Source organism: Mytilus californianus, unplaced genomic scaffold, assembly GCF_021869535.1.
Source record: "Mytilus californianus isolate M0D057914Y unplaced genomic scaffold, xbMytCali1.0.p SCAF_1, whole genome shotgun sequence".
Lineage (NCBI taxonomy): Eukaryota > Metazoa > Mollusca > Bivalvia > Mytilida > Mytilidae > Mytilus > Mytilus californianus.
Genome location: NW_026262581.1, coordinates 15834745 through 15978923, shown reverse-complemented (window position 1 = coordinate 15978923; position 144179 = coordinate 15834745). Strand labels below are relative to the sequence as shown.

The window sequence follows — 144179 nt, the reverse complement described above, 5'->3', positions numbered from 1 at the left end:
TGATGAGTTAAGCCCTTTTCAACTGATTTTTATAGTTTGTTCATATGTTGTACTGTTACACCACTGTCCCATGTTAGGGGAGGGTTGGGCGGCCGCTATCATGTTTAACCCCGCCACATTCAGTATCTGCCGGTCCCAAGTCAGGAGCCTTTAATTCAGTGGTTGTCGTTTGTTGCTGTATATCATATTTGTTTTTCGTTCATTATTTTGTACATAAATCAGACCGTTAGTTTTCTCGTTTGAATAGTTTTATATTTGTCATTTCGGGGCCTTTTATAGCTATCTATGCGGAATGGACTTTGCTCATTGTTGAAGGCCGTACGGTGACCTATAGTTATTAATTTCTGTGTCATTTGGTCTCTTGTGGAGAGTTTTCTCATTGGCAATCATACCACATCTTCTTATTTTTATATTTACGACAGGTTTGTGAATACGGGGCCTGGAATGTATTGACTTCCGATTATTTTTCTCTTTAAGATGTTTTGCTAAATGAGTTAAAGAACAACCATTGAGTTATGTGTACATGTACACAAGAAAAGATCTTACAGTATTTTGTTTGTGTCGTTGTATTGTTGTCTCATTGGCTTTTACACCCCATCTCCAATAATCAAAAGTATAGAAAAACAGTGAAGACTTTTCAATAGATTAATGCTTAAAAGATTGGGCAAAACTGGAAGTGACATCAAATGCACCGGAAGAGATAACTTATCTTACTGACCTTGTGGTAATGAAGTTCAAACTATTGGGAACAGTCAATATGAACAATGTAAACTTTAACAACGTTTATTCAACACTTTATACCAAAATAAATTCAACAGAAACGTGGAAATCTTAACAAGTTATACGATAAAACATAATGAAATATACAGTCATGTTAAACAAAAGTTTGGAAGCAGCAACATCGATATATAGTTTTTTCAATTGAAAAAAGGTTAAATTATATAATGATTATTACAAACAGGTATGCATTTCATTAGGTTAGATTATATAATTTAATGGTTATTACAAACAGTTATGCATTTCATTAGGCTGTACAATACATGGTTATCAAATGCAGCAGAATATAAAAGACAAAAATGTCACGGTACGTCTTAAAGTCAAGGATGTCACTTGGACAGTCAGTGGAGTAATGCACGAATCTAGTCGAAAGACAGTAAATTAGGACTACACTTCAATAAACCATGTTGCCGAAACTGCTTTCGTAATCTATGTAAATGTGAAGCAAAATATTGTCCTATGAAATATTATCCCCAAGACAATATTTCATGACTTTGTTGTATCAGGAAATTTTGTCACTATGTATGAAATTACGTCCAGAAAAGGACAAATTTCCATGTGAAATTTTGTCCATATACAGACAATATTTCGCAGATGAATAGTATGAAATTTTGTCTTGTTAATGGGAGGTTATTCAAGGTTATTTGTTGTTTGTATATTGAGACAATATTTCATAGATGGATTGTCATGAAATTTTGTCTCATGAAAGGGAGGTAATAAACATTTAATATTTTGGATAACGATATCATTAAAGTGTTTTATTTGATTGATAATAACGAACAAACATGCATAATTAACTTATGCGGCAATTTATGGTTATACGCATACTTTTCATGAATATTTAAAATAAATAATCCAGAAACGCTCACAATTTCACGGCAGAGGAAACCTTGCGGAAGACATTATTACATTAAGAAATATTTTCATGGACAGTGTTTCAAAGTGAAACATTGTCATGGACAGAATTTCACAGTGAAATATTGTCATGGACAGTATTTTATAGTGAAATATTGTCCAGAAGGAGGTGACAAATCAAATATTGTCCTGGACAGTATTTCATTATGAAATAGTGTTCGCGGACAATATTTTATATGAAATTTTGTCCAACGGATATCTCATGGGGGATATTATTTTATGTTCCATAAGCACTATGTCGATGTATGCGCGATACACATACATGAAACCCTTTGGTTCCAAGAAAGTTGAAATTGAAAAATAAAATGAAAAACCAATGTTTGGATTATAAATTATAAGGATTAAAAGACTCTTTTAGAGATTATTAGTGTGTAAACTTGGCATCTGACTCACAAACGCGCGTTAACCGCCCCCGTTTACACATCAATAACCTCTAGAAAAATGTGTTCAGTCATGGTATTTCTCGAAATCAGAGATCTTGATACAATCGTTAAAGAAACATGAAATATTAAAAGTAAATTGTCCACAATTAGTAACCCTTTTCCGTTTCTATCGGCACTGTATGTTATTCTCCTATTATTGACAAGAATCATTTTTCTGTGAACACTGTTTATTGTTTTCAGTTCCGAAAGAAAATGTTCACAAATATTGTTAAGTATGCAGATTTGGGGGAAAAAATACTTTTCGCAAAAAAAAAAATATTTAAATTATAATTATAACTTGTGCATACGTAATATATTTGATTCTTAGCATACAATCACAATGCCAAACTCAATATGCACTCGGACTATTTTTTTTTTATGTCTTACATAATTACTTGAAAAAGAGATAAAAACATCCAAAACATCCTAAAAAATGTAAGCGAGGTTAAAATAGCATCAACCACACCGTATCTCTTAAGTACTTATTTGTCGTTATGTTATGTATGCTAACTTGATCCTGAAACTGATCTGTTATTTTGTATATTAGGAGCTCCAATATCATTCAGGCGAAGATACGGCACGCATTTTATTTCTATATAGAATTTTTCCAACTGTTTTTTTTTTTCAAAAGACACAGATCATTTGCAAACAAATAAAGCCTATTTTGTTAAAAAAATGTGCGTGTCTTTTCAAGCTACACCACTTTTTCTCCTTGAATTGTATATTTTTTTTACATTTACCAGGTAGTTTTTTCCCCTTGAATTGTATCATGATTGTTTTCACATTTACCAGCTAGACACGTGACTTTTAAGATCCTACGTGACTCAGAAAAGGCACATTATTTGACTGAAAAATTCAGTCGAGGATCGTTCAAACGGGTCCAAGATTGTCTGTGTACAAGCTTTCGTTAAAAAATCTATTCAATTGAATTTTGACAGCGCCTTTTCGTTTGGAAAATGTATTAAAATCCCTGAACGTAAAAAAAACAGGAAACTGTGAATTGAAATTACTTAAACAAAACTAAGCTTCTAGACTGCAACACTGAGTTAAAATCTTGCCCAGTCTTGCACTTCATGTTCGTCGTTGAAAACTGAAATACATGCAGCCAGCTATAGATCATGAAACTGATTTTATATGTATTATATATTAAAGCTTGTCTAATAAATACAAAAAATGGTACAATTATCAAGTTCTAATCGGGCGGTTGTCTCTTTGTCAAGAACAATAAATAGGCGAACCTAAATCAATTCTATATCAAACGTCAACCGATCGAATATGTCTGTAAGTCAAAATAATAAACTATTTCTGTTCAAAACAAGGAAATATTGATTTCGTTTTCTTTCAAATTGTTCAAAAAACTTTCAAATACTAGTAACTGATGATACTCAAAATTTTATTAAAATTGTTTTAATGGCATATTCTAACCTCTGTTTTATGATAGTAAAATTGAGTAAGAAACTAAATAATCGTACGATTATTCTTAATCATTACCCAATCTGAAACTTTGCCGATGTACTTTACTGCTCTGTCTCTTATCAATACACTATAATTACAAGCTTTATTTTAGACCTTTGCTATTTGAAGAAGATGTTCTATAGAAAACCATTGCAAACTAGCATATTTCAACAGTCAAGGCTACAGAATGACATTCCGCTAACCCCTTCAATGGGATTTGGAATAAAAAAAAAAAACAATAAACTAATTATATAAACAATCGATTCATTAAAACGTCATATAAACAATAATCTCCATGTTCAATCCCAGGAGTATACTTTAATTAACAATATCGTTAGTTCGGAATGTGCTAAGTTAATAAAGAAAAGTAATACTGAAGATATACTTTACATGAAGGACCAACAATTATAAAATTAAAGCTTAACTATATATTGGCATTATACAACTACGAACAGCAGCATCTACTGGATATTATATACATGATCCCCCCTGGAGAATTCTTATTTGATCTTATTTAATGATAAGGTCGGTCATATCGTGATACTGAATGAAAATCATCTTTAAGAAATATAATTGATTGTTAAAATATTTAAGTATTATATATGAAATTTCTTAACAATTACTTTCGTAAGCTAGGAAAAAAATTATATCAAGAAAAGTCTGGTTGCTGACCTTTTCCCATAGTTGAATACTTCGGAGCTTCTGTCATTATGCTTTGCATTTCAGAATAAGGAAGATCACCTTCTTGTCCAAAGAATGTTTTTGAATGTATCCAACGCCTTAATTTATACAATTCGTACAAAATAATTTGACTAAGCACGGATTCAACCATACACAAAAGACATGTGATGATAGCCTCTTGAGGATGATCCCAGTTAAGAACGTTGTAGGCGTAGTGTCTTCCTTCTAAAATTGTTCCGTCATTCAGGAAGTAGAAGGCGTTAAAAAGCGAATAAATAGATCCTAACATGACTGGAATAAACATGTGTAAAATCCGGATAGGTGTTGCTGATACCATTAAATCAAAGATGACAAAAACTGTGTTTAGTGTGTGCTTCAAACGACTCATGTCTGTCATCAGAATTGCTGAAAATAATGCAAAACATGCCTAATACCTTAAATCATATATTTTACTTTGTTTGTACATATTCGTATGACAGCTGTCGAAGTGAAAAGGGCCTTTGGATAATTATCCAATACTACAATGCTGGTCCAAAAATTATCACTTTAGTTAATGTTCAGATTGTAAATTTTGTAAATTTTACAAAAGATTGAAACATTGTCAGGTAAAGTTGACCTTTGATGGTATCGATTATTCTTTTTTTTTGTTTATTCTTTACATTTTTTTGCTTTACGTGCTTTTATAGATCATTGGTTGTTCCCGCGTTTGGCTCTGGTCGTTCAAGGTGAAGGAAAAGTCTAGATCGGAACACGACACGTCTCACTTCATACGTGCATGAAGGCTTTATTTTAATTCATTCACGATTCATATAACCTTCAAGTATCTCCATCCCGATGATGGAATTGCAGATAATTCTATTTATAACAATATTTCAATCTTGAATGTAGTTGTACTACAAAATCCTATAAAATTTCAATGTAATATACCTGTATGATCAAGAAAGGCTATGAATGACCAGTAAGATATAGTCACTACTATTGCAGAATTATAGCCAAGATTTTGAAGTACCCATTGAAGCTTTAAAGATGGTGGCATCTTTTCAAACGACTGCCGATCTGCAAAAGAAAATACAATGTCCATTTCAAAACTTTTAAATTGACTTCAACTTGAAATAAGTGTAAAATCTTAATCATGTAATTGAGTTTTTGCTGCAATGATGCACATACGAATTAAATATAAATCAAAACATATTTCAGTACACATATATACGACACGTGTTCATTGAATAATCAAATTAAGTTCACTTGATACACAAACAAATATATACACCGTTTGAAAATATTTCAATAACAAAAAAGCTAAGACGACCGTGAGTCCAATATTGCCTTAGCCTTAAAGTTAGTAAATCGGAAAAGAAATAAAAAAGACACAGAGTCAAGTAGTTGGAAATTGTATCTCAGCGACAACCAGTCTAGTAAAAAAGTTATTTTTACTCAAATCCTAGCGTAGGAAATTTGGGGTTGTCGTGAGGGTCATATTATTGTGAACCTTGTAAAGAGAATTTGTGAAGATGCCAAATGAACCCTTTTATTTGTCACCGTCATGTGATTGAAATGTGTACTAATTAGAAATATAATCCTTAATACTAAGGTTTAATAATAGAAAGTGACAAACAAAATAGTCTACAAAGTAGACTTTGTATGAAAAGTTGGGACGATCTCAAATGCCCCGAAAATGTTTATAATTCTTTTACATATATATTTTTTTATTAGTAGAAAATGCACGAATGAAGACAAAATGCTGGGTTCGGATTATGGCAAACGGAACATAGATCCACGCAGTAGTTCAAAATAATCAGCCAACACTAATAAGAAATAATTGAGATGTATGATCAACGAAGCAGCAAACAATCGATATAAATGGCCAAAAGACCTAGAAGTCAACATACAATCTCCAAGAATAGCTATAGGTACCAATACAATGTCAAGCTCTAAATAGTCCAAAGTCTAGAAAGTTGTCAATCAAATAAACAAAAACAATCAAAGATCTGCCATCATCATTAATGATAATAATAAGTTATTATGGTCCACGTTAGTTTGAATCAGTAATGTATTTTTGCATTCACTACTTTATGAGTTAAGATCTATAGAGACATGCTTAAACATAATATCAACCCTTCACATTCCAAAATACAATTTATTTTCATTTTCTAGACAACTAATGACATCAAAATCAATAAGACTGTATTTCTAGAGATTATGCTGCCATCACTGATAGTGTTTTTACATTAACTCCTTCCTAAAAGCTGACAATTACAAAGTGATTTATAATAAGTCTCTCACTTCAGGAAATACATATTTGAATGTCGTAACAATCAATTATTTTGTCCAATGCTGTTACGATATGTGTTTAGAAGGTTCGTAGCACAATCATCCTTCAAGCATTGAATATCAATTTCCGGAAAGTGATTTCCAAACCCTAAATTTGACACTGAAATATTAATTTTCGTTATACATAGTCTTAACAGTGTTCAATAATTCATTGAAAACCGACAAGCAAATACACTTGAGGTCAATGAACATTATACCACACACACATCGTCATCTACGTTCAGTGCTTTTTAGTTTGTTTGTTAGTTTGTCGGTTTTTGTCATTAATTTATTACCTTGCGTTTTTTTTGTGTTCTATTTTTTCTTCTTTCATGCCACTTTATTTGTCTGTCAATTTACAAATGTTGAAATAATATGTAATGTATGCATACTCTTATCTATTGTATTGTTAAATGGAGAAGACTTCATAAGTCTGTTTGACTTGTATCTTATCCAATTTGTGTTTATGCCAATAAAATATGTCTAAATTAAACTAAATATTATAGAAGCATTGTATTGTCTGAATCTTAGCAGAATTTTTTTTTCAGACAGGTTGATTTTTTTTTTAAATCAACGTGTGGTTTGTTTGAATTCAGTTCTTTTTTGATCAAAATTCAATTATGATTTCAAATTTTCTTGCTTTTCTCTGAATCTCCCACGCCTCAAAAAAGGGCGATCATGTCTGATGACATCACATAGAAAGAACAAATCTGTTCGCAGATCATTGAATAAATTAGATGAAGGTTGTTTACGTGTCGTCTAAAAATCGTTATAGAAACAGATTCCAAACCCGCAACTTGTGTAAAACGATATTTATCACAGGTGGAGCAGAATTTGCTTGCCCTCCAGAGCACCTGAGATCACCTTCAGGTGGGGTTCGTGTTGCTCAGTCTTAAGTTTTGTATGCTGTCTTTTGGTCCTTTTTCTTTTCTTGCCATATTATTTTCAGTTTGTTTTCGACTTATAATGAGTTATCTTTCGCCTCTCTTTTTAATCCATTCTCGATAGTTTTTAGTTTTATATATTAAAAACGATCCAGTTATGAATTTTAAAGATTAAAATGTCTCGAGTAAATGGGAAAAAAGTATCAAACTCGATGATACTCTAGAAAAATAAAAGACAACAACAGCTGAACCGAAAAACGAGAAAAGGTGTAGGCGAAAAGCAAATACTTACAGCTAAAACTACGAACAATACAAACTCTTTAAAAGCCAGGAGTGATATTAGGTAATACGAAAGGGTGAACATCATTATTCCGTTTAACTGACCATTGTGGATCAGAATTAATGTGGTATTTTAAAAAAAGATTAAAGTATTACTTGACACTATGAATCATACGGACAATGATTTGAACTGTTTGATGTGTAATAACTAGAAGTTAAATAACCGACTTTGTTACATGGGTAATCAACATTCAGAATCCAGAGGATGTATATGGGACAAACCAGTAGCAAATAGACTACACTAGTACCCGGCCGTTATTAGACAAGTTTGAATTCATCATTAGCTCATACTGACCGTTAATATTTGAATATTTCGAAGGGATAGTGAATATTTTACCAACCTACAAAAAGACAGATACATCTGAACGGATGAAAACGGATGGAAAGTTGCGATCAAAACTGAAAATATAGTGTTTAATTAGTGATCCAAGTCAACGGATCATAAATTGAAGAATAGAGTGACCTACGTTCAGTGAAATGCCATGCACTCTTAATTAATTATTAGTCTAATTTGGTATTCCAGAGCTACGCTATGTTATTATAGTCAACTGAGGTAAATGAAACACGAAGTGCAGGCTAAGGTGGATAGTGCCCAGATCGAGCTAACAGACATGTTTAGATTCACTATAATACTTAGTAATATGATTGCCTATAAAGTCATTCAAACTAAATAATGAAGTAAGATTTGACGAATGTATGAAAAAATCTAAGCCAATGAACACTGACATAAGTGTCACCTGGCTTCCATTATTGTTGTAGAGTGTCCTTCACTCATATGTGCACTTATAATTGACTTACCACTACAAATAATGCTTGAATGGATTAAGTTTTAAAGTCTGATGGGAAGAGAACATGTGGTTAGATTATGAACAACTGTCATATCTTTAGATATCTGTTATCATGTTTTTGTGAAATATCCAGAAAGAAATGTTGTTGTCTAGACAGCAATTAATTTGTAGATGTCACGCAAGCTTTTTTGACAGCTTATACATGCCTTTAATAAGATTCTGTGAGTTACTGTATATGCCAACGTGAACGGCCAGGCGAAATGAATATAGTGTCATACTTTAATTATCGAGATGGTTATATTCAAGGAGATTATTTTAGACGAAACAACTCTCTGTTTGACCATTAATTATCATCCGAATCAATAATGCAATGATACACATAAAGGTCAAATGTGTTAGCAAATAACTTCTGCTTATCATCTAAATTACAGCTTCTTAAAAAAAACTCTATCATTGTTCGGGTTTTCCTAATAAGTTACGACTGATGATATTAATGGCATTTTATATCGTTTATCATAGCTTGTACGCCTCAACCGATTTGATGGTTTGAAGTCGTATCTATGTCCTAGCTAGACTTTATTAATTGTCCAATAATTGATGAATCAATATGCTTCTTAGTCAGCAGAATATCTGCACGACTGAAACGATTTTATAATGAAGAAAACTGATGACACAAACCATACAGGCTGTACATTAATCAGCCATTGTTGATGTCTGAGAAAATAAGTTGTATCATCTGTGCCCAGTTTTGTTTGTTTGTTTGTTTGTTTGTTTTTTATTTGTCTTTGGAAAGGTTAAAGGAAGGGTGGGTTGCGTTTGATAAACACAAATACAAAATAACTAGAACCAATATCACTGGCACTTGTTTCGGTAAATGGGGGATTTACTATCCAAACTCGTAACCCGCCATTGACAGAAACAAGTGCCTGTGACCTATATGCCACTATCCAGCAGAGACCCAAGAACGTGGAAGTAAGCAATATAGGCCACCGTGTATGGCTTTCAACAGAATATAGGTCACCGTGTATGGCCTTCAACAGAATATACAGAATATCCTATATCATCTTAGAACAACTTAAGAAGAAAAAACTTGCAACCATTTTTTGGATAAAATTTACAAATAAGGTATGGTCAATCTCAAATGAATTTGTTTCACTCTCATGGTGAAATCAGTATTCAAAACTTACTGGAGTTTAGGAAACAAAAACAAAAAATACAACAATTTGAAAGAAAACAAACCCATCAAAACTATAGTCACGTCATAGCTTAATAAGTTCTGATAAAATTGAGTGACAATCATCAACATAACAACGGTTAACAGTTCTTTTATCAAATAATTGAAGATAAACATAAAAGGGAAAATACTAAAACCATTTATACATCATGAATAACATTAATGGAACTAATTTGACTGCACAAGATGCGCATCGATAATAATTGTATCTTTAGTAATGCTGGAGATAAGAATATTTGAAAATCCAAACCTTATTAAAAAAGTGAAGATAAACCAAAAATGACAAAAACAGTATAGCCAAAGTCGGGCAAGCTTTGCCTGAATATAGTCATAAAAATTCAAATTCGAAGTTATAAAACTTCAACGGAACTGCTAGGCTTCTCACAGAAATAAGAACCATTTTTTTTTTAAATATGAAGGTCGTGGCATCAATACAAAATAACAAATTTATCAAACAAATCTGAAACAACGTATGTGCATTTCAAAACAAAATGTTGGAAATACGAAAGTTTAAAAAATTTGAAAGCGCGATAAAGCTGTAGAAATAACATGATTATATTAAGACTCCAAAACAAACAGTTAAGAAACATCTTTGCGTCGCGGGAAAACTGTATAATTAAACCATATTAAAAGACTATGAATGTACACAGTTGAACTGAAAATAGAAAAGTATGGTTATGTCTCGATCTTCTATGTGTACTTTTGCTAGATTACAATAATTGAATTTCTTAAATCTGTATCTTATCTTTGGCAATATTAATGATTCATTCGTCTGAGTTAAGTTTATTGATCTTGTTTCCCTTCCGTATTTAATATCACATATCTGAGAATTGCAAGATAAATGTTCCCAGTATTTACATGTAATTGCTTATGTTGTGAGGTATTTATTAGCATTGCTTTAAAACAAGTAGAAAATCAATCTTCCAAGCCGAAATATCAAAGATAGTATATAATTAAATATTTAAACACCTTTGATTTGTCTTACGCCTTTGATTTGTTTTATCAAATCTCTGTACATTTTTACTTTGGGATTCAAAATTTTTGAAGACCCTAATGCTGCTTACAAAAAAAAACCGATTCAAGCGATTTATTAGAGGATATTGTGCAACATAGAACTGCTTATTATCATGTATTTTACATGTATGTTTCATGACCACACAGATTGAATAGTTGAATACTATTTGAATGGTAGGATATATAACGTGCTTGGCTCGCATGTGTGATGTATTTATACTCACAACACCGTCAACTCCGTAATGAATTTTACGTTAAAGCGCCCAACATCCGAGTTAAAAATGATAAAATATAAATTGCAGCAAAACTTATAAATAAAGAACATGAAACATCCTCATACTATATACAATCCACCGCATGTAACATTCTACCGTTAATTAGTAATGATCGAGACATTTTATATGAAAAAAATGTCAAGAAATACATTTCTCTAATTCTTCGTCAATTTATCCCTTTCTGCACCCATTGTATAACAAAAATTTAATCAACGTGTGGTTCGTTTGATCTCAGTTCTTCATTGGTTAAAATCCGATTATGACGTCGTATTTTCTTGCTTTCCTCTGAATTTCCTATTGTGACGGCATGAAAAAAGGCGACCATGCCTGATGACGTCACATAGAAAGATCACATCTTTTTGCAGATCATTCGAAAAGAATGAATAAATTTGCCTGCGTATTGTTTGAAAATCATTAGAGAAACAGATTCCACCACCAAATCTCGTGTAATACGATATTTATCCACTCTCGACAGTTAAATTTTAAATATTTAAAACGCTCGGCGAGCCTCGCGTTTTAAATTTGAAAATTTAACTGTCTCGAGTGGATAAATATCGTATCACACTTGATGCAGTGGTAGAATCTATATTTCTCTAATTCTTCGTCAACTTATCCCCTTTTTCACCAAATGTATAACAAAATTTAATCAACGTGTGGTTCCATATGGCAAAATCAAAGGTACTTTATTCAAATCATTTGCACCACGTGACTTTGTCCCTTTTGATCAAATTACTTCCCTTAGCTTAAGATTTAAAATATAATTTATTATAGTTTTGCGGATAATCCAGTCCTTTTCTGTCATGTATCTAAAACTAATGTATCTTTAAAAACTTCCTTTGGCGGATATTTACAAAAATGCTGTGTAATTCTAAGGGAAAATGCTTAAAATTTGACTTTTTACGAAATGGGAAGGTTGAAATCATCATGTTTTTAAAAGAATTTGGCCGAAAACTTAAGAAAGCAGGTAAGTTAAAAGTTATTTAACTTTAAAATTCAACCTACAAGGTGTTTCCCTATATGCGAACAAATCATGAACAATATCTTCTTGCATGTGTATTTCTGTTTTGAATCTTGCTATTTTACGATTTTACGTCATTTTATTTGATCTTATATAGCAATTACACAATGGTTACGCTTCCGATTTTTAAACTAAAAAGGCCGAAAGATTTCAGAGTAGACAATGTCCATTTGTACACGGACAGAAGCCTAAAAACATGTACAATTCACCTATATGCGAACAAATTGTTCATTCGACATAGGTATTTGCATATTGGCATTTTTATTAAAAGGGCTTATATAATCCTATTGTAATGGCTGCCGTCATGATAAGGCAAAATGGCCGCTATGCAAATTAGCAAATTACCCCAAATTTTGCCATATGCGTTTGATCTCAGTTTTTCATTGGTTAAAATCCGATTATGACGTCGAATTTACTTGCCTTCCTCTGAATTTCCTATTGTGACGGCATGAAAAAAGGCGACCATGCCTGATGACGTCATATAGAAAGAACACATCTTTTTACAGATCATTCGATCATCATCATCATCAGCAGCAGCAGCAGCAGCAGCAACAACAGCAGCAGCAGCAGCAGCATCATAATAACCCATGCAGTAATACTTTACTACTATGTCCATTAGTTGGCAAATCTGTGTTACCATGGACTATCATTGATATGGTAATTTTCATAAATCAACTATTTCAATTTCAAAATGCACAAGAATGGCGTATAATACATTCATCCCTTGCTTTGAATAGTTTGAATCACGAAGAATTTTCTTTTATAGACGAAACACTCGTCTTGCGTGCAAATATTACAAGCCTTGTATCTCTGATGGGTAACTTCCTTTGATATTCAATAATACTTTTTTCTTTGTATTAGAAATTTGAAATAAAAGGAGAGTGACGAGATATGTTTATATCTGACCAAAGGATTAAACGAATCTTTTATCGATTAATTAATAATGTTTAAAGTCACTATAGTACTGCAATTTTAGAGGAGATAGAATTGATTGATTGTTGTTTTCTGAACGTACAGTGGCAAATATTTAATGCATATTCATGACGGAGAGAAGAATTTTCAAACAAGAAATAAGAAGTTGCATGCGTTGTCGTTGAAAAAGAATTAAAAAAAATGAAAACAAACAACACCATGACCAGAGAGGGCCGACACAAAGACAAACAGCAAAATATAAAAACATATTCTATAGCTTTTTATTCATAGTAGGCAACCCTCTTTGTTGGTTGGTTGTAGCATATTAATCTCACCGACTTTTAAAAGAGACCACCAAATATGGACCAAACAAACCCAAGATATATGAGGTTGTTGATGAGGTTTACAGAATAGAGAATGAACCCCCCCTCCCAAAAAAAAAATAAAAGATAAAGAATTAAAAAAAATGGGCAAAAAAATAAAGAAAAATGGGGTGCTAAAATGTACAAAAAAATAATTGTATAAAAATTAGGAATAAGGTACAAAAAATACTGATTACAGACATAAATGATAAAAAGAATAACGAAACCCTGCGTTTTCTGCATATCAAATTTATTATTAATAATTGACAATAGACTAGTAGATCATTTGGAATGAAATGTTGAACTGGTCATAATTAGCCATGAAAATTATATACATTCGTAAGCATCGGTATTTTCCTTCAAAATCACGATCTTATGCGAGTTAATAAATCTTAACGAATCATTTCGTCCACTATTGCAGACAAAGTTAACCTTAAATCCTTGTCCTGCATTGTGTCACAAATTATTACAACACTTATAAAAAAACAGTTCATGACAGAGTTCAGACCAAGATAACCATTGTCAACAAAAAGCTCTGCAATAATGAAAAAAAAAACCCCAGAAAACAACAAGTTATAATTTTCATACGTTCGAAACGCTTTTCCGGATACATTTTCATCATTCACGCTCAGAGCCAAACATTTGAAAGCTAAGGATGTAAAAGAACAGAAACAGCTGAAGAGATATAGGACAAAAAAGGGCTTACAAAAATAGCCAAATCAGTCGAAGATCAACTTTGCCTGATGGAGGTGAAACCTTAGTTTCTTTATAATTTCAAAATGTATAAATGGACAATTGAAGGGAATTGCAGAAACCAGACTTCTCTATCGCCGGCATGATTCCTACGTTTTCAGTTTCATATTTGTAAGATTCATAACTCATTACAATTTAAAACAACAAGTTATTGGTAAGGGCTGGAAGACTGATATTCGAGGACGGATGACATTGTCTTTGATTTTTTTGGTGGGTATAACAAGTTTTTTTTTCACTACCAATAAATGTTAAAAATATTTTAATATTCTCGAATACAACTGATAGATAGGCAATGTTTTTATATTTTGTTGAACAGTTGGGCTATCAACGATAAAATCTAGTTAAGGTGATCGAATTTTTACTCATCAGATTTTATACTTCTCTTAGTTTCGGTTTACTAATGGTACTGTCTCTGTTATAAAACTGAATGTTCAGCTTTTTAGTTCTATTACCTCATATCACAAACCAAATGTGATCAAATATACCTTCATCTTATCTACTGCTTATTTTGTCACAGAGTTAAGTTTGATTATTATATTTTCTTTAAATTCGTTGATATTTTCCACTTGTGTCACATGTTTTGAAAATAATTTCAGAACGAGATTTCAACGAGACTGAAACGTCAGAAGAATACATCCATTTCGCTTTTTTTTAGATCTGAGAAAAAAGCAGCTCTGTTACACTTAAACATTTAATAAATTAAGATTGTCACATGGTGTTTTCTTATGTCGTCTGAATTACAATGTATGTTATTGTTCTGTAATTTATATATTCACCATCCGTAATAATTATCTTAAATCTGTTTATTTGGCATGCCATACTCGATAGAAGTGCGCTAGATGCATTTCTGGAACAACCCGCATCAGCAAAGTTTTAGATGAAAAATATTGGCAATCCAAATGCATACTGCGTTTTGGGCGATTATTTTTTTTTATGTAAAACTCGTCGGACGAACTGAATTTAAAAAGTGTTATTTTCATTGTGTATAGAGTAACACGTATAAGGAAAACCAACATTAATGTTGAACTCTACCAAGTTAAAAACAAGAAATAAAGAGTTTAGTAACAAAAAAATCTTGATGACACTTATTCTTGGACATGTTCAAACTACAATTTCTATTTTATTTTACCTACCTACACAGGATGCTGCTCGAGTAGTATAAAACATAACACACACTGCTTGGAAACATGTGCTCAGTACTAATAGCACGAAACTCCAGTTTGTAGCATATACCAGGTATAACCATATTCTATCGTGGTAGAACTTTTGAGATTCGTACATGAGATCAGCTACAATCCATCCTACCATCAGTACAGCAACTATTACACGGTACACCGCATATCCTCTATGATTAATGGGCCACTGTAATATATGAATAATAGTATGTATTAAGAAAAACTATAAATATGATGATGAAAAAAGGGGAGGGGGTTAAAGTAAGAGATGTAATGTTAGAGATGTTATGTTTTCTGAGGCATGGCTTTGAGGTTGAAATACTTAAATTAATGCTTTTTATTACAACGCTGATCGCACCTTTGCATGCAGCAAGCGAGAAGAGCACTTTTAGCACAAATAAAAAAGAGACGTTGGGTAATGTTTTAATTAGACAGTAATCCAACGACACAAATAATAAAAAGACATTCAGATATCAACATAAAACAAAATTGCATTGTACCAACTTAATTGGATAGTGGGTGCTGGCTTTAGTCGGACTGAAAAAAGTGAAAATTTATGGTGCTTTGTAAGTACATTCATCACATTGACATCTTTAACTTATCAACGTTTTCATTGATTGTATCTGTATCAATGCTACAAATAGTCAGATCCCGTTCAACAATTTATTTTCGTCGTTTTATTTTTGTGCTATGGCGTTGTCATTTTGTCTTTGTCGTCAAAATTTCATATAAACCCGAAATACCGTTAAGTACACTTTAATTGAATTAAGATGATTGTGAAGATGGATGGCTGTTTAACGTCCAGCGGCAAGTTACATGCATATTCAGGACGATTTTCAATTAAGCTTGATAAGAATACGTCATGTAAGAAAATCAGAATGTACTAACATGCCTTTTATAGCCGACTATACGGTATGGGTTTTTCTCATTGTTGAAGGCCGTACGGTTGCCTATAATTGCTTACATCCACTTCATTTTAACTTTGGTGGATAGTTGTCTCATTGGCAATCATACCACATCTCCTTATTTTTATATGAACATTATTATTAGACAAAACGGAAATTACCTTTATATATATATATTGATTGGTCAAGTTATAAATTCTGATAAGCCGTACTATTAGTATCAATTCCAGTACTAGGGTTGTATCTCAAAAACTAATTAGACTGCTGCATACATGAAGTGAACTAAAAATAAATTTGTTTTCCGGAGCCTTGTCTTTGATTAGTAACTAGTGGGTGAACAAACAAAATTGATTACAATGAAATTACGTAGATTTTTAATAAAACCGTTTCAAGGGTTTAACAAGAAATAACATAAAGGAATTGGTTTAGACAAATATACTGAACTTCCAAGTTTAAGCATGTTAATCGAAAGTCAAACCCACTGTATAAATACGTGTGAAATCTTCCAACAACCTTATGTAATATATAATTGTTCCTTGTTTTATTTTGAACTGTGTTTCTATGCTTATTTAGTGTTTGTGATTGTATGGTTGTTTGTTTGTTTGTTTGTTGTTGTTGTTGCTGATCAAGTGCATATTCATATATTTTATTTAGTTACGGTACATTTTAAATATCAGAGTCTCTTTGAAGTATCAAATCCTATAAATGGGTATCACAATTATTAAACATTTCAATGACTCATATCAATAACTTATATATATTTTGTAAAGACTGTTCTCGTATTTTACGTCAAATTACTGAAACCACACAACAGAATGGGTAAACATGTCAATAACACATGTTGAACACACTTTGAACACGATAACAATAAATAGGAATATATTGGTTATCAACAAATTATCGTGATAAAAAGAAATATATGAAAGATTGATTTTAAAAATTATAAACATCAATATAATAGTAAAAGCTACAGATTTGTGAAATCGGCTTTTATGAAATGATAGCTCAAGTAAAACATGTTTCAACCGAAAGATTGTTGTGTATACGCTTTAATATTCAAACTCCACTAGGGATCTGATAAACTTTTCAAACCTTATCTGCGAGTGAAACTTGTACAGACGAAAATGGCACTATCACTTCGACATTCCCAGTAGATACTAGAGAAAATATGGCCGGTTTGTAGACGCCAGCAATTTACGGTAAGGGTTGAATAAATAAGGCAGATTCCATTTATAACTGAAATTAGCTTTTTTTAAGAAACCTCAATAGATATCATTAATGCAATCAAACTAAGGGTAATTTCGATGAATATTGAATGAACACTATCTGATTACAAGGCAGAGTGTGTTACATTGTGGACATATCTGATTCCGAGGCAGAGTGTGTTACATTGGCGAGGTTCAATAAAATAGCTGTGTGGGAGTTAAAAAAAAGAACTCTGGATTGTAATCATGTACTAAAGTGATACAGACCAGATAAACGTATACATTGGCGAGGCTCAATAAGATTGCTATGTGGGAGTTAAAACAAGTAAGAACTCATGTACTTAAAGTTTGACTAAAAAGCAGATTTCCATTCCCTGTGTATTTTATACAAATACAATTTGAGCCAATAGATATAAGAAGATGTGGTATGAGTGCCAATGAGACAACTCTCCATCCAAGTCACAATTTATAAAAGTAAATCATTATAGGTCAAAGTACGGTCTTCAACACGGAGCCTTGGCTCACACCGCACAGCAAGCTATAAAGGGCCCCAAAAATTACTAGTGTAAAACCAATCAAACGGGAAAACCAACGGTCTAATCTATATAAAAACGAGAAACGAGAAACACTTATGAACCACATCAACAAACGACAACTACTGAACATCAGATTCCAGTCTTGAAATATTTTGAGAAGAAAGTTGAATTAAGGAACGTTTGGTATCTTGTCAATTTGTAAAACAAAGCTACTTGATTTGTTACCAAACACCGCGTTTAAGGTAATCATTATACGACTTCTTATGCACAATTTATCGTTCTGAGATTTCCACACACCAAAGCGTCTGTCCAATTATTACAGTGTTTAGTGCAATATTGTTAAGTATAATCTCAAAGGGGAGATACCAGACAATTGATAGCTTAATACTTTGGTTAGGGTCAAGAATTAAGGTAGATGGTGTGATTCAGAAATAGAAGCGCTATCGACAAAAAAATGCATGCATACATTCGTCTAGATAGTTTTATTATTGAAAAAGAGAGGCGGGAGATACCACAGGGATATAGTTAAACACATGAGACGAAAACGAAATAACAATGCCATGTAAAAAAAACGAAAATATTTAGTAACAATTAATAACAAATGCTTTCGAGATGAATCTATTCACGAATAAAAAAACCATGACGATAAGGAATACAAAAAACCTTTAAAAATGGAGGACAGCAAACTTTTTTTTCTTACCATCTCCTATGAGCCATATTGAATGTTTGCTTGCGGACCATAATGCTCTTTGTTCGTAGTCGTTCTTTCATTTTAAGGGTGAAAAAGATGATGAAAAATCATGAAAGACCTATCTGTCCGTAGCTGTAGCAGTACTTGTTTGTATTTTTTATTTATAATAGTGTTTCACAATATTCTTTTTTGCACGATTGACGGTAAAAAGCTAGTATGCGTCTTGCCCATGCTATAGGATGTGGGCTTATTTTAACGTAAAGACCTTTAGAGACTATAAAAATGACAATCAAGAATAGATAAACATGCACTTTCGTTCATATATGGTTATTTTTTCAATTTTGCTTTCGATTTTGTATCGTTTATATCATGTAATCATTTTTGCAAATATTGAATAAATCACGGAATCATGTGATTCTGAAATAACATTTGTAATGTCACATCTTTATATTGAACTACTTGATGGACAGGAAACAACGGTGTACTTAACTTCAAGGTATATCTAAAAAAAAATCAATGGCTAGTTTTAGGAAAGATATGTTTATGTGTACTTAAATATATGATCTTACAATAAACTGTAATATTCTAAACTAGGTACACACACACACTTAAGTACGAAAATGGTGGGTTGTACCAGACTTGACAGGTCTTACTGTTAATTTGAATAACATAAAACTACATCTTATAGAATAAGCCAACAATAATCTTAAATTGGAAAAGAAAGACCAGACACGGTCCTAAACCTTGATGCTCTTCACACTGGCAAAATCTAGGTCGGGGGTTTCCCATGTGAAAACAAATTGGTGCTATATATCTTTCATCTATTTTCAAAGTTTTGAATTAATTGATATTCAAGCCAAACCAGAAATATAATCCTAGATTGTTGGTTAGCTACATTCTAACAAATTTCAAAGAATTACTGAAGAAAGCAGTTGAAATTTAATCTTAAGCTATAAATGCGGAGGAAGGCTCTTAACAACAAACACTGCAGTTTTACAGCAACTGTTTGAAAAATGATAAGTTACTTATAGTTAAAAACAACTTACTTGGGGTGTGACGAAATCTGATGGGTTTTCATATTCCAATCCGATATTATCTGGCCTAAACTCTTGAACCAAGCTCTCACAACACCTGTTGTGATCAGTAGACATATTTCTCTCTTCTTCCATCCTTCATTCAACTTCACTACCATATTTTGTCATACATTTTATAATACAATTATTCCAAATAGTATGCACAGTATTACTTTGATTTTAAATTGTCTTTTCCATTTTTCGAATGGTCGATAAAACACATATATATAGCCACTCTATACAGTGGTGTTCGTTATCATATATTGGCGACAGCTGTCCCCGCACAATGATTTGATGTGGGAAATTGAGATATTGATTTGAAGTAATCCGAGTAAAACCAATTGTAATTATTTCAATGTATTGTTTTAAATAAATATATATTTGATTCAGACTTGTATTATAATGTATCTTGCATCTTTGTTTAATTTGTACTTAGAACGTGACTAAATATTTATAAATCGATATAACGTCACCAATTTTTCTGTTGTCGATGTTCCGTTTTATGGGCACGTTTCATTCATGAGTAGAATAATAAAATATGAATAAATTCTACTACAATAGTTACGATTTTTTTTATCTTAGATGTCTCACCATTGATATTGAATCATTATTTCATAAAACAAAAAGATCGTTTCTCATTTTGAATATAGACAAATAAATGTTTACTTTAAGTCATTTTTTTCTATTTCATTTTTCATCATTTGTTAAAGCTCAAGACTCCGAAAAACTTATAAAAATGAATTTCCAGCATCGAAGTCCTTTATGTTTAGATTAAAAATTGATACATAAATGACTCTTTGATGGTTCCAATATGATATTTCACATCAAAATTTAATAGTTACACAACCGGAAACGAGTAAAAATTGATCGATACACACAAGTACAGAAAATCTAACTGAAACAAGCAAAGTTTATTTCAACTAGATAGCACGAAAACCATGAGTTAATATGAACGAGTTCTCAAAGACAAGAAGAGTCATTTTAAAGGGTTATGCGATTCAATCGATAAAAAGTAAAATGGTTGCATAATGCAAAACTTTTTCTTATTGATCATATTGTTACGATGTATCATCTAAATTCAGCCGGCTACTGTCCTGTTCATTGACCTGCGGGAATGTTCTGCATGTGTTCAGCTTGTCTATCTGAGCTTCCTATTTATATATTGACCTGTGGGAATGTTCTGTATGTGTTCAGCTTGTCTATCTGATCTTCTTATTTATATATTGACCTGCGGGAATGTTCTGCATGTGTTCAGTTTGTCTATCTGAGCTTCCTATTTATATATTGACCTGTGGGAATGTTCTGTATGTGTTCAGTTTGTCTATCTGAGCTTCCTATTTATATATTGACCTGTGGGAATGTTCTGTATGTGTTCAGCTTGTCTATCTGATCTTCTTATTTATATATTGACCTGCGGGAATGTTCTGCATGTGTTCAGTTTGTCTATCTGAGCTTCCTATTTATATATTGACCTGCGGGAATGTTCTGCATGTGTTCAGTTTGTCTATCTGAGCTTCCTATTTATATATTGACCTGCGAGAATGTTCTGCATGTGTTCAGCTTGTCTATCTGAGCTTCCTATTTATATATTCATGTTATTTTCTGAATTTAATTAGCCATTAATAAGTTTATATGCAAAGTTTGAGGAATATATTTTACCTCGCTATAGTGACATATTTAGAACTAACATGCATTACCCCAACATTTGAATAAAAAGGAGAGTGGGGTACTGAAACAGCAACTCAACGACAAAAATAACCAACCGATATCAGTCTGTAACAATGTGAGCTTTAGTCATTCCCTGGTCAACTAGCAATAAATCAAATCATCAAAATGTCTTCGTTCGCAGTTAAATTATTTTTCCTTTTTTTTTAACTATTGAATGCAATCTAAAAAAGTAATAAACAAATAATTGAAAAAGATACATATATTGAAAATAAAAATCAGTTTATAAAATAACTAGTATGCAATATTTTCCCATAATAATCGATATGACGTTTCATTTTATTATGATGTTTATTTTTACGGTTTGGTTTCGTCTTGTCTGCGATGAAAGTTGCAGTATGCAAGACATAGGGATTACTATCCGACGGCGGCGGTGGCGGCTGCGGTGTAAACTATTTGTATAAAGCTTTATAATTCAGAACGTAGAAGAGCTAGATGATTCATACCTTGTATGCAGATACCTTATGTGAAAATATTTCTGTCTGTCATATGTCCATTGTCCTTGGCCTCATTTTCATGGTTCAGCAACTACTTGAAATAAAGTTATTGTTGTTTTGTCAAGTGAATTTCTCACTTATTATGAGTAAAAGGATAACAGTGTGTGGCATATGGGTTCTCAGATACTATTAGCAGTAGGTAAACTATGTGTGGTGTATGGAATGATTGTAAGGGGTACATGTCAGTCTAGTTTCATCTGACCTTGACCTCATTTTCTTGGTTCATTGGTCGAAGTTAAGGTTTTTTTTTGTGTTTTTGTCTGTTTTCAAATACTGTACACAATAGATCAACTATATTTGGTGTATGGAATGATTGTAAGGTGTACATGTCGGTCTAGCCGGTATCATCTGACCTTGCTCTCATTTTCATTGGTCAATGTTAAGTTTCTGTGTTTTGGTCTGTTTTTCAAGTACTGTAAGCAATATATTAACTATATTTGGTGTGGGGAATGATTGTAAGGTGTACATGTCGGTATCTTCTGACCTTGACCTCATTTTCAAGGTTCATTGGTTGATGTTAAGTTTTTGTGTTTTAGTCTGTTTTTCAAATACTTATAGCAAAAGGCCAGCTATATTTTGTGTATGGAATAATTGTAAGGTGTACATGTCTGTCTTGCAGGTATGATCTGATCTTGACCTCATTTTCATGCTTCATTGGTCAATGTTAAGTTTTTGTGTTTTCGTCTGTTTTTCAATTACCATATGCAATAGGTTAACTATATTTAGTGTTAGAAATAATTGTAAGGTGTACATGTCTGTCCGACAGGATTTATCTGACCTTGACCTCATTGTCATGGATCTTTAAAAATGTTAAGTTTATGTGATACTTGTAGTAAAACCTTTATCTTTTAGACTTTCAACATAAAGTTAATGGTCAGTAAAGCAGGCGAGACATTTTAGCATGTGCACTCTTGTTTAATTTCTGCAATCGTTGATATGGAAAATAACATAATTGTAGAAAAACATTAAAAGAATCTTTTTTGATGAAAATGTTGCATTATTTCCACCAGGTTTTCATGACATTTGAAGTTAATATTGTATATTAAATTTAAAAGTAACAACAAATGACAGAAACTGTCGTGACAAAACAAAAACAAGTCTGTACCCTTGAATTACTGTTAACTACTAAGTAACGATTACATAACAGATTGTTAGTATTATCATAATTATTGAAATTATATAAATATAAGGAGACGTGGTATTATTTATGACAATAATAAACGTAAAACAGTTATCGCCATGATTACTCGTTTTGCCATTTTTTGCTGCTTTCATAAGTTTTGCTGGTCGCAATGACCTTATAAACTGTATATGTTAGACAACACATTGTACCATGCTTGCAAATGTGTCTTAATCTTTTCATATCTGAACAAAAATACTTTTTTTTAAGTTAAGGGCCAATGTATGGGTTTCATTGCCCTCCTCCTTATTCGGACAATTTATTACATAAAAAGTACCAATCTGTAAAGATAACATATGACTAATTTCAAGTATGCATTAATGTAATCAATCTACAGCAACTTTAAATTTTACCCTACCATTATCTGAATGAATTCTAAAGTATATTTAGTCTGTGTATGTAATTTCTTCCACCATACGTGCAAATTAAAATTATCTTAACAAATAAAAATGTCACATGATAAAATACATACTTTGCTCTCAGTATGCCATCTGAACTCAATAGGGTACAACAATTATACCACCAATTATACCACTGCTGGTGTACTGTAAACCATTGAAGGTATCCTCCCCGAGAAGTCATTGACCCTTTTTTGGTATTTTGGCTATTTTTTCTGTCTTCAGCAGCACTCAAGCGTCTTTACCACATGGCCGGGTCAAGACAAATTGACAATAAATCGAAAGATCTGTCATCTACATTCAATTCTTCATGAGACAAACACAAATTCAAGTCACAACTAATAAAAAAAGTCATAACCATATTAGGGGGGGGGGGGGGTTGCTTTACGTGTAGTTTTGTAGTACTCAATACCCCTTTTATGCAGAAAAAACACGATCGTTAATTGTAAACAAAACTTAGAAAGAAGAATGCCTGTGTCCCTATTGTAAACTTCTAAGGCTTAAAAACAAGATGCAATGATTTCACAACTGTACAGCGTAATTTATAATATTTGAACTACTCGATTTGTTCTCTTTGTAAATAACAAATGATATTTCCATGGAGAGTTGGTTATGAGACATCACTATTTTTTATTAAACTTTGCCAACTAAATCACGATATATATACAACTATATTTTTGGTAAAACTTTAGAACTAAATTAAAGATTTGACCAGCTAGTGTTGCCTGTGTCCCTATTGTAAATATGAATTGTACATAATTTCTCAGCTGATGAAATTAGTGAATTGTGTATCCAAAGTCATTTCTAAATCTAAAAACTATCGTTTCATGTAAAAGAGATGATGTAATCTTTATTATAAGAACATGGTTTAAGGATTAAACTAAGTACTAGTAGTAAGGATGTTCTACCCCATGAATAGATTACCTTAGCTTAGGCAAAGCCTTTCAGAATTTTGGATACGTACTTTTTTTATTCGAGCGTCACTGATGAGTCTAATGAAGACAAAACCAGCGTTTGGCATTAGCTTCCTTGCATCAGAAAAACCATATACGAAAAAGCTACCGCTGGACTATCGTATCAACTGAGGGCTATATACTCTTTACTATTTAAGATGGCACGGTTACAATTTTGATACTAGTACATAGAAATGGAACGTTCAAAATAGATAAATCAAAATCATCTTTTTGGTCATGAAGTTTAGCTCTCATCTGACCCCATTGTAAATTTCTCGATGTAAGTCAAGGTAATATAAATCAAACCTATCTGTATCTGAACTATCCTTCATTAATGTTCAATGGGATAGATCAGATCAACAGTCACAAAACTTTGACTTACACATAAAATAAACCATATGGAAGAACGTTAGCATAAGATAGTGCTAGCGTCTCTGCATTTTTCTTGAGAAGGCCTGTATGAAGGCTACCTCGACTGAATAAAGATACAAGTCTGCAAGAAGAGGAGCACAATTTGTTCTCATAGGAATATCGACTGTTTGTTGAATACATGGATACCAAAAATAACAAATATGCTGTCAATTAAAAAAATCAAGCAATTTTATACCACTTTCAGAGAACTTTTTGTTCGAATAAAGATCCTTTTTCTTCTTTTTTTATTAAGTATGATTTGTATCTTTCTGAAACAAGATGTATGTATTTAGATTTTCCATAAACATTTTTTGATTTATTCTTTGAGTTTTAAGTTTATAGTAAGGACTACTTATATACAGGGTAGAGAAGTAAACTGTTTTAAGCATTGCACAAAGAAAGGGACTAGAATTGTACAACATACATTGTACTTTCAGTTCTGCCATTTATCTTCCTTCTGTTAAACGGATATATGCATGTTCTTTACATTGATGCATATAGAATAAATGTTCTCAGCAGCTGCATATCATAGCTTCTTGATAATTTATACCAAATATAATATTGGTAAAATCAACTATGTGCTCATCTACTTTCAGTTGTCTATTTCAACATTGTTTGTTATATGCATTTCCTTTCACTGAAAAGTGAGAGGGTATAAAAAAGTGAGTCCAAGGTCACACAACATCTAGGTTTTTTTAGCTGAAGGAGATGATAATTAAATATTAATATTGGTACACACAAAGGTTTACTTGGGACAAAAATTAATCATTATTGTACAAGTCAGAATTGGACATCTAAACTAATACTTTTGAGTACATAAAAAAATAACTTGCTATGATTATATGCTTGTTGTTGAAGGCTGTACAATGACATATAGTTGTTAAAATCCTTTGGTCTTTGGTTGATCATTGTCTGTTTGGCAATCATACCACATCTTCTTCATTTTATATTTATTTTAATCCCCAAGGGTGACTGGGGAATAGAAATATGGTCACCATTGGTCTTCCTCTGACCGGCAGTAGAACCCTTGCCAAAGTGGGGTGTCCGTTTGGCTGTGCGGGATGTATCAAATTTGCAGCCACGTCGGGTTAGAATGGGGACGTTAAATCCGATGCCTCGTGTAGAGAGATTGCCACGCTCTTTGCACGTTAAGAACCCTTGCAACAACTCTTTGAGTGGTACGTAGGTGGCCTGTTGCTAGGCAAAATTTCTGTCCATATCCAATATACCCTCATTGTCCCGTGGCAGTCCACATTTCCCCAACCTTCATCCCAGACAGCCTCTACTGTAAGACTTACCTATTGTATTTATTGTTAACTTGTTCTCGTCCTGAACATGCATGAAATATTTGACACTGGACGTTAAGCAACCAGCAATCAATCAATCAATCATTTTATATTTCTGACTGATAGAAAATCATGAAACATTTCTACAAAAGGATTATTTAGTCAAGTCCCAATATTACTTAAGAAACTTATCATTAAAAAAAAAACAGATAATTCCAGATTATCTTATAAAGAAGGATATGGTTCCCTAATAAAGTTGTCAATATTAAATATGACACTTATACAGACAAAATCAAAGCATCATTACTATTGTGATTCAGTCCTTTTTTTTAGCTAGTTTGACATTTTTTCTAATCTCATTTCAATATTTGTTCCTTTAGTTTCTTTATACAAACTCCTGTAAGACATTTTAAGACAATGATCAGAACTTGGGCACAATATATTTTCAAATTGATAGAAAAACACTGAAAGTGAATGGTTTATAGGGTTATTGCCACTTCCATAATCTTACTATACAGTTTTATTCTATTGCCCACAAATGGAGAATTTGAAGTGTTGAGATCATTTTGAAAGACCATCTGTTGATAGTTCAGGTAATGTATATAAATAACAACCATTGTTCATTGAAACATGGTTATTTCTGAGTACTGTCTAAGATAAGTGTCTAATGTCTATCAACAACACATCCTTACTCCTTCAATGGGTCTGTTTTTTTTCAGAAATGTCTATAGATAGGTTTCATTATGATGTAATTTGAGTCTGAGTTATTTCCCTTGGGCCCATGTTTAAGGTGTAACTGGCTGATTTTCTTATTTGACAAACCAAATTTAAACATGTGGTACAAACAAGTCTTGATTAAAGATCCTTACTAGACTGTAGTGATGAATTAAGCAAGGCTTAATTGTTTAGAAAACAACCTTTTCTAAAGTCTAGCAGTCAGTTTAAAAAGTTGAATATGGCTGATTTATGAAGACATTTGTGCACATTGACTTCCAACATGGCAACAAAAGGAAAATAACTCTTGCCCAAATTATGTCAATCGAAATCTATATATCAAAATAAACAATACACAATTTTTTAAATGTTTACTGATATAAGTATGTACAATAAAATGTATTAGTTTCAATTTACAAATAAAATTAATGATTATATACATTTTCTTTTAAGATATCTACAGAGCTGTACAAACAAACAATAATATAATATCTTCACAAATCTAATTAAACAATGTTGACAGGACATATCAATTTTATTCACAAGACTGGTTCTATGAATGATACTGTGGATTCATTTTTCACAGGATACTAATTTTCGTATTTCATGGGTGTAGGTTAACCACAAATTTAAATATTCTGTGAATTATAGATTGTCTATAGGCTTCTAAGCAGACTTAGGCAAATCCTTCAAATCAAATATCCAGGTAGACACAATTTTCCCTCAATCTATGAAAATTGGTATCCACCAAAATAAATGAATCCACTATACCTAAATATATACCCCTTATCAAGTATAAAACCTATTACATCTTATTTTGACATGATATACTTAGTTGTCTTGGTACTTTATAAGAGTTGTACCTAGAACTTCCATAAAAACTTTAAAAAAAAATTACAAATTCAAACACCCACTTCCCTATTTCAATAGACATGGCAAAATGTATGATTCGTCCTGTGAAACCCCAAAAAGCATCATAATCTAACAAATAAAATTTGAGGTACACAATACAATCAGGTACTGAAGATTCATTGAAATTGGGTCACTGATTTAGGAGGAGTGTGGGTAGATAAAAATTGGGTCGCTGATTTAGGAGGAGTGTGGGTAGATAAAAATTGGGTCACTGATTTAGGAGGAGCAAGAATGGATAAAATAGGGTGACTAATTTAAGAGGAATGTGGGTGGATAAAAATTGGATCACTGATTTAGTAGGAGTGTTGGTGGGTAAAAATTGGGTCACTGATTTAGGAGGAGTGTGGGTGGATAAAAATTGGGTCACTGATTTAGGAGGAGTGTGGGTGAATAAAAATTGGGTCACTGATTTAGGAGGAGTGTGGGTGGATAAATGAACAGACAAAGTAACAAAAAAAATAACTTTATGCCTAACTTCACCAAAAGGGGGCATATTAATATTTACATGTATCATTATGTTTCCCTGCAATAAAAAAGTATCATAAAATAGTACTTTTTCAAAACAGAATCTAATTTTAGTAACAGGAGATTCTAGTCAAGTATAAGATGAAAATGTGGAGGTATTCCAGTAAATTCAATAAATTCATAAACATAGAGACAGAAGCAATATAATTTGATTCATAATAAAAATAAAATATGAACTGCACCATTAAAATGCATACTTCAGACATAACCTGAAAGGTATAATGACGTAAACTTGCCTTTAAAAGATACAAATGATTTTTTTTTCAAAATTGGTTGAGGAAAAGAAATAATGGATGGTATCTTTGATATCAAATTAAAAATCATTATAAATCTGAAGATGTGATTTGAAAATATGTTACAAGATACCTTACTTTTTGGGGGTAAAATTCATGAAAAGTATATAAAGTGTTACATTTCTTATATAATATAAGAAGTAGAATGTTTCTATCAGGTATCAAACAGTTTTAAACCAATGATATTTATTATTTTGAAAATTAAAAAAAAAAAAACCTAAACAATTTATGTTCAAATAGGTTAATAAGTCAATTACTATTCCCAATGAGGCTACAAAAAATAGATGCATAACTTCTACTCAATCTTTGTCAATCAATTACCTGATGATAAATTCTGTTTTGTTCTGCAACTAACATTTAACAAAATATCCAACTAAATAAAGATTTATGTGAAATGCACACAAAATTTAAATTAAACTGCATTGTTTTTCAGATCTGCTTTTTATTTGAGATTACAAAAAAACCCTACAAACTTGGACATTAAATCTGATTTCATGTGAAGTTGGTACATATCTTTGTGACATAATACTATCCAATCTGTGGGTCTATTAGTAAAGTCATTTTCTTCTGGCATAAATCTTGTTATGGGTGACAGTAGCACATATCGTAGAGAACTAATCTGTGGGACGGATCTGTAACGTAATTTTCTGCTGATTGTCCAAGCATTCACGTAATTTGTTTTCCGTCATTGTCAATCTTTGTTCTAATAGTGAAACTGTCTGCAAACAAAAATTAAACTTTGTTATTAGCAATCTACATGTAAAGATCAATACCTAAACTTATGTTACTTACAGATCAAATTCAAGTTATATATTTAGATATTGATGTGATAATAAATCAATTCTGTAATTGTATATTACACAACATTTAAACTAAAGTGCATGTGAATTTATGTGTGGGCAGCAGTGTATTGCTAAATACTGGTGTCAGACTCCTACAATCCTATGATCTCTATCATGGTATATTGGAAACTGAGTGCAAATTAAAATAAAATATTGACAACTTAACTAACATAAATATAAATGTTAAAGAGGAGGAGCATAAATGATAAATATAGAATAATGGCATTTTTGTTTTTGATACTGACTTTATAAGCAAGAATATCAAGCGAGCCTGTAAGGGCGAGCTGATATTCCAGCTGATGAAGTCAGTATCTAAAATTAAAATGCCATTATTCTTTTTATTGGCAATTTTGTCTTAACAATATGTTTTTTGTTTAAGAATATGAAATAAAGAGAAATAGTAAGTAAAATTATTTTTACACGTAGAAAACGTTGTGATAGTTATTCGGTTGTATGAATGAAGTGTGTATTCAATTAATAAATTGGTGCGGAGGGACATGAATGTGTGACGTTGCTGCACTGTTATGTAACGACATTGTCTAATATTTTTGAGTATCAGGTCCTGTCTATGATAGAGAAAAATATTAGGCAGTAAGATCAAAGGGAAAAAATACAAATTGCGGATAAGAACCATTATTGGGCCCATAAATTGCAAAAATGAGTAAATTATTCAACCTTTCAAAACGATGTTAATTTATTGATAAATGAGTAGGATGATAACATCTGGAAAATTTAGTGCACTTGCAGAAATGTCTACATTCATGATGTCACAATGATGTCATTACATGTCACAATTGACATATTTGACCTAAAAGGCCAATATAATCTTTGGATTCATTTATTTTCATTGAAACCAATTTTCTTGGATAGTTGAAAAGTTGTAATCTCGTTGATGGTCAATTTCATGGTTTGAGTAACTTATGTAAAACAAGATGTACTGTGAGTCACTAATAATATTGTAGCTATAAGTATTCAGCAAACAGGAAGCTGTATAATAATCTAACATGAAGCTTGATAGCAATTTTCAGGAAATTCTGATTCGAAGTTCCTTAGAATAATGTGAGGAAAATTTCATACATGGCCATTATGTGCAATAATATACAAGTATTCAGTAAACAGGAAGTTGATGATCAATGATTGATTAATTGATTGGTGTTTAACACCACTTTCAGCACTATTGTGCTATTTCATGACAATCAGTACTTATTTGATGATCAATGGATGTGAAAATGTATCAAATGGTATAGCATGCTCACATTAAGCTTGATAACAAATGTCATGAAGGTCTGCTCTGATTTGCAGTTCTTAAAAAAATTGTGACAAAAAAAATCATTGGAGGGACAGAGAGTTGAATCAGTATACCTCCTTCTTAGTTGCAGGGACTATGTGTTTCTGGCTCTACATGTGTTTCATGTCAAATTTCTCAGGGTTAAATGCTGATAGGAAACCCCAAAGCGTAAGACTGTTCTAGACAAAATGAAATTTATTATAACGAACCTGCGTTAAAACATCTAGCTGACCAACAATTTGTTCTAATGTATTAGATAACTGTGGAGGGATAGATTTAGCTTCTAGCTGTTGAGTAGTGGACTGTGAAGATTGAAGCTGTGAGGTTCTGGATCTCGAGGAAGATTCTCTGATAGCCTGATCTGACGATGTTATATCATATTCTTGTGTAAGTCCATTAACTGCTAACGATGACTACAATTTATACAAAACAGAAAAATAATGATTTATAATACTGACTTCAAAGTACATATCAACTGAAATTTTAAAACACAATTTCTGTTTCATTTAAGCTATGAGGCTTAGTATAGGAACCTTGGATTATTGATTCAAAATAGCAGGTACCCAGATGTCCATGGCAACCAAAGGCTGTTTAGGTACAAACAAGGAATTATTTGAATATGGAATAATTTTGAATTCTGGAAAATTGATAAGAAACGTATGATGAAAACTAACCCAACTTTAGAGGCATGGCTAAGGTTCAGGTTACTTACACTGATATTTTAGTATGAACTAACTAACTCTTCTTAGCCATGCATGCATATATGACTAAGCCTCCTTAATTGGGCTAGTTTTCATCATACATTTGGTATCAATTTTCAGGAATTCAAAATCATTATTGATTCAAATAATTCCTTGTTTTTGACATGATTTCCATAAAATTCTGTTGGCATAATCATATTTATTTCAATTAATATTTCCCCCTAGAAACCTACTTAGATGAACTCTTTACTATTGAAGCCATATACAGGCAGACAGCTTTTTATCAAAAGGCATGTGTCAATGTAACTAATTATATATCAAGTCCATGTTTTGTCTCCGTAATCGCTGAATCATATTGAAAAAAAACTTAGTTGAATAATTCTGCTTTTGAAAAAGAATTTGTGCCCCTTAATCTAATTAATTAGAGAATAATGGTAAGAATTGCATATTGCTTATAAAATCTGTCAAAATTTGCTATTTGACAAAAGGAATGGTGTTATACACCAATCAACCAATCAATCAATCAATTTCACAAAAGGAAACCCCAATAAAATGGAAGTATACTACAAATAAAATGCATGGATTGGGCAAAAGTTAAAGATTATTTCAATTATATTTTGTTTAAATCAAGTTAATATATGCATATCCTTCATAAATAAAGTCTGCGTGACTAAGGGAAACCCAAATTCAAAGTATGCATCACAAAATAAAATAGTTGACATACAGCAAACTGTTTTAGGCTGCTGAGAAGTGCAACAGTGACACAAGGGTTTTTTTTTCACCACATGATCATATATCAGTTGGAGTAATACAACATCGGAATATCAGAAATTTGTTGGATCTTTATATATTGTTTCATGTATTACTGGTATATAAAATATTAATAATAATGTTATATGCATGAAACCAATTCACATGTTTCAAAGAGTAATCAATAATTCTAATAAAAGATTATCTTAATCAAACAAATTTGATATTTTCATTAGCTAAATTCCCCGGAGAGACTAGTGACATTTTATGTCCTGATAAATGAAGAGCAGTTACATAAAATAATTGTCCCATTCAATTCAAATGTTACAATTGTTACATGTAATATTTATAATCAATTATTTATGCTGTGATTTGAAGAAAAGAATCCAGACTATTCACAGTATTAAATGTATAAAACTTCATCATATTCCATACCTTACTTCCAAAATCTTTTATAAAAATAAAAATTTATAATAACATCAGTGGGGGATTTACCAGGGGGGCACAGGGGGGATGTGCCCCCAGTCCAGGTCACCAAAAAAATTTCTTACATACTTTTATTGCTACTGAATCTACTTATCTTGAGCGGAAATTAATCACAGCTTGATTTGACTTCTTAAACTGGCTGTTAATTAACCCCAACTTCAACATGCTTGATTTATGACAACTTATCGGTATGTTTGTAAATATTGACACCTGTGTGTAATATCTCTTTTCAAAAGATTTTATGTAAACTACATGTACATGTTGATTGGAATAGTACGAATATTTTTATTGGTTTCTAATACAAAATCAGTGATTACGATTGATTAACAGGTGAAATCTTCTGATCAGGAAAAAAATTACTAACTAAAAAAATATGTACAAATAGATGTTTAGTGCCAAGCATGTTGGTATCGATATATGGGATATGACTTCACTGGGACTATTATACTATGTCCCAGGTCTTCATAACAAAATACTCACATTACCATTTCTTGTGAATTTTTTTTTTTCGAAACTGTGTTTTTCAATATCATACACGATTTTTTTCAAAAACTAAATGTCATATTACTTTTCCCCCTTATTTTCAAAGGAAACCAATAATTTGTTTAAAAAATAAATGTGGATAGTGTCCACATGTGGACACAGATGATGCCCCCGCTTGCATATCATATAGTTATAAAGGGACATAACTGAAGAACGGTAAAAGTGACGCTACCCAAATTTGAACTTGATCTGAGTTTTGTGGTAATAAGCATTGTGTGTAAGTCTCATAACATTTGGTTGAGGCTAACTTAAGTAGAGAACAGAAACTAAAAATTCAGCAATTTTTCTATTTGTAAACACGCATAACTCTAGAACGGTTGTGTATAAGTTTTACAACATTTGGTTGAGACAAACTAAAAAATTCAGCAATTTTTATGTTTATAAAGGGACATAACTCTAGAATGGTAAAAGTGTTGCCACCTAATTTCGTACTTAATCTTTATTATGTAGTAATAAGCATTGTGTATAAGTTTCATAACATTTGGTTGAGGCAAACTCAAGTTAGAGAACTGAAACAAAAAAATTGTACTTGATCCTTACTGAGTTTTGTGGTAATGAATATTGTGTATAGGTTTCATAATGTTTGGCTGGGGAAAACTTCAGTTACAGAATGGAAACTAAAAAATTTTGCAATCTTTCTATTTATAAAGGGGTATAACTCAATAATGGTTAAAGTGACACTACCCAAATTCAACTTGATCTGTGTTTTATCAGTGGAAGTCAAAATTAAACATTGCATTGTAAAAAGCATTGATTGTAGTTGATTCAACTATAATCATGGTCAAAGGAAGATAACTCCAATTTTAAAAATATATTATATAAACTTGATATTTAGAAGATAATAAAAATTTTGCAATTTTTCCTTTTATAAAGGGGCATAACTCTAGATCCGTTAAAATGACAGCACCAAAATTCAAACTTGATCTGTGTTTTGTGGTAATAAGCATTGTGTAAAAGTTTCATAACATTTGGTTGAGGCAAACTTAAGTTAGAGAACGGAATCTAAAAATTTTGCAATATTTCCTTTTATAAAGGGGCATAACTCTAGATCGGTTAAAGTGACGCCACCAAAATTCAAACTTGATCTGTGTTTTGTGGTAATAAGCATTGTGTATAAGTTTCATAACATTTGGTTGAGGCAAACTCAAGTTAGAGAACGGAAACCAATTTCGGGACGTACGGACGTACGTACGTACGTACGTACAGACGGACAAGGGTAAAACTTAATGCCCCCTCCGCTACGGCGGGGGCATAAAAATCTTGCTATGAATGGGTCACCATTTATGAGGATATGAATAGGGTTGACAGATAAGAGAATAAGAGGCAAAAAAGTTATATTAGAAGCGGGACCAAAAAAGAGATAACAGAATAAAGAGGTGATGAAATATAAAGAATAGATTGATTGATTGTTGGTTGCTTAATGCCCAGTGGCAAATATATAATGCATGTTTAGGACGAATGTAATAGAGATTAATTGGCAGAAGATTAAAGAATAGAGTGAAATAGTGAAAAATTAAAAGATATAGAAATATAGAAACCATGATCTGACAACCCCCACCATTACCACCCACTCACACATATATACATCTCTAAACAAATATTTAATTTTGGTTTCATGGTGCCCCCCCCCTGGATCCGCCCCTGAACATGATTATGAATTTATATAATCATAAGCCATATAGTGTCTGTAATTTGCTAGCAACCTACTGTAATAATATAAGTCAATGAAGCTTTAAAAGTTGGTCATAGTGACTGACATTTTATTGGATGCTGATATTCCCTAATAGATACAACCATACACTTAGTCATATAATTTCAAGTTACTTAGTACCTGAGATCAAAACTCAGAAAAAAATCTTTAAAACTTGAGGCTCTAAAGAGCCTGCGTAGCTCACCTAGTTTTATGTGCATCTTCAACAAGGGACACTTTTCAACATTGTAGACTAGAATATAACCATGATGAAAATCTCTTTTTTGTTAATCTTGTATTGCTGTTAATTTTTTCTGTTTCTCAATGCCTTTTATAGCTTATGGCCAAAACAAATTAAATGGGTAAAAGAAAAATCATCATTCAAGGGACATAACTCCTCTAAGAAGTTTAATGACAATGTCATCCTTGTTGACAAATTTATGGATCTTGTATTGCAGATCATTTTATCTGTTTACAGTTTATCTCTATCGTCTATTGGTTTTGCTAAACACATAGAAAATGGTAATAATCATATTCAAGGGCTATAACTCCTATCAGGAGTCAACTGAGAATTTCAGCAATGTTGACCTTTTTGTAGATCTCCCTTGCTCATCATTTTTGTTTTTTATATTTTTCTTTATTTTTCTATAGTTTAAAAAAAATACAAAAAGAAAGGGTTAAAATTATCATTAAAGGACAAAAACTACTTTAAGGGGTAGACAGACAATTTGGGCAAATTTGTAGATATAGCTCTGCTGATAATTTTTGCTACACAAAAGTTTTTCTTTATCTATTTTAGTTTTTAAGATAAGACATGTAAGAGGCAAAGCAAAAAAAAATGGGTAAAATTGTCCTAAGTTATAAGGGCCATAATTCCTATAAGGAGTCGACAGATATTTTTAGCTATGCTGAATTATGTGTAGATCTTGTCTTGCTGATCATATTTGCTTTTTAAAGTTTCTCTCGTCCAGATAAGCAGTAGATTGTGACATTCTGAACAGTTTTGCCCTTGTCTCTTTCTATAATGGTTTTCAAAATAATACACAATACTTGCATTTTACCCCTGTGTTTTGTTTTAGCCTTTGTGGCTATTTTTGGATTGCCTGCAGGATAAATAGCAGACACACTTTTTAAACTAGAAACCCCAAGGATGATTGTGGACAACTTTGGTTCAATATGGCCCAATATTTTCAGAGGGGAGGATTTTTGTAACAGTTATCAGATGACAGACCCCAAGTAATAACAAAAGTACAAACTGGCCCTTTGAGCCAGGTGAGCTAAAAAAGTAAATGAAGCATATGGAGACCACAGTAATCTTTTTGTGGGAGATTGTTATACTCCCATAGATGCATCTTTACACCAATTAATATGCTTGTAGGTTATTTACTGATTTAGTATGTGAGAACTGACTTTGGACATAAAGCCATGAAGCTTATATAAATCCCTCAATTGAATTTTCTCACAAAACAGTACAACTGTATCAATCTATCATGCAATCTTTATAAAATATACTGTTTTTCCTTCTAACTCAAAGGAATCTCTTTTAGAGAAATAATTCAAAAATAGTTATGGTGCATTATCCATTTCTAGTAAATTCAGTCACAATAGCTTCAGTTTTCATATGTTCACCACAATGACAGAAATCCAGTTTTAATTTATAACATATGAAAGAAACAACACTGAGGAAAATGGTAAATAGAATAAACATTTTCATATAATAGCCATTCAATAAATAATTCGTTGTTTTCTTCCTTAAAAAGAACCTCCCTCCCTATCCCCACTTTCAAGGGGTGAATAAAGGATTTTCAACAAAAGAAAAGGTAAACCATCAAGATTAATTATTTTATCCTTTAACTCAAACATGTAATTGGTTATAATCTATATCGTTTGCATCAATATTTTAATCAGTAATCAGTAAAATACATAATGCAAGTCTAAATAAATATAAATGAAAACATTTACATAAAGCAAAAGAAGTAATAAATATTCATTATGTGCTATGTAACAAAGATGGTGTTAAAATAACCTATTCACTTTGATTGCATATTGGAAAAATGGTTGTGTGAATTAAGTTAAAATTTTACAAATATTAATCACTTTAAAACCTTATTTGATCAAATAAATATGTTAAAAAATAAACAAGCATTAGAACTTTTAACTATGGCATTCCTACCGAAGATCCATTTGCATTCATGAGAGAAAGAGTCTGACTATGATAACACATTATTCAAACAACATTTCAGGAAAGACGACTCCAATTCAAATAAAATTGTTTGAGAAGTCTAAAATCAATATTTTATTTCTGAGTAGCCAAAAGAACTACAGCTTTTAAAAGTCTCAATTTCAAATAAACATTAATAAACTATTGTTACATTATTTTTGATAAAATACAAAAGCGAATGTACAAGCATTGAAACTAGTCATTGCTGCAAAAGAGCTTTTTGAAATCTAAGATGAAACAGCCATCCTATGTCAGATGTCATTGTACACAATAATGTTCAAGAATGTAAATAAATAGAACTTGTCTTTTGTAGTTCCCCAATGAACTACATGTTTTATTATTCCAATTTTTAAATATCTCCAAAATCTTCATCCTTGGTTTTTGGGTGGAATCAATAATACTTCATAACCTTTAACACTACATATTGAGTTTCAAAACAATCAAAAACTTCCAGTTCTGAGCTGAGCTGAAAATACTAGTTGAAATTGTATATTTGATATAGCTAGTTTTCTACTGTACTACTAAAATAGGCAAATTAAGAAACTTATTTTTTAAACTTCTAAAGCTAAAAAGTCTTCTAAAGAAAAGAAAAGATCACACGTGGCACACACACTACCTGTCCAGAAGAAAACAGTGCAGGTCCTACTTCTGTAACTAAGGGTTGCTCATCTTCCATATTTTTAAGTTCTGCTCTACAATCCAACTGTCAAATACCACAAATAGTATAAATACTTTACAAAAGCTCAGTTTGAACAAATAATAATTCTGATACGTTAATTTTCCTACTTGATTTATTTAAATACTTTTGCCCCCTGCAATGCATACTATTTATATTTTATTTTGCAATAAGTTATTCAAACTTCAAAGACATATTTACATATCATTCTCATTTAGATAAGCGATAATATATTCTAATCAGTAGAGAATACAAATTTACAAATATACAAAAAATTAAGTATGCTGTATGTACAGTCATTAAATGTCCTCTATGTGATCTGGAAATACCCTTTTTTGTCTTTGGTAATTTGATATCTTCCCTTTCTATGTTTTTTATAAAAATTATTTCTACTAGTTCAATGTAAACAAAGGGTATCCCGATTCGAATCCTGAGGAGCAATTAATGAAAAGTGTGTATCAGTGGGTAGGTAAAATCTTGATCCATTTCCCACGGAGCATTATTCTTGCATAGGAATTGGATCCAGATTTGACTTAATACCCACCGTTACAAATGTTTTATTAATTGCTCCTCAGGATTGGGATCCCTCTGCGGTTTTGGATTCGGATACCTGGTGTGTGTAAGCAAGTTTTGTATCACATTATGTGTACTAGATATGTACAAAAGTTAATTTCATATTACATTGATATTCATCTTTGACAGTTGACATGCAGTATCATATGCTGTCACCTCCAACAAATACAATACATGCATTAAACACAATTAAAGCAATTTCCAATTCAATACGCTTGTATATAATCATGTTAAGCCTTAAAGAAATCAACAGCCATAGAAAAAGTTGTGCTTCACAGAAGTGTATGGTTTGAAGATATATATTAATCTTTGTTCTTTAGCAAATGGTCCAATAAGAATCCGAAGACATAATACTGATAAAAAAATTAAGTGCAGTAACATATAAAGTAAAACTGAAATACAACATACAATTTCATTAATCAAACACTTACTCTGGTAGGTGTTCCAGCTCTCTTTTGTGTTCGTGGAGGAATGTCACTGACTTTTGGAGGCTCTTTTGATTTAGCCCTTTCTTTATGTGATTGCAAGACATCATCAAAATCTAATTGATCAAAATTTGTCTTCCACACTAGGACCTGCAATAAAATTCATACATACAGAACATTTCTTTTACATTAATAACATTTTACTACTGATCTCCTTGAACCAATCAAATATAAATTTTCCTTAAGGTAGATAGGGTGTCTTCCTCCATCTTGGATTTTGAAATACCAGAAAACAATCGGTCTAGATCTTTAATAAAATGTGCAAATTTTGAGAGTAGTAGGTAATTCATGTGTAAGAATTTTCATTTCAGGAAAGAAAATGACATGTTTTATCATATTTATGGTTGTATTTTACAAAAAAATAGAATACTTTTGTTTGATTCAATTTTTTCAAACTTTACCACATAAGGGGAAGCAACTCAAATGTAAGGGCAGATAATTCAGATTAAGTTACTTTTACAATAGAATGTGTTAGGAATTTACTTATTTTTTTATGTAGCAAGAAAACGGGTCCCGTGACCCATATTTTTCTTTTTCTTATTTTAAAGCATAATATTAGAGCTATCTTCTCATATTTTATCTCAAAATTCTATGGTGTAGTTTTCGTTTTATTGTAGAAAATTGGGTTTTCCATGCATAATCTATACAAAATCTGTCAATTTTGCACATTCTGTAGCGTGAAAATAAGCCCTGTGACCTATTCTTTTTATTATTTTTTTTTAAAAAGCATGATATAAACTAAGTTTTGGCAAATTATTAAAAAATTCTATGGATTATAATTTAGACACCCCATCTACCTTAAATATATTTTTCGTTCATTAATTATAAAAACTTGAGAAAAGAAGTTTTGAATGTTAATTAATTGCAAGGTATGCAGATCTTCATTTTTAAAGCTTCAGATTTTGCATCTTTGATGTACTGTTGATATTGTAAGTATATCTATCTACAAGAAAATCTAAGGCACAATGTAAGATGTCATCTGTTTGACACCATTTCCAGCTTAAAAGAGACATATTCCAAAATTTTAATGTTTTTCCTGGTTTATGCATTTGAATTATAAAGAAGATAACAAGCAACTTGTTGTATTCAACAATTACTGGCATCAATCTATGATTTGATGCTCGCAAATAACCTTGCACTGTTAATTCATGCTGCAAGTGAACTTTACTTGAAACAATCAAATCTACCACAGATGTTGGCAAGTAAATTTTCAAATACAATAAAATCAGAGTGTGAGAGTGATACAAATGCAATAATAATATAATATAATAATAATAATAATAATAATAAATTCTTTATTTAAAGAGGGTAAACACAGTTAGTTACAATTACTAATCTTCCCTGAGGCCCTCATATACAATACATGTAAAAAATGATAATAAAAGAAAAAAAGCAAACATACAACATATTAACACAATGGTATAGTCATGATAGTTCAATGTACATGTACCATAATTAGAACATATAAAACAGTTACAGATTGTATGTAGTGAATAGATATTATATACAAATCAAAGTCATACATTCTAAAAAAAAAGAGTAATAGTTGCAATCATTTCAAGACTGAATATTGGGACTGTCTCAAGTATTGTTTTATAATTTGTTTAAAAGAAAAAGTGTTTTGCACTTTACGCATTTCATATGGTAGTCCGTTCCATAAAACTGATCCAGAATAAGCAAAAGATTTTTTAAACTGTTCAGTTTTTGGCTTAGGGACTATCAAATTACCTTGAGTGACACCCCTTAAAGCATAAGGATTATTAACAGATATAAGTTGAAACTTTTGAAGTAGGTACTGTGGTGCTTCTTTCCGCATACATTTATGTAGCAGTAAATATTTGTGGTATTTGATTCTGTTTTCAACTGTCATCCATCCAAGTTCTTTAAATAAGGGGGCTGATGGGGATAAAGGGTCTGCATCAAGAATTAATCTTGCTGCTCTTTTTTGAAGTTTTAATATTCTTACCATCCCTTCATTTTTACATTCTCCCCAAACAATACAGCAGTAATCAATGAGCGGCAGAATATACCCATTATAGTATGCTTTCCTGGCATTAATATCTAAAAATTTCTTTAATTTAGAAAGAAGGTATATTCTTGATGAAATGCTAGCACAAATTTGATCAATTTGATTTGTCCAGCTAAGTGTGCTGTCAATTTTAACACCTAATAATTTTTCACATGATGAATTTTGTAGTGTTTCTGAATTTATTAATAAATTTGGTTGAAAAGATTGAGTTGATAACTTCTGACTTGTTCCAGTAACCAAACATTTTGTTTTTTTGGTATTGATGAACATATTATTAATTTTGCACCATTCTTCAACTCTGCATAAATCTTCTTGTACATCATCATGTAAATTTTCTATGTTTTTCCCGGATTTATGGAGAGTAGTATCATCAGCATATAAGTCTGTTTTACAATTTTTAATGCAAAGGGGAAGGTCATTTATAAATAAGACAAATAGTAGAGGACCTAGTATAGATCCTTGGGGGACACCAAATTTCACATCTTTTTTATCAGAATTGACATTGCAAATGTTTACTTGCTGTGTTCTATTACTTAGGTATGACCTGAAAAAACCTACTGCAGACTCACTGAATCCGTAAATAGCAAGCTTTAAGCAAAGAATGTCATGATCTACAAGATCAAATGCTTTTTTGAAGTCCAACAGTATTGCTAAGTTTAAATTACCATCATTCATTTCTTGCAGCCATTTGTCAATGATATCAATAAGTGCAGTTTGACAAGAATGATGTGGCCTGAAACCTGATTGTGTAGGATGTAAAAGTTTAAATTTAGACAAGTACTTGTACATGTTATTTGAGACATGCCTTTCTAATACTTTTGATAGAGATGGAAGAACAGATATTGGTCTGTAATTTGTTGCTAAAACCTTGTCACCATCTTTGTAATCTGGTGTTACCTTAGCATTTTTCAGTAATGAAGGATATATATCAGTATCTATCATTCTGTTGAATATATATGTGAGAGGTGTGGCAATTGCCAAGCAGTAAATATTTTTGTAAATTCTAATTTTCATTCTTATGTAAAAGAATTACACCTGACAGGAGCCATTGCTGATCTAATTCAGAAAAGACTATTGACAATACATTTTGAAAATTAAAACTTTGAATTCAATGAATAAAAAAAAAATAGTCAAATGTTCCCTTTTACTTACTATGAAATATGAATGTGTGCTAGCAATCATAACTTTTTGAACAAGTACAAAATTAAATCCTTAGTCAACAGGTCATGAACTCAATATAACTCTGTTTTTGTCAAAGTTACATCTTGTATTGTTTATTGTTTATCTGTGTTTTTTAATAAAAATTCTATTGTTTGTATTTTTAACTAATAAAAATATCTTATCTTTATACCTTGGCTAACAAACTGCATCAGTATAATGATTATCAGTCAAATAAATTTGTTCTTATAAAGGAAGATAATATGGTATGATTGCAAATTAAACAACTATCTACTAGAGAATAAAGGACAGGATGTAAGAAAGTATAGGATCCCCACTACTCCAGAATCATAGGGAGAAAAAAAAACAGAATCTTTTGATGTATGCTCAAGTTACAAGTGCCAGAGGTGAAAGAAACTACTTCCATTTGTTTGCATAAAAAGTTGTTCCTTTGAAATAACATAAGACCATTCTGAAAATTCAAGGTTTTAAATATATCTACTTCTATAAAAAAAGATCAAAGACTCAAATGGCCGGGTTTTACAGAATGTTTCTTAAACAATAGAGAATGAGTTATACTAAAATTTAAATACCAGTACTTGAAATATAAAATTTCAAAAATTTTCCCCAAACAATTCCATAATAGCAGATGCACAACTTCAATATGTGTGCAATCTTCCTGTAAAGATTCAGGGATCTTGGTTGAAGCTGTAGGAGGAGTTGATTACACTAATCTTATATACTCTTTCATAAATTTTGCTGAAAAATGACTAAATTCCCAAGTCTGAAAAACTTAGTGAAAATTCCTCAAACAATTCCATAATAAGCCGGTTTTGCACTTCATCCAACCAGGCAAAAAATGAGCAACAGCTTTACCAAACAAGATACTTGACGCACATAAACATCTATGTGTAAAACATCTTGCGGCAAACAATTTTTTGGGCAAGGCTGTTGCTCATAAAGAATTATTGATGGAAACTTTAAAAGGCAACTTATTGAGTTTGTAAAATTTTCCCCTAATACATGAAGTTTGAAGGCCTAAATCAAATATGTTGGATAAAATTCAAATATATACTTGACTGATATCTGAGAGAATTATGTTTTGTGAAATTTGAAGAAAGTTATACAAGATTTATAATTCTATATGATATTCAAAATCAAGTGAACCAAAAAGTGGCTTTCATATGCCTTCCTCTACATATCATTGAATAAAATAATTCATGCATGGCTAATTTTGGTACTGTGCTTCAACATTAAGGTGAAATTAATGTTATTCATGGATGCTAATCTTGGATGTTTGTAACAAAAAGATCACCATTCTATAAAAGAGGATCCAATACATTTCTTAATTTCTCTGTTCATTACAAAATTCACAGATATATAACATCTAATCTCATCAAAATACATATCTTGTGTCCAAGCTTTGCTTACAATGATCTGAAAACACTCCGTTTTACTTTCTGTTCTGGTTATTGTTATATCAGATTTTTTGAAGGTGTGTATTACTCTGACAAAATTTTTGAAGGTGTGTATTAATCCAAAAAAACCAGAGGATCATGAAAGGTCTTTAAAACAGAGAGTAAAATGGAGCGTTTTTTTTTAGATCATTGTAAGAAAAGCTTAGACACAGGATCTTTATTTTAATCAGATTTTATAACTTTAAACATGTCATAAATTGCAGTCTTACCTGTTCATCAGAACCACCAGAAGCAAAGTAAGCACCATCTCTTGCAAAAGTCACCGCTGTTGTAGGACCCTATAAAGACACAATTAATCCATTCAAATATAACATATTGGTAGTTATTCCCTTATTGGAATACTTATATAAAAAGCAAAATAAATCATCTGTCAGATTAATGAGCATGTTTAGAAATGTAGCTTTAACAAACCATATGCAGAATCAATATCGTTTTTATTTCTTTAAATTGTTGTTCACCATAAACTGACCCTTTTCACTTCCATTTACAAACTTAGATGCCTTTTTTTAGATTAGCACCCTACTCTTTTCACTGGCTGGAACATGTTAAATGTATATATATATATAGGAGCAGAATTGAGAATGGAAACAGGAAATGTGTACACTTTCAGCTTGGTCTTTTTTCTGAATCAGCATGAAATATAGGCCATTACACAAAAAGGAACCAGTAACCAATCAATGCATGTCTTTTCCAAATATAATTTGTTTCATTACATACTGTAGGGAAATGTTTAAATGTCAATAAATAACATTACAATAAACTCATTGAGAATTTTGTTTGGGTTAAATAGGTGTTTTTGTTTAAACTCCCGTACGCTCTTTATACAGGCAAAAAATCAAAGAGCTGATTGCTCTGAGGTGGAAGAAGATGCATAAAAAGTAACTTGAATTACCATAAAAGCAGCCCACACCAACCCAGCCTGCTTTGTCCCATTATTGCTTTCTACATATTTTTTTCTTCCAAAAATAATAATACTCATAACTCAACCAAAACTCACTATACTTAACATAAAAATCTGCAAATACTGTTGATTCAAATTAAATTTTCTATAACTAAATTCCATACATTCGTCTCAGCATGGTCAACTTGATGCAAGCAATTTCGCCAAGCAATTATAACAGTATTTGATTTGGTTTCACTTGAAAGTTTTCTGTCAAAGGCAGATAGTTAACTTTAAAAAAAAAACTGGCCACCAAGATTTTAGTCAAGTTTGCTTAAATTAGGGTTTTTCATTATAAACATATATTGAAAATTCTAAATATATCCAATGCAGATATGTGTCAGGCCAAGGATTGACCGGTCATGTCAGGTGATGACCTTGCTATGTTATTGCGATAATTTAGAGTCAAGCGCACACGTGAATCTGCTGATGTTTTACACATCAAACAATGCACCTTCAGTTGACAGAATCACGTGTGCGCTTGACTCTTTTAGCATTTCAAACCCGTTCATTTAAAGTGCTTGACCCATATATCATATTTTTTTTTCCTTTAATATTTTTACACAAAAGTATGAGGATAGGAATGGCATTTTCCGTCAGGAGTCAGACAGCCCTTTTCTGAAATTGTCATGAAAATAAAACTATTGACAGCAACGAATTACTGGTTCCGTACTCGAGCCTCGATAATGTGTCATTTTTGTGTGTACCTTAATGACGAATAACGGTAAAGAGCTGGACTATTCAGTTGTTAAATCCCGTTTTTTATCACTTCTAAAACTTTGAAACTTATTAAGGCAATACAGGCAATCATTGGGGACATTCCGACAATGACCGACATGAAAACTATGTACTTTCGAAATGGAATCCGTCAACAGACATTAGTTTGTACATTGATATTTCTGTCAACAGACGGTGCATCGTTTGATGTGTAAAACACCAGCAGATAATCGTGTGCGCTTGACTCTTTATTATCGCAATAACATACTTAGATATTCTAACTTTTGTTTTAAAAAACACATATTGTCTAAAACTGGAATATGACTTAATTGATTGCATTAAAGATCTGAACGCAGACTGAACAATTAAATCCGTGTATTTTTTCAAGCATCATTGATTTGAAGTCGTACTCTCCACGTATATATACTTGGCTTTAACTCAAGATGGATTGTATGAATATATGACAATTTTGTTTATCATTATTTTGAAACTTTCAGATGCACAATTAAATTTCCCATTTGTGCACATGCGCAGATACGTTACCAACATGGTTTAAATTAACCCGAATAATCCAGTTGTTTTATTCCGATAATTCCAATTATTAATCTACCAAAGACAATTATTATAACAATCAGTGAAAATTATTATCATGACCTATTAATGCTCCAAAACAAACCATCAACTTTTAATTAATTTTTTTTCATGTGTGTTCATGAATTTCGAAAATTTATACCATATAAATATCTGAATAAGTTTATTAAACTTTAATACCCATAATATTATTATTTTTTAATAATTGCAAGGACGTATAAAACGTCCTTGATAAAAGCAGTCAATATGATACTTCCACGATAAAAGTAAGGAGAAGTAACTCAGGGTGAACGTATTCTATGGGGACGAACTCAGGGCGAACGGACCAAAGGCGAACATGTAATCAGGGCGAACCGACCCGATACCAAATTCACGCATGCGTACTACAAACTCTACTTTAAAGACATCCGGTTACATGTAAGATGAGATAAAATTCTTATAATTTACATAAATAAAAGGGTTGATATTAATACATTAAAACATGAGAAATTATAACACTAACTATAGTGATCGTTTTTCAAGCCTAACTAATAAATTAAATGATGCAGATGCTTAGATCATGTGTAAACATCGGTGTCAAGATATGGCACGGAAGTTGTTATGAAATTGTAAAGCACAGAAAGGGATACGGCATACGTCCTGGTGACGGTTCAATGATTTTACAGCCGGAAGTAAAGGCTTTCAGAAGACTTGAAGTCTTCTTCCACCAAAAACTCTAGATATTTGTAGTTTTTGTACTATTAAAATTGAGAATGGAAATGGGGAATGTGTCAAAGAGACAACAACCCGACCATAGAGCAGACAACAGCCGAAGGCCACCAATGGGTCTTCAATGCAGCGAGGAAACTCCCGCACCCGGAGGCGTCACTCAGCTAGCCCCTAAACAAATATGTATACTAGTTCAGTGATAATGGATGTCATACTAAACTCCAAATTATACACAAGATACTAAAATTAAAAATGATACAAGACTAGCAAAGGCCAGAGGCTCCTGACTTGGGACAGGCGCAAAAATGCGGTGGGGTTAAACATGTTTTTTGAGATCTCAACCCTCCCCCTATACCTCTAGCCAATGTAGAAAAAAACAAACGTACAACAGTACGCACAGTAAAACCCAGTTTAAGAGAAGTCTGAGTCCTATGTCAGAATAGGAAACAAAAGAAAATAAACAAAATGACAATAATACATAAATAACAACAGACTACTAGCAGTTACTGACATGCCAGCTTCAGACCTCAATTAAACTGATTGAAAGATTATGTCTTCATCATATGAATATCAGGCACAATCCCTCCTGTTAGGGGTTTAGTATTATACCATCATAAAATATATGAGAAGAACATAACCCGTGTCATGCCAACAACTGGTTTTAGAATAATTGCATTGTTGTTGCATTGATGTTTATCCCATATCTTTTTTTATTAATATTATCTGAATAATATAATACCTGATGACCATGTAATGTGTAAAACAATCTTCCTTCTAATAAATCATAAATCTTTAGTGTAGCATCGTCAGATCCTGATAATAAATAATTCCCACTGGCATGGAAAGCTAAACTATTCACTGCTGCTGAATGAGCTGGAAATGAATACATTAAATATAAGACTTAGTAAGTATATTTTCAATAAGCACCATTCTTAACATATAACTTGAAGTATGTTATTGTATGTAATTGTTTGGCCTCTGATATATGTATATCTTTTTGGCTTCCTTTCAATCAATCCATCATATATTTAGTTCTTAGAGAAAATCTTTACATACATGCAAAAAATAGTCTACAATGCTGCAAAACTTTGGTTGCTAAATATAGAAAAAAATGTTATAGAATGTTTTTCACCAGTTTAACTTTAAGAATGCAGCAATGCTACATGTCCAAAGTCATGATAGTGAATTCAAAAGTTTATTTTCTTCAGAGCATGTCTGTACCAAGTCATGAATATGGCAGTTGTTTTTTCACTTGTTTCATTGATTGATAGTGTTTGATTTTGTCAGTTTTTATCAACTTTGCCTTGGAGTTCTGTATATTTGTTATACTTTTTTTATTTACACGTGTCATGTGTTGTGCAATAGTTTACTGGTGTTTCTGTTATTCTGTAGTTGTTTATTACTTTTACTGTATAGTGTATAATGATAATAGTTTATGACATGTACTTGTGTAATGCTGCAGTAGTTTATTATTTTACCTGTGTAATGCTGCAGTAGTTTATTACTTTACCTGTGTAATGCTGCAGTAGTTTATTATTTTACCTGTGTAATGTTGCAGTAGTTTATTGGTTCTGATATCCCAGACTTTCACAGTACTGTCTGTACCTGCTGATGCTATACATGTACCACTGGGATGGAATTCAACATGATTTACAAATCTGAAAAAAAAAAAAAAATACATTAGAAACAGTTAAGTCAGTTTAATGTATAAATGAAATAAATAACATATATCCCTGTTCCTTGAGTGTAGAATATAAAACTGTTTATTCAAAATGTTTTTTCAGCTGATAGTATTCTAGTTTGACAGTCTGTTTTGGCTTTTTGGAATAGTGGTTGATTGAGTGGTTTAATGTTTGATATTTAGTATCCTTACATTCATTCATGTGTATTTGGATTGCTGTCTAGTCAAAAATTTTCCTATGTCGATTTCAATGTTATACTTTATTTTGCTTTTAGATGATGAACAATTTGAAAATTTACCTTCTGTTTGTACTGACTGAAAATAAAATATATCTCTACCTATTAAGTTCAAGTAGGTTTCAAATTTGAAATTACAAAAAATCCTTAAAAAATTTCTAACAGTAATATAATGTAAACTTTAATAGGTGTGTTTTTTACGACTATATTTTTTGGTTTTAACTAAATTTGTTATTATAAAAGTTAAGGGTAAAGATAACAATAACAAATGAACATATCAGCTATAATTAATACAACTCAAAGGAAATCTCAGTAATTAAATGGAAATTTAAATCTTCACTCAGGAAATTGGAATAGTATGTTATATGTTGATCTTGGTCAGAAATTTTTTGTCAAACAAGATGACTTATTTCCATTGCCTTGCCTTATTTAAGTATATTTCGTGAAGTATTTCTGTAGCATATCAAAATTCAATCCTTGTTTAAATTTTCAGTAATCAAACTTCTAACTGATCTATGATCAATCAAATAATAACATTATACCTACCCTCCATGTTCATAGAATGTATGGATACATTCTTTACTATTCTTGTCCCACAACTTGACAGTTTTATCATCACTACCTGATACTATTAATCTTCCATCTGGTGAAAATCTAAAATTAGTATTTAAATTCTTAAAATATAGTAATTAACACACAAGTTCTTTATTGGTATATATTATTTTTTCCATAGAGAAAGCAAATTAAACTATACGTTTGCATTACCGTACATTATACTGATGTCATGTACTGGTTTCTGGTCAATCAAGCCAGACGTTTATTTGTGACCAGGTTTTAGGGAACAGACTATTCAGGACCCATGACTTCACAGTAAATAAAGTTATGATGTCACTAAAAGTCATTTTCACAGCTTTTTGTGAAAATGTATAGATTTTTGGTTAATTTTCAAATATAAAGAAGCACTTGTCTGTATGAAAAATACCTTTCTTAGACTTCTTATGTTAATGTGGTTCTTGTATGCAATCATTATTTCCCTCTTGAAAGTATATGTTTAAAAAAAAAAATTTTGATCAGAAAAATATTCCACTTTTGGAACTTACATCTATGTGAATAGTCAGAAAATTCAGACGGGGTTTAAGTTAATACTTTGTACACAGCAGTGTTCCCGCCTGCCCTAAATAGAAGGGCGGCCCGCCCTTGGTGCCCTTACCCCCGCCCTTCTGCCCTCCAAAGTAAAAGAATGCCCCCCTCTGCCTTTTCAAAAAAATAAAATTTCCAAATTTCATGCCTACCGGCATTTCTGGTAAAATTGTTACCTGATTGTGTAACACTAATCATAGATATAATAGCCATAGATAAAGTACTGGATTCACATCAAAAGCAGATGATATTTGCCGAAATTTTATAACCCTCTTATTATATACATGTCACGCTTGGTGTTAATTAGCCTTAATTGGCAATTGCCGTAGATCGATATCTAATAAATTGTGAATCGGGAGACTTTTAAACACACGAATGTGCTACGTAATGACTTTTAACCATAATAAAAAAAAAAACGACTTTTTTTTTAAAGGGAAACTTCGCAAAAAAATAAAAAATTGATATTATGTCCATTCTGTATAAAAAAGCACAAATTCATAAATATTAAAGTTTTATTCTGCTAGATAAGAGATCACCATCGATTTTAAATTTAGAGTATCAATTCTCTGCGTGCGGCCATTTTGACATCTTCTCGGTTTAGAAACCACGATATATCTATAAACCACAAAGGACCAAAACCAGCAGTAACCTAACGTAGTCGCATTTATCCGACTAACTAACTTGATACGGAAAATGTAATTATTTTTTTAAATAACTATGGTCTGTCGTTTTTAAACTGTTTTTTCTTTACGAAGTTTTTGAAACAAGAAATTTATATGGGAATTAGTTAAAAAGTCAAAGTTCAATGTCATAAATAAGTGTTCCGTGTAAAATCGTTTTCGAAAATCTAATTTGTTCATAATTCTTTTATGTAATAAACTTATTTAAATATATTCGGACCTTCTCTTATCTGATCACCAGCATGGCTAAAGGAATTATTCCCTGGGGTATTGTGAGGTGACACGTCCAGGTATTCAAGAGATTTCCTGTCGGGCTTAAAAACTCTTATTACACAATTACATAAAGCATGTTCATGCATCGCTTCACTTCTGAGGGTATTGATCAGTGTACACAGCCGATAACTTGTAACTTTCCATTTTGAAACTATCAGGTGTTAATATCTCTGTCTTGCGTGTATGATAGTGATATACTAGTCATTACTAAACTCATACGCTTGTTTATAAATAACATTTCTGGTGTAAAGAATGATATTTATGAAAATCTAAATAATTCCAAAAAAAGATTTGATAAAATAAAAATCTATTTACATATTTTTCCAAGGGTAAATTGGGGAAAATGTAAGTTTATACTCGTTGTCAATAATGATGGACATTTTGAAACATGAAAGACTATTGATTTAACAAAAATGTACGCACTTGTCGATCATTGGTTTATACGCCTAGATAGAAAGTTACGGAACTTTAGATAGTCGCAATTTAAAATTGTATATTGAATATAAGAAAGAACATCCAGAACCGATTTGATTTAAATACAGGTCGATATCTAACTTGCTTTGGTTCATCGAAGTTATGGACACAGTAAAATCACAGATTTATATTTCAATTAGATTGTTCTCGAACAGTTGAAGAAATTCTTCATCATCTCAATTGTTGGGTATAATGTATATTAATGTGAACATGGTTCTAATAGAACCTTATGCCAATTTTCCTGTTCCGACATGCATGTAATATATTGGCCACTGGGCGTACACTAATGATCCCCAAAAAGTTTATTTGAAGAAATAAAGAAACTTTTCTCCGGATAGACTGATAGTAGTTGTATTAACGTCTGATCAGCTTGAGGGTTGATTAATTTATTACGTTAGCTTGTGGGGGAATAAACCATTCCCAATATTGCACTTATGCATAAAATATTAAATAAGAGTAATATAAGAGAAAATATAAATACGAAAAGTCGCATATCTGGTAAAAAAAAGTCTCACCAACTATAGGATTTCACGTACAATTGTCATTATAATCGAAATAACGGACAGTCGTTAAAATACATGCATGTACGTTTTGATAAAAAGGGGTGCCGCAGTTGCATATTATTCATCATAAATCTATTTCAAGTTTATACTTTCCTGTTATTCTTATCAGTTAACGCATAGACATGTAACTATACATCTCTAGTTAACGACAATCAACTATATAAATATCTGAATCTGATGTGACTTACCGTTCATCTCTAGTGGTTCATCTCTTTCATTTTTTTTCTTCTTTTTTTTTTTATTTGGGCAGGAACATAAACATTGTTAGATATAATGTTCCCAGGTTTGAGGGGGTTTGGAGGTCAAGTCTATCGAAATTTACAAAATAAGAACATTGTATTTATGAATTTACAAGAAGAATTCTGTTCTTGGACGTAGTTTTCTTCTTTTATTTTTTAGTTCATTGATTTAAATTGAGAAAAAATCTAGTCAGAATTTAAAATCGTTCCGGCGATCCCCCACCTAAGACTCCACTAAAATCATGAATGGTCATGCTTCACAATCATCAGAATTTACTTTGCATTGGTACATTCTGTATCGGTAGTGTCAGATTAACCTTGACATTTCCGGGTATAACAGAGCTACTTGTATATTACCTGTATGTGGTTAGGTACATCTTCCCATGAGGTCTTACGTATACAGGTTCACATTTATAATGGTTTCTGATATAACAAGGTTTTATGACATTCACACTTCTGCATGTTCTGTATACCAGTTTCTTATCTTATTTTCAGACCGAATGAGGATGTGAATATTTTCCAGGAAAAATATTGAGTATCAAAGTATCAAATTAATTTCGGGTAATTTTATTTCTTGGTATTAAATCACAGAAATTTAAAGAATATACTGCTTATAGATATAAGAAGATGTGGTATGAGTGCAAATGAGACAACTCTCCATCCAAGTCATAATTTATAAAAGTAAACCATTATTGGTCAAAGTACGGTCTTCAACACGGAGCCTTGGCTCACACCGAACAGCAAGCTATAAAGGGCCCAACAAATTACTAGTGTAAAACCAGGAGTATTCTTGTCAGTTAAGACAGACATATAATTATATGTATATATATGTCTGCGGTATAGACATGGTTTGTGAATGAATGATAAGTCTTGCAAAGGTACAAGATATAAAGCACATTGAAAATTGATTCCACCGGTCTGTCTCCATTCAATAAAGGAAAGTTGACGTTAGATTGATTCTGTAAATTTTTTTTATACATCGTTGGTCAAATAGCTAAAGTATTTGTTGTGAGATGTAGAATATTTTAATAAGGACATTCCCCATTAGGTAAATGTAGATTGCTTTGGACGGACCAAACTATATTAATGTAACTGATAATTTTCTCTGCACATTTAAATATTCAAGGTTACCGATGATAATTCAAAATAGCACAGTTTTTGGTTTATACGCTCGTTTTCGTGGGCCATTTTTATTTATAAAATTATTTCATTGAAAGTTATTCAGAATTCCGATGTTACAACAAAATACTCACCCATCTATTTAAAAACTGAGCTAACGCAAAATATAAAAAAATATATATAACGGCGATTCAGGTATTTTGCCACCATATTCCTTCCCAAATAATTATTTTTTTCTGTCTCAAACCCACATTTCTCTTTTATCATTTTTGTTTTATCTTTTTCAAACCGGAAAATTATTTTTGTTCGTAATTATTCGATCTCATTCCAATAAGACAAAGTTGACCTTAAATTTCCTGTCAACTTTTTAAACATCTTTCTTCAAATGGCTGAAGTATTTATACGTTGTGAGATTTAAAATATTTTGATAAGGACATTAATTCCTGAATATGTAAATAAAGATCGCTTTGGACGGACCAAATTATATAATTGCAATTGGTAATTATCTATTTCAAATATGCAAGGTTACCGATTCTAATTTAAAATAGTACAATTTTTAGTTCATACACTCGTGTTTAGAATGCCATTATTATTTATTCAATTAAATTAATTCAGTATTTCATTGTTACAAAAATATTCAGCAGTCATAATTCATTTTAAACTGAGCTTACGGAAAATATAAAAATATACCACGGCTATCCAGTTATTGTGCCACCATATTACTCCCCCAAAATAATTATATTTCTTTTTTTATTTTCTGTCTCAAACTATCACTCCCGTTTATCATTCATACGAAATGATGTTCACACCTGGAACAGTGAACCGTGACGGCTAAAATTCACTGAGTGAAGATCAAAAGATTAGAATTACAGAATGCAAACCTTAAACTACCTTGAATTTAACCACGCATTCAACAGGTAGTCACTAAGTGTCATAGTACAATACACATTGTATTTATTTTACACAGTACTAGCGAGAAATGTTTACTAGACTGAAGTAAAAGGTGAGAATACAAACATGCATTTTTAATACACTATCAGTTATATATGTTTGTTGAAAATATCCGTCGGAAAAAAAATTCATAAAAATATTATATTGTATGATTTACTTTTATAACTATAATGACTATAATCATATCAGAAATCCTTAAAATATAAATCGTACATTTTATTTTTAAAAGTTGCACGGCTGATCACTTTACTTTCCTAATTATTAGTTGGTTAATAGCTAAGCCAAAAGTCGTCGATGCGCTTTAAATCGCGTTATTAGATGATTAACGAACAAGACTTAAATGAGATTAATTCCACTCCCGGCATGCAAAAAGACTTAAACTACGTCACAGAAGTCAGGAAGTTCGAATAAATAAAATTAATAATTCCCAATTTTCTTCTTTATTAGTTTTCATATCCAGATAAAACTTGGTGAATATGTTTTTTATGGTATTATGAACATAATAAGATGATAAGTAAAAAATCGCGAATTTTCCCTTTAACTCTGCCAGGTCCAAACCTCGGATAAAATAGAGGGGAAGTCATGAGAAGTAAATATTGTAAAAGCGCAAATGTCCTATATAAAAAGCGCAAATGTCCTTATATCAAAAGCGCAAATGTCCATTTAAAAAAGCACAAACGTCTTACGTCCCGCGCCGGAAAGGATATATAGCTGTATTTATAGTATGAATCACACCTCTAACACAATTGTAAGAAGGAAGGGGAAAAACCATGAATGACACAGGACAAAACTCCTATATTTTCATTTTATCATATCATAGCCATTAATATTATAACGCTTAATCTATATATTGTTTACTTCAAAAATGAAATCGACAATCAGATTATACCACCATCTATTTAATAGCAAAACAAGCACAAAATGGTAAGCGGAAAGATATATAGAAGAAAAAATTCAGAGACATGATTGTGCTATTTCCCAATTATTTAATGTATTCAGTGTGTCCACTACATACTTTTTCTTCACCAAACGGTATCTAATAAGTTTATAATGTATTCCTTTTTTCTCTTTATTTTCTAAAACTTCGTGTTAGGACAGAAAGTTTCAACACTTGCAAAAATCTTTTTTCTTTTCTAAAAAATTATAGTTTCTTCTTTCTGGCATAAAATATGATTACACTATTTTGAATCTCGATAAAAAAGAAATTTCTTTAACTCGCCATAGAAAAATTCGACCAGGTTCGACCTCTTAACCACGTATACGATCAGTAAACGATATGTCTCCTCTTGTCAATCATACAGGTCTTATTTTCCGAGTGCAACCGATGCAAGCGCTATGACAATTTAATTTTACATGCCTGTTAAGTCCATTTTCCATGATTTCTCTATTTTATTATTTCAACAACAGCATAACCTTTTCATTTGTTGACCGATTTTCTCCAAATAAATTACAATCCGAACAACTTTTACAACCAGACGCTTTATATTGCTTCCGCATCACGGCATATTATTACTTGAGACAGGTAACGCATATTAATTATCGGTTGATAAGACGAGTGCCCGATAATTTAAATATAATTATGATAAGTAATTAGTCTATTGGGAGGATGTCGGCAAATATCATCTAAAATGTACATCATAGGCCACTACGCGCAGTGCCATGCTTTTGATATTTCAAAGGGAACTACAGTGTGACAAATTCTGAGTACTTTATCTATGGCTATTATATCTATGCACTAATTAACTGACAATGGGATTAAGTTAAGTACCTAATGCTTTGGCAGTTTTATCACCTTTGTTAATGATTGTTTACTGCTAATTAGTGGATTTAAGATAATTGAACTAATACTAGATATTTAATACAGAATGAAATGTCCACATGTTATCCATTTGTAATGTTTATGTACAGCATGTACACCTGAAAAAATTTATTTCAGTAGGCATAACATAAAAAATAAAATCTTAAACAATTTCAAAGGCATACATAGTTTTGACTTAATTGGTAAAAAAAGATTTGTTTCATAACCATGAGTATGAAATTTGAAAAAGAATCAAAGAAATTTGTACTTTGAACATAACAAGATTCACTTCCTGTTTTACTTCTTGTATTTTATAATCCTCCTGACATGGAGCACTCAACAAATTTATTTTTAACAATGATGGAGAAAAAAGTAACTGTTTATACTTTCTGCAATATATTATTGCATCAATATAATATGATCATCTCCTGTCTCACCTGTTATATTTATAAAACTCCTTACTGAGGAGAACTTTGGTGTGCACTTAAAAATACTTTTTTGTAACAATTCTAATGATAATAAATAACTCTCAATAACATATATACTATATGTTTGAACAAGTAATTTAAATGTAGATAATTTAATTACATTAAACATTCAATTTTGCATGTATAACTCCATCTTTCAAAACTACTGGTTTATTTTGGTATAAGTTATAAAACATTGAAATTTCTGATGATTATGTTCCTTACCAAATGTACAAGTTTGTTTAGATTAACATCAAAATGATATGTTTTGCTTCATGGTATGATAATTTGATAAAAAAAAATTCTTGCTGGAACAAACATCAAGATAACATTAATTTCTGAATATGGTTTAAATACAACTAATGTTCTCCAGCTGAGCCTAGCAATATTCAAGGTAATTTATACACTGTCCAGCATTGCCCTAAAAATCTGGGTTATAACGCAAAAGTGTCCTTTCAGACAACTAGCACCCTTCTGCCCTGAGATTCAAGCTGGAACACTGACACACCTATTAAATATTCTAACTAGGATTTTATAAGGATTCAATTTCATTACAAATAAGGCTTTAAATACAACTCCTCCTACTTTTTTTTTAAATATCTATGGATGATAACAAAATACAAATTTTGACTTACTTAGCACATCTGACCCAGTTTATGTGTTGATTTAAAGAAAACAGGAATTTCTGCCTATGACATGTCCATAACTGAAAAATAAATTTATTTTTTACAATATTGTAAATGGAGTGTAGCATGTGTATGCATAAATGCAGTAGATTTATGACTAACAATGTCCTACTGTGGAACAGCCTTTTAGTAAGGAATATACTATTTCTGCTCTTCATCTTGAAATTGACATATCTTCACTTGTTTTTAACTACATAATGAAGTAGTAACATATCATTGTAAAATAGCTGCTTTATATTTTCTAATCTAGGATTTCGATGTTTTGCCTGACTTTGAATGTTTGTAAAGTGGTGTTTTTGTTGACATGACTCACAATCCTATATTCTAACAAATGTATATGCATTTAATATTAATAAAAAAAGTAAAATAATTCACAACTCCTACCTTTTTTAAAACAAAGTTTTGCTTTGTGTATATTGTACCATACCTTAATTGTTTTATCATCTGATGCAGTTAGTAATGTTTGGCCATCACTAGAGAAATCTATACTTCTGACAGTGGCTGTGTGAGCTTTAAATACTGTCGATTCTCCTTTCCTGTAATGAAACAAACATAAAATGTATATATATATATGTACAACCAAGTCTAAATTGAAAACAACGTTCAAACCTATGATTGCGTTGGATAAAAACTGCAAACACGAGGTGCATAAATTTTGTTCACCATATCCGGATTTTGACAATTAATGTCTCTTCAGTGATGTTAGGAATCGAAACAGTATTTGGAAGGCCATAAATTTACCTCAATTTAGGATAGACTCTTGAATTTTGAAGAGTCGAAATAGGATGAACGGATCATGTAAACCCGAAGGCAAATATAATACAAGCCCAAACGAAAACATATAAACAAGTCTAAATTGAAAACAATGTTCAAACCTATGATTGCGTTGGATAAAAACCACTTTTTTTATACGTGTGCATGCAAAACTAATTTCTTGGTAGAGGGGTCTAAATACAGCACAAACAACATTTTCCAAAAGACCATAAGACCAAAAAAGTAAAAAAGTATATTTTAACAAAACGCATTTGAGTGGGATTATTGACTAGCAGGTCAAACAACGGATGTTCTTAAACCCTGCTGACTGCCATGGTGATTGCCAGATAAACGGATCACCAGATGTAACAAAATGGGTCTTAATTATTGATTTAATACCAAACAGAAAACAACAAACTTGCGGAAAAGATGGTATACCGCAAACATGAGGTGCAAAAATATATGTATATATATAACTTCTAATTTAGTATATGTATTGCTATTTAATCTCTTACTCGTTTTTATTTGGAAAATTTAGTTCTTTAAAAATGCCTAAACATATATTTGTGTTTTTTGCCTTCACACCTATCCTAGATTTTCATACCTACCCTACAACATTTTATAGACATTTTTGATCAAGCACCGTTTTAAGTCCATAACAAAAATATTTAAGCACTGTTGAGGTCCATAATATTTCCCTATATAGTATATATGTATAATATTTCAACTACCTATCCTATATTTTGTCAGTAGGCATGAAACAAGTATATTTGTTCTGGCCTAATAGTTTTTAAATATTGAATAGAAAAAGCTGTACTTATTGTCATATAATTAATTTTTTTTTGTCTGAAATGTATCAGTACATATGTGTGACCAATCAATAGAGAACTTAACTTACACAGTCGGTATCCACAATCTGCAAGTTTTGTCTCTTGAGGCTGAAGCAACAAGATGTCCTGAAGGTGAAAACTTTACATCCATAACAGCATCCTGAAAGAACAAAATAGTATGAAGTTGTTAGCATTGAAACATATTAGAATTATCTACTCATTAAAAACATTTTTTCTGATCAATATCTTATTTAGCTGTGTTTTGTAGCTTACAAATGGACTTGTAAAATGAATCAGTAATTACCACAATACATTTCAACAGTATATTTTAAAGAAAAAGAAATACTAAGATAAACCCGTGTATTTGACATTTTACTTGCTCAGTCAGGCCAGACTTAAAAATATTTCTGTTTGCCCAAACCCTCCTAACCCGTCTCATGTGTGGGTAGGTAGGTAGGGAAATTCTTTTTTTTTTTACTTTTAGAGAAAAATAGGGGAACAAATTATTTTACCTTGTAAACAACTTTTAAAATGAAAGACTATTATAGAGTTTTGTATAAATTGTCAGACACATATATGCCAGGATCTATATGTAGCATAAAGATCTTTTCTATTAACAGTTTTTTTTCAGCATTCCACCTCAATGTTCACACTTTTTTCTGAATGTTTACATTGTAAATACAGACACACATTTTAAACGAGTTTATACTCAGTACTAGTACTACGAGAGAAAAATATTTCCCTGAAACAAGAAAAGAGATCACTGATAAAATCACACCAACAAAATGGAACTGCACCTTCACGAACAAAACTGCGATAGTACAATTGCTTATAGACTGTTCAAAATATAAGGAGCTGTTTGATAACTGTGAAAAATTCCAGGAAAATATTGAAAACAAAACCAGAAATATGTTATTCAAAAAGCATATAGAAAGATTGAAAATTATGGACAACAAATAGCAAGACATATATTGCTGAATTTGCACATACGTATATATATATACATATATCTCAAAATGGAGGAAATGACAAACAAATGAAAATAGTGATTATCATAAGTGACATATATATACCGACACAGAGTCTGTCATATAACAATTGTAAGAAATGTAAAGAAGCTCTGGACAAATATTAAAAGCTATGAAAATGAAATTAAATAATTAATAAAAAGGTCCCTGTAAATATGCCATGCATGATACTTTTACTGTTTTATATTTATATGTGCTGTTCATATGTTGGAAAAAACGTTTTTGTTTTATTCTTTAAAATTTTAAAGTTAAGGAAAAACTCCATATATATTTGGAGGGTCTCCTAATTAAAGGAGGCTCATACTAAGAAGAAGTTTATTTGAATACAAAATTCAAATACAAAACACTTGAACAAAACACTGTTGACAGAACTTCTGTAAGAATAATATCATTTTAATCAAATTTTAATGCGGAATCAAATTCCTGAATAATTGGATTGGTTCCTCAAAATCGGGCTCAAACGAGTGTCCTGATCGGTCAGAGACAGTCACACAAATTTCATCAGTTTTCCGTAGCATGAAATCATCATCACACACTTTATCAAACACCTCTTTCCATGTTTTTGCGTTTTCAAAACGATTGAATTTGTTGGAAACTACTGGGTTTGATTTTAATCCAACCTTTATTTGTACTAGACGGTAACATGTTGTTTTTCATCCCTATCAATTGGAGGCTTTAAAACATAACACAAATTGGCCTGTGATAAAGCGTGGTCAGATCGGATCAGGTTATTCTATGCAACAAACTGAAGACGGATACAGATACAGAAAACTCCGCAAAAAAAAACATCGCGAATTTTGATTAAAAAAAAGATTTTGACTCGGATGCTTTTTTATGGGTCGGTCAGGTTAGGGCAAACCAACCTATTCTTTTTTATGGCCTCATAGCCATCATATCCAACTTACTTTGTGACCAACAAATCTGTAAGCTCTCATTTGTGGTTTGAAATTCCATACCATCAGACATGAATCCATAGAACCAGAAGCTAAAAAAATATAAACTTCATTAAAAATAGTTCCTCCAATTGGTGGGCATTTTTATATATGCACAGACAGGTGGTTAAAAATAGTTCAAACAACATATGGGTTTTAATTGCCTCAGGTAATAAACAGATTTAGAATGTCAGATGCTGTAGTGGGTAGCTAAAAAGATTATAAGGCAAACAACATGAACAAGCTATTAAGCTAAGGATACTTAAATATTAAATATCAATTTTGTTGTTGACAACTTATAAAGAAAGGTCCTTGTATTCCAAAATATACTAACCTAATTGTTTCATACTTGGATTGAAGTCGACACTGGTAATTGTATCCCTGTGTCCCTTGAAGTGCCTCTCAAGAGAGGGATCCTCCTGAAAAATATCAAAACATGGTAATCAACTGCTGAACCAGATCTTCATAATAACTACTATGATGAGGATTTTAAAATATATGATAACCTGTAAATTACACAAACTTTGAATGCATTATTCCAATATAAAACATGTTACACCTTATCCCTCAACACATGTATCAAAGGAAAGAAATGATGAAAATGAAATTCAACAATAAAATTTAATGTGTATTTGTGTAAAAGTAATAGAGAATTCCACACTTCAAGTATGTTATGGACATCTTTTATAGATTTGTAAAAAAGAGTAGGTGAATGTTGCAACTACACAGGACTCATATTTGCCTTCCACAACCAACTCTTCATATATTTCTTGGGGATAACAACTTTGATCCTGGTTTTGGTTGAAAATTTCAGCATGTACACTGATAAGATACAGCATAAATTAATTTGTGATTTAATACAATAGACGAACAGCATTTCAATGTTCTCAGCCAGTGCACATATTTTGTCTATCCAAGGACAATAACTTAAGAAAAAATTTGTTGGGTCTGTTTTAACTTTTTTGTACGTTCCATTGATACAATGTTATTTTCCATATAATTTCTATTTCCAGTGGCAAAACTCCTGTAACTATGTGCGAAAGTGCTTTGAACAATTCAATGTTAAATAAATTACATTTTCAAAGGGACATAACTACTATAAAAAATAATTGATAAGCACTGATTTTGAACCTGTCCCAGACATTGTTGATATAAACCATTAATATAATTTAATAAAAATCTGGGATATTTTAATAATTGTATTAAGTACAAAGGAGAAACTACAATTGAAATTATTGTCATTTTAAATGAGAGATTACCCTTTCATCAAGACAAAGATTGAAGATTAAAGATTGTGGCAGTTTATATTTTATTAACAAGCTTTTCTGAGACATATTTGACATAAACATAAACCTATGATAAATTTCATAAAAACCTGCAAGAAAAGTACAATTGAGAGAGCTTTCAGGACAAATCTTGTCACTAAAATGCAGTTTCACTAATTTAATAGTGAGACCCATTTGTATGTTTTAATGGAAATACAGTGCATAAAATTAGACAGAGGCAGGCATATGTCACAATATTAAATTGTTCCTGTCTGTTTAGAAATAAAAGTTAAGGGGCAGCATGTTTAAACTTCAGTAATATAAGATTGAATGGATCAGAGCAAGACCCGAAATAAAATAAGAAGGTGAAAATTATTGAATAATCCCCATTAACAAACGAACGAGTAATGAAAGCAAAGATTATTAATAATTAAAACGAGAAACAAACCAAAACATTTGTCATTTTGATCTTAAATTGTCCAAGTATGTTTTGATCGGTAGTGTGAAACTATCAGGAATCAGGTCCAGTCTTGCTCTAATCTTCAAACACTGGCGGTTGTTTACAAAAGGGAAACAACTGCACTTCCGATGTGGTATTTGAAGAGTAAAGTGATCATTTCACTTTAAAGTATCTGTAAAATATCTGTGATGGAACAATTTATTTCAATCAGTTTCAATAAATGTGAATTTATTATGAGTAATAGAAATAATTTCTACTTTTTTCAAGTACAAACAAAATAATTTATGATAAATGAAGAAATGGATTGGGAATAGAAACACCGGTAATCTAATCTACACTTTAGTATACAATTAGGCCTGTTAAAAAAAATATATCCATACATTCATTGTTTAATAGACAAGATACGCTTAGTCAATGGTTGATTTGAAACAAGAACTTTCAAATCTAGATAATCAACAATGACTGATAACACAGCAAAAGTTCATTTCAGAGTGATAAGATTTATTCATGAAGCAGGTACACAAATTTGTTTATAAACATGACAAACCACATAATTTCTTTGCCAACTATATTGGTGTTTTTCAATCAAACCAGAGTAGGAACATATTCAACAATGCACAATGATGATTAACAGAATCAATCAATACACAAGATTAGCTATTTGGGATTATGCGACGCTTGACTTGAGAATTTGTGCCACTGGCACTCGAATTATTGACAAGGTTGATTACTCAAAAGAGGGATTGTTACTCATTTGGGGAATAGGTCCCCATTTGGCGGATATACCCAGCCTGTTGATGTCAGACAACAATCACTTTTCTTTTGTGACGTCAAATATTTCACGGGAACCTTTTGTTGTGTCCAATAATGGTGGTCCAATATGGATACACTGTGTATTCATGTCTTTTGAGGTTTCATTTATATTGCCAACTCCCACGTTTTTTGTCTGATATACAAACTTTTTTAAAAATTGTTTACACGTTTTATTCATCACACTGCAATAACTTGCATTCCATGTTTACACCAGATCACAAGTAATCTTGTACATGTTGTATGTTTCTGTAAACATTCATAATATCTACAGCTTTTTAGGTTTAGTTGTTTCAAAATACAATGTACTTAAGTGTTTTCTACATGTACATGTATGCTATAATTCAGCTTTTTGTTTTTTAAATACTTTTTTTTGTTGCATTATTTTTATGTAAACATGGTAAAGGTCATTGAAGGTGGCGAATACATTTCACTACTAACATGACTACATGTAAGTCTAACAAAAGTTTCAAAATGTACAATGACTGGTGTGGTCGTTTCCTGGACTGGTACAGTGTAGGTATGGCAGGCTGGTTGCTTTATCTAAAGACCTAGTGTCAAAAAGAAAATTTTACATTCAATATAATTGTCAAGTATTTCTTTTCTGCAGGTTTAAGACTACGTTTAAAGTCAGTACCACTAGCCACAGCTTGTATTGTTTATCACAGATTTTTCAAAGAATATACTTTACAGCAATATGATCCTTATGTAAGTATTATTAATCACTAACGTATCAATAAATAGTAAGTGGATCAAAATGTTTTGTTGAATTAATTTTAAACATTTTGTATCTGATTCATGTTATAAGTTCTATTAAAGATTGATTTTTATATAAACTTTAAATTTTCTATGAAAGTAATCTGGTAATTGCAAATCTTAACTACCTGAACTTAGTGAACATTTTCCAATAGGTTAGCTTCAAAAGTGTATTGTCTTTTAGTGTGCTTTCAGTCGCCACAAACGACAACCACTGAATTACAGGCTCCTGAACTGGGACAGGCACATACATAATGTGGCAAGGTTAAACATGTAAGCGGGCACCCAACCCTTCCCCAACCTGGGACAGTGGTGTAACAGTCATTGACAGTACAACATACATGTATGAACAAACTATAAAAATCAGTTGAAAAAGGCTTAACTCATCAGATGGATACAAAGCAGAAAAACAAGTAACAAAAACACAGACGGCATGTGGCAGGGTATTTATACATCCCTGACAATTACGTACCAATTTTGATGATTTCCTTAGGAAAGGGAACAAAATATTAAAACTTTGACAAAAATACAAATGTTTAGTTACTTAATACCAATTTTTTTTAAAATAAATCCACCGTATTTAGGTGTGTTTAATCACTAAATCAGTATGTGCAGTAGTCCATATTTTTTTTCTCTTCTAGTTAATAGCCTCTACAACATTATACATAGCAGGAAAAGTAGAAGAAACACAAGTCACTCTGAGAGATGTAGTCAATGTTTGTTATAGGTAAGGCCATTCAAATGTCACTCTTACATGTCTAAGATATGTAGTCAATGTTTGTTATAGGTAAGGCCATTATAATGTCACTCTTAGAGATGTAATCAATGTTTGTTATAGGTAAGGCCATTCAAATGTCACTCTAAGAGATGTAGTCAATGTTTGTTATAGGTAAGGTGATTCAAATGTCACTCTTAGAGATGTAGTCAATGTTTGTTATAGGTAAGGCCATTATTATGTTATTCTTAGGGATGTAGTCAATGTTTTTTATAGGCAAGGCCATTCAAATGTCACATTCTGGTATTTCCATCAATGCTAAGTGAAAACTGTTCAACTGAATCCCACCAAAAATTGGGAATGATCTCAGGTGCTCCAGAAGAGTAAGCAGATCCTACTCCACATGCGATACCTGCCGTGGTACTCCTAGTAATCATTGTAATGGACTATAGAAATCTTCATTTTTACTCTTAGTTAGAAAAATGCTAAAATAGTTGTTGATTTTGTTTTACTGGTGGAGATCTAGATATATAAATCTTTCTTATTTCTGCACACCCCTACATTTTTTCAACTTCTTGCTATTTCTTTTGTCTGTCTAATGTAATTTTTTTACCATTAGATAAGTAGTTAGTGCATCGAAACTAACTTGATCTATACTTTACCTTTCTTAAAATCTCCATTGATGAATAGGAATGATTATAAACTTATCTTTTTGATGAGGCTTCAACTCATTCAGAAAAAGTTCATCTTAGGTGGTTTTGGTTCCCTTTTGGTTATATAGCTCCTCAAGGACTTCAAGTACTCAAGTAGTTATACTTCCTTGGCTTTCAGATGTTTAGATTGAGAGAGAATAGCACTTCAGATGCACAAAATTTTATAAAGTGTTATAGTCATTTTCAAAAATAATTTACATCTTAAGCTTTTTCCTCCAGAAATCACTGGAAAAAACTAAGTTTCTCTTTGTGTTTCACTCATTATCAATGAACATTATAAATTTTGCAATCTTTTGTCAGTTGTTTCTGAGGGGATTTTCAAAATTTAAAGTATATGCTAGAACAAGAAATAAGAAGATATCATTAAAAAAACTCAATTAAATTTATAACTTATAATTGGTTTTCAAAATTGCATGCTACATCTACACTAGTGGATAGTTTGATTCTTCATGTTGGATACTGTAAATTCAGAAATTATTGCGTGCATTTATTATTGCGATTTTTGAAGAATGGACATAAATGCAAGATTAATTATTGCGAGTTCAGGAAAAGTGGCATACAGATATATGCATCATATACAAGGTTGGCAAAAAAGCGGTCAATACTAGTATTGACCAGGCCGGCGGTAAATACCGGGAAATACTGGCAAATACTGGTCAGTTGAAATTTTGATAAGATATTACTATTAAATACAGTCCCTACCTGGTCAACTACAGGGTAAATGGACAAATATATTCACAGGACAGAAAGTCACTTATTTACTACATTGTAAAGGACAAAAAGTCACAATTAATATTAGCTAACAAGTTTTTGAATATGTAAGGGAAAATCCTTGAAATGAATTCATTGTAATTTTTATGAGATTGATAATGAACATGGTTAAATGAAGATTTATTAAATATTAATCCTACAAAGGATATTTCTTGGTACCATGAAACCAGTCAAGAAAAAGACTATGACAGCTTGTTTTCTTAACAGTAATTTCATCAAATGTAATAAAGCAATGTCTTAAAAATTAGTCTTTTCTTAATCAAAGAAACAGTTCTTTCAAAATTGCATTGTGACTTTCTGTCCTGTGATATTTAGCCCTACATTCAATAACTGTTAGTCATGAAAATATGAAAGTTTTCAAGTCAAAATTAGACTTTTTTAATGTTATCTTTTCTTATATAAATTGAAATTTTACATGAACACATCATGGACAGTGATTATTAGAATAAAATTAAAGAAAAAGAAAAACAGCAGCCAAAGTATAGATCCTTCAAAATTTCCATTTTCTGTATTTGGTTTTAGAAGATATTTATCATGCAGTTGAATAGTCAGGAATAAAATAATTGTTTTAAACAGTCTTCAAAAATAACTTTTATGACTTTTTTCCTGTTATGTCAACATTTATTAGGGGGCAGTTGTAATATTGAATAAACTTTTGACACCTGCTTGCCATATAATAGGTAATGCCCTGATAATCTAGTCACCTGTAATTCTATTTACCTGTTAAAATCAAACCTTTTCAAGAAAAAAATATACATATTTTATACATGTTGAAATAACTGATACATGTATAGCAATTTTATATCCATACCTAAACTATGTTATATCATTACCCATAAGAACTGAATAAGTCATTATTCATGCTAATAGTTGATAAAACATACCAATATCAATCCTTTTTATAAACTGAATCATGCCATATGAATAAAGTTAAAGTAATTTCCCCTATCAACTAAGATTTAACTAACATTGATAGTAAAATCTGTCAAAAGAACCATGAAAATTTCAATTGTCCAGTATTTGCCAGTATTGACCACTTGAGGAGTATTGACCGGGGCGGTAAATTCCGGTAAATACCACTGGTAAATACCGGGGGTGGTATTTACCGCCCAACCTTGATCATATATCAGAATGCAAGTTCTTATTATTGCGATACTCACCCACTCGCATTATTCGCAATAATAAAACCCTCGCAATAATTTCTGAATTTACAGTAATTGTCACATTGGCAATCATACTTATTTTATATTACTTTGTTTTGCAGGACTTTACACAGAAGCAAGCCTCCATTAGAAATGGGAGACATGTTCTTTGCATTAAAAGAAACTATAGCCAAATGTGAACTATTTGTCCTAAGAGCATTACAGTTTCGAGTTGTATATAACCATCCACATAGGGTAAGAATTATGCATTTTTTTGCTGTTATTGTAATTCATCATAAACACTCCAATCCTCCTTCAAATCCATTATCAACTGTTTTCATCCTTGTTTGTTATCATGTTATGTCCTTAAGGAATATTCCCATAAATGAAATATCCTTAGGACATAAAGTTCGGATGAAAGAAAATTAACAAAAGAATTTATAAAACTCCATTCCTGAAAAAAGATTGAGCTTTTGAACAAAATAATTACATCACAGCTATTTTTTTGCTCATTAAAAGCATTTATGAAGTATCTAACTTTGTATAGACAGTCATAATTAGGTTCACCAACCTGTGGAATGTTATTGTTTGAATCAGAGAAATGCAAATATCTCATTATTTGCTGAAACCTATCATGAGTCATTACTATTTCAAAGTAGGGTGTCTCAAGACAATCAGTTGACCAATATGACTTGATATCTGGTTTCACTTCAGTCCCCATTAGAAATGTCAATTCAAAAAATGCTTTCATTTCTACAATGGTTGGACATGACCAAACAGATTTATTTTGGTCAGGGTGATCCCTGATTTGTTTATTTGCGTAACTATCAGTTTTTGTCGAGCCTGCGACTTTTGCGCCTGAAGCTCGACATAGGGATAGTGATCCGGCGGCGGCGGCGTTAGCTAACTTCTTAAAAGCTTTATATTTTAGAAGCTAGAAGACCTGGATGCTTCATACTTTGTATATAGATGCCTTATGTTACGAAGTTTCCGTCTGTCATATGTCCATTGTCCTTGACCTCATTTTCATGGTTCAGTGACTACTTGAAAAAAAAGTCAACATTTTTTGTAATGTTAATTTCTTTCTTATTATGAGTAATAGGATAACTATATTTAGTATGTGCGTACCTTGCAAGGTCCTCATGCCTGTCAGACAATTTTCATTTGACCTCGACCTCATTTCATGGTACAGTGAACAAGGTTAAGTTTTCGTGATCAAGTCCATATATCAGATACTATAAGCAGTAGGTCTACTATATTTGGTATATGGAATGATTGTAAGGTGTACATGTCCAACTGGTTGGTGTCATCTGACCTTGACCTCATTTTCATGGTTCAGTGGTCAAAGTTAAGTTTTTGTGTTTTGGTCTTTTTTTCTAATAATATATGCAATAGGTCAACTATAAATGGTGTATGGAAATATTTTATGATGTACATGTCAGTCTCACAGGTTTTATTTGACCTTGACCTCATTTTCACGGTTCATTTCTCAGTGTTAAGTTTTTGTGTTTTGGTCTGTTTTTCTTCAACTATAAGCAATAGATCAACTATATTTGATGTATGGAAGGATTGTAAGGTGTATATGTCTGTCTGGCAGGTATCATCTGACCTTGACCTCATTTTCATGGTTCATTGGTCAATGTTAAGTTTTCATAGTTTAAGTTTGTTTCTTAGATACTATAAGCAATAGGTCAACTATATTTAATGCCTAAATTGATTGTAAGGTGTACATGTCTGTCTGGCATGGTTCATCTGACCTTGACCTCATTTTCATGGTTCATTGGTCAATGTTAAGTTTTCTTGTTTAAGGCTGTTTCTTAGAAACAATAAGCAATGGGTCAACTATGTTTGGTTTATTGAATGATTGTAAGGTGTACATGTATTTCTTGTTTGGTTTATCTGACATTGACCTCATTTTCTTGGATCATGTTAAGTTTATGTGTTACTTGTAGTAAAGCTTTGTATTTAGGACTATCAACATAAAATCAATGGTTAGTAAAGAAGGCGAGACATTTCAGCGTGTGCACTCTTGTGTCTATAATGTTCTGAATAACATTATCACCCAGAAAAATTTGGAAAAAATCCACAGGGTCCTTCTCAATACCCAAAACAGTTTGTGGTCCAGTGTTATTTCTTGGAGTAAATAAATGGTGGAGACCTCATTCATAATAGATAAAATTTTGGGGGCATCACCGGCATTATTTACATTAGGGAAAATTGGGTCTTCATTTTCATCAGAAAGTTCGCTTTCTACATCACTTATCTCAATATCAACACCGATACCATTTTATGCGAGTCTTTGCCTGTACCCCCTCACTAGCTAGTTCAATTTCATGTGCTGAAAAACCTTCCAAATCGTTGTCAGAACTGTCGGACATGTTACATTTTTTTACAACTCTACAGACGACATTTTACTATATTTACTATAAGTCCTGACGTTATTGACCTACATGCACAGATACCTGTCAACGATTGGTAAACTTTATTTATCCTTCCCGTTAAAGGAATTTTCCCCCTGAACTCATTAGAAAATATTATCCGTAAGCCGAGTTTATCCGACAAATAAAAACGAAAGCAACTTAACCACGCCCCTTTGTCAGAGGATTCTGTTGTATCACTTATCATAAATACACAGTAATCAATTTTCAGTAGAAATATCCAAATCAGTGATGATCAAGAAATGACTTGTGTTGTATAGTTTACATGTTTTCTGGCTTGTAAAGTTGAATGTTGGTTTTTTTTTTGCAGTATCTTCTTCACTATCTGACATTTATAAAAGAATGGATGGAACCTTACAAATGGGATGAACTACCGCTAGCAAGAACTGCATGGGCATTGCTTAGAGACAGTTACCATAGTACCCTGTGTTTACAATACAAACCACAGCATATTGCAGTAGCCATTTTATATATGACATTAGAAAGCCATGGTGCAGAAGTTCCATATGAGGAAACAGCTGTTACACCATGGTGGAAAGTTTTTGCTGAAGACATTTCATTAGAAATAATCAAACAAATTGTCGAAGAGTTGATAAATACATATGATCTAGAAATGACATCTAGCTAATAAAATATCATCTTTCATATTTCATATTATTGTGCCCTCATTAAGTGACAAGGACTTAGTGTTATATATGTTGTCCTTCATTCTCTTTACTGTAAATTCAGAAATTATTGCGAGGTTTTTATTAATGCGAATAATGCGACTGGGTGAGTATCGCAATAACAAAAACTCACATTTTGATATATTATAGATAGTATTGTATGCAGATTTTCCTGAAATCGCAATAATTAATCTCGCATTATTGTCGATTTTTAAATGCATACAATAATTTCTGAATTTACAGTATTCAGAAAGTGAACATGTTCTGCTGCAGGTTAATTTCACATTTTCCATAGTTTCTACTAAAGTTGACATTGTGATCAGATCTTGTAGGGATTACCATGACCTATTCTTTCTCTCCGCCACCTTTAATTTTCATGTGCCATGTTTAATTTGTTGTCCGTCACTCCTCAAAAATAGACCGTGCTTAAGTTTAGGACCAGTCACAACAGGTGTCATAATTTGTTGTTACAGGTAATCCACTTATCCGATGGGTCATTAGTGATTATCAAAATTAATTCATACAAATAGCATCGGTCAGTCGGCCTTTGTCATTTCGACATATGACCAAACAATTTGCAAAGCTTACCGTACTTTCATGATGAAAACGCAAATGACAGAAAGACGAAAACCGTAATGAACTTATTAAAAAACATTGTTTTACTTGAATTCTGTTTAAAATGTTAAATTCAGACATATTTTGTCTTTCCCTGTCCTCACTTTTGATAATAAAGTAACATAACGGCTGCCATTGATTGTATTCATTTCTACTGTGTATGAACCTTCAGAGAAGTAGGAGCACACCTGAATGTATATAAGAAATATAACTCAAATAAAAATGTTCCTAGTATTGAAATATTTACTCAAGATATTTCTTCATATCTCTGACTTTAGGACTTATAGGTTGCACTTTGTAAATACAGCTGTTTCACAAACCACGCCTCTTTTGGGGAGATATATAATATTGATAGATACCTACTGGTTCCGAATATGATTTCTATGTTTCACCACATAGAGACATAACTTAGAACAGAGTGTTACCAGTATAAATACAGATGGATAGCAGCGAAATTGAATTTTGAGGAAGACCCAAAGTGAGGGAGGGGTAGTACAGAATTTCAATACAAGTTTAAACTCTTAGAAGTTCGGGGCACATAAATGTTGAAAATATGCCACACAGCCCTATGTTTTGACCTTTGAAAAAAATAGTAATGCATATGGACTTTCCATTCAGGATATAATTTTTTACGAAAAAGCGGGACAGTTTTAGTCATAAATGGGAAATTGCATTGTCTATATTTACAGAAGTGCAACCTTAAGGTTTAGGAGGTCTTTTGACTTTATATGGTGCATAGTTAAGATGGGATTAGGAGAGGGGGCTTGGGTCATCATAGATTTATTATATTAGTCCCTGTTTTGAGACATAACAATCAAAACAAAAATATACAATAGGTTTCTTTTGAAGAAAAACAAATTTTGTTTTAATCTTTACTGACAAAAACTGTGTCCATGTGTAGGTTCCTATGTCATAAATTGTTTCCACTCTTTAACTCCTTGGAGTTGGGTAATGAAACTTAGCATTCATCACTACTAGAAAGTGTGTTACATACAAATATAATTATATTACATGTATATTTCATTATAATACTTTATTTTGATTGGCTAACAGCAATCTCGCGTCATTCTGAAATTAACCTTCATTTCAAAATGAAATGTTACATTGACACGAGCTTCCACAATAAAGTGCACAGGTAAATAAATAGATAGAAATCGTGTTTTCATGATCCTAGCAAAAAACAAACTGAATTAAAAGTATTGAATGCTTCTTTTAGTAATTTTATAGGGTTGTAAAAACATTGACCGTGCGCACATTTTTAGAATACAGCGCTTCCACGCTTCATACAAAATGTTCTTCGGTCAACGCTTTTACAACCCAATAAATTTACAAAAAGAAGCATTCAATTCTTAAATGAAAACCCTACAGTTAAAGTGATGGACAAAAAATCTTATTCAACATAGTCACCCATGTGCATAGATGACAAAAAGGTTTCAAAACTTTCAAACCCCTGGGAGTTGGTAAATTAAAATTGGCATGATTATTCACAAATTCCAAAAGGTGTGTTGCATACAAGGAAGAAAACAGTATTGTAAAAGTCATGGTCAGAAACTTATTTCAACTTAGTCATCCCTGTGCATATGTACAAAAAATAATTTTGGCTCTGTTACTGTGGATTCATTATTATTCGTTGGATAACAATTTTTGTGGATTTCGTGGGTACAGGCGAACCACGAAATTAAATGTTCAACGAATAGCAAATGTCTTATAGGCTTGTGTGCAGACTTCGGCAAAACCACGAAATTAAATATCCATGAACATGTAAGTTTTCCTTAATCCATGAAAATTGGTACCCACGAAAATAAATGAATCCACAGTACTTTTAAATCCCTTGGAGTTTGGTAATAAAATTTGGTGTGTGAATTCACTAGTTCTAGAAAGATGTGTTGCATACAAGGTAGAAAACTGTACTGTGAGAGACAAGGTAAAAACTTAGTTCAACTAAGTCACCTCTGTGCACTAATTTTCATCAATTTTGTTGGTAAGGGTTTACCACAAGTACAAGTATACATCTGTTTTATGCATAATTTGTTGAAACCTTGAAATCAAGTACAGTATATAAGAAAATATTTTTTTCCACAAATGAAAAAAATCCATTGCACTTAATAACCAGTTGACGTTTTTGTTGTTCCTGTGACAAATGTCGCAGACAAGACATAGGAATGCTAAGGCAGCGACTGTTTTAACTATTTGTATACTGCTTCATATTTTAGAAGGTAAAACACCTGGATACTCAATATTTTATATGTTGATGCCGTAAATACTGAAATTTCTGTCTGGTATACGTCTGTTGTGTTTGACCTTATTTCTCATGGTTCTGCAATGTTGACTGCTTAAAAATAATTTCATCCATAGAATTTTGCGTCATTCAAGGTTCTCAAACAATCCCTGTCAACCACTGTTGAAGTAAGGGGACATACATATATAGTGTTACAAAAACTCTTTCAATTTTTCCTCGTGTTAAAAGGTGTGATAATAAGTAAATAGTGATACGCTGACAAATACAAAAATAAGTAATAAGAAAATCTTATAAAGGCAGATCAGCTAAAATTACTTTTTCTTAACAATAGTTTAAAAGATCATATTATTTATGAGGAGTGGTTATCAATAAAAATCCATTTTTCCCTGTGGACCTTCTTTTCATATTATTTACTTTTTTTGTAAAATGACAGCTGGCAATGCAATGAAACTGTGCCCTCACTTCTTAATTTTTATGAGGACCATATTTAGGGGAATAAAGATATCTATATGGTCCTCTTTCAGAATGCAAGGCCAGATTCCAATTTTGTCCATTGATGCAGTCTTCCACTGAGCATAGTTTTACATTACTTCGACTTTGATTGGAGCAAAATTTTGCCATATGATTCATACAGGCTCCTTGGAATCTTTAATTTGTGTTTTACTGCTAGTAATAGCAGTGTTATTTGTTATAGGGCATGTCATTCAACAAACAACACAATTCTGAAAGGTGACATTGAATAGATTAATTGCAACACCTTTTCTCCCAAAGGCTAATTAAAATTGGTGTTTTATCCGTTTTACCCTAGGGATAACTATGGTAGAGATTATTTTCAATTAACTAAATCAATTTAGAGGTCAAAATTTAAGTGAATAGATAGCAGACATTGTGAGAGAGCTTTCTACATATTCCATTATAATAATGTTCTATTTCTTTTACTGGTCTCTGGTGGAGAGTTGTTTCATTGGCAATTATACCACATCTTCTTGTTTTTATATTGATTGCAATAACTCGTACTGGACTTTTTCAGAAACCAGTATGAGCAGAACTGATACTTCCATCCCTATAGTACTAACTTGTGTTTGATTTCATATTGTACTGTCAGACAGGAAATATTATTGAGAAAAAAACATGCAATAAGATAATTGCATCAACCACTCCATACCATAAAAGGAATGAAATGAGTGTTTGTATGAAAAGAATATATTCAAGTACAACAAATAATACTTTTCTATTTCTTTATTGATCATGTAAACGAATATAAAACATAAAAATAAAAATATATAATCAGCCGATAATGCCCAAAATAACATGTAATAGCTATATCAATGTTATGACAATGTATATGGTTCTGTAATGATAGTTTACCAATTGAAAACATACTGAGTTATAGTAATTACAAACAAAGGTGTCAACTATTTAGATTTACAAAGTGTGAGATTTCTTGGGATTTTTTATGTGCATGTTATTTTTAATGATATTTAATTTGACTTTTTGCTGTCAAATTATTTTTGTTCATACAATCTTTATTCAACAATTATTTAATTAATTAAAACACTTCAGAAAAAAAAAGAGATTTGCTATGATTGTAATCAAGACGAATATCCATAAACATGATAAAGACCAAATGACAAAGATGTGAACAATTACAGGTCAAAGTATGGCCTTCAACAATGAGCAAGACACTTACCATACAGGAAGATTTTTTTTTAAACTTTGAATTGTTTAAAACAAAGCTTGTTTTAACATTAAGTTGTCACTTTTACACAACATCAAATTCAGATGATTAAATAATGGCCAAAGAGTCCGAAATCACAAGGTTCTCTCTGACATGTTGTCTGGTATCTGAATAGTTGACACCTATGTTTACAAAATAACAAAAAGCAAACATCCATGAGTTTTTGGTAGGTCTAGGGCTCTCAGAAGATCATCATTCTATAAGGATCACATTCAGAAAATTTAAATGTTGTATTGGCCTTCAATAAATAAAAAACTTGAAAAACTATGGTTATCTCCCTTGTTATTTTGTATGTAAGTTTTCTTTGAAATTTTGTCTTATTGATCAGAACAAAAGAAAACCTTTAAAAAAGTTAAAGCCATCTGTATACAATGGTCTACTAAAAAATAAGATTAAGTATTTTTCAATTTTTGTTTCAAATAATAAATTAACCCTTGTATGAAAAGTTCAATTTATATTGAATCAACCAAAAAATATACCAAAATGTGCTTTGTGACATACTTTAAGGCATCTCCCACAAATGTTGTTCAGAGTTGTTTTTTAGTACCATTAGTTAAAAATTTAAAGCAATCTACTTCAATTCTCAGTTTATAAACAAGATTAATATTAATTAAAATAAAATGCTCCGCAGGGCGCAGCTTGATACGACCGCAGAGGTCGAACCCTGAACAGTTGGGGGAAGTATGGACACAACATTCAAGCTTGATACAGCTTTGGATTTGGATTGTGATTAAATATTTGACACAGCATAGGTTTCTAACACAGATTGAATGTGGTCTAAGAACTTAAAAATTTTAAATAAAAAGATTCACCTATTATGGTCCAATATCCAAAATCTAAATACATGGTTAGATTCAGCATATCAAAGAACCCCAAGAATTCAATTTTTGTTGAAATCAAACAAAGTTTAATTTTGGACCCCGATTTGGACCAACTTGAAAACTGGGCCCATAATCAAAAATCTAAATACATGTTTAGATTCAGCATATCAAAGAACCCTAAGAATTCAATTTTTGTTAAAATCAAACTAAGTTTAATTTTGGACCCTTTGGACCTTAATGTAGACCAATTTGAAAACGGAACCAAAAATTAAGAATCTAAATACACGGTTAGATTCGGCATATCAAAGAACCCCAATAATTCAATTTTTGATGAAATCAAACAAAGTTTAATTTTGGACCCTTTTGACCTCAATGTGGACAAAGTTGATAACGGGGCCCAAAAATCAAAAATCTAAATACATGGTTAGATTCAGCATATCAAAGAACCCCATATATTCAATTTTTGTTGAAATCAAACAAAGTTTAATTTTGGACCCCGTTTTGGACCAACTTGAAAACTGGGCCCATAATCAAAAATCTAAATACATGTTTAGATTCAGCATATCAAAGAACCCTAAGAATTCAATTTTTGTTAAAATCAAACTAAGTGTAATTTTGGACCCTTTGGACCTTAATGTAGACCAATTTGAAAACAGAACCAAAATTTAAGAATCTAAATACACAGTTAGATTCGGCATATCAAAGAACCCCAATAATTCAATTTTTGATGAAATCAAACAAAGTTTAATTTTGGACCCTTTGGACCTCAATGTGGACCAATTTAAAAACGGGGCCCAAAATCCAAAAACTAAATACACGGTTAGATTCAGCATATTAAAGAACCCCATGAAATCAAGAATAAAACCCCATTGAAATTGGTCAAGAAATAAGCAATTTATAGGAAGTATCTTCTTTTGCACAATCCTGTGCTATTAAATATTTCTTGCTATTGCGCAATACTGTACAATTGACAATTTCTTGCTATTGCGCAATATTGTGCTATTGGATATTTCTTGCTATTGCGCAATACTGTGCAATTGAAGATTTCTTGCTATTGCGCAATACTGTGCAATTGAAGATTTCTTGCTATTGTGCAATACTGTGCAATTGAAAATTTCTTGCTATTGCACAATACTTATTATATAATAATTTACACATCCTGTTTGGTGTGTATCTCCTACCATATCATTATTATTTGATTTTAAATATAAATCAGAAATAACCAACTTAAAATGGAAAATTTTAAAAGAAACAAAAAAGGAAAAAAAGAAAAAAAGGAAAAAAAAATAAATCCCCCCCCAAAATTTTTTGAACCCCCATTATGATTCATCACCCCCAAACTCAATCCCAGCCTTCCCTTTGTGGTATGGTACCTTGCAGTATAATTTCAGAGAGATCCATACACTTGAACACAAGTTATTGTCTGGAAACTAGAAAAAAATGTGTTTTTTGGCCCCTTTTTGGCCCCAAATTCCTAAACGTTTAGGGCAATTACCCCCAAACTCAAACCCAGCTTTCCCTTTGTGATATGGAACCTTGTAGTACAATTTCAGAAAGATCCATACACTTACACACAAGTTATTGTCATGAAACTAGAAAAATGCTTGTTTTTTGCCCCTTTTTTGGCCCCTAATTCCTAAAATTTGGAGGCAATTACCCCCAAAATCAATCCCAGCATTCCTTTAGTGATATGGAACCTTGTGGTACAATGTCAGAGAGATCCATACACTAACACACAAGTTATGTCTGGAAGTTACAAAAATGCTTATTTTTGGCCCCTAATTCCTTTACTGTTATTACCATAACCCCCAAAATCAATCCCAACCTTCCTTTTGTGGTATTGAACCTTGTGGTAAAATTTCATAAAGATCCATTCACTTAATCTAAAGTTAGAGTGCGAAAACCAATGTGTCTTCGGACGACGCCGGACGACGACGACGACGACGACGCCAACGTCATACCAATATACGACCACAAAAATTTTTTTGCGGTCGTATAAAAACTGTTTTCTCTGTAAAGGCAGCATCATGTATGGTGGTTGCTGCCACTGATACCATACTGAATTTGCATAAGCCAAAGAAGAAATGTCATTTATTGAACACTATGTTTATTGCGTAGATATTTTGAATTTCCTTTTATATCTATCAATAAGGCACGTACATTGAACATTATTATATTAAACAACAGCAAATTATACAATCAACCTTTGACCTATAATCGAAAACTACAATGAAACTTGGTGATAAAAATAATTAAGAACATATTTTAAACAATGGCTGCTTAACAATTGCAGACTTGTTACAATAAGGATACAGTTTATATGATTGCATATAAAATTGAGAATGGAAATGGGGAATGTGTCAAAGAGACAACAACCCGACCACAGAACAGACAACAGCAGAAGGCCACCAACAGGTCTTCAATGCAGCGAGAAATTCCCGCACCCGGAGGCGTCCTTCAGCTGGCCCCTAAACAAATATATATACTAGTTCAGTGATAATGAACGCCATACTAAACTCCAAATTGTACACAAGAAACTAAAATTAAAAATAATACAAGACTAACAAAGGCTAGAGGCTCCTGACTTGGGACAGGCGCAAAAATGCGGCGGGGTTAAACATGTTTATGAGATCTCAACCCTCCCCCTATACCTCTAGCCAATGTAGAAAAGTAAACGCATAACAATACGCACATTAAAATTCAGTTCAAGAGAAGTCCGAGTCTGATGTCAGAAGATGTAACCAAAGAAAATAAACAAAATGACAATAATACATAAATAACAACAGACTACTAGCAGTTAACTGACATGCCAGCTCCAGACTTCAATTAAACTGATTGAAAGATTATGTCTTCATCATATGAATATCAGGCACAATCCTTCCCGTTAGGGGTTTAGTATCATACCATCATAACATATATGAGAAGAACATAACCCGTGTCATGCCAACAACTGGTTTTTAAATAAATGTGTTTAGTGCAGATGCAAAGACCCTATAAGTGAATCAATATATCCATTATTAAAAATGGATAAGATTTGTAATATTTTGTTCTTTTCAACCCGTATATATTGACTTCTTCTAAAGAAGTTATAAATACACTATACTACTGACAAAGACTTTTTCTTTTCATGCTTTAAAAGTGCACCCGTTGACGTTGTAGGTAGGAAAGATTATGTATCAACAAATACCAGTATAAGGAGCTAATTTAAGTATTTGCAAGAATTCCTTTGATACATAATTTAATAGTTTTGTGAATTTAATTGTGTTTGTTTTGTCTTTTGTAATACATACTGATACTATGGTCTAGTATTTATTCCTTTGAATGTTTTTTATATGATCGAATGTGATAATACAATGTGAAGGCTGAGTACTTATGAAAGTAAGATGCAGCAACATTCTATGTATGTCTGAACAACATGATTCTATGTATGTCTGAACAACATGATTCTATGTATGTCTGAACAACATGATTCTATGTATGTCTCAACAACATGATTCTATGTATGTCTCAACAACATGATTCTATGTATGTCTGAACAACATGATTCTATGTATGTCTGAACAACATGATTCTATGTATGTCTGAACAACATGATTCTATTTATGTCTGAACAACATGATTCTATGTATGTCTGAACAACATGATTCTACGTATGTCTCAACAACATGATTCTATGTATGTCTGAACAACATGATTCTATGTATGTCTGAACAACATGATTCTATGTATGTCTGAACAACATGATTCTATGTATTTCTGAACAACATGATTCTATGTATGTCTGAACAATATGATTCTATGTATTTCTGAACAACATGATTCTATGTATGTCTGAACAACATGATTCTATGTATGTCTGAACAACATGATTCTATGTATGTCTGAAGTCAGAAATCTAATCAGTAGTTGTATTTTTACTGTTCTTGTTATGTTGAAGTTGGTGTGCAGACTCCAGGTTTATCAAAGCTTGCCAATATGATGTGGTAAAAGTAAATGCCATTCATGGGAAGATCATGCAGTGACCTATATAAAATCATTGGAAGATCATGCAGTGACCTATATAAAATCCTTGGAAGATCATGCAGTGACCTATATAAAATCATTGGAAGATCATGCGGTGACCTATATAAAATCATTGGAAGAACATGCAGTGACCTATATAAAATCATTGGAAGATCTTGCTGTGACCTATATAAAATCATTGGAAGATCCTGTGATGACCTTATAAAAGTCTGTTTTGATCAATATCTGATGTTAGATAGCTGTCTAATTGATGATTGCCCTTTATCTTTTTGTTTTTACTAAAATCAATTATCTTAAACATATAGTTTGTTAAACTCCATACATGTATTGACATTATTGCCTCTGTTAGTTTATACATTGTACTTGATATTTAACAGCATTATTTGTAAACAAATGTACTAAATTCATAATTTATTGTATTCAACATCTTCATTCCTTAACCATATTTTTGACTAACCAGACTTCATTAGTCCTTCCAAGCAACTGAAATGGACTATTATACCCAGCTGTAAACCAATAGCCTTGGTTAATTGTATTTTTTTCCTTGATTTGTTCAGTTAATTTTTGTGCTTCAGAGAGCCAGTCCTGCTCCTTGGCAAAACCTCCAAATGATTTCACATATACATCCATTGCTGGTCTATCTTCTAAGAAAACATCTGGGTTTGTAGGTTTTGGTGGATTGTCTTGGTGTTCATTTGGAATATAGAATGAAGTGGTAAAAGTATTTTCACAATTTGGACCAGCTCCAGGAAGAATTTTTGTTGTTACTGGTGCAGTCATATCTATCTTCTGATCTATAAAAAAAACCCAACAAAATAGTACTTAAAGTTCCATGCATTCTTTTCTTAACACAAAATATTAAAAATATGATTGGTTAAAAGCAACTGTGTGGAGACAGTGTATTATTTCATATGGGGTTAGTAGGCTGAAGAAAAATCTGAAAGATTTCAACAGATGAAGAAATTGATGATGAACGATTGAAATAAATTCATAAAACACATTTAAAGCTAACAAGTTGTTATTGTTGGCATTTGTTTTTGTATAGACCAATGAAAGTAGGTTCTTAATACTAAGTATTGAAGACTTAATCACTTTGATAGGCCACTACTTTATAGTCTAAATACCACATGTCAAGATAGTTGACAAGATAAATTCGCTCTCACCCTAATATGGAATTTACTGACCCCATATATATCGTACTAGGTCACTAGCACACTATGTAACTAAAAATGATCTTATAACAGACCTTTTGACAATGATTTCTTAAAACAAAGATAAATTTATTTAGTAATTTAAAGAAAGTACAAAAAGACTTCAACTTTTTAAAATGTTGTTATAAAAAATTTATTGCCTGAGTCTAGTCATGATAGTAGTTGATATTATAAGAGCATCAATATAAAGTATCAAAATCTCCAAAAGGCCTCTGTTAAATTCATTCATATCGTGTCTTAAAGATTGAAGGAATTTAGAATTTGCCAAACTGTAATGGGTGCTTGCACCTTGATGAAGACTATATGGTGATGTCTACAATATTTATATAAATGCCTGTTTTTGGTGACAGTGAATGTAGTAATGGGTTGCTGTCATGTTGACATTCCCCTATATCTCTAAGCATATAAATATACATGTTTTACAAACAATTTAACTTATAAAAATAATGAGACACTGTATGATTGCAATCAGAAAATACAAGTCTACACTCCCAAGACTAATGTTGTGCATAAACAGGTCATATACACTGAATGATCTTCAAAAATATTGAATAAGCACTAAATAAAAAAAAACTTAAAAGAGACACCTTATGGTTAAATTTAAGTCAAATATCATGAATATAACATAAAGACCATTATGTTACTTGACTACAGGTTCCTGGATTGAAGCAATTATAAATAAATGTGGATAGTGTCCACATTTGGACACAGATGATGCCCCCGCTTGCATATCATATAGTTATAAAGGGACATAACTGAAGAACGGTAAAAGTGACGCTACCCAAATTTGAACTTGATCTGAGTTTTGTGGTAATAAGTATTGTGTGTAGGTCTCATAACATTTGGTTGAGGCTAACTTAAGTAGAGAACAGAAACTAAAAATTTAGCAATTATTCTATTTGTAAACACGCATAACTCTAGAACGGTTGTGTATAAGTTTTATAACATTTGGTTGAGACAAACTAAAGTTAGAGAACGGAAACGAATAATTCAGCAATTTTTATGTTTATAAAGGGACATAACTCAAGAATGGTAAAAATGTCGCCACCAATTTCGTACCTCATCTGTATTATTTAGTAATAAGCATTATGTATAAGTTTCATAACATTTGGTTGAGGCAAACTAAAGTTAGAAAACGGAAACAAAAAATTTGTAATTGATCTTAGTTTTGTGGTAATGAATATTGTGTATAGATTTCATAATGTTTGGTTTGGGCAAACTTAAGTTACAGAATGGAAACTAAAAATTTTGCAATCTTTCGATTTATAAAGGGGCATAACTCAATAATGGTTAAAGTGACACTACCCAAATTCAACTTGATCTGTGTTTTATCAGTGGAAGTCAAAATTAAACATTGCATTGTATAAAGCATTGATTGTAGTTGATTCAACTATAATCATAGACAAAGGAAGATAACTCCAATTTTAAAAATTACCTGATATTTAGAAGAAAATAACAATTTTGCAATTTTTGCATTTATAAAGGGGCATAACTCTAGAACAGATAAAGTGATGCCACCAAAATTCAAACTTGATCTGTGTATAGTGGTAATAAGCATTGTGTATAAGTTTCATAACATTTGGTTGAGGCAAACTTAAGTTAGAGAACAGACCTAAAAATTTAGCAATTTTTCCATTTATAAAGGAACATAACTCAAGAACGGTTAAAGTGATGCCACCAAAATTCAAACTTGATCTGTGTTTTGTGGTAATAAGTATTGTGTATAAGTTTCATAACATTTGGTTGAGGCAAACTTAAGTTAGAGAACGGAAACCAATTTTGGGATGTACGGACGTACGTACATACGTACAGACGGACAAGGGTAAAACTTAATGCCCCCACCTCTACGACGGGGGCATAAAAATGGGGAATGTGTCCATGGGACACAGATGATGCCCCCGCTTGCATATAACGTTATAAAGGGATATAACTCTAGAAATGTAAAAGTGACGCTACCCAAATTTGTACTTGATCTGAGTTTTGTGGTAATAAGCATTGTGCATAAGTTTCATAACATTTGGTTGAGGCAAACTAAAGTGAGAGAACGGAAACGAAAAATTCAGCAATTTTTCCATTTGTAAAGGGGCATTACTCTAGAACGGTTAAAGTGAGGCCACCAAAATTGAAACTTGATCTGTGTTTTGTGGTAATTAGCATTGTGTATAAGTTTCATAACATTTGGTTGAGGCAAACTAAAGTTAGAGAATGGAAACCAATTTTGGGACGTACGTACGTACAGACAGACAAGGGTAAAACTTAATTCCCCCTTCGCTACAGCAGGGGCATAAAAAAATATATGTGTCAGATTAGCATCAACGCCCTTCATATCTTGTAGGACTTACTTTTTTCGTTAGTTCCTGTGATGTATTTAAACAGTCTATTAAATCCAGTGCTCACTGCTTCTTCACGGTTCATGCCCATTGTTTTGGTACTGACCCACTTGGCTGCTTCATAATGTCTTTCCTCTATACCCTAAATAGTATATATATAAACTACATTACAATATATTGTTGGAGTATTCAATAAAGATCAATTTCAGAATTCTGAAAAGGTATTATATGGTTGTTGGTAATTTAGTATCAGAGTTTTAAAATTTGGTATAAAACTTAACCTTTATAATTTACTGATTTAAAATGTACAAAAATATAAGTTGGAGTGGTCTGTTTTCATTAGAAGGTCTATACTCTACTAGATGCATCCTTCATCAAGTTATATGCTTGTAAGTCACCTAGAATCTGTTATCAATGATTATACTTGTATCAAAATTGGACATAAAACTAAACCTAAGTTACAGAAGCAGTAAATGTAGGTAATTTTTTTTTATCAGATTTTTTTTGTAGCCAAGCTCTTAAACTGCCATAGATGTAATATAACATCAAGTTATATGATGATACATGTAGGTCACTAAGTAACTTGGACCTAGATCTTAAACAAGATCACTGAAGCATAAAATACAGGCTAGTAGTGACTGCTTCATTGTCGGTTGGATTTACAAACCCTTAATATGGAAAATCCACATTTTGACATAACCAAACCAATATTTATATTAAATGTATAGGAAATGGTGCAAACTTATCTGTACATGTATTAAAAAATGTCTATGGTTTCATTCCAATTCATTTTTGTTGTCTTTAAACTAAATTGTAAAGAATTCAATGTGAATTTATTTTAACAATGTATGTTGACTCTCCAAATGACACACATGTAATTGTAAACATTTTACCTAAATACTTACATCATCAGAACTACCAGTAGATGTCTTCTCATACTTGGGTTTCTCCAAAAATTTGCCAGTCACAGCAGATCCCACTGTTTTTAATATACTAGTCATCTTGTTGTTAATCTAAAAAATAAAATCAAAACATGACCTTAAATTTACATCATTAGAAGTAAAACTTGCCTCTATAATTTTTCAGTCAAAATCACTGCTATGAGTTTGGTGTTTATGGTTTCTTGACAAATTTACCAGTATTAAAATTAATTTTCTTGATGTTTTTAATGCATTCAGAGGCAGATTGAAGGGTCAGGGGGTCTGGAGCTACATATAATAGTTAATGTGTAGTCTTTCACATGTCCCATTCAAAATGTTGTCTTGTTCGGCACCCCCCACCCTTATCAAAATCCTGTATATATATGCATCTAGCATTACAATGTATGAATCTACATGCATTGTAGTGTCTCCCATCAGAGGAGAATCCAGGATTTTTTTTTTAAAGTTGCAGCATTAATCCCAAAGACTGAAAAATTTTTGAACGATTTTATGCTTAAAATGATATAAATGCTGAGCATGATGAGAAACATGAAACTTTTTTTCTGGTATATGCCATCTACCCTCACCCTGGAATCTGTCACTGCCCACCACTTGCAGTAAATAGAGTTTTAAGTGAAGTTAAGTGAACCAATTCATTTAAAAAAGGTAAAAAAATACATTCGTCAAATTCTTTCTTATTCTCTCATTGACAGGCAGAAAATGTATGATGGTTGGCATATTTTAGGTGGTTCCTTGCAGTGCATTAAATAAAGATTTGTATGAGCATACTAAATTACGAGCCTAAATATGTCCAACTTTACCACTTAATTTGTAAAGGGTATTATAAGCATGATAAGTGTAACTCAACCAATACAAACCTGTGCATCATTTCAAACTGGGCATGTGTTTAAGTACAGACTGCATGTGTTTGACTATTAAATGATTTTTCATTTGTCAAATTCAAATCTGGCATGTGTTTTGGTGTTCCAAACATTGAGTTAAACCTTTCAAATAAATTCACTTGATCTGAAACCTCAGCTTTCCCCGATATTTTTAGCAATACCAAGGGCGCATATAAGTTTATTCTAAAATATGTCAAATTCAATCTCAAAACTGTGTTCATGTATACCTACATGTATATATATAACAAAATTGTGTTCAAGTTTAAAATGATTTCATTAAAGAACTCTTGAGTTAAATAGGGATTATTTTTATTACTTTACAAAATGTAACAGGACATTACCAAGTAGCCTAATATTAATGAGTAATATAATTCCAGAATATCAAATATTTGAAAACGTCAAATTAAAACTTGACTCAAGTGGCATTCATTATAAGACCACTATTGTCCAAACAAATCTACTCTAACATTTTAAGAATACTACTACTTGAATGTCACATTAGTCATGTAAATCATAATAACATGATTTAATTTTTAATATCCAGAACTTAAAACATTAACATTGAAATTACATGAATCAAATAAATTTGAAATATAAAGTAGCACTTTGCATCAATTGAGACATCGATGAAACATTGAAATCTCTGTAAACATGGTAAATTCATGTATTTCAAAAATGATGAAAATTTTTAAGAATTTATTCATGTATGCATACAATATTTCAGATCTGACCAAATCGATCAGTGAACCAGTTCATAGATGTTTTTTTTACAAATAAATAATTATTTCATTATTTTTTGGGGGGCTATATCAGTTCATGGAGTGTTATACTGTTAGTGAGATCTTTTTCTTTCAAATATGCTTGTTTTGATGTTGGCATCATGATGATCATTTAAACTTACAATTACCATGAGTACATGATGGATAACACAAAAAAGGTTTTAATTACCAATTCTAATCACAATGTACCTTTGAGTCACAGATAACGATTATGTTCCAATTGTTGTAACTACAATCCAGTCCCCTTCTCCCTGAATAAGACCTATCACTGGGTTTGTACTAACATGAGCAACACAACAAGTGCCACATTTAGAGCAGGATCTGCTTACCCCACCTGAGATAACTTCCAGTTTTAGGTGGAGTTTTTGTTTCTCAGTCTTTAGTTTTCTCTCAGACTACTATGTGTGTTGTTTGTTTATTTTCGAATTATGAGTTTGGATGTCCATCTGGTACCTTTCGCTTTTCTTTGAAGCATGTTATTTTTTTATTGGAAAAGTTTGGTTAAATTTACAATCATAACTTGGATGCAAATACAGAGCTAAAATATGGTGTATTATTTATATAATATTTACCTCCAAATACTTCTCGAATGCTTGCAATTGGTTAATTGTTTTAAACTGAAATAAAACAGACGATTTTATACTTTTGTATGAATAATCATCAAAAGTTATATAAAATGAAGTTTCTGGATTAAATCATGCAAGAAATCTTATGACTTAATTGTGTCACACCAATTTAGTTGTATAAGCAGATTGTTTACATTCACCACGTGAAGAAACACGTGGGGTTATGCTTCCGGGTTGAACTAAAGTTAACTTGGCCTATACCAAATGTTGAAGGTAAAAAAGAAAAGAAAAAGCAAAAAAAACATAGATAATTTTCGTTAATTTTTATCCCCATTTAGTATAGATTTTTTACAGAAAGTACTTTAGAATAAAGAAAGTATTTCACAATGTTAAATAAAACCTAAACGACCGACAGTGTCCACTTCTATGAAAGTCATTTTGCCCTTGAAAATTATATTGGACTCTTCTTTTTATACAGGTACATGTGTACCGCTATGTTTATATAACTTCACGTTCCCAGTCAATTCGAATTCTCCACAGTCACAGACAATAGTCGAACAGACAAAAATATATATTTCAGGTAAATTTATCTTTATATTTCAGGTTAATTTATCTCTAATCTCTGATAAAGAAAGTATATATGCGTTTGTAGCTGCGGAATCGTAGCTCAAAGGACCTTATGATATTTTTTTACCACAAATTGTTAAAAAATATCGCAAGGACCTTTGAGCTACGGTTCCGCACTAATGCTTTTGAACACATAATCCTGTGTTAGCAGATTTGTTTTCAGGAAGGCACTGGCTACGATGACCCCAGTTTTGTTCCAGTACTAAAAAAAATGTACTAGTATTGTAAAAAAAATTAAAAAGGACTACAATAGTCAATACTGATGGTATGTTTGGGTAATACTGGGCAATATGATTTTTTAAACTGTTTCATAGTATTATTGCTTAATAAACACATTTAATACCAATTAAAATTGAAAGTCATTTTCAGGGGATAAAACATTTATAATTTCTCCATTACTTTCATATAGGAAGAATAGAAAGTTTGAACATTTTAGATACTTTGATTTTTCCCAGCTATGTTTGAATCAATCCATTCACAGTTTGAAAAAATGATTTTGTGATGTATATGACATGTTTGAGCTAGGACTAATATGTTAGTGAAATACATGTAGTCCCAGGTATGAGTAAATTGTAAAATTTAATTGCTTCCAATCATATTATTGCTAAATAAACATCCTAAGGGGACAAGTCACCCACATTTGTATAACTAAAAAGGGGTAATTATTGTTATATAATCAGATCTGTATAATCTTAATAATTACTTTATCATGTTTATCAATTAATGATGTACAAATAACTATGGTAAAATTACACTTTTTAGCAGTGATCAAAAAATTTTCAGTAGTCATTTTCATTACATTTTACTATTTTATACTCTAAATATAAGTTTATTCCATATAGCAAAAGCCAAATTTAATTCTTTTGTTTGATGTTATCAGAATGTTTCCAATTTATACAGAATGGCAATTTGATAAATATTTAGAAGAATTATCTATCAATCTTATTGTGAAACCTTTCAATAGGAAAAGTATGATCCTCTTATGATAAAGACCACTGAAGATTTGAGACTTAATCTTTGATGACATTGCTCAACATCATCATTTAAACATATAACAACCCATATCATATCATTCATAAATATAAGATTCAGTCATGTCAGTAGTGCTAAAAAAATGTTCATTTTCATATGAATTAATATCATGATTTCTTAGCTTTAATATTTTTGAGCTTAAATATGATAGAATTGTCATCATATTTCATCATGTTTTGCCACCTGATAATTTTTTTCTAAAAACACAATACTGGTACAAAAATTTTATTCCAGTATTGTACACAATACTGGTAAACCTGGTGAGTATTGCGATCGTCAAGTAGAGGAGATCCGACAGAATGGACTGATTGCTGTCATTTATAGTGTTATCAAAACCCCATGGCATTTTATTTGAAAAAGCAATGAAAAGTTTTCAAAAATAATTGTCTATAAATTATTTTTGAGTAACTAGGACTGAAAGGAATATACGATTAAAGTTTCCCTATCTGAAAACAATTTCCAGTGGGGTACCAATGATGTGGAAAAGAGGGTGTACACCTTGCCCCCTTTGGTTGCCAAAAAAAATCTCATATTTTTACAATGAACAAGAATTTTCTAAAAAATGTTTGCGCCTTGCTCCGCTTGGCAATATTTTTATGTTTTCTGGAATTACACCCCCTCTTTCAAATATCCTGGATCCGCCCCTGATTTCGGAGCAGAATACCTTGTTACTCCTGTAACCTAATCTCATAAATCTGTATTAAAACCAAGGAGTAAATTTGGCTCAACTAGAGTATATAGAATAAGTAGTTCTCTTGAACTTCCAATATTCCCTATTTTATATAATTCTATCAAATCACCTTTGCAAATAATGTGACCTGTAGAAACAGTGTTCTCACTTAGGCAAGACACATGAAAATCTGACTGGACTCATCATTTTCAAACCTGGTGAGTCCAAAGATACATTAAGAATATAAAAAGTTATATCAGCTGAGCACATAATAATCATCATTTTATGACAAAAGTTTAAAATCTATTTAAACTTGATGTCATTTCCCTTGCTCTATTTTGTCATGGGGACTAACATAATAAATGATATATTATTAAGCAATAAAATTTCATCTTTTCACTGTTGGACTCACCATGGCTTCAAAATTCCTTAGTGAGAACCCTGAGAAGTATAGAGTAATATATCTCAGACACAAACTATGAGGTAAACTTGAAGTAGCAAACCATAAAAAAAAATAAAGAAAAATGGATTTATATGTCTAAATTCTTTTTTTCGTTTTGGTCTTCACATAGGCTTACATTTTAGAAGATTTTGATTTTAAAATTTTTTGGATAAAAACTTAAAGTTAAGTTTAATTTGGGATTCTCCAATCACTGTTGGGTGAAGGTTTGAATAAGGACAAGGCTAATTGGGTATACTGTATATATTTTAAAGAATATAAGATAGTATTTTTTTTTGCAGAATGTTGATAAAAATTGCAGCCGTCCTTCTGATGGCAGTTTTTGTTCAAGGAGAAAAACTGTACTACAAGCCTAAGATGATAAAGATAATTCCAGGCAATGAGGTTGAACCTCAAAAGAAACCAGATTTTTGCAACAAACTTGACTGCCCTGAATACAAAGTCATAGAATCCAGCTCGGTATGATCTATGAAAATATAAAAGTTTGGTTTAAAGTTCTTTGTTTTACTGAATGTTAGTAAAAATAACATAGATCCTGAATTGAAGAATTATTGACAAGTTTTGCAACTTTGGACAATATTATGTTTATTTTTATCTGTTATACAATAGTAACATGATACCATTTCCATAGAATACATAAAACCTCAGCTTCATGTAAGACTTGAAGGTTGATTTCTTTCCCATACTGTAGTGGGTAAAATGTCCGACTTTACAGTTTTCTGTTGTTTGTTTATAAGTCTATTTTTCAAAAGTCAGCATCATGGCAACTCAAAAGGTTAAATACATCATGTACATGTAAACACATCGGTAAACTTCCTCAGAGTAAGCTTTAGTACTATAACACTTGATCATTGCTCTCAGAATTTGAAGATTTGGTCAGTTCATAATTTCAAAGTCGAGTATCTTACAAAACAACAATATCTCATTGTCCATAATCGATATCATTAGTAGTCAAAAATTTCAAACAATTTTTTTCTTTAAATGTAAAACACATCTTTGTTTATGATTATACATATATGATTTTTTAACTAGAATAATTTGATAATTTCAGGGTTATGAGTTAAGAGAATATACTGCAACACACTGGGTGTCTACTACCCTAGCTGGAGTAGACTACAGCGAAGCAAGCGGAATCATGTTTCACAGATTATTTGATTATATACAAGGCAAAAATGCTAAAAGTAAGGCAATGTATACAATACAAATGATCATAAATTGCTTAATTTTCACTAACCATACGAACATGGTGGATTTAGAATTTCCCACTATATATTGTATATCATTACATTTTAATCCTTTCCATTATATGTTATGGTGACAGGCTTTGGTAATTTGTAAATGGCAGCCACAAGTTGTAAATATCATTGTGGCTGCCATAGGATGGTTTTAATAAAATCAACTGCCATAAATATATTGTGGCCACTACTTACACTGGAACACATGTATATTGATGGTGATATGCCACTAGTAGCATGCCACTATGTTGACTACAAACATTCAAATAATTATCATGATGGTTTATTTTGCCACGTGACCACCATATATAGTGATAAATCTTAAATCCAATTGTATGTAAAATATGTTAAAAAATTGTTTGGTTGAAACATAATTTTTATCAAATAGATTTCCGTCTGTAACAGATAATATTTAAGCATAAATTTGCAGAATTTTTTTATTTCTCATATCCTTGACTCTTTGTTTTCATTAAATTAAATTGGTAATTACATTTCATTTGAATTTTTTTCTCAAAACAAAAGTAGCAATGACATTTTCTTCCAAGTTTGTTGTCAGCAGTGCCAAGGCAAACACAAGGTTTTTGAAAAACAATAAGAAGTGTAGGTTAGGTCTACAGGAAGTCAATGACAGGAAAAAAAGTTTGTTGCCCTTGATGGTAAAGGACAGTATCACCTCCTTATTGTCTATGATCTGGATTTTTTAATAAATTAAATACAGATGAGATGTTTGTAAAAATACTGCATGCAAAATTCCATGACAAATAAGTGGTAATTTTAATTTAACATTTGATGAATGTTAAAACTGTTCCACCTAAATCATGTAAATATAGCAAAACAAATAAGATAAATGTTGTATTTTTAGATTAGTTTATAAAATTCCAGTTAATCTGGATAAGAAAAGAAATCAATAGTTTGAGAATTTTGACTTACAGAAATATATTTTTTAGGGGTCCAACTAATTTCGTGAACATGGTAAACTTTTCATTGATCATGCTGGTCACAAAGTTAAGTATGACTTCAAATTTCCTTGCAGTATGTGGCAAAAAGGCTACAATGCCTAATGACCTCATTCTGAATTATTTTCTTCAAACTGCATCAAGATTAATAAGAAAGTATAATCTTATTTTTAGAGGAGAAAATTGCTATGACAGCTCCAGTTTTGGTTAGACTTATCCCAGGTCCAGGACCAGCATGTGAGAGCAACTTTACAATGTCCTTCTTCATGTCAAACAAAGTCACTGATCCGCCAGCACCAACAGATCCTACAGTGGCATTAAACAGTGCTCCAACATTTAGGGCATATGTCAGGTTAGTAACAGATCCTACAGTGGCATTAATCAGTGCTCCAACATTTAGGTCATCATACATGTATGTCAGGAGGTAAGTAACAGACCCTACAGTCATGACAGTGGCATTAAACAGTGCTCCAACATTTAGGGCATATGTCAGGTAAGTAACAGATCCTACAGTGGCATTAATCAGAGCTCCAACATTTAGGGCATCATACATGTATGTCAGGAGGTAAGTAACAGACCCTACAGTGGCATTAAACAGTGCTCCAACATTTAGGGCATATGTCAGGTAAGTTACAGATCCTACAGTGGCATTAAACAGTGCTCCAACATTTTGGGCATATGTCAGGTAAGTAACAGATCCTACAGTGGCATTAATCAGTGCTCCAACATTTAGGGCATATGTCAGGTAAGTAACAGATCCTACAGTGGCATTAAACAGTGCTCCAACATTTAGGGCTCTACAGTGGCATTAAACAGTGCTCCAACATTTAGGGCATATATAATTTAAGTGAGTTATCTGTAGACAAAACCTTTGAAAAAAATTGAATTTTCTGTTTACTAAAAAAAGAAATTTATGTTTTATACATTAAATGTAGAAATAACACATACTATTTCTAACCTTGTTACTTTTAATTTTGTGAGGTAAAAGTTTTTAACTGCTAAACATATTTAGATATAAAATATATTATTGATAATTTAAAGATTCAGAAAATTGTTTTATTTGCTATTTGATTATAATGTTTCATTTGTAATCACTATGAAGTATGATACTCAAAATAGACAACTTTATTAGACTGAAATGAGAAAATTAACAAAAAAAATAAGAACTCTTTAATCTCACTATACACTAGGTTACTGCCAGTTCTAATATTTGGACAGAACACAATCTGAATATAAACATGATCAATGATTGAATTCTAATTGTAGACAATTTGGTGGGTATGTTAGGAAGATTGAAGATTGGATCAAAGAAGCTCAAGAATTGTTTAAGTCTATAAATGACTCGAGCAAGTACCATACCCAGTTTTACTTCACAGCAGGATATGATAGTCCATTCAGAATCTTCAAGAGACATAATGAAATATGGTTTATCTCCAAATAAGAACATACCACTGAATAACAATACCAACCAGCATAATGACAAAATATAGTTATCTCTATTTTAATTACTCTAGGTTTCAAGAACTATCAATGTTTTCCAATATGAACATGATGAAGGTCAAGTCAGAGTTTATGAAAATTTTAAGTAATATTCTAATTTTTAGTACCTTATAATGATAAATTTCAATACAGATGCATTAGAAACACCTACAAACCAAATATTGGTGCTCATGCTTTACATTTAATAAGCACTTGAAATGTAGCGTTTTGTCCTCCAATTTATAATGGGTGATAGTGGAATGCAATTTTTCAAGGTTCACATTCCGATGTTTGTAGAAGCATTTGTATTTGTCATACAGTTTCAGTTTGTAGAAGCATTTGTATTTGTCATACAGTTTCAGTTTGTAGAAGCATTTGTATTTGTCATACAGTTTCAGTTTGTAGAAGCATTTGTATTTGTCATACAGTTTCAGTTTGTAGAAGCATTTGTATTTGTCATACAGTTTCAGAAATAAAAAAAAACTCTGGATTGCATATTGTTACAATACAGATATTTCTTTGTTAAATATACAATTAAACACCAGACGACAGTGAGTTACTTTGACTTGACCTTAATTTCTTTTAATTTAAGGAGGTTAACAAACAAAACTAATAACTACAAAAAAGAAATTAATTATTCCAAATGAAATGTAACTAATATCCCTGAATTACTTATTTGATACTTATTACTTGTGCATGAACATGATGAGGATCATACTTTACAGCATTTCCTCTCATGTTGTATCTGTAACTAGTTTGCTTTCTTGGACATAAATGTGTTGTTAACCTTGCTACCATAGTTAATTTGCGTTACACCCTAACTTAAATTTTGAAATTTATTTAAATATTATTTTTTGCTAATATTTATTTAAATTTATACTTAAAACTTAGTTGGATAGTTTAATGTTATACATATTAAGTAGGTCATAATATTTAAGAGGTATTTGATGTAAAGTAAGTTCTAAATATTCCAGAGTAACTTACTATGTTGAAGATTTTGCACTTGACCTGAGGAAATAAGACATTGTCTAGTACAATATAGGTCAGATATAATTTATCAGGAGTAGATTATCATCCTCCACACACTGAGTTTTCATATTTAGGAATTACAGTCTATTGTTTTTTATTTCTAAAATGATTTCTTATTTTGATAAGAGGGAAAATTTTCAAATCAACAATGGAAAATACAAATAAATAAAACTGAGGGTGGCTTTACAGATTATAGATATACTTGTATAAACAATCCTAACCCTTCAACCTTATCTGTCTTAGTGAATCTCTGTTTTGCAAGGTCTATCTTTTTGGCCTAGCTTAATTGTCCTCCTAAACTTTTAAAAAATACAATGGAATTATTCAACAGAAGGCCTGTGTTAATGTAATAGTTTGATACTACGCATGTGCTGAAATACACTGAGAACTATTTATGTTTATTTTATTTTAATAACATTCCAATATCTTATATTTTACTTTTTATATTCTGAATCTCATCATATAGTACTAGTAGCTCAGATTTATCTTAAATTACATATGTATTTTAATTATGGCATTAATTGACCCCATTTTATGCTTAAAAGGTTATATCAGTTGGTAGCCCCTCTGTCCTGACATGTTATATTGTCATTGTCTAAGAATGCCTTTTTATATTGTGAATATAAAATGTGTACTATCATAGTTTGTCCTGATTTTGATATTTTGTGAAGTTCTGTAAGATCCGTGTTTAATTCTTTTTAACATAACATAATCCATGTGCAACTTCATATTTTATGATGTAAGCATTTAATTATTTATGTGTTGTTTCATATTTGTATTTTGAATTATTTAATTAGATTTTTTCAAATGTACTTTTATCATACAGTGAGTACTGGAGGCCTTTTCTAAATCCAAATCTTATTCCTTATACTAACAACCTAAAGCCTTACAGAAAACGTTAACCCCAATGTCTCTACTTTTGTTAAAACGGGTTTGTTTATCATGTGTTTATTTATCTTGTTGTTTTCGTAAATAGATTGTATATTTTTGCACTTTGAAAATAAAAATATAAAATTTTTCATTTGTTTTGATTCATAATTTACAGTTTTATCATTGAAAAAAATATTTTCTGAAAAACTAAATGTCAAAATACAAACATGTGGTAGTCGTTTGTTACTGTATATCAAATTTACTTTTCCTTTTTTGTTTTGTATCTAAACCTGGCCTTTAGTTTTCTTGTTCAAATTGTTTTACATTTGTCATTTAAGGGCCTTTTATACTTGTGTGGTATGGGTTTTGCTCATTGATGAGGGCCATATGGTGACCTATAGTTGTTAACGTCTGTGTCATTTGGTCTGGTTGATAGTTGTCTCATTAGCAATCATACCACAACATCATCTTATTTTTTATATATTTAATAACAAAATAAATGTTGTGAACATAATACTAACATACAGAAATGGTCAAAGGTGCTACCACGTAACATAAAAACACAGAACAATAAAAGTTAAAAGACAAACACAAAAATGGCAGCCTTATATGTTGACCTAGAAGGTGCTTGTTTAGGATTATTAAACAAGGATTTCCAATTTCATCTGAATCTGTTACATAATGAAAGTCCTCATTACTATAACTATAACATTTATCATGATTATTGTTAGACCACCATGAACAATTGTGTACTAAATGATAGTCATATTTACATGTTAAAGTTTGTAATTATGTCAGTTTAAGATGAACCTTTAATGGTCTGTCAATGATATTTGGTATGCAGCAGTATTGACATTTGCTATCTCACTCCCATGAAAATTATATGGCCCCATCCCCTCGTTCATTGACTGAAACTTTTGCATAGTCTACATGGTTAAGTTTGTGTTTGCAATGGTATTTAGTATGCAGTTTTACAAGCATTAGTATTTCTCATTCAATATGAGGTTATTTGGTCCTGCATTTTGAGTCCTGCTTCATTGACTGAATGTTTCATATAGTTTACATGTTAACATATTGCCATTTTAATTGGAACTTTTGCAGTGTACTATCAAAATAAAACATAGGCAAGACATATCTCATGTTGACAGTTAATTATGCACATTTCAGTTAAACACAAACAATTGGTAATAAGTTAATATTGAATGGTATGTTTTCAGACAATTTGGATTTCCAAACATCAGGTGTTCACATGTTTTTTTATCCCCCCGCTGTAGTAGAGGGGATAGTAAGTTCTAACCTTGTCCGTCTGTACGTCCGTCCATCCGTCAATACATCCCACAAATTGGTTTCCATTCTCTAACTTTAGTTTGCCTCAACCAAATGTTATGAAACTTATACACAATGCTTATTACCACAAAACACAGATTAAGTTTACATTTTGGTGCTGAATTTTTCGTTTCTGTTCTCTAAAGTTTGCTTCAACCAAATGTTATGAAACTTATACATAATGCTTATTACTACAAAGTTCAGATCAAGTACGAATTTAGGTAGCGTCAGTTTTACCTTTCTAGAGTAATGTCCCTTTAAAAATGGAAAAATTGCTGAAATTTTTATGTTGACACTATCTACATTTATTTGTTTCTGTTCTCTAATTTTACTTTGCCTCAAACAAATATTATGAATTTTATATACAATACTTATTGCCAAAAAATACAGACCAAGTTCGCGAATTTTGGTGGCGTCACTTTTACTGTTTAGGAGTTATGCCCCTTTACAAATGAAAAAAATGCTGAATGTTTCGTTTCTGTTCTCTAACTTAAGTTTTCCTAAACCAAATGTTATGAAAATTATACACAATGCTTATTACCACAAAATTCAGATCAAGTATGAATTTGGGTAGCGTCACTTTTACCGGTCTTGAATTATGTCCCTTTATTACGTTATATGCAAGCGGGGGCATCATCTGTCCCATGGACACATTCTCCATTTATTTTTAATTTTTTCGAACATAAATTTATATAGGTAAAACTGATTCAACTTAGCAGCATGTACATGATATGTAGCAGAACAAAGAATTGTATCACACAGTGACACACTACTTATATGAACTTTTTAAGTTTGTTTATGTATGAATATAGTTAAAGCATACTGAAAGCTGGAGATTATTGTAATGTTGTGTATTTTTTTTTTTACTTAGGGTAAGTCTTATCTGACAAAATCAGTTGATAGACCTGCTGAGAATGGTTAGTGGTTATGTCAATATGATCAACCATATTCAGGATTTGTTCATGCGGCTAAAAGACTATGTAATCATTGAATTAATGTTGATTAAGTTCCCCTGGTCCGTAATTAAGGTGTATTGAATTCTAAGTCATAATCCTCCTAATAAATATTCACAGACATGGGTTAAAAAATAATCTATGCTAGATTTTGATCTTTTGATGACCCCTTTCATAAATCATTACCATAAAAAATATCGTTTTTTATCATCTTCATTTGCTCAAAACATATGTTGTAATATTAAATTATGTTGGGGTCTTTGTGTCATTGTATGAATAATTATATAAGGAACAAAAGTCAAAATAGCTAGATGTCCTACTTAGTTGTTATGTAACACTGATTATCACTGTGAGCTTTATAAATGTAGTGCTAAGGTAGAGAAAATGTGACTTGATGACAAGCAATATCATTATAATATGTAATGAAGTGGAGCGATTCATGGTTCTTGGAACCTCCTATTTATCCTCAGTAGTAGTATTTAATTCCAAACTTACTATTTTACCCTGTAGTACATTTTTATCCAGCTGTATATAGTATGCGGAGTCTTAGTGTCACATAATACTAGGCTAATGAATCCTAATCCATCTGCGGTAACGGCATACGCTTTTTGTATAAAGCTTTATACTTCAGAAGGAAGTACACTTGAACACTTTATATCTTGTTTACAGATGCCTCATGTTCTGGAGTCTCTGTTTGACATATGTCCGTATTCCTTGCCCTCATTTCACGGTTCAGAATCTGCGTAAGAAAAAAACTTAAGCGGGTTTTCTCACTTATTATGAGTAATGGGATAACTATATTTGTTATGTAGAATCACAGCAAGGTCCACAAATTCGTCTGACAGGGTTCATTTGATCTGAACTTAATCTAATTTCACGGTTCAGTGATCAACGTTAAGTTTTCGTGTTCAAGTCAGTTTCTCAGATGCTATTAGCAAAAGGTCAAGTTTATCTGGTGTATGGAATGATTTTAATGTAAACATGTCTTTCTATCAGGGTAATCTGACCTTGACCTCATTTTTCTAGTTCATTATTACTCTAACTCCCTTGTGGTTGTATACACAGAGGGCCAACGGAATACCAGCTGTCGCCATAATATCCCCTGTCTTGTGCTTTCTTCTCTGCTTCTAGCCAAGACATCATAATCTCTTTCATCTCACTTTCCACTGTTCCTCTCTATGTTTCTTTTTATCTTCCCTTTTTTGTCTTTCCAGTCGGAGTCCACCTCAGTGACACGTTTGTAATGTTTGTATGTTTTTTCCTAAAGACGTGACTATTTTCTAATTTTTATTTCCTCTCTTATATCGCTTTTCGATGTCAGTTTATATATTCTTGGTTGATTTTTTTCGGCCAAAAAATTTTGCAGATTTTTCGTAAGCAGGTATTGCATGTATTGTTGAATGCAGCAGTTTGTTGAAGTCAGATTTGATTATTCTCCAACATCCTGAGCCGTAAAGCAGTACAGATGTTTGGTGTTTCTCGTAAGATATTATGATCTCCATTTTGACCTGACTTGACAGAAGGCTTTCATTGCTTTACTCAGTCTTGCTTTGATGTCTTTGCTTATCAAGTTATCACTGCTCATAACGCTGCCTTTAAGTATTGGAAGCTTAAAAATTTCTATTTCCTTGATGTTAGAGTTTGTAATCTCGATTGGTGCATTGTTGGATTGCTCGTTGATTGATTTGATTTGTTTTTGTTTGGTGTTTATTTTTATTCCGATATAAAACTAAGGAGATGTGCACCGGTATGATTGCCAATGAGACAACTATCCACCAGCGTTCAAATGATGTTAATGTAAACAATTATAGGTCACCGTATGGCCTTCAATAATAAGGAAAAAACCATGCCGTATAGGCAAGTTTGTTCGACACGTTATTTAATTATTCAATCTTGTTTTCTTTTGCATTTGTACTCTTCTGCTTGATTATAAGCTTTTGTCATCTGCAAAATCCAAGTCTTCTAGAAAGGGGTCAAGTGTCCATCTATTTCCGGTGTTTCCATTTCCTGGTGTTGATATTATAAACCAATCGACGACTATCACATTTTATCAGAAGAGAATAGAGTTCACAAAACCTTGTCTGAAGTCTATTTCCAATGAGAACTAACCAGAAAGCTGGCCATTGTGTCATACTTGCCGTAGAATGTCTTTATCAGCTTTACAATTGTTGATGGAAATCCGTATGCTTTAAGATTTCTCCTTCTAGTATCTCTCTTATTAGACTGTCAAATGCTATTTGGAGGTCAATACAGTTTAATACAAATTTGTTCTGCCACTCTATGCATTGTTCTATGGTGTTACAGAGGGCAGATAGGTAGCCTGTGTAGCTTATGTTATTACTGAAACTGGCTTGTTCTTCATGTAGCTTACTGTCATCCGTAATTCTATTCTTGATGACTCTAAGGATTGCTTTGCTAGGAATGGAAAGTAGTGATATTCCGCGCCAGTATTTACACAGTTTCAGATCTCTCTTCGTTTTTATTTTCACAATTATGTCTTTATTCTATTCTGTTGGCATTATATCATTTATCCATATGATGGAAAACAGATAATGTAGTCTCTCACATTTTGACTCTAAGTATTCTGGCCAACGGTCTAACATTTCAATCTTTGTTAGCAGCTTCCCCCTCTTTGGGTTCCACAGGTGCATATGTGTTGCCTGACAGCTGCCGGAAGATTTTATAGGCTACAGTGAGCTTTCACGCTTTGAAGACTCCTCTGCGTCTTGTGCAAGCTCTTCAACATAGTTCCTCCTATCTTTAAAAATCCGCGCTCATCGCACATAAATGAATTGTTTCTAAACATCATATCATCAAATACAGAGCAGACAATGGCATGCACACACAGGATGAAACTTGAACTTATCATTCAATAGATGATATGTTACAGAGTTTGCGAGAATTTGTTACCTAAATGTTTAATTGATTGTCACTATGAATTAATTGTCTTTTGTTTAAATACTACATTTCCTCTTTACCTTTGAATGAAAGTTTATCAAGTAAAACCGATGAACTTTGTGAAAGAATTTTAAACAAATTAAAACTACGGAAAACATGTAGACTTAAAACATGTATAGTTAATTAATGAAATGTATCTCAATGGCAAACATACTAGTAATCGTCCAAGTATTTGGGTCTTCTTGTACTTCGTTTCGGTCGCGAGTCGATAAAAAAAAAATCAGTTTCTTATTCTTTCATGTAGTTAGAGACTATCCACTAGTATTTGGATATTTCCCTTTTTCCCGTTAAAAGCGCTTTTTGACGTGGGTCAGTTCCATTTGCGTTTCTTGCACTTACTGCATTTCCTTTCTTCTTAGTAATTACGTACGGATCTGGTTGAAAATGTGGTGTAAGTTTTTACGTCCAGATTGATACACAACTCGAAAATTGTACAGTTGTAGTCTACTAGCCCATCTTTCTGATCAAGCTGGCGGTTTTTATTTTGGCGAATAAATATATTTCAAGAGGCTTATGATCTGTTATCAACCCGAATTCCATACAATACCAAATATCAACCTCTTATAGCGATATAATCCCTTGTGAGTCACAAAAGTAGTTATTTCTTGCGATTCGTCGTCTAAATCGATCTGATAATAGCCCACCTTAAATCCATATTTGAATACAATGCGCTGCCATTCATATCATCTTAATTTTCGTCCACTGACGAAATCGGATGTATTTCTTGAAGTACACGAGTGATTCCACGTCGCATATCAATACAAAGTCTAACCTCATTGTTTGTTTTCCGTACAACAAGAAGCGGCGAAACCCAAGATTTTCTCCATGACGTTTAAATTTTCAAGCTCTTGTGACTTGTTCTAAACGGCACACCTTATTCCAAACGGCAGTCTTTTTAACGGGTTGAACTACGGATGTAACACTGGATCAACAATAATTTTGAGTTGATATTCTTTTAATTTACCCAATACTTTAAAACGATCACAATTTTTCTGTAGGATTAGCTCCTTTTTTTATTTACCGCCTCAATCCCTGTACCAATATGTAATATTCCTAGTTTTGTAGTGGTAGCCTTTCCTTATAACTGTATGTAATCTCCTTTTATCAACGAGAATTTGGCGACAATGTTTTGGTCTTAATATCGAATATTTCCGTACATTGACGACTTTTTATCCAAATACTTTTTGTATCAATATTACATTCGGTTTGAACTCCAAGGATTTACAATTGGCACACAGTTCCTTTCTTACATTTGAATTCTCAATATTGCATATCCTAAATTTGTGCAATTGCGATTAAATGTTTAATATAAGTTCAAATCGAAAAATGTAAGCAATCTTTACCTTTCATTGCTCATGAACCACTTTTGATTAAAACACAGATTTGGTATTGTCATTAAGGACAATCGCTGAATGCTGAGGGATGGACAAAAATCCTTGTATGGTGGACGGCACGATGTTTGTATATACCAGCAGTTTAAGTATTTTAAGCTTGTTTTCATTTAGTTGGTTGATAAAGTCTAACATTTAATTTTGTAGGATTCCCCTTTTTTTACCTTTGAGTTCTGTATTTTTGTTATATTTTTTCAGTGGTGTAGTTTCCATTGAGGCAGTGAGACAACTGTCTCACCAAACTTTTTACCAAGAAATAATATATTTAGAGAGAAAAATATATATAGAGAAAAAATATCAGATTTACGTGTATTCCGTGATAAAGGATGAAGCTGATTCCAAACATTTGACTTCTGTTCCCTTTACACAAGTATTTCTAGTTCTAGGCTTAAGACAGATTGAACTTTGTTTCATAAAAAGACCAAAAAAAGATACAATTTTTTTATTTTAGAAGGTTCAATTCATAATTGATAAAAACAAATCATCTCTGCTTCAAGTCTGAAGTTTTGTGATTCTTACTAGTATGTGGAAATGGTAGATTGTTTTTATTGACAATAGATTTGTTTTGTGTGATGGGGACGGTTTTTAATAGACAGGTGGTATTACTATTTGAACCAACTGTTCTTCTTATCTCACAGACTTGTTCCTATATTTATATGAGGCACATTTCATACGGGTCTACTAAAGACGAATACAAGGAAGCTTGCAGTATTCTTTTATTTCAATTTTCTCTATGTAGATGATGATTTCACACAGAAAAAAATCAGAACTCGGTGAAAAGCATCTATGCCGTGGAAGTGAAATAAACGAAACCTACATTGCAACATATGCATATGGGGTATATATATATATCCCTAGTGTTACAATCTTCCAGGGATTTCGTTTCTCATCATGGTCTTTGATTACAATGAATCTGCTGAACCAAGCGTTCGTTATGGTAAGGTTGAATTCAAAACTGTCAACACGTCATCATTATTTAATTTACTGTTTGTCCACATGATCCATCCGGCTCTCCATTCTTAGTTTATCGTTTAACGCAATGCGTATTATCACCCGATCGTTACTTGCAATGAACAAGCTGATGGGTGTAAGGGATATTCGGTGGGGGAAATTAGTGCTACTTTTGTTCACAATTATTTCCTGCATTTAATTGGGCAGAAATTTCATCTTTTCTCTGTATTGGCAAGATTTTTTTCTGAACAGATCAGGATATTCATTTCCAAATCCTTTTGCTCACGTCGTCTCCCTAGCAATCAAATGTCAAAAAGTCGTCCCTTTGTCATTGATGAGTCTTAGTTAGACGAAACGCTCGTCTGGGGTACCATAATTTATAAGCCTGGTATCTTTGATGAATCTTTTATCCATCCAGAGCACATGATTTCTGCCCAATTGTTAGTGATTGGTGTGCTGAATCAGTATACCTTTCTTGGTAGTGTTGTTTTTCTTTTGCTATTAGATTAATGGTTTTTGATTGCCTGCTGGGTATATTCTTAGACTAGTTCATTTTTTTATATCTTGTATGAAAACAACTCCAATGCTATATGAATAAGGTTATCACCTTTCGACAATAAAACTCTTTTCAAGGGGTGTTCCTTTGCTTTTGCATTGTTTATTTATAGATACACAGACAAGTCCAGACAGAATGACATTAGACGTTAGATAAGTTGGTGTCTCGTGTAGGCAGATGACCTTGCTCTGCCTGCTAAAGAATAATTGCAACAACTATACCAAAGCTTCGTATAGGTGGCATATTGCAGTGCCATGTGTCTGTTGGTCCTCAATGCTCTTCAAGTTTGTACTTGTTTTGGCTTTCGTACTTTTTTTATCTGAGCGTCACTGGTTAGTCTTGTGTGGACGAAACGCGCGTCTTGCGTATTAAATTTTAAACCTGGTACCTTTTGTTTTTATTTTATATTTTGTTGTGCTATTATTCGTATGTTTCTCTGTCCTGTATGTTCTCCCATTTATTTGTATTGTAGTCCTGTCATGTAATGTTGTCATTCTAATGTTATATTCAACATTGCCATAAAAGCGGGAGGTTTGGTTAGCGACAAAACCAGGTTCAACCCACCATTTTTTTCTTAAAATGTCGTGTACCAAGTCAGGAAAATGGCCATTGTTATATTATACTTCGTTTCTGTGTGTGTTACATTAAATGTTGTGTTTCTGTTGTGTCGTAGCTCTCCTCTTATATTTGATGTGTTTCCCTCAGTTTTAGTTTGTAACCCGGATTTGTTTTTTTCTCAATCGATTTATGAATTTCGAACAGCGGTATACTACTGTTGCCTTTATTTATCTCTTTATCCAGTTTCAGTCTAAACTACCCGTCTTTCATTGCGATTGACCCATTTTGCAGAATCATTTGTTGATTCATTCTCATCCTGAATATACATTAAATATTTTTCTTTTGACGTTAAATAAACAACACTCAACAAATAAATCCTTTATGAAACCAAACTTTTTGCTTCTTTAAATTTTGAAAACTCTTTTGCAACTTCGGTTTTTACCTTGAATCAATTATTCCCTATATGAGCAGCATGGCGATCTATGATCCATGGTGAGGACTTGAGCCCCAAGCTGTAAATCGTTTTCCTAACTAGAAATAAGGGTCACGAAGTACTTCAAATGATCATCGAATTCTGCGTGACAGTTCAGTTCAGTTTCATGTATTTCCTAAATTAATAGCGGAGCACTACTATCCTAGGTTATACTGTGTAAAATTATGTACACTAGTTCGAAATGAAAATACACGCAGTCATTTAGAATAAAAATGCTATTAAACTTCAGTTGTTTGAAAAAGTAATCATATTTAAAAGTTCAAGCTGAATTATGTTACTAAAGTTTTGTGCATGTCACACACTTAAAAAAGTTGATTATTAAAAGGTGTTCAGCCGGCGAAAAATTAATCTTAAAATACATTTTTTTGTAGAATTACTTTTTTGTATTTCTAAAAAGAATGCGTAATTGATATTTTGTTAGTATACAGAAAACGCATTTTTTTTTCAAAAACAGAATAGTATTAATCCCCCCATTAAAAAAATGCAAAACTATACAGAAAATTTTCAATTGATACAGAGGACAACTGGAAGTTTACTAATTTTTTTTTACACTTTCTTACGGTAATTGCATTATTATTCAAAAACTGTAGTTATTCTCATAATTTATAAAGCGTTTATTTATTCTTAAACTAGAATTTATTACAACCTTACGTGCATGCTTAATGTATAAATAGACGAAAACTTCATAAGTTTGTGAAAACGTGTGTCTGGTCTTATTTGTATAATAGATCAAATAGAATATTTAAACTACATTCTAAAAATCTTACGTTTCTTTGGGCGCAGCAAGACTATAAGTTATAAATAAAAAGATTACTTAACACTTTGAATACTTCAAGGAAAGAAAAATATACTTCATATATGTTACTTATTTTATCAAATATTTACACTTCTTTGATAAAGACTACAGAAATCGTCTGAAAACCAAAACTTTATTGTCAAATAAGAAGACACTATTCAAGTTACCATTTGTAGATCATTTGAATCAGGGAAAAGGGAAAGACGGCCATTAGGAGATGCATGCTCTCCGATTTTCTCAGCGTGTTGTTACCATTAGTAAATACACAGAATGTATCCTTTAATTTTGACAAATCGCATTCACTTATATATGTCGCATTCACTTAAAAAGGCAACCATTTGTAAACAAATGATAATCGAAAATATTAAAACATACTTCTCTCTACATAGTTTTGCATTTTACTTTGTTCTCTGAATGTAACCAAAGACTTTCATATTTTAAAAACAGTGCAAAATTTATATACATGAATTCTACCTTGAAGTTTTATTATATATAGATATAAGAAGATGTGGTATGAGTGCCAATGAGACAACTCTCCATCCAAGTCACAATTTGTAAAAAGTAAACCATTATAGGGCATCTCTGACTTGAGTTGTGACTTGAACTCGAAATTTAACATAAAGTGAAGTTTGAAACGAAACTCGAACTGTAACTACCACTTTAACTCGACCTTTGGGTCGAACTTGGACAATAACTTGAACTCTAAATCTAACTTCAACTCGAACCCTCATTCGATGATTAGCCACACTCGACAATAGGTATCTACACATAAAAGTGTAACTACGTGGGAGTATCTTGACTTCATTTATATGCTATAACTGTAGGGTTAAATATTCAGAAATTGGTCGGTTTTTCATCAACTATTGAACATGACAACAATATTTAGAATGTGAATTTGAACTTGAGTATATCGCTGACATATGAGGTAACTCATGCTCATGCTCAAGGGTGATAAATAATTTCTTTGAGTAGGCCTGAATGTCAGAAACTAAATATAGATTGAAAATATTCTGCATGTGAATTCATTATATGTGCATGAACATTTACATCTCATTAGCTTCATTTGATTTGATCTCTTTCATTGATTATTATCCTTAAAAAAGAATAAAAAATTGCCAATAAAAAAAGCAGTCTAGACACCTAAATTTTTCAACTCTTTGTTAGTCTCCCTACTGATGAATCGAAAGAGGGAAATGTTTGCACTCCGTCCTTCAGTCAGTCTGGCGGTATGTTTTCCGCACTTTTTTTGTTATGTCTTGTTCAATCAATTATTTATTCGGTACACAATCATATCATAAGAAGTTACAGTGTGTTTTCGGTTGAATATTTCTGAAGTTCTAGCAGTTGGAAAATAGAAAACTGCTTGAAAAAGTAAGTTTTTCCGCACTCAAGTTTTTTTTTCTGTAATTCACGAATCAACTGCTGAGGATTTTTGGATCTGATGAATATTTTTCTTCGTCTAGTGAATAGTTGTCTCCGTCTGCTGAATAGTGTGATTCAATTTCAATTGCACCACATATCTTTAGAAATTGCTTAAAAATATCAGCTGTCCCAGAGAGAAAAAAGAATCATCGAGATTTTTGGAAATAACCTTTTTCGACAAATAACTATTGGTAACCGATTAACGACAAGATGGACATTCCCAACTTCAAAATGCAGTACTAGTAGCAAATTTTCCCAAGTATGAATTTACAATTCAACAGACCTCCTTCTCAATGGAATATTTGTCTCAAATAGGTGTAAACTCATGCAATGTTCCAGGCGAAAGATTACATTGTATTGCGTATGAAAAACCATCAGAATTCTTTATATTTCTAATAAATTTAATTTTTCCTCAGAGTTCCATAATTGGGAATTTCCTTGTGAAATTTTGGAATGTATTTGTAAGCTCTGTCAACTTTCAGAAAAAAAATCTTAACTGAGAAAGTACAGTTAAAATTTGTTTAAAAATAAAAGGTCTACATAAAAGTGGATATAGAGTTAACAATAATCATACAATACGCCAACAACAAACTGTTAGGCAAAGCTTTACATTACATTGGTTTACCCCCTTTGGTTTGTACACTTTTTATCTCTATTACACAGAGAACTAATGTTATATATTTGTCATATATTCTAAAGTTATTCTTCTTGAATATAATTCATTTCTGATAATTCATAGATTATTTTTTTATTGCAGTGAGTTAAAAGAGGCAACCCCATTTTTATATAATAAGTAGTTATTATTGGGCCCTCGGCGGTTCACTCCTTTAAATAAATAATTTGATTTTAATGTTCATATCAAATCATTGATTTAAGGTAAAGAGTTAAACAAAATTAAAAGCTTTAAGTTATAATTACACTAACTCACCAACTCACTGCGATTTCCTTGTTGATAACCAAAGAGCTATGGTTCCGCTTAAATATTAGTTGGAACATTGTTGGATATTTAACTTATATGTATCTTGTTTTGGAAATTGCATATAAACAGAAAATCAAAGCAAATAAAAGCAAAAAGATATGGAAATGTAAAGGAATAAATCACAATAACACTTTATAAATTTCGTGCGTCCGAAGTGCTTTTCTGGATTTTCCGTCACCGGGAACGCCCGAACCCAAACATTTAAAAGCTATGGATGTAAAAATCACATGCTTTTAAAATGTTTAATGTCATAAAATTTACTAATTTAATTCATGTTATCCTTTTTGATGTAGTATATAAACAGATTATAATATTCATTTCCGACAGTGAACCAGTTTATTAGTACTATAATGATTCATTAAACAAGATGTATCTTTAATTTTTAAATGATTAGTTGTGATTCACATGATGGAGATTTTTTATTTGTGATAACGAGGGATATTACAAGTACCTTACGTAATTCAGACATATTAATAACAGGATCAGCCTCGGGCTTCAAAGAATCTATAACATTTGTGGCGAGAGGTAACACACAGGGTTTATAAAGAAGTGTATTTGGCAAGACCTTTCGGAATGTAAGGTCCTCAATGCTCTTCAACTGTGTACTTTATTTACGAATCAAATTGGCCTTTGATCATTTTTGATTCGAGCGTCATTGATGAGTGTTATGTAGACGAAACGCTCGTAAGACGTACAAAGTATAAAGCCGATATCTTTGATTAGTTTTGTTACAATCACTTAGTCGGATGCCACTTCTGGTGGAGGATTCCTACCAAAGGGTATTACCTGTCCAGTATTCAGCACATCTGTGCTGACATGAATTATCATTGATATGGTAATATTTATAAAATTACTGGTAACCAACAAACTTAAATTTTTCAATATATTAAGGATTTTTATCCTAAGGAATAGATTACATAAGCTGTATTTGGCAATATCTTTCTGCATTTTGGGTCCTCAATGCTCTTCAAATTCGTACTTTATTTGCCCTTTTAACTTTTTTAAATCAATTGTTGGTAATGAGTCTTCTGTAGACGAAACGACCGTCTGGCTACAAAATGGTGAGTTTTGAAGACTTTCAATAATACCAGCCTTCAATTAGGTTTTTTAAAATACTATAACATCTGGACAATTTAGTCTGACCTTTTTTCATATGTTCAGTTTTTCACGTTTAGTTCATTTGAATTAATGTCAATGCTAAATTGTAATATTAATAGATTCAATTGAAAACATGCTGATTTGACACGACTCACTAAATATGACCTAATTTTCATTCATCAGTGAATCACATCCGACATCACTGATAAGGTCAATTTAGATATATTATTAGAATTTGTTAGCTGTATGTGTTTCATATGTTAATTGAAAGGTAAACAGGGTTTGACTTGATTTGCAGGATGCAGTGCTGCACTTGGTGGCCAATTACGAAAAAAGGTCAATGGCATTTCGATTACGAATCGTTATGCGAAATGCCTGTACAAAACTGATTACTTGATCTTGAGTGAATCTTTAAATTTTTATATTTTCAATTATGGCCAATTTCTTGAAATATTTGGTTAAACTTAATATATAAATAGAAGGTCCCTCTTTTGGCATGTTTATTTTAGTAAATAATCGGTACGGAGGTGATTCGGACACTTCGTCTTCTAATGTTCATTTAACTTTGGTTAGATAATATATGTCTTGTCCGCTAGACGTAAAAACAAACAAGACAATCCCCAACATCTAAAAAAAATCAAGGAATTTCACAATCAATATAAATTGAACCTTTGACCTTTGAAGCATTCATTAGTTGCCCCATTGGTCCATTTAAAATAGGGGATATTTTCCCCTTAACTGTTGGGTCACTCACTTTTAGAGAAAGAAATGTGATACATGCCCTCATGTGACAAAGCAAAAAACATTGTGTTTCATTACCCTCTCGTCCTTGCATGCTTAAGTTCATTGGAAAATAAAATCAATAGTGTTGATTTTTAGACAGAAAAATGGTGACTTTTCTGTTTTAAGTATGCTGTTAGTTTGATCCCATTTTGACAGAGAAATTGCGACTTTTCTGTTCTAAATGGGATGTCAGTTTAATTCAATTTAGACAGGAAATGGCGACTTTTCTATTTTAGATGGGATGTTGGTTTAACTCAATTTAGACAGAGATATGGCGACTTTTCTGTTTGAAGTTGGATGTAAGTTTTTTCATACGTTAAACAGAAAAGTCGTATGTAAGTTACATCTCATGTAAATTCGCAATTCCCTTGTCTCAATCGAAACAAACAATACTTATCTTTAAAAGTGAAATAAACATATACAACAGTATGCTGTATTGACACAATGAGTAAGTTAATGCCACGTGACGGAAATTGGTCCCTGGCGATAACTGATCATTGACCAGTACAGTTTCAATTGTTAATTTCTAATGAATAATGGCTAATAGATTCAGAACTTTGATTAAAATTTTAAAGAATGAAGAATATCGTCCACATTTCAGGAAATAATGACAGAATGTCTGATTTAATTGACACTGATTATTCCGTTCTTGATACAAATTAGCAATGTATCATAAGGGTTTCAAATAAAAAAATCGTTTTGTGGAGTGATCGGTAAATGATGATAACTGGTTGTGGTACCCATAAAGTATAGCTCCAAAATGTATGGTCTTTTCTTCAATGATTAATAGTATTCGAAAGTCCTAATTTATGATGGGTACCTGCCTTATGTTATTCCTTTACACATTAGAATAATATTTCAAAGACACGTTCTGTTAAGACTATTTTTCTGTAAATGTATTAAATATCAAATCAGAGAATTTGAGAATTTTTTAAAATACATTTGATTTACATACCAATTTGGGCCAAATTCAAAACATTTCCTTCATAGTTTATAAATTTTAATATTCCTAAATTGAAGGTTAAACTCTATCAGACAAAGTTGACTTCAGATGGTTTTGTCTATTCTGTTTAAGTGCCACATTGCTTTTGGTACTCGCTAGAGCGATATAAATGTGAAAGGAAGTAAATGTCTTTTTTCTGAAACTGAAATATTTCATTCAGAAAGCCTATAGTTGAAATTTATCTTATTTTATGCAATGAACACAATACATTCTTGCGTGGGAATAATTATGTCATATTAATCACCAGACTAGGAAGAAGTTCTTCAGAAGATAAGCTCTTCAACAAATGTTCTACAGCTGGTGTCCTTTCCATTATACTGGGTCACGTCGTTTGAAATATATATGAAAGCCCACAAAAACTTATAGCTAGTTTGAAGTGTGTCTTAAACTTTCACACCACTATCTTTCACTTTAGAATACGATTAAAAACGATTTAAATGTTGACATCATAGATAAATACATGAGAAACAATTTCTATAACCTTAATGTCCGCTTATTCGTTTATCTTAATGACTTCGTAGTATTGATATGTACTGTGAAATTATCATAATTCTAAGCTTTACTAAGTACTAATGTACTAACAAATAGACACTTGTCAATGATTTATTGCCTATCATTGATTCGATGAATACGCGAGAACTGACATTTGCTGCTGCTTTAATTCATGCGTTGTTTTCTTATTACAGGAACCAGTGTTTAACCCTTCTTTATTCAGTGTTTAATGACTTAAAAAACCCTTCAAAGTTCCCCGCAAGGCATGTAAAAATAATGCATGTATCATCGTTAATAAGATGTGTATTTTGATGTTTGTTGTAATTACGACGATAACCTTGTACATTTTATGATATTATTTATTCTTTTCCATTTGTAAATGTCTAGTTTGCCATTTGAAGGAGTCAAAAATATCACAATTGTAATGTTTTCACCTGTCATGTCTGAGTAATAATGTGGTCTTAAATTCTTTGTTCAGTCGCATTGTACCACACTTGTTAATTGAAGACAGGAGAGGTAATAAGCTTTTATATTTATACTTTCTTACAGGCAATATTGTACAAATATATTAATTATTTTGATTTGAATTTTTTTTTCGAAAGGAAAGTAAATCAAAAGTTTGATATGAATTTTCAAAAACATCAATACTTTAACATGTGTTTAATAACAAAGCATAAAGGAATAAGAAACAAACAAAACGTAGCTTGGCTTGCTATGATAACTTCTATCAATAGAATTTAAATAGGTAGTTTTACAAACTCATCAAAGGAGAAGCGAAAGATACCAACGGGATATTCAAACTCATAAGTCGAAGATATAATGCGAATAACTTAGTACACCAAACGTGTATTTCTTTTATACAAGAATAATGATGCTTGAATCAAAACAATAGGAAGGCTAACATAGCTAAGTAAATTAAGAGGATGAAGAGCATTGACCACCTACAATTCCTAAAACGTGTGCCAAATCTTGCTACGGTCATCTATGTTTTGGGATAGAAACCATTAGTTTTGCGAATTATTTATAAGTTTTATGGACGGCAAATTTATAGACAATACCAGTATTTCAATGATATTTCATGCAAGCAAATGAGTGTTGAATATTTGGGTGGTGATACTCTCAAGGACTTAACATCGATCCAGCGGTTGTAAAACATATTATTAAATATACCCCACTTAAAAGTAAGTACATAAAACGCGTGTTAACACGAGTTCATATACAAGCATATACAAAAAAGCAAAAATTGTCGAGCATAGCTAGGAAACTAAATTAATCCACTAGATAACGGAATATATTACTACAAAAAGATCGACGAGCTGAAAATATTTGAAACTCATTTTGATTTATGTAAACAACCCTCCCACACTCACAACTAAAATTAAACACTCCTGTACCATTTTCATCAATGTTTAGTGCAGACTCCTAGTTTAATGTTATCTATTTTCATAACTGGAAATTGTCTCGAAATAAATGAAACCAGTTGTAATATTGATTCAATTATTTATTACATATGTTATATGGGATCGTTACGAACACACATTAAGAGTAATCTGAAAGTATTGCAATTTTATTTTGATAAATGTGAGTGTAAGATATAGTTGAAGTAGAAATACGTCAACTAACAACTTTGGCAGCACTAAAATAATATATATAACAATAAAAACGTAACAAAATGTACTTAAACCCTGCTGGTCTAGGTATATTATGTCATAGTTGTTTTAATGTTTTGATTTCAATCAATAGAAAACCATAGACACTAATATATATTAAATCTGTTGTTTGTATATAAAACAGATTCAAATAGGAAGCCATGAAGCCTGTTATAGTATTTCTTTTTTCGATACTGATTGTTGTGGATTCTGTGTGGCAGAAACCTGGATTTTGTGGAACATACGAATGCCCAGAGTATACTCTGGACGAACAAGGAAAGGTAGGGTTTTGTTAATACGTGCTAGTTGGGAAAAATCTCTTTTCCGTCTAACAGTTACGATGGTGTAAGCTTTGTCTTTTGGTCAATTTTTGAGTGTTTATGTTTAATTTTATATAAGTAATGATTAAGATATTAAGGCAACAGTAGTTTACCGACGTTCAAATCTCATAATCGATTAAAAAACGAAAATTGAGGGAACCGCATAATCGCACAAATATATCGAGACCGGTCGCGTCGACAGGGTAAAAAGTAAACTAACAAAAATACCGAACTCCGAGGAAAATTCAAAATGGCAAAATCAAAAGTTTAAACACATCAATCGTTGGATAACAACTGTCACATTCCTGACTTGGTACAGGCATTTTCTTATGTAGAAAATGGTGGATTAAACCTGGTTTTATAGCTAGCTAAACCTCTCACTTGTATGACAATCGCATAATTTTCCATTATATTGACAACGATGTGTGATCAAAACAAACAGACATAACAGGTAAAAATGTCAAAAATAGGGGTACAGCAGTCAACATTGTGTTATAATCTTAATCACTATAAAACAAACAAATATTTAACAAAGAAACACAAAAATATACCATAGCACAATAACACAATGACGGGATGTGTAAGTACAGAGCCACTATTATGTAACAAAGAAACACAAAAAGGCATATAGACAAAGTACTTTAGCAAAAATGAAAGACAAGAATACAAAAACTTTACCATAGAACAATAACACTATGACGGGATGTATAAGTACAGAGCCTCGTCAATTGGATATCACCTCTCCTGCTAATGATGCACCAACCGTCATGCGAATCCACACTTCGTCAAAATGTTACAATCGGAAATCAGACACAAAATCCGCAAAAATCCAGTTCAGACGACTATTCTGGTATCTTAAGATCTAAGACCGGGAAATCATGTAGATAGTGAGTTGAGAAACATACATCATAGTTTAACCAATTCGTGATAGTGACTGTAAAATTAACGTAGCGTCGATTTTAGTAGTTCTTCCTCATAACTTTCTTGCAGCAGTTTGTTTGTAAGCAGCAGCACTCCTTCTTAAATGAGTAATACCACCATTTCATTGCATATAAGATAATAACCATCACTGGAAGTTAACCAATCAAATTGTCACCCCTTTTTCCTGTTTACAAGCTTTAGTAACCATGTAACGTCAAGTTTCCAAAAATATTTTATAGAAACAGAAATAAAAAAAGAATGGGGCTTTAAAATACCCAAGATATGTGTATGACTCAGAAATGTTTTACTGCAATGAAGTGTAGGATTAATTTCCTTCAACTGTCAAATTCAATGGAATATTTTTTCGGCCCTTGTTCGCATGAAACCGGATGTGACTTACTATGATTGAGTAGTATTACACCTAAAAAAAGCTTTTTTGTTGAATAATCTGAATGCGATTATTTTCCTTTGAAATACTGGTTATTTCAAGCATTACTGTAAAGTTTTTTCATAATCAGTTCAATAGTTTAGGAGAAATCTAGTACAATGTAAGACGACATCTACAGCGATTTGAGCAAAATTTCTTCAAAAAATTCAAATCCTGCTGCATCATGCTAGAATATAGTATGGACCAATAAATGATCAAATATTCATCTCTTCTGCATACAAACAGTTGAATATGATACAAAAGCTGACTCTAAGATGATAAATACCACCAATGGACCTCTTTGTCTTCATTATAAGGTCTCTTTTGGTCCATTTATACCTCTCATTTCCTCAAAATTTGAACTTTTTAGGTCAATAAATCAAAATTTTGGGATAACTATCACACATTTAGGCAAGATGCAAGAAATGTAATAATAAATGAGTAATTGAAGTGTTCAAGCTGAATGAACTTTCAATATAAAAGTTCACTTACTCCATGGAGGTTTCAATAAGTCCTTACGTAAAACTTAAGTTTATGCCGCGCTCCATAAGGGACATAAAATGCATCCCTTTTAGTGAATAATTTGTTGTTACTGCTTCAAAAACAATTTCATTTACTTATAACTGTATATTTCTTAAAGTATTAGGAAAACGTTTTCTTTCATCGCAAAATATAATATTTCATTTTTGCATATTTCACAAAAATAGCATGAAATTTTAACAGATGAGAGTACATACAAGGTCAAAGGTGCATGTGCAGCTTCCCTAAATAGAAGTAATACCACCATAAATATTGTTTTTCTCCTATTAGTCTTTGTTAAATTGGCACATTTAAAAAAATGTGCAGAATTTATGTTTGTTTCAAATAAAGAAATACTTGGCATGAGCAAAGTTTTATCCTGTCCAGTACTGCAGACAAAATTTCACATAACATTTCATTTCATAGTTTCGGTAGTATCATGAATCTCAAGTTCAATGAGATATATGAGATGCAAGCAATCGCTGAAATGTGTGTTATTGAAAGACAGGACATCATCAATTTATCTGAAAGTCAAATAAAATAACCTTGGAATTGTATGCGACTGTCATTCAATTGAGAGGTTTATCTAGCTATAAAACCAGGTTTAATCCACCATTTTCTACATAAGGAAATGCCTGTACCAAGTCAGGAATATGCCAGTTGTTTTCCATTCGATTGATGTGTTTGAACTTTTGATTTTCCCATTTGATGAGGGACTTTCCAATTTGAATTTTCCTTGGAGCTCGATATTTTATTATTTTACTTTTTTGCAAGATGTTTTGTTTTTTCAAAACCATTGTTCCCAATATTTTAGTCACCTCCGCACCGTTGTTCATTTATTCATATCGTTTAACTTTTATTTGTTTACGGTTACTACACGATTAAAGGGTAAATGGTAACGAAAGAAGTTTATTTTTAAAATATTCAAGTCATTGGTAAGGCACTTTTGTAACTTTAGAACTTAATTTAGTAAAACTTATTACATCTGCTCTTTCAAAATAATTTAACATATCAACTATATTATTTCAGGGATATGAGAAACGCTTTTATGCCACTGCAACATGGGTCACAACTTCTGCGGCTGGCAGTTACAAAAATGCAACCACAACGACATTTTCTAAACTGCAAAATTATTTAAAACAGTTAAATATAGAAGGTATTTAAAAAAAACAACCTCTAACCATATTCAGATATTTGATTTTAAGATCAGTTCCCTCTACAGTTAAGTACTTTAATAAGATAAAAACAAAATAGTTGCATATTGATGGAAAGAACCATGTTTTCACATCCGTATACAAAATACATGAAAAATAAAGAAAAAAGGTCTTTAATTATACCGAGAAAATAGATCACATCAATGCAAACTTAAATCTAAGAGTACTATACAAATAAAAAGATGTGGTATGATTGCCAATGAGACAACTCTCCACAAGAGACCAAATGACACAGAAATTAACAACAATCGGTCACCGTACGGCCTCAACAATGAGCAAAACCCATACCGCATAGTCAGCTATAAAAAGCCCCGAAATGGCATATGTAAAACAATTCAAACAAGAAAACTAACGGCCTGATTTATGTACAAAATAATGAACGAAAAACAAATATGATATACAGCAACACACGAAAACCACAGGCTCCTGGAAATTTGAACATGCTCTCAATCCCATAGAACTTAATTATTGTCTCAACACTGTATGAGAGAGTGTTCACCAATGATATTGAAAGCGTTTTATCTGTTTGTAAAATGCCGCCTTCTCGTACTCTTATACAGTATGAATGAATATGTTTGAAATATCAATTAAAAAAGTGGTGTTTAACACGATACAATGCCGTGAACACTGTTAATTTGAAACTATTGGTAAAGTAGTTTCATTGAAAGAGTGACAATATATTGAAGAGACTATGATTTAAAACATACGTTCCTCAAGATGGTATCTACTTTGTGATGCTGATATATTGTATTGGTGGTACAGTTATCTTGCTACCAATTTCACCATGCCACTGAAATCTTTTGTCGTAGTTGTATGCCAAAGTATGAAACAGACCTGAGTGCATCTGTGGCAATCTTTATTTCTAGTTCAGATGGATACACCATAGGTACGATGAAAATAGTCTCCAAAGACTTTGTGTCTTAGATATTCCCCATGTCCAAGCATATACAAGTTTTCTGAATAATCAATGACAACTAACTAAAAAACCGCTTGTCATAACAATAACTATTACAGTAACAAATCGTTTAGACAATATCAGCAAGTTGCAATTCACTTGTAGAAAGACCTGACAAAAAGGAATAAGCGATGAAATGTGCAATTCAAACGGATGAACAGACCTAACAATTCTCAAACACTAATTCTGCCTAAAAAGATGTTCGATGAAAAATTCGCCACAATCATAGTATGAAGTTTCATAACCCCTCTACATTTTCAGAGAAAAACTATAATCATACATATTTGGTGGAAACTGGAGTTATTTTCATTAAACACCCCAAAGACAGAAACAGGGCACTTCTTCTTTTTCTTCTTAATTGAAGGTCTTAAACGATATTCTAACAGCTTAAAGCAAATTCCAGACGTCCTTGGCTTACACTTATGGCAAACCCTGTTTCTTAAATATAAAATCTACAACAGTTTGTGAAAGTACCTTATCAAGAGTCATCAATAAACTACATAAATGACTTTTTATACTTTCATATACCGCCTCATTCGTTGCACCACAAAGTAGTACATCTTATTGACGAAATGAAGGCACCAATGAAATCACATGTGTCGTGACGTTTTCTTTTAATTTCCTATTCTAATGTTTATAATATCAACTAATTAAGTAATTATACCCACGCTACGAACTAGAGCATTATATAGTTTCTTACCTTTCTGGAAGCTAACTCAAATACATAATATAGGAATACAACCTTACTGGGATATATGGTCACATAAAATGAGTAGAATATCCTTAGTGATTTTGATCTGACATGTCAAAGTTCAAGGTCTTTGCCGAAAAGCTGCTACCAGATGCTTAATCAAATACTACAGATGTAATCCTACTTGAATATATGTCACATTAATTTATAGGAAGATCCCTTTTGATTTTAAGGTCGATAGTTCAAAGGTAAAGGTCATACTTACCAAAATAGACCGAAATGTGTATAGAAAAGTGGATTTCGGATACTATTCAAATACTACAATTGGGTGGATATAGAGATGGAATATGGTCAAATATAATGAGATTAAGATACCTATTGATTTTGAGGTCACTACATCTGAGGTTAAGGTCATATTTACTAACAGAAGCTTTAAATTTCTTCTGCATGTTTGTCTTCATGTTCATCTTCATCTCCATGGATATTTTTTCTCCAAAGGACAGGTCTTCTACACTTAAACAAAAAGTTCTTTCCATAGTCCGCAATGAAAGTAGGACACCTTTATCGACATATTTTAGCAGTCTCTTGTGACTAAACAGGGAATTACAATGCATCTAGGAAATCTTGGCAATCTATCCACGCACAAAGAAGCATACTTAAATCTGCTTCCTATATCATCAGGTCTTTTTCAATCAGCATCTTTAAATGTAGAAGGAATAACAAAAACATTTGTGTTGTGTTCAAAATTTTGAATGAGCAAATTTATCTATCAGATACAGATTTAGAAAATGTATAACAAGCTGCTATTTTATATAAATGCATTTGAAAATTATTTTGTCATTTACAGCGATGTCAATACCGTATGTAACTATGATGTTCCCAACAGTTGGACTGAATGTAGTTCAGAATTTCACCCAGTTTTTCTTCATAAAACCATCTCTAAGACCACCTCCTGAACCCACCGACAGCAGTATCACGATAAAAGAGGTTCCACCGAAGCATTTATTTATTCGGTAAGATATGGGTTAATCTTTTAAATCGACTTGTGGTGTTGGATGATACCATAGCTTAATAGGGTCACTCATATTGGTAGGACTTTAATATACTAGTAAAACAAATTGAACTGGATAATAATTCCTATCAGAGCTTTAAATTAAGAAATAGGTGCAGGAATGAACAAAAATTAGAAAAACAACTCCTGTACATAAAACTGAAATTTCTTTTGACATGCTTGAAAAATGTCAAAATGTCATAAATAGGATTGCAGTTGAAGACCAGAACCATTAGACCATCCTTGCATCACTTACAGTTCTAAAAATTTTCTATAATATTATAAACTATATACCCTTATCAATTTTTCCGAAACGCAAATAGCAACTAAAAGATTTCAATGAAAGAAAAATAACTAATCAAAGCACAATAACAGATTGGAAAGACCGAAAAATGAAAAGGTCTACATGCAAACAACATCGCATATAAAATGCAAGACTACTTACACTCTCACAATTATCTGCAGCATAATGACAAATATATTCTCAAGAACATTCAAAAGACATATTTCAATATCTGTGCATATTTGATTCTTTGTTTTATTTACAGGACAGTTCCGGGACATGTAAGTACAACAGCAGATTGGGTTAAGCAGGCAAACCTATTGGCAGGTGCAATTAACGACACTTCAAAGTACTACAGTACATTTTTCTTTACCGCAGAATACAGCATTCCGTCAGAAAGTGGCAAGCGTTATAGTGAAGTGTGGTTCTATGCAATGCATTGATGATAACAACATTTGTTTTGTTTACATATGATGCTTCTCATAAAACGCGAATAAAGAAATTGATCTCAGCCTGTGTGAAAAATTAAATGTGATAAACAGTTTTTGAATATTATTTGTTTGAAATTTATTATTCCTCATCGTTTCACTCTTGGTCTGTTGGTTTATGTGTATATATGTTGTTTGTAATTGAACAGAGAGACATATAAAAAACACCCATCACTTTAGACATTTTAGTGTGGAGTCTGTCTCTACTGTTTCACTGTATTGCACACTATTTAAACTTTGTACCACAATGTTTGATGCATCAACCCAAACAAAATTGTAAATATTTGGGTTTAAGTAAAAACAAAAATGTTTCAATCAACACGGGTGCAAACAATTTGAACCCTAGCCGATACATATGTCATTATATTGGATATGTTTCTTTGAATTATCCACAAAAGTTTTTTCATGACACTATTGTTATCCAAATGGGCCCTAACTGTGTAACACTGGTTGTGGATTTATCTAAGACACAACACTCGTCCTTTTACTTCATCATCCGCTATGTTTACATATGATGCTTCTGTTGATACGGAAAAAAAAAGAAATTGATCTCAAGCTGTGTGAAATATTTAATTTGATAGATTTGATATAATTTGTTTGAAGTCTGTATAAGTCATCGCCGTTTTACTCTTAGTCCGTTGTTTATAGCTTATAAAAGTTAACTCTATGATGTGAAAGGCCGACTAATTGCCCGATGCACGAAAAAAAAAAACAAAAAACCCACGCGTAAGGTTTATACAGTGAAATCGAAAAAATATTAACGTTTATTTTAAATTAAGGAATATATCTCCCTCTTGCAAAGCTCTGATTCCATGCCCGGCTTTGGCTATACTTTGTTGTCCTTTTTGGATTATAGCTCTTCATCTTTTCAATAAGCTTAGGATTATAGCTCTTCATCTTTTTAATAAGCTTTGGATTTTCAAATATTTAGACCTTGAGCATCACTGAAGACATTTATTGTCGAAATGCGCATCTATGTGTCCTTTGTGGCCTGTTGATTCCCTTTTGGTTGGGTTTTTCGGTTTTTTTCCATGAGATTGTCAGTTCGACTTCGACTCATCTCTTTGGTACCTTTCGCCCCCTTTTTATGTATTTTCTGATCAAACATTTTTTTTTTGTGTTTTGAAATGATTTACTTGTCCCGTGAAAAACATAATTGATATGAATGTGCACCAACTACAATTCAAATGTCAGACAAACAAAATTTAAAACATTCAAACAATTTGTAATTTAAAAAAAACTTTAATAGTTCTTACAATATTTTATTGATAGCTTTTAAAAAAGAGACCACCCTGCAAATGACGTCTTCGCTTCTTGCCTGCTTCAAGTTGACCCGCTTTGGCTAACAGAAGAACTGATTCTAATGTAACATACATCTCCAACTGGCAATTGAACTAATATTGTAGCGGTGGCAAGCGAAAAGTGACCACCAGAATATAAGTTGACGTTGAACCGATAACATCGGAAATTTTTACAATTACTACTGGTATGTGTGAACCACCAGCGGGAAATGCGACAACGGAAAAAACAAAAACCCCAGCAGATGTACCTGTAAAAATGCCCGTGTGTTTGTTATAAGCATTCCCAACATTCATCGTAATATTATCGAAGATGAAGGTGTGATGCCAACCAGGACTAAGTTCGTCATTTTCCATGTATGCGTAAAATGCTTTTCTTGGTTTTCCTACTTATCTTGGGTAGAGGTTATTTTTTCTGGAAATGTAAAAGTTTTCGTTAGAATAGCCGCATAGAGATTCTTACTATACCCTATATACAGCTAGTCGTTTAAAATATAAGGTTCTTAACTAATAACAAAATGTTAAAACAGAATTGGATGCATGTTACACAAGATGGGTTCCACGTACTGAGCACAATCTGCTAACCCTTCTTTAGCAACTGAGAACACCCCCGTATTTTGGCGGGGTTCGTGTTGCTCTGTCATAACTTTTATTGAAGCTTTTTGTAGAATGTTGGTTGTCTTCTTGTCGTTTTTTTTTCTTTTTTACATGATTGTGTCGGTCTTTCTTCGACTATTTAATGCCATTATTAACAGTGTTGGCTATAAAGTGGCGGTTAATTTTCGTTGGCTGAAGAAGCTGGAGTGCCAGGAGACAATTCCAATCAATTAAGATTGAAGTAAAACGCACCTGTCGTGTACAAAAAAAAATGAAAACAGCACTTTATAACTTTTATGCGTCCAATGCGCTTTTCTGGATTTACCTTCACCAGGAACGCTCAAAACCGAATATTTGAAAGTCAATATGAGAATCGAAACAGGTATATGTCCACTTTGCCTGATGGATTTGAAAGCTTAGTTTCTTTATAATTTAAAAATTTTTAAACGGACAATTTTAGAAAGGTTTGTTATAAGTCATGTCAGCACCGAAATACTGACTACTGAGATGATGATATCCTCGGGTGCTCGTTTGAAATCACAGCATCAGTGTTGACAAGCTAGTGATACAATAGTTGATAACCCCCTCAAAGAGGAGACATACTTGATTATATTGTAAAACTTTTCACACACATTTACCAAAAGCGGAACTCAAACATTAACAATGTATCTACTTATGGGCGTACGTTTTCCAACAGATTTAAAATACCAATCATTCTTTGTCTTTTACTATAACTGAAGAGACCTGTTTCTGTGAAAATAATATTTCTACAGCGATTTTATTTGATCTTAAAGATAATACAATCAATTAATCAACCAATCAAGACATCAAGCAATCAAGCATTACATAGAATGTGTGTATTTCTTTTCGAATATTAAAACCTAAATACATACACAGACGAGGTTTCTTGTATTGTGAGACATGATTAAAACAATAAAACGCACAAAAAGTGTACGAACATTCTATTGCCATTTGACAGTAAGCAATTGAATAAAAATTTTGAAAATGATGCTTTTTCAGACATTTGTTGTCAAAAGCAGTTTTTAAATTATTCACAACTGTCAGTTTATTTCACAAAACAAATTTATTAACAATATAATTGTCTAACAAAGATATAGCCTCTGAAAAAATCCGTTTACCTGTCCTTCAAGCAACCGAATAGAATTTTTACTAAAGTGTCCGCTTAAACTTTTTATTTTACTTTTGGAAAACTGCAGTTAAGGAAATGAAAAGACCATAACACATACCATGTTATAATTTTATATTGGTCAACTTGACTCTAACATTGTCTCACGACTACATCTAATATTACACAAAGTAAAATGAACAATAATATTGAAGCAAAGGGAGGAAATTACAAACTGAATGTTTAAGTACAAAATAAATGTAAGGTTACGAAATGACTTCTTCTGACAAAATGTATAAATTAGAGGGAAAAATCCATACCTTGGAGGAGCGAATTATATTTCCACAAACCACAAGATGATACACGTTTACCAACGTTTCTTACTTGGCCCTATATTACACATACCATCGGTCATATAACGAAGATACAATTAAGGACTATTTTTGTTTTCAGTCAAGTGTGGCAAAAAAATCTCCAAAGATACTAAACCCTCTAGCATAATTGTCTAATTGGCAATTATTCCGCATCTTGCTATTTTTGTCTCATTGACAATCAGAACACCTCTTTTTATTTTTATACCTATGTTTGTTTAATTCTAAGGTTACTTTTTCGTTTTTAATTTTTCTTGTGCACTGTAAGACATAAGATTAAACAAAATATTATATACAATAAAAATTCAAATTTAAAGTTACAAAAAGAAGTAAAGACAGTAAAAATTTTACGAACATCAAGTAGATTTAGTTGAAACACCATTTTACGAACATAAATTTCCTATTTAGATATTTTATTGATCATTCTTAAAAAAAGAATCTACCCTGTTCCACATGTGGTACCTGTCGTGTTGCTCATGTAAGTACAAACCCGGTAATGAGTCTAATTCGGTAGGTTACATTCGCGGTAAAGAAGGACGGTATTGTAGTTACGACAATTGGGCCATATCCGTCGTTATCTGTAAAACAGATATTCAATAACGGTCAACAAACTTATGATGGCGTCCGTAAATTTTTTCAAAGGCTTGGTTTAATAACTTCCTTGTGAGCAGCAACCCTTTATCCATGCTGGAATGTTACTACATGAAAATGGAAAATTCACAATTGGAAAGATAAAATCATCTCTTTTGTCTTACAGTTTTTGTTCTCAACCGACCCTCGTTGTCAATTTCTAGATTGAAGTCAAGATATGAGGAAGACCTAGCTGTATCCTTTGTTTCTTTTATTTCAAGTTAGATGGGATAGATGCGTTTAACATAGTCACCAGAGACCTGCGATTTACCGCCCGATTAAGTCTTGTAATATAATCGTACTACACCAAAAACCGGAGTCAAAACAAATTATATAATTAACGTTATGCATTTACATAAGAAGGAGACATAAATGATTTTTCACATATTTGCCTTAATCAGATCTCAACCAATGTATTGATTTATTGGTTTGATTGATTTGAATGATGTTTAACGCCTCCATCAGCACTATTGTGCTATTTCGTTGGTGTCAGACTTCAATTTCGGAGAAAGCCGAAGTGCCTCGTGAGAACCACCGACCGTCGGTAGGAAATCTGACAATCCTAGTCAGTAAAGATTAGATTCGAGCGCACCTGCCTCGTGCGTGATTAGAACTCACAACATCGGTGTTGACAGGTTAGTGACACAGCAGTTGGACTACTAAGGCATTTCGTCCATCGAGGCCATTGATTTATGGGCATTTGTGTTAAATGGATTTATGTTATCCTTTGATTTTAAAAAGTAAAATAACAAAAATACCGAACTCCAAGGAAAATTCAAATCGGAAAGTCCCTTATCAAATTGCAAATCAAAAGCTCAAACACACCAAACGAATGGAAAAAACTGTCTTATTCCTGACTTGATACAGGCATTTCCTTATGTAGAAAACTGGTTTTATAGCTAGCTAAACCCCTCACTTGTATGACAGTCGTATAAAAATCTATTATATTGACAACAATGTGTGATCGAAACAAACTGACATAATAGGTATGTTTTACATTTCTTACCGATATAACATGTTACTTTTATTATTCTTCTCTTAGTTTATTGATTTTGTATTTACATTGTGTCATAGGTCAAATTTATTTGTTCAGTGTATGTTCATTGGTGTTAATATGTCCTTTGATTGAGTTAAGCTATTTCAGTTGATATTTTATAGTGTGTCTTTCTATGTTGTGATACACTATTGTTTCAGAAAAAGGGTGAAGGTTTGGTACCATTAAAACGTTTAAACCCGCTGTATTTTTTTGCACCTGTCCTAAGTCAGGAATCTGATGTTCAGTAGTTGTCGTTTGTTGATGTGGTTCATAAGTGTTTCTCGTTTCTCGTTTTTTATATAGATTAGACCGTTGGTTTTCCCGTTTGAATGGTTTTACACTAGTAATTTTTTGGGGCCCTTTATAGCTTACTGTTCGGTGTGAGCCAAGGCTCCGTGTTGAAGACCGTACTGTGACCTAAAATGGTTTACTTTTATAAATTTTGACTTGGATGGAGAGTTGTCTCATTGGCACTCATACCACATCTTTTTATATCTATATGACATAATAAACATAACTTACGAGACATTTTGTCCAAATGTGCTTCTGCTACATCGAATTTGGTTCTATTTCTACATTAAGTGAAAACATCTATCTTTGCAGCATTACACATTATATACGAGGTCGCAATGAATAAATTTTGGAATTTTAATAAAGGAAAAGTACTGAACCACAAGTATCATTATTCGTATTGCAGTTTTTTTTGTACAAAAAATATGCTCAAATAATTCACAGCTGTTTGAAGCTCCCGTAAAACCAATAAATTAGCAATAGATAACAGACGCGCTTTTCATTTACCCAAGACCCATCAGTTGTGTTCAAATCAAAGCAGTTCGAAGGCAAAATCAATTTACGACTCTGAAGAATCTTGAAAGCCAAAAAGTCTGCAAAATTTGTGACAAATCTTGCAAAGCCTGGGTTGATTTAAAGAATTTTATTTCGTATGACATAACGTTACAGACAATGGGTTCATCAATAATATTCCATGATAGCACATGACAGCTGACTACTTGGCTGGTAATACGCTGGAAACTAAACGTCCAGCAGCAGTGGCATAGATCAATAATTGCAAAAAGTAATACATGTAACTTAAGTCTATTGGTGAAGACCGAAATGTCATGTTTGGGTCGTAGGGTTGCTGTCTCCTTGATGTGTACCACACATTCTCTTTGTTTCCTTTTGGTAAATTTAAAAACCCCAAAATTTAATGTACACTAGGGTCGGTAAGCATTGAAATGCCTTGAATATATATATTCGCCAATGTCAGTCAGCAGGGTTTAAGAACATCAGTTGTTCGACCTGCTAGTCAAATGCGTTTTGTTAAAATATACTTTTTCAGTCATTTGCTCTTTTGAAAAATGTTGTTTGTGCTGTATTTAGACCCCTCTATCAAGAAATTTGTTTTGCATGCATACGTATAAAAATTGCGGTTTTTATCCAACGCAATCATAGGTTTGAACGTTGTTTTCAATTTAGACTTCTTATATTTTTTCGTTTGGGCTTGTATTATATTTGCCTTCGGGTTTATATGATCCGTTCATCCTATTTTGACTCTTTCAAAATTCAAGAGTCTATCCTAAATTGAGGTAAATTATATGGCCTTCCAAATACCGTTTCGATTTTTAACATCACTGAAGAGACATTAATTGTCGAAATCCGGATATGGTGTACAAATGTTTGCACCTCTTGTTTGCGGTATACCATTTTTTCCGCAAGTTTATTGTTTTCTGTTTGATAATAAGTTAATAATAAGATCTATTTTGTTACATCTTGTGGTCCGTTTATTTGGCAATCGCCAATGGCAGTCAGCAGGGTTTAAGAACGTCAGTTGTTCGACCTGCTAGTCAAATGCGTTTTGTTAAAATATACTTTTTCACTCATTTGGTCTTTTGGAAAATGTTGTTTGTGCTGTATTTCGACCCCTCTACCAAGAAATTTGTTTTGCATGCACACGTACAAAAATTGCGGTTTTAATCCAACGCAATCATAAGTTTGAACGTTGTTTTCAATTTAGACTTGTTTATATTTTCCCGTTCGGGCTTGTATTATATTTGCCTTCGGGTTTATATGATCCGTTCATCCTATTTTGACTCTTTCAAAATTCAAGAGTCCATCCTAAATTGAGGTAAATTATATGGCCTTTGAAATACCGTTTCGATTCCTAACATCACTGAAGAGACATTAATTGTCGAAATCCTGATATGGTGTACAAATGTTTGCACCTCATTTTTTGCGGTATACCATCTTATCCGCAAGTTTATTGTTTTCTGTTTAGTATTAAATTAATATTAAGATCTATTTTGTTACATCTTGTGGTCCGTTTATTTGGCAATCAACAGTCAGCAGGGTTTAAGAACAACAGTTGTTCGACCTGCTAGTAAAATGCGTTTTGTTAAAATATAGGTTTTCAGTCATTTGGTCTTTTGAAAAATGTTGTTTGTGCTGTATTTAGACCCCTCTACCAAGAAATTTGTTTTGCATGCACACGTGTAAAAAATGCGGTTTTTATCCAACGCAATCATAGGTTTGAGCGTTGTTTTCAATTTAGACTTGTTTATATTTTTTCGTTTGGGCTTGTATTATATTTGACTTCGGGTTTATATGATCCGTTCATCATATTTTTACTCTTTCAAAATTGAAGAGTCTATCCTAAATTGAGGTAATTTATATGGCCTTTGAAATACCGTTTCGATTCCTAACATCACTGAAGAGTCATTAATTGTCGAAATCCGGATATGGTGTACAAATGTTTGCACCTCATGTTTGCGGTATACCATCTTTTCCGCAAGTTTATTGTTTTCTGTTTGGTAATAAATTAATAAAAAGATCTACTTTGTTACATCTTGTGGTCCGTTTATTTGGCAATCGCCAATGGCAGTCAGCAGGGTTTAAGAACATCAGTTGTTCGACCTGCTAATCAAATGCGTTTTGTTAAAATATACTTTTTCACTCATTTGGTCTTTTGGAAAATGTTGTTTGTGCTGTATTTAGACCCCTCTACCAAGAAATTTGTTTTGCATGCACACGTATAAAAATTGCGGTTTTTATCCAACGCAATCATAGGTTTGAACGTTGTTTTCAATTTAGACTTGTTTATATATATATATATAAATATATGATTCTTTTCATTTTGCCATAAAAAAATTTAATTTGCTCATTCGTTGAGAAATTAAGTATAAGAGCAAGTGATATTATCTAACAAAAATTGCACTTCAAATAAACATTTTTTGGTGAGATATGCTAAGAAATGGGAATGCTATTTCACTTACTTTTAATAACACTACTTTTAGCCAACAACAATGATACAGATTCGATACTACAGAATCAATTATGTTATCCTTTCAGTAATATTTTGTATCATACCATAAAGCAAAGAAACATCTCTTTGGTGACGAATATAACATTCTTCCACATGATCATGTAACACCTGATTAACTTCTGTTAACGCGGACACTTGTTTCTCTAAATTCAATATTCGCTGAACCAATTGAAGTTCAAGATTTTTCAACATGTTTTCCAAATCGTTCGTGTCATGAAAATAACAGCCCTGCAAAAAAGTTAAAATTGTAAAAAGTAATGCAAGGATATACTAATCGACTTTAATGTAAGAGATAAGATTTATGCATGTAAGTCTGGCTTGCCATTATCAAAAAGTGTTTGAAATGGGGTTATGATTCTTATCTGGAAACATGACATGTTAACTTGATTTGACAATAAGTTCTTGGGAATAAAATCATGCTCAGTCCCAACAATTGGAATATATATTTATATATATTTATGTGAATATCGATAAATAGTAAGATGCATTTGCTTACTTTTTTTATTTGGAATATACATATATTCGAATATATTTGTATTACTTCATATTACTTGGTCTACCAGTACACATTGCAAAAAGAAAATATTTAACCATCTAGCAAAGCAAACAGAGTGATATTCATCTCGCGGTTGATACGACATTGGAGGTTGTAAATAGTATCTCGGTTATATGTTGTATTCGCTATCTTGATTTTTCAAAATTCTAGAGATTGAGCTTACTTTGGAGATGTCCCTAATTAAAGCTGGTGGTAATAAGAAAAGTAACAAAACCAGTAATAATTTACTACTTTAAGCAGCACAAACGTTTAAACGGTATACACATGCAATAGCCATAATCATAGTACTGTCATCCGACATTCGAAGGACAACAACCCTCACCTATCAAATTATTTGGTCTAACCATGTTATAGGTTGACTTAGATGGTTCTGTTTGTTCTGCTTAGGCCTTGTTTGGTCTGAATACTCTTAGAATTTTGATGTATTTTGCTTTGAACTTTTGATCACAAGAGACCCTGATGAGGTTTTTCAATAACACAGGTGTTTGACCAAAATTATGATTATTAGTATAAATTAGTAAACCAAAAGACCACATTTTTTATTTGACTCCGTCTCATGTTTTAAGTAACAGTTGACACTTTGTGAACATGTTATTAATATTTGATTGCAGGAAAATAAAGATGCAATTCTTCCATTTGTAGAATTTAAAATTTTTTTCTCAATTATTATGCATATTTTTAAACGTTCCAAATTTCTGGGAAAATGGCACTTTACAGCTCGTTTGACTATAATAGAATATCAGATTCCGGTCCTGAGCGACGAAAATAATTACGGGTAAAAAATACCTCTAATGCTGTCTTCTCCCAGGAAAATAATTTCATTTCCATCTCTATTGGGTATATTTTTCAAAATCAAAACGCTGCTTTTAATAGTAAGATTGTTAACATTCCTTTGTACGTTACCATTGGGTTTTTGCAATATGGAAGTCCAGGATAATTTATTTTTTACGCTTTAAAAGTGCTACATACCTTTAATTATTATTTGTTGGCAAAAAAATATACGAAATAAACGTGTTGTTTTCAATTTTTTACATCACTGGGTCAATACCTCTGCTGGTGGACTATCAGTCCCCGAGGGTATCATCAGCTCGGTAGTCAGTACTTCGGTACTGACATGATTTATAACAAACTTTTCTTAAATTGTCCGTTTATAAATATTGAAATTATAAAGAAACTAAGGTTTCAACTCACCCAGGCAAAGTTGACCTTAGATGAATTTGGCTATTTGTTTTAGGTATTTTTGTCATATAGCTCTTCAACTGTTTCGGTACTTATACATCCCTCGGATTTCAAATGTTTGGCATTGAGCGTTCCTGATGAAGGTAAATCCAGAAAAGCGCTTCGGACGCATGAAATTATCAAACGTGTTGTTTTCAATTTTTTACTAAATTCCGAAAATGTGTCAAGCAACGCTTTATTAATTGTGGTCATTATGGCATTAGATTGACTTTGACAAAGATTTGGCAAATAATGCTTAAATTGATTAAAATGAATTAAAAAAGAAAGAAACCAGTAAAAGAAAAACAAAGGATATGAGATATCCATTCATGACACTAAATCAGTACATGCAAAGCAAAAAAACACGAAAAGCAACGAAACAGCGCTTTTATTGCTGTTCTTCATCTCAAAATCACAGTGAGGCCTATTTCGCTTCTTCATTGTACATTAATAGTTTTAGCTGACGTTGTTCGAAATATTAACATGCTTTATCATTTATGTATAAAGAACAATATAAATACAATGTTTAATTGTTTATCAATTGCCAAATAGAGTTTATTTTGGTATAATAAATAGAAATTTTCGAGGAAAATGGAAAAGACAAATGTTATTTTTTCTTTGAAACAATAGAAACCATACAGTTATCCGAATTCAAGGTATAGAAATGCTTAAATTTCATAACATGACTTTGCAATACTCATGAAATTCACCTGAGCTTTTGATTTTGCCATTTCATAAGGGACTTTTCATTTTGAATTTTCCTTGGAGTTCGGTGTTTTTATTATATTACTTTTTCATGTTAGCATTTAGACGGTTCGGTAGTATCAAAGGACACCCTAGTTTAGTGTATTCGGATGACGACCCTCCTTTGTTTCCGCGTCCTGTCAAATTCGTCGGGAGCTTAACATTCAATTTACTGGAAATTCACCACAAGAGCAGCACCTTGGTAGGGTGGTCGGTGGGGGAGAATGATCGGTATAACAAAGACGACATTGAAAAAAGTCCTGGGAAGATCCCAAGTTAAAGCGGATGCGTTACGAAAAGTTCTTACAGAGATCGAAAGCGTTATCAGAGACCGCACAATAACGTATTTTTCGCAGGATATCCGAGATCAAGAGCCGTTGACAGCGTCATATTTATTACAAGGGAGGAGAATATCGTTGGAGAACTTTATAAACACAGAGGACAATATGATAACACCAGAAGAAGGTAAGAAACTTTTACAAAAGAAACTAACTAACATAGGTTCTGTTGTATTATCATGGACAATTCATTACGATCAATGTGGAAATTATGTGTTATAGAAAATGTGATTACAGAACTCGATGGACTTGTTCTAGCAGCAAAGATTCGTTCATTAATTGGACTTATTACTACACGGCCAATTGTTAAACTTGTCCCACTTAAAATATGAACAATTAACTCATAATGAGGCCCTCAGAATGATGTAAATTACATTTTTTCATTATAGAATTTTTTAAGATTAAGATTTCGTTATATGAAAAAGTTCTTCATTATTTCATACCCACAATGTCAAATGTTTCGGATGCTAAACGAAATATGTCGCCTAATGACGCATATTTTAAGGAAACGCAGCAAAATTTGCCAAATTAACAATGGCAGTCGTAAATGACTGCCGGTCAACCGCCATTTAGAGCGGATAGTGCTGCCTAGAACCTGTGTGCCAAATACCATAAACTAGATATAAAAGAGCAATGCATTCAAAAACTAACAATTAACTTAATTCAACTTTATACCTTTCTCTTTCGGGAAATTATGTGGTGAGGAAACAAGGAAGGCCTCTAAAGCGAGTTGAATAGTGTTAAGAAAAATGCAGTTACCAATAATTTGTTATCGGTCAAATGTTCACCATATTGGCATATACATATGGAATTATTAGATATATCGTGGTCTCGTATGTACCACCACAGCAGGTTTGAATGCCACATGTAATCACCCAACAGGTCACTGGACAACAAGTTCCTGGTCAGGGATTTGTTCAGACTCTTCAACCAACGCAGCCCACAGCACTTAATACTGTTCAAAATGGTGAGGTTTTAACTATACCTATTAGTAATGATGTTTTTACCACAAAAAATAAAAAAAAACAGATTTTGAATTTAGAATATATTGATTTGGGTCAATTAATATACAAAAAATAGTATCTAATATTGACCATCCTAAAAAAGTGCTAGGTGTTGATGAAGATGGGGACATTTTAATCGAAAGAAACAAATATTCAAAATCATTATTTAATATTGGCAAATAATTTGATTAGCTATATGACTATCATTAGGGGGGCTAATGCACCTTTTGAGAACATTTCTGAATATGACAAGCAATGTCGACTTAGAAAAGCTCTGGATCATATGCGTGCATAGGAATTCATTGATGGGCAAATATGGCTTCAGTTTGTTGCAGTGGGCATAAATCATGTTCCACATACAACTTCTCACACACTTCACACTGTTAACAGACCTTGCTTCGATTACAATTTTAAGATTGTTTGTACTCGTATGAATTGTGTATATAGCCATTTATGTATAAGATGTAGAAAAGAGGCGAAAGATATCAAAGGGACATTCAAACTCATAAGTCGAAATTTAACTGACAACGCCATGGCTAAAAAAGAAAAATACAAACAGACAAACATCAGTACACATATACATCATAGAAAACAAAAGACAGAGCAAGACGAACCCCACCAAAAAACTGGGGGTGATCTTAGGTGCTCCGGAAGGGGAAGCAGATCATGCTCCAAATGTAGCCAGTTCCATCTAGTCTAGTCAATTTAGTGAACAACCTGCAACTAATTGCAACACAAAGTTTTTCTCTGAAAAACAAGTCTGTTACTATCTATAAACAACATACTAAAACTATACAAAAATATATTTTGCGGAAAGTGGTGTAATTTATAAAAATGTTTTGTAGTAAAAGTAAGGTTATATGAGTTGCTTCCCCTTATTTGCCAAAGTTGAAAAAATATAATTATACAAAAAATGTTCCGTATTTTTTTAAAACAGTTGAAATAATACATTACAATACATAAATTATTTCAATTTAAAAGAATAATATTACAAATGAATCACTTTCCTGTCTCAAAATTTGTATATTTGAATAAAGATATAGACCGAGATTTTTTTCTGTTATTTTACAATCCAAGAATCTAATTCTCCAATATAGTGTTGGTAAGTAACCTATAAATAGAAAACTGTACTGAATTAGAGTAACAAACTTAGGCACATTCTTACTTGGTATGTGAAATAATTCTGTCCCTGTGTTAAAGGCACAGACAGTTTATTTTTTGTTGGGGGAGGGGTTCCAGAAACACATGTTTTGTTCTTTATAAAAAAAAATTTATTGCAAGATTCTAAATCTTGAAGGTATTTTTTCTCCACAACTTTAGAAAGAAAACAATATATTTTTTTCATTTACCTTCTGGAACAAACATGTTAAGATTTAGAATCCAACAATGTTTCATAAAAAAATAAGAATGATGAGTGTTAAATGATTTTATGTTAAATATTTTTTCACAAATGAAAATTTCAGGCTCCTCCAGCAAATAGTTACTCATGTAATTTGCTACGATCTCAGTACTCACACACCATATAAATAAAGCTTTGACTGTAACACTGAATCCACTTTTCACTTTGGTTACTAATTGGATGTGTACTTATTTATATTTTAGTTGGTGCCAACAGTATTTATTCATCAACTATAATTACTAAGCTTTGAACTAGCTATGAGAACTCAGTGTCTTATAGTTAATTGGTTATATACTCCGTGCTGATCTTTTTGAGTTGAACCCTTTCCAACTGGGTTTTACAATTTGTTCTTACGTTGTTTGCTATTTCAGTGGCGTAGCATTTTTATGTTTCACTCTATTCGGTCCTGCCTTTTTTTTATTAGTTTATCCTGACTTTTTTTATAATAAATTGTCATCCTGCATTTTTTTTTGCCAAGTTGGTCATCCTGCCTTTTTTTTTACTCAAAACTCCTGTCCTGCCTTTTTTTTCAAATTTCATCCTAGCCCTTTTTTCCTTCAGTATGGCCACGAAGTGGTGTATTCTGTTTTCACAAAGGATTATTACATTAACTATTTTTGAAAGTATATGTCGGTTTTTTGTTAGAATCTCATGATGAAAGGATGACAGTGGAGAACTTGAGAGGCTATCGACTTGGATATTGAATTTGCAACATCCAAAACGTCTTGTCCAAATTTTACACAATAATGGTGAGAAAAATCATCTTCCAGGTGTTGTTTTACATGTGACAAGTTTGACCAGTCATTTACAGGAGACAAAATTCAAAATTATTTTATTTTCATATCACATGTCGTTTGGCAAAAATAGTACAATAAACGTTTTACCTAGTTAAATCCTTAATGCTGTCTCCTTGGCTTCAGACTATCAGACACCACCACTTTCATTGTTAACAAGATTTTATATATAATAAATTGCTTTGAACAATAGGAAATTGAGTAGAATTCACAGTAGATTCAGACTTTGACAGAAAATGAATAAATATGTAATATTATATCATTTGATTCAAAAAGTTAATGTCGTCATTGAAGATAACATTACAAGCCTCATGTGCTTTTAACCAATTCTTTTAATTTATTAAGATTAAAATTTTTTTTCAAAATTCATGTGTACGCCCGGGCGTTTTGACGTAAACGAAGCTACGCGCCTGTATTTAAATAAAATTGAGAATGGAAATGGGGAATACTGTATGTCAAAGAGACAACAATCTGACCAGATCAAGAGCAGATAACAGCCGACGGCCACCAATGGTTCTTCAAAGCAACGTGAAAATCCCGCACCGGCAGGTGGTCCTCAGCCGGCCCTAAATAAAAACTGATCCTGATTATTGGAGGGCTGAGTGCTCGCAAACAGATTTAACCCTGCACACTATGAATATGATTATCACAAGTCAGTGGCCCTTTATTACTTGGTTGTTATTGTTTGCTGTCTGTCATATTTGTTTTTCGTTTATTGTTTTAACATTAATCAGGCTTTTGAGTTTCTCGTTTGACTTGTTTTATATTTTGACGATGAACTATAGTTGTTTACTCCACACCACATCATTGATATCTCTTGTGGAAAGTTTTCTCATTGGCAATCATACAACATCTTCTTATGTTTTTAAAGTGAGGAGATTTTATAATAAGTGATGGTTTCATTGGCAAGCGATTAAACTTACTACCAAGAGATCACTGATAGAGTTTAGTGGACCTTAAAAGCTAAACATTTATATTCTTTTGGCATGAGATGTATTTCTTTATATATTTTTATAGTTTCGTTCAAATGAGTTGAATACAGGTCAGCATTCCGGAAGCAGAAAACAGCGTCTTTAACATTGATAATTTTTTATATCTGTAATAGAGTATATTTATGAATGAAATTGCCTTAAACAATATCAGATCTACATTTAGTTTTCGATCTATGAGTTTGACTGTCCCTCTGGTATCTTTTGTCCCTCTTTTAATGCTAATTAAGTGAACTAGTATATGTTCCTAAATTTAAAAAGCTTATATATCTGAAATTAAACGTGGATATTGATAGACCTTGTTAAATAAAATTAGCAACCCATTAAGAGAAATCTGCAATCACATCGTCTGTGTTTTACTGTGACTTCATGCAACTCAAATATTGTAAAAGTAGCTAATGAAAAAATACACAAAAAAGACTACAGTCAATGACGATGCAAGGACACTAGAAAAATGACTTTTCCAGCAATTACATGTAACATGACAAAATTGAAGTCAGTAACCAAACTGATTTACAGCTATTTTTTAACACAATCATTTTTGTCGAGCCTTCGACTTTTGTTGAAAAAGCGAGACATAGCGATCCTACATTCCGTCGGCGTCGTCGTCGTCGGCGGCGGCGGCATCCACAAATATTCAATCTGTGGTTAAAGTTTTCTTAAACTATCCTGGATTTCTACCAAACTTGGACAGAAGCTTGTTTATGATAATAAGATTGTATCCAGAAGTAAATTTTGTTTAAAAAAAATTCCTGTTTTCCCGTATTTTTCTTATAAATGGACTTAGTTTTTCTGTTATGAAACATTTCTTCACTCTGTGGTCAAAGTTTTTAAAATTTTAATAACTTTCTTAAACTATCCTGGATTACTACCAAACATGGACAGAAGTTTGTTTATGATCAAAAGCTAGTATCTAGAAGGAAATTTTTATTAATATTTTGTACTTGTCTATCCATATTTTATTGTCGAGCCTTCGACTTTTGTCGAAAAAGCGAGACATAGCGATCCTACATTCCGTCGGCGTCGTCGTTGTCGGCGTCCACAAATATTCACTCTGTGGTTAAAGTTTTTGAATTTTTAATAACTTTCTTAAACCATCCTGGATTTGTACCAAACTTGGACAGAAGCTTGTTTATGATTAAAAGCTAGTATCTAGAAGGAAATTTTGTTGAAATTTTGTTACATTTTTTCCTTATTTTACTTATAAATGGACCTAGTTTTTCTTCCAGTTAACATTACATACAGTCTGCAGTTTAAGTTTTTAAAACATTTATTAGATTCATAAACTATCCTGGATTTTTACCAAACTTGGACAGAAGCTACTTACAATCAAAAGATAGTATAGAGAGGAATATTTTTATTTTTTTCCTCATTTTTGTTGAGCCTGTGATTAACAGCAAAAGTAGGCGAGACACTGGGTTCCGCGGAACCCTTACGAATATTTGTTTATTATACCTTCACGTATAATTACTATAAATACATAATCGAAACATAAGATAAAATTTCAAACTTCCACAAAATGCAGATATTTAAAACTGAGTTTTACTGTGTGTTTGTTTATTCTATATTGTCTAGAGAAACTAGGGGAGGGTTGAGTTCTCACAAAACATGTTTTACCCCTGCCACATTATTGCACCTATCCCAAGTCAGGAACCTCTAGCCTTTGTTTGTCTTCTGTGTGTTTTTTGTGTGATAGTTTTGGTTCATTTGTATGTACTGGAGTTTAGGGTGATGTCCATTTTGCTGAACTAGTGTACAAAATAATTAAGGGGTCAACTGAAGCCCACCTCCGTGTGCCAGATTTACTTGCTATGTTAAAGACCCTTTAGTGGCCTTGTTTTCTCTTTGACACATTCCCTGTTTCCATTCTCCAATTTTTCGTTTTTAAAAATCAAACAAGAAATAACTAAGATTTTAAAATTTTCATTATATATGCCCCTCACTTAGGGGCATTATGTTTTTCTGTCTGTGCGTCTTTTCGTTCGTCCGTCTGTCCTGCTTCAGATTAAAGTTTTTTGTTAAAGTTTTTGGTCAAGGTATTTTTTTATGAAGTTGAAGTCCAATCATATTGAAACTTAGTACAAATGTTCCCTATGATAAGATCTTTCTAATTTTAATGCCAAATTAGAGTTTTGACCCAATTTCACAGTCCACTGAACATAGAAAATGAAAGCGTGGGTGGGGCATCCATATACTATGGATATATTCTTGTTTTGTAGTTAGTGTGTAAAACAAAATAATTCACACAACAAATTGATTATTATTAATATCGATAACAACAGGAATACATATGCGATAAACATAAGATAATATAGTCTGTCTATAAAGATCCTATGTTAAAAGTTTTAACCATGAATAATCGAGTTTTTTATTTCCATTTTTCACAATTTTTCTCTACAAATAACATTTAACACAAGATTTACAATTTTTTAAATACTTATAACTATAGGACTTCTTAAGATATACATCAGATAGTATTCTCTATTTTCTGTTAAGATCCCAATTTTAAAGTTTTAACCATCAATAACCGAGATATTTTCATTTCCAGTTTTCCGGGTTTTCGGTCTTAAAACATAAATTCAACCAAAACTACCCAAATATTAATATTGATAACTAAAGGACTTCACAAATAAAACATAAAATAGTATGTTCTTTTTTCTATATAGATCAAATTTCAAAAATATTAACCATTAACAATGGAAATTTTCTACGTTTCCAGGTTTCAACGTTTTTTCACTAAAAATCACTCATTTGACCTCAAAATTACTTCAATATGAATAATAATAACTAGAGGACTACATAATACTCAATTAAGATAAGGTTTCCTGTCTTCAACAAGTTAATCTAGGTCTAAAAATGTAACCATAAATAACAATTTTTCTTCTTTTCCAGTTTTCAGCATTTTTTCTCTAAAACCACATATTTCATTGTATTTCACCCCAAAATAACCTTTTCCGCAAATTATATCAATGTATTGTTTTAGTATGTTGTTAGTACAAGTCTATATTTTTTTTATTTTTTATTGATCTTTTTGGTGTTCAAACTACAGTGCATACATACATTTTTACAAGACATAAGTGAATGACATGACATTTATGGCATTGTTATACTATTGATATTATGCGAATAAGACATAGCAAAAAAATTTACAAGTTGATGATGTGAATACTCAGTATATGATACATCTTAAAAAAAAATACTTTGGAATACATTAAATATATAATCAGATTAAAAATAAATTTAATTAAATAACTTCCATAAATCCCCCCCATCTGTTGACAAATGACTCGTGTTTGTCTTTAGAAAGATATAAATATTCTAATATCTCTAGACGTCTTTTCAAAAATTTAAGAAAAGCTTGCACAGATATTAACAGTCTGTCTAATTGTGTGTTCTTTACATAATTAATGTAATACTTTGCCTGTAGAATACAATAATTTAAAACTACGTTATCAGAATTCAATATACCAAAAATGACACTATCTTTATTCAAAAATATTTTTACTCCAAAAACTAAATACCACCAATTAGAAAATTCTCTCCAAAACTGTTTTGTTTCTATACATTCAAAAAATTTATGCTCTATAGTTTCTATTTCTTTACAACTGGCACATTCATTAGTTAAGGAAATTTTATATTTTTCAAGAAGATAATTATGTGAGACTATTCTGTGTAACATTTTATATTGGAAAGCTTGTAGTTTGCTTTCTATAGTACATTTAAAAGCTAGTGAATAAATATTTTTCCATTTTTCGTCACTAATTTCTATATTAAAACTTTCTTCCCACCTTTGTTGTGAAATAGGAGAAATACTTCCCCGATCGATAAAAAGTGAATATACATCCTTAGCAAATAATTTACTGACAGGCTTTTTTTTATTCTCATTCTCAAAAACGAATCCAAATGAGTTGCTGTTAGGTGACATGTGTTGTTGTAATAACAAATTTTTCCAGTCACGTGGTATAGCAAGTTTAATAGATAGAATGTCTACAAAAGTAACATTCAGTTTATATTTTTGGTTAATAGCGTCTTGAGACAAAAATTCGCCTTTATCATCTACAATATCATTGATGAACCTTATGCCTTTCATGTACCAAGATCTGTAAAAAATACTCGTTCTGTCAATTTTGATAAACGGATTGAACCAAATAAATTCTTTTCTAACATGAAATGCATTTAACGGGATGAAAATACCCTTGAAACGTTTCCAAGCAGATAACACTTCTATATAAAAAAGAGGTGCTTTTAAATTTAAAAACTCAAATTCACATCTGCTCATAAATAAATCCTCTAAATCAAAAAGGGAGAAGAATGCTTTGGAAACATGTTTCCATTTGGAGTCATGTTCTGACAGAAATCTTTTTACCCACATAATACGAAAGGATAACAGCTGTACTTCAAAATTTGGGGCTTTTAGTCCCCCCTCGCTAAGAGACTTTTGAATAACTTCCGATTTAACTTTCGGAGTACTACCATTCCATAAAAAACTATTAATGTCACGTTGTATTTTAATTACATAAGATTTTGGTACATGTGTAGATGAAATGACATAAATAAGCTTCGATATTGCAAGTGATTTAAGAATTACAATTTTACCGATCAAGGAAAGGTTTCTGATCCTCCACAGTTTAATTATTGATTCCATTTTTTCTATGCATGTATCTAAATTAGAACAAACCATGTCTTCAAAAGCATTAAATTTTTAAAAGTCTATATTATAATTTGCACTAAAAAACCTTGTGTTGCAATTAGTTGCAGGTTGTGCAATTTTAGAGCTAAATTGACTAGGCTAATCCTTTTATGTACTGTACAATTGATTCATATAACAAGAGTCCGCAAAGTTCTGTATCTTCGCAATATTCTGCGTCTAGGTATCAAAATCACCATAGGGCACCTGCTATACAAACTTTGCCACCAAGGTATAATCCAGTGCTAGAGCTAAAAACCAGTCAAATAGATTTTCGAATCCACATAGATATTTTAACCAGAATACTCGTTTTTCGGGTAATAAATATATATTTCCATGTCTGCAGGCCAGCTTTACACGGATGCAATTTTAAAAATTTCAAATTTTATCATTTATTACAGCTTGAAATCAACAGTTCGATAGTTGGTGTTTGGGTTAGACCCCTATAGTTTTAGATAATATGTTGAAAGATTACCCTGCTAAAGTATCGACAAATATATCATATAATGGTTTTAAATATGCCAAACACACCACACAGGCCCAAGGCTTGTTTATAAAAGAAAAAAAAATTAAAATCGGTTTTACAAGATCCAAATTCAGATTGAGAAAAAGTAAAGTGTGACTTGGGAAATGGTAGAAATGTGGGCCCCTTTTATAATCGACCTATTTCAAATCTACGAAATTCTCCCATAGGCATTGTGCCAAAGAAAACTTGTGATTTTCGTTTAATAAATAATTTAACTTATTAATTCAGGGTCACTTTACATAACAATTCTTAAATCTAAGACTGCCCAACTGGATAAGTTCAGCCACGGCCATTTTGGAAAGGAATAAAACTAGTTCGGTTTGTTTTGTTCAGTTGATGTTAGACTACCTTGCCATGAGACATAAAAATGATGGACATTTATTTTGTAATGCAAAATAAAAACTCTTACAGATACCAGTTTTCAAGAAAATCCTTGCCTTTCTAGGTAAAAATCCTTTTGAATTAAATACACATGCTTTACGTATTGGAACTGCAGCCTAGTCTTTTCTTGATGGTTTAGATGTAAATAGTATTAATGTGAAAGGTCGGTGGAAATCAGCTGCTTACAAAGGTTATATAAGAACAAACCTCGTATAGTATTAAAAAAACTTCATTTCAGGGTACCTGAAAAATTTCTTTATGATTGGCTCATCAATTGTCATAAGAACAAGCGACCACGCTCAAATAAGGCATGTAGATGCATTGCTCGGATTAGAGAAAATTGGATGTCAGTAAGTTTGAATCGGGATGTCGGGCATGAAATGGGATAATTTTTTTTTTTCATACTCTGAATCAGGCTCTTCGTCAGTGAGCTCTTTCAAAGGGTGTGGAAACAAACCAAATCTGACTTCCACGCAAATATAGAATACACAATCCCTCCACTGGAACGGAATACACCATATTTTACAATGTTATTTGCAAGACTACAAATGCTGTGTATCTTCTACAGTGTAAATGTGGTAAACAGTATGTTGGTGAGCCAGAAAAGCCATTTCACAAACGTATGAACGGCCATCGTAGTGACTATGAATACAAGCTAGACCTTCCTCTCAGTTGACATTTGAGATCCAATGACCACACTAAGGCAGATTTCAATAGCCTGACTATTACCATCATAGAACACAACAATGCTTTGTCTAGGGAGGAAAGACTCATTTGGGAAAGATTTTGGATAAGAAAATAAAAAACGTTGGCACCAAATGGGTTCAGTGAAAAGGTGTAGTTCTAATTCGCACAGTTTCAGTTTGGTTGTATTACAAAGCAGTCTCTGTTGCTATTCCTTCACCTTTGTCAACTCCATAATTCTAAAATTATACCAGTTTAAATCGCAGGGTACTATTCATTTGGGATAGATAAATACGCAGCCACGGTGTAACTACTTTACCTTTGTCAAATTTGGAATTTTTTAGTATTATACCAGCTCAAATCGGTCAATGCTATTCATTAGGAATGTATTTCTATGCAGTCTATGTTGTAATAACTTAACCTTCGTCAACTGTGAAATTTTAGGATTTTATCAGTTCATATCGCACATTACTATTCTTTTTAGAAGCATATCAATGCAGTCTCTGTTGTAAATACTTACGTCGTTTTTTAAATTTTAGAATTATACAAGCGTTGTTCAGTTTTTAATTGTATAACTGTAAAGATTGTTATGGTTAAATCAGAATAGATTGAAATGATTCAATTTACATCATCACAATCATACTGATGTAAGGATATCTGTTATCCGAAATATTTATAGATACTTACATTTTATGTTTCCTTTCTTTTATATTGGTGTTGTTTTGTACACTTTTTAGGCGTATATATAATTCATATATTTGTTACTTATAACTATCCATCGCTCTCGTAAGAAAAATCGTTGACTAATATCTAGACGTTTTATAAATATATATATTTTTTATTTTGGAAATGATTTACTTGTCCGATATAAGACACATATAACGAAAGTTAATGCACAAATAAAAATCAAATGTCACACAAACATAATTGGAAACAGCACAACGGTTGAGTTAAAGCACCATTTTACAAACTGGTAATTTAGAAAACGTAAAATAGATTTTACAACATTTTATTGATCATTCTTAATAAAGAATCCAGCCTGCAAATGACGTCTTTGCTTCTTGTCTGCTCCAAATTGATCCGCCTGGGCTAACAGAAGAACTGGTTCTAATGTAACATGTATCCCAAATTGACAGTTGAACTACAATTGTAGCGGTAGCGAGCGAAAAGTAACCACCAGCATTATATGTTGACGTTGAACCAATAACATCGGAATTTTGTATAACTTCTACTGGAATGTGTGCATTGCCACTGGGAAATACAACAACGGAAAAAACATAAACCCCAGCAGCCGTAGCTGTAAAAATGCCCGTGTGTTTGTTATATGCATTCCCAACATTCGTCGTAATATTGTGGAAGATAAATGTATGATGACGACCAGGACTAGGTTCATCATTTGCCATGCATGCGTAAAATGCTATTCTTGGTCCTCCTACTTGTCTCGGGTGGAGTTTATTTTGTTCTGAAATATAATAGATTTCGTTGAAATAGTCACATAGAGATTCTTCCTGCACCATATGTACACTTAGTTATTAAAAATAGGTTCTTACCAAATTACAAAATGTTAACCAAAAAAGTAGGGATGCATATTACATAAGACAGGTGCCACATATAGAGCAGGATCTGATTACCATTCCAGAGCATCTGAGAACACCCTCGGTTTTTGATGGAGTGAATGCTGCTGTTCTGTCTAGACTTATTAAGTCGTTTTCCGTTTTTGAAATGATTGTGTCGGTCTCTCTATGACTAATGAGTGTTTATTTTGCATTTGGAATATTTCGCTTCTTTTTTTATAGATAGTAACATTAATGTCAGAATCTGATATTTCATATCCCGTTACTGCTTGTTACAAATTGGAACTATAAATAAACCAAAAACAAAAGAGTCAACAACAAATAATACATAAAACTTTATTTATCAACCCGAGAAGGACATAAGGTTTTTATCATTTTTCATTTTTCCTATAATGAATCTGAACAAATTTTTGTTTGACGTCTTAATTTGTTTCTCAGCTATCTCAACTATCTGATTCAGAAAAATAATATATAATAACAACGATTTTAATTGATTTCGTGTCTTTAAAAAAGTCGTGAGCTATAACTAAAATCAATCAGTAAATGTATGCATGGATTGTGCAAATTTCTTTCCGACTATCAAAATCCAAATATAGACACAGAAAAACAATAAAATGCCCTAAAAGTGACACAACCTTGTCTTGCCATTTGACGGTAACGAATTGAACAAAATTGTTGAAAATACTTATTCAAACATTTGTCATCAAAAGTAGTTCCTAAATAATTTGCAGGTGTTAGTTATTTCCTCAAAACCAAGTCAGTAATAACACAGTTGTTTTCCGTTCGTTTGATTTTGCCATTTGATAAGGGACTTTCCGTTTTGAATTTTCCTTGGAGTTCGGAATTTTTTTTATTTTACTTTTTATTAGTAATATAATTGTCTAATACATTCGTCTGCCTATCCCTCAAGCAACCGAATCGAATTTGAACTAAAGTTTTCGCTTAAACTTTTTATTTTGTTTTTGGTAAAACAACACTTTTTAAATTTCATGTGTCTGAAGCGTTTTTCTGAATTTATCAAGAATGCTCAAAGCTGAGTTTTTGAGGCCAAGTATGTATAAAAACCGAATCAGTTGAAGAACTATATGACCAAAAAGGACCTAAAAAATAGCCAAATTCATCTAAGGTCAACTTTGCCTGAGGGAATTAAAACCTTAGTTTCTTTATAATTTCTAAATTAACAAACAGACTGATATATAATTGTTTGTTATAAATTATGTCAGTACCAAAGTACTGACTACTGAGCTGATGATATCAAAAGTGCAGTTAAGGGAATGAAAAGGGCATAACATATAACACATACTTCATCATATTTTATAGAGACCATCCTGACTCTAACATTGACTAAACGCTACATTCAATATTATACATAGTGAAATGAATAATGGTATCATAGCAAAGAGAGCAAATGAGAGGCGAAAAATACTGGAGAAACATACAACTAATAAAAAACTGAAAAGAGCAAAAATGCTTTGTACTTTAACTTCAGTTTCTAAAAGAGTTCAAAATTTGAAAAATAATTTGAGGCTACGAAATGAATATTACGTATAAAATGTATAAATTCGAGGGAACGAATCGAAACTTTGAAGGAGCGAGTTATATTTCATTTCTATAGAACAAGATGATATACAGTTAACGTTCCTGACTGGACTCTATCTAACACATATCATCCATCAGATGATAAAGAAAAAATGAAGGACTTGGCTTTGTTGCTTAAAATTCAACGGTGGCAAACAACTATTCAAAGATACACAACGCGCTGGCATTCTTGTCTCATTGGCAATTAGTCCACATCTTATTATTTTTGTCTCATTGACAATCGGCCCATCTCGTTTTATTTTAAGACCTTTATTTGTTAAATTCTAAGGTAACTTTATTTATTTTTAATATCCTTTCTTGTGTGCTGTACGTTACAAAATTAAACAAAATATGAAATACAATTACAATTCAAATATGTCCATTTACAAAATGAATTTTCAATTTGATTTATTGATAATTTTTACAAAAGAATCCACCCTGCAAATGAGGTCCTTGCTTCTGGTCTGCTGAA

The 144179-nt window shown here is 31.9% G+C and overlaps 6 protein-coding genes and 1 long non-coding RNA gene across 11 annotated transcripts; 3 read left to right on the top strand and 4 right to left on the bottom strand.

Moving 5' to 3' along the window:
- Window positions 1–2356: 2356 nt before the first annotated feature.
- LOC127712665 (protein rolling stone-like) lies at window positions 2357–20028 on the bottom strand. The gene is made up of 4 exons (XM_052219290.1): window positions 19698–20028; window positions 15273–15501; window positions 5178–5306; window positions 2357–4655 (listed from the first exon to the last, which is right to left on the bottom strand). The coding sequence occupies exons 1-4, from the start codon at window positions 19818–19820 to the stop codon at window positions 4219–4221; spliced, it is 918 nt and encodes a 305-aa protein (XP_052075250.1). The 5' UTR covers window positions 19821–20028; the 3' UTR covers window positions 2357–4218.
- A 7216-nt stretch (window positions 20029–27244) lies between these two features.
- On the bottom strand, window positions 27245–62178 carry LOC127712170 (POC1 centriolar protein homolog A-like). 2 transcript variants are annotated; one of them, XM_052218499.1, is made up of 14 exons: window positions 62058–62178; window positions 60679–60763; window positions 60318–60397; window positions 58453–58544; window positions 57229–57337; window positions 56751–56821; window positions 48958–49065; window positions 48037–48152; window positions 47234–47367; window positions 43748–43816; window positions 38820–38963; window positions 37756–37842; window positions 30958–31161; window positions 27245–29337 (listed from the first exon to the last, which is right to left on the bottom strand). In XM_052218499.1, the coding sequence occupies exons 1-14, from the start codon at window positions 62070–62072 to the stop codon at window positions 29233–29235; spliced, it is 1419 nt and encodes a 472-aa protein (XP_052074459.1). In that variant the 5' UTR covers window positions 62073–62178; the 3' UTR covers window positions 27245–29232. The 2 variants fall into 2 exon arrangements, with proteins under 2 accessions (XP_052074459.1, XP_052074538.1); XM_052218578.1 differs by lacking the exon at window positions 37756–37842.
- A 245-nt stretch (window positions 62179–62423) lies between these two features.
- Window positions 62424–70061, top strand: LOC127712283 (cyclin-Q-like). Its single transcript, XM_052218693.1, has 5 exons — window positions 62424–62585; window positions 63490–63587; window positions 64277–64362; window positions 67099–67231; window positions 69725–70061. Exons 1-5 carry the CDS (start codon window positions 62528–62530, stop codon window positions 70040–70042), a joined length of 693 nt encoding a protein of 230 aa, XP_052074653.1. The 5' UTR covers window positions 62424–62527; the 3' UTR covers window positions 70043–70061.
- Window positions 70062–74157: 4096 nt separating this feature from the next.
- Window positions 74158–77820, bottom strand: LOC127712126 (uncharacterized). Its single transcript, XR_007986971.1, has 2 exons — window positions 76123–77820; window positions 74158–75725 (listed from the first exon to the last, which is right to left on the bottom strand). It is a non-coding gene; the product is annotated as an uncharacterized LOC127712126 (long non-coding RNA).
- Window positions 77821–78901: 1081 nt separating this feature from the next.
- Window positions 78902–86405, bottom strand: LOC127711887 (heme-binding protein 2-like). 4 transcript variants are annotated; one of them, XM_052218147.1, is made up of 5 exons: window positions 86230–86405; window positions 83962–84069; window positions 83069–83198; window positions 79582–80309; window positions 78902–79548 (listed from the first exon to the last, which is right to left on the bottom strand). In XM_052218147.1, exons 2-4 carry the CDS (start codon window positions 84055–84057, stop codon window positions 79945–79947), a joined length of 591 nt encoding a protein of 196 aa, XP_052074107.1. In that variant the 5' UTR covers window positions 84058–84069; window positions 86230–86405; the 3' UTR covers window positions 78902–79548; window positions 79582–79944. The 4 variants fall into 4 exon arrangements, with proteins under 4 accessions (XP_052074107.1, XP_052074265.1, XP_052074185.1 ...); XM_052218305.1 differs by having other exon boundaries at window positions 79615–80309; XM_052218225.1 differs by having other exon boundaries at window positions 78902–79581; window positions 79648–80309.
- Window positions 86406–86698: 293 nt separating this feature from the next.
- LOC127711802 (heme-binding protein 2-like) lies at window positions 86699–94730 on the top strand. Its single transcript, XM_052217979.1, has 5 exons — window positions 86699–86803; window positions 89294–89471; window positions 90064–90193; window positions 91378–91555; window positions 92470–94730. The coding sequence occupies exons 2-5, from the start codon at window positions 89295–89297 to the stop codon at window positions 92642–92644; spliced, it is 660 nt and encodes a 219-aa protein (XP_052073939.1). The 5' UTR covers window positions 86699–86803; window position 89294; the 3' UTR covers window positions 92645–94730.
- Window positions 94731–110733: 16003 nt separating this feature from the next.
- On the top strand, window positions 110734–118925 carry LOC127714108 (heme-binding protein 2-like). Its single transcript, XM_052220081.1, has 5 exons — window positions 110734–110856; window positions 112135–112270; window positions 115206–115332; window positions 117884–118049; window positions 118636–118925. The coding sequence occupies exons 2-5, from the start codon at window positions 112151–112153 to the stop codon at window positions 118811–118813; spliced, it is 591 nt and encodes a 196-aa protein (XP_052076041.1). The 5' UTR covers window positions 110734–110856; window positions 112135–112150; the 3' UTR covers window positions 118814–118925.
- The last annotated feature ends 25254 nt before the right edge of the window (window positions 118926–144179 follow it).

Coding starts and splice junctions, on each gene's coding strand:
- LOC127712665 (XM_052219290.1), bottom strand. CDS start 19,820: ATGGAAGAAGAGAGAAATATGTCTACTGATCACAACAGGTGTTGTGAG. Junction 15,502..19,697: donor CAGATTTCGTCACACCCCAA/GTAAGTTGTTTT, acceptor CATATATTACAG/TGGCCCATTAATCATAGAGG. Junction 5,307..15,272: donor TCGAGCAGCATCCTGTGTAG/GTAGGTAAAATA, acceptor TTTCTTTTGCAG/ATCGGCAGTCGTTTGAAAAG.
- LOC127712170 (XM_052218499.1), bottom strand. Junction 60,398..60,678: donor TCCAAGTATGAAACAATTAG/GTTAGTATATTT, acceptor ATATTTTTTTAG/CTTCTGGTTCTATGGATTCA. Junction 38,964..43,747: donor CTGGTGGTTCTGATGAACAG/GTAAGACTGCAA, acceptor ATTTTATTGCAG/GTCCTAGTGTGGAAGACAAA.
- LOC127712283 (XM_052218693.1), top strand. CDS start 62,528: ATGACTGATAACACAGCAAAAGTTCATTTCAGAGTGATAAGATTTATT. Junction 62,586..63,489: donor AAGATTTATTCATGAAGCAG/GTACACAAATTT, acceptor TCTTTTCTGCAG/GTTTAAGACTACGTTTAAAG. Junction 64,363..67,098: donor GTAGTCAATGTTTGTTATAG/GTAAGGCCATTC, acceptor TTTGTTTTGCAG/GACTTTACACAGAAGCAAGC.
- LOC127711887 (XM_052218147.1), bottom strand. CDS start 84,057: ATGACTAGTATATTAAAAACAGTGGGATCTGCTGTGACTGGCAAATTT. Junction 83,199..83,961: donor CTACTGGTAGTTCTGATGAT/GTAAGTATTTAG, acceptor TATACTATTTAG/GGTATAGAGGAAAGACATTA. Junction 80,310..83,068: donor CACAGGAACTAACGAAAAAA/GTAAGTCCTACA, acceptor TTTTTTTTATAG/ATCAGAAGATAGATATGACT.
- LOC127711802 (XM_052217979.1), top strand. CDS start 89,295: ATGTTGATAAAAATTGCAGCCGTCCTTCTGATGGCAGTTTTTGTTCAA. Junction 90,194..91,377: donor ACAAGGCAAAAATGCTAAAA/GTAAGGCAATGT, acceptor TCTTATTTTTAG/AGGAGAAAATTGCTATGACA. Junction 91,556..92,469: donor ACATTTAGGGCATATGTCAG/GTTAGTAACAGA, acceptor TTCTAATTGTAG/ACAATTTGGTGGGTATGTTA.
- LOC127714108 (XM_052220081.1), top strand. CDS start 112,151: ATGAAGCCTGTTATAGTATTTCTTTTTTCGATACTGATTGTTGTGGAT. Junction 112,271..115,205: donor CTCTGGACGAACAAGGAAAG/GTAGGGTTTTGT, acceptor ATATTATTTCAG/GGATATGAGAAACGCTTTTA. Junction 118,050..118,635: donor CCGAAGCATTTATTTATTCG/GTAAGATATGGG, acceptor TTTTATTTACAG/GACAGTTCCGGGACATGTAA.